Source organism: Lytechinus variegatus, chromosome 1 (assembly GCF_018143015.1).
Source record: "Lytechinus variegatus isolate NC3 chromosome 1, Lvar_3.0, whole genome shotgun sequence".
NCBI lineage: Eukaryota > Metazoa > Echinodermata > Echinoidea > Temnopleuroida > Toxopneustidae > Lytechinus > Lytechinus variegatus.
In genome coordinates this window covers 69,665,425-69,771,440 of record NC_054740.1, presented here as the reverse complement: position 1 = coordinate 69,771,440, position 106,016 = coordinate 69,665,425, and the positions used below count along the sequence as shown (strand labels likewise).

Here is a 106,016-nt window from a genome sequence, read left to right as displayed (position 1 = left end):
AAAATGAAAAATAAAAAAGTACACACATGCAAAACAGAAAAAACGAAAATATTAGCTTTTTATCACCTTCAGTGTAATTTGCCATAAAAATATACAATGTAACGAAAGTTCGTTGACCTCTTGACATTTCCGGGCATAACTTTTTAATGGGAGGTCAAGAGTATATAGTTGTGTACACCTTTTTGTTCAGTATAGCCAGACAAACAATTTGATATATGACTCAACACAATCGGGGCAATTCCAAAAATTGACCCCTATTGACCCAATTTTGACCCCTCACATGGTCAAGATGACCATTAGAAATTTGTCACCAAGTTGGAAGTTGTTCCTTATGATGTCACCAATCACATAAAAGTGAAAAATCAGACTTAGCCAATTTTTCGAAGTAGATGACATATGCTGCCTGATTACCCTCTTCAGGTGTGAATTTCCAAATTTTTCAGCTCGCGCTCGCAATATTTGACTAGTGAGATGCGTATGATAATCATGACTACAATGACTACAAAAAGTATGTCTTTAGGTGTAATTCTAACAAAATGAGCATGCGCTTGGCACTCGCACTAGATAACTATGGTGAGATATGTGTACTCTTAATGGATTCTTTTAAAAATAGTCCTTAAAATATCCATGTTTGGGGTCAATATATACCAAAATTTCAGCTCGCGCTTCGCGCTCGCTTCATTTTGTTAATGAAATACGTAGGGTCGTCGTGAATTCCTACAAAAAAGCCTTAAAATGTCCCTCTTCAGGTGTGAATTTCCTAAATTTTTAGCTCGCGCTTCGCGCTCGCAATATTTGATTAGTGAGATGCGCATTTTAATCATGATTACAATGACAATTGCTTTATGTGTTTGGATGCATATAATTCTAACAAAATCAGCAAGCGCTTGGCACTCGCATTAGAATACTATGGTGAGATATGTATACTCTTAATAGATTCCTAAAATATAGTCCTTAAAATGTCTGATTGGGATCAATATATACAAAAAATTTCAGCTCGCGCTTCGCGCTCGCATTGTTTGTTTAACGAAACAGGTACATATCATGATTACAAAAATTTGCTTATAATTTCCCCTTCAAGTTAGGTCTGAATATAAAAAAAATCAGCTCGCACTTCGCGCTCGCATTAAGTGATTAGTGACATACATATCCGTTTAATGACACTGTCCTTAAAATATCTTTATTAGGTCAGCATAATTAGCAACTGAGTGCGCTTCGCGCGCTCACTTGGTGACTCAAAATTTTTGCTGGTGCCCCCCCCCCAATGCCGTGACCCACGGTACGCCACTGTCGGCAGCCGCAATAATCGGCTGGAGACAATGTCGTTAAGAGAAAAAATGATTTCATTATGCGTTCCTGTCGTTCATTAAGGCCTATTATAAATTATATTTCACTCAACATAATTATAACAAACATAGAAGACACAATGATTACTTTCATATGAATCATGGTTAGGTCCGAATAACAATTACGAAAACGAATATTAAATACACAGATGAATATATAAATATATTAATAAAAGAATAAATAAATGAATAAGAAAATAATGATAATCTACTAAGACATTGAATTGCCATAAAAATATATAGATCGCTTGAAAAAAAGACAAACCCAGACGAAAGCTCATGAAATTAATTGATAGGGCCTATACACACGTATTCATAAAGCAGAATGGGTGTAGTCCTGTTTATAATAAACACCCTTTCACAATTTGTGTAATAAAGATGATAATGGCCATCGTGGTGATCAGGCGCGCCGGAACACTTTCAGTTTTTTTGGGGGGGGCAAAATCCCGAAGGGGGCACAATATTTTTGACAGCGTGAGATACCGAAGCGATCGAACGGGAGAGGCTATGGGACCCCCCCCCCCCCACGGTAAGGATTTTGTGTAAAAATGGAGTATAAAAGTTGCGTTTCTAAGTGCATTCAAAAATAAATTTCTTGAAAATTTGTCTTGGAGTTCTTTTCTTTCCTTCTGTTTCCTCCCTTCTGACCCAGCCTGGTGTTTCTTCATGACCAGGGTCGCAGTTCCAGCAAATTACGAGCCTTATTGCAAACGAAATTGTTTCAAACCAGTGTAATGTAGGCCTTTTAAAGACTTTAAGATGACAAACATGACCGTACGCAGCCGGGGGCCGCCGATCGAGAGGGCAAAATTCACCAAAAGTGTGCACGAAATCCTTCAATTTCATTCTAGAAAATGCAAAAGCTCCCCATCACAAATCCCCTCGCTCTTACGTTTCTTCGAAAATTTAGGTCTTGCAGCCCCACCCACTCCCGGGTTGTTGTTTTTTTTTTATTTTTGCAAACGTCCATGAATAACAAAAGCTGGGATGAACCAGAGAACATAGCTGCCATCTCGATCTGATTAGTAACAGGTAATGGGAAGAAGTTTTGGAATCTAAAATACATAAGTGCTATATATGAGCTGAAATAGTATCAGACAAAACGCCTTCCAATAAAGGAAAATACGGGGCTGTGAAAATATCTTAAGATTTTTTTTTATAGTAGAGCACTACTGTAACGCTTATTTTTTTCTTTTATATTCTTTACATTTTTATTCATATCTCGGATAATATGAGTCCGGTCAAGAAGACACTTTCACAGATGATTTTATTTTTCTCATGTCTAAACATTATCTCTAAGTTGCTTTCGAGTGGGATTCACCATTTTTACAAATTATAAATTATAATCCTCTACACATGATTATTCTGAGTGTAATTTTCTGATAACATGTCTATATTGAGTTGAAATGACCTTGGTATTTTCTTAAGGGCACTGAATTGTTATTATTATTTGTTTGGCGTCACCTGTTCCTGGGAGGCGAAAAGCAAACTAAATCACTATGATCCACAGGTCTCTCCTCCCGATATAACTGATTTGGGGGGATGCAGGTGGACCTCGACACCGGGTTTCCCCCTACTCTTATACGAATAGTGCAGTGGGTTCTTAACGTGCAAAGGTGGTGACTCTCCTCTACACGGGGCCTCCATTTAACGTCCTATCCGAGGGACGGAGTGTTTAATTTCCATTGTAACATAGCCTGCATCTATGAAACATGGGAGAGACGTTTACACACAACGCACTGACTTCAGTCATCCGCCCAGGGTGGACTCGAACCTACGATCTTTGGTTCGACTTCGACTTCTCTTGTTATCACTGTATTAACTCAATTTATATTTAGTTGAAAATGAAATAAAGTGAAACAAGTTTCTCGAGATGTTATGGTTTCTGGGCTTGACAGCTATGACATAGATTCCATATCTTGCTCGAGTAACTAGTGTTCACGCGCGTTAGTTATATCGGGTCCGGTCTGAGCGTTTCTGGGCGACCGCGCGTTTGTTAGACGACACAGCCAGCATCATAGAATTATAAACCTAATCATTGGTGGACCACTATCAATTTGCCATTCGCTTTTAGTCAGAAATGTATTCATTAAAAGGTTAAACGTTATCACACTGTAATAAGATGGAAAAGGGGCTTATCAAAGCTATGTTTCACAGATGAACTGTTCGTCAAAAGACGCGAGGCTTACTATGATAATGTATTTGCCCCGTCAGGGGCAAAATTTTTTCATTTTTGACAATGGAAATGACAATTTTCAGGCAGAAAAGTGCCTTCATTTACTTTTGTCCTTAAATAATTTATCATTTTTCTTCTTTCAGGGGGGCACGTTGGGGGGGGGGGGGGGGCAAAATCTCGTTTTGTGCCCCCCCTGCCCCCCGCTTCCGGCGCCCTTGGTGGTGATATGGCCAGCCTGGGACACTCAATCGAGATCGACCGATCCCTCAATGTAGTCTTCAGGCGCATACCCGTGTTTTTTATGTTGCAAAACACGCCGGGATAATTATGTGCAAACAACGGTATAATTATTATGTGCAAAATTTCGCCGGGATTTGTGCAAACAACGGAATTTGTGCAAACGCCACGCCGGGAAATGTGCAAATCTGTCAAAATTTATCAACGGCATCTGTGCAAACGTGACGACGGGATATGTGCAAATTACTGTTTTTATCCATATTAAGGCTATTTCTCGTAAAAAGTTTCATAACATTACTGTTAAAAATGAGAAACATGCCTGCATAAGGGAGAAGCTACAGTGCCATTGGCAATGAAACGCTTTCCAGAGAGGCAGCGTGGGGAGGGGGGGGGGGGCACCAGGCTTAAAGGGGTTTCCATGACATTTAATTGCTCCGGCGACAATTGCTCCGATGGAAAATCTACACATTAAGCGAAACATAAAAGCTAACTTCCAAAACTAACCCTAATCGTAATCATGACAATATTCTGAACCAAAAACTCTATCACAATCCTAACACTAATCCTATGCCTTCTGAGATATTCATTGTCGCAGGAGCATAATGTTGTGTCACCTTAAAGGTACATTAAGTTCTGTTTCGAACACTGCATTGGGCAATTAATTAAGGGGGTGTGGAGAGGCAAGAATAATTTCCACTGATACACACACATTGAACTTGATCTGTTGATTTCATTTCCAAATTTTATCAGAATTTGTCGAATTTCTATAAAATTTAATCATAAACACAAAGTGTCTTGATTACAATAGCATTTGATGTTATTTTTTATGAATCTATGAATATACAACCAAGGCAGTCTTTGCTATCTCTTTTTACACACCCAAAGTGATGTACAGACGCCAGCTAGTGTAATAACAGCCACATGTGTAAAAACTACCCACTAACGTATATGATAATATTTCCCACAAATGTCACACACTGAGAGGCATTAATTTTTAACTATATATCCACAGATGCGGTGCACTTACTCTCTAAATGCAATATTTTTAGGTTGTAATTCATTACACCTCCTCAATTTAACAACGGATGTTCCATCTGATATGAATGCAGGGGCTCAGTGCAATCCGGGGGGCTGGGGGTGCACAGTGCCCCCACATTTTTAAGTACTAAAAAGTTTTCCCTTTTAACCCAAGAACTTTGCCCCCATTCAACGCGTTCATGCAGTGCCCCTTTCATCTTAGAAGGACCTTTTTTATTTATTATAAATATAAGTGCCCATTCTCGTATCAGATAAGTTTCCCCTCTTGAAACCGCTCTTTTTATGCCCGATCATCGCCCGTTTTCCTTATTTCGCGTTCTAATCCCATCTAAAAGTGCATATTTTTGATAATAAATCCTTTTAAAATGATCCTCTCGCCCCTTTAAGTTGCCCCTTTTCAGAGTGAAATTCTTCTTCTGCAGTGTGTACATTTTCAGCTTTGATCAAGTGCCCCATATGAATGTGTCCTCATTTACTTCTGATAAATGCCCCCTCTCTTCTGGTAGTTTGTTTAAATGTCCAGTTTGCTAATATATTTGCAATTAGCATCCTTTCCTTTCTGCAGGGGCATCTGAACCGGGGAAGGGGGAGGGGGGGGGGCACTTGCCTTCTTAAAAAATGGACCTCGATCCATGGACCCCCAAAAGTTTTCAAGACCAAGAAAAAGAAAAGAAAAGGAAACAGAAGTGGTGAAATATGATAGTGTTCTCTATGTAAAAATCTATCACAAATGCTTTTTTTTCATTAAAAGTTTCAAGATTTTGCTCGCTCGCAGCTTTAAAGAAGTTTTGCCCCACACGCCATGTCTGCCCCCTCAATTATTTTGCTCATTACCCTAGTAGGGTACATATGCTATTTTTGTGTATTTGAAAAAAAGTTTTTTGTTTCAAGTGCCCTTTTCAAAAGAGGAAGTGCCCTTTTTTTGCTGTGCCCTCCCCCCCACTATCAATTTCGCTCTGCTGACCCTGGATGAATGTTTAACCAAGGAGCTTCCAAGCTCCTTGGTTTATCTATTTTCTCAGACCTAGTGGAACGTTCTGTATGAGACAAAGGGTGCTACTATACTTTTTAGAGTTTTTAGACCCTTTAATTTGTGACAAATACGTAACGAATGCTGGTAGTCTCCTTTTCCAGACACATTGCGACCGTACGATACAAGATGAATATTATTAGTCTACTTTTTAATACTCAGTCTTGGCCATTTATTCTTCCAAGCAACAAGATTAACGCTATACCTGAACTAGCTAAGCGTAGACTTTACTCAAGACCCGGTGGTTAAAAAGGGAAATAAACTTTAAAACATAGACCTCACCATCTTCTAAACATTTGCCATGTAATCGAGTAGGGGGGTTCTTATTTTTATTTGGCAACCAATCAATTTGACTATTTTCGCCATTATTAACGTTTGTTTTCTTAAAATGGAAAAAAAGTAAAATTCAAATATTTGTATATGGATATAGAGTTATTCTTTATGGATATAGAGTTATTCTTTTCTTCAGACCCAGTCATTTGAAAAAAAAAATCAAGAATCTTCGAAACTTCGATCCCGTCATCTTCAGACCCTGTAATGTAGCACATGGGTATACGGTGTAATTACAGTGGGTGTACAGTGTAGTTTTTTTTAATAAATGGGTACGGAGTAAAGGCTATGCTAGTGACCGGTGCTTTGTTATAGACTATTAGTTTGGAAGATGATGGGGTCTTAGTATTGAAGTTTTTTTAATCACCAGGTTTGGAGAAAAGACTACACTCTATATCCATTTTTTTTCACAGGGATGAGACTGTGCATGGGTCTCCAAATTGAAGATCTCCTATTTTTTTTTAACAGCGTCTGGGGTAAAGACTATGCTCTTATATCCATGCTTTATTACAGGGTCTTATTTTTGAAGCTTATAACACGATTTCTTACAAATGGGTCTGGAGTGAAGACTACGTTATATACCCTTGCTTTATCACGGAGTCTTAGTTTTGGGTCTTAATTCTGAAGGTTTTTTAATCAACGGTCTGGAGAAAAGACTACACTCTATATCCATTCTTTTTTGTCAAAGGAATGAGACTGTGGTGTCTTGAAAATTTGTTTAAATAAACGGGTCTGGAGAATTGAGAATACATCATATAAACGTTCTTTATAACAGTGTCTTAGTAGTGGAAGATGGCGGGGCTTTAATAGTTTTGAATATGTTTAATAATCCGGTCCGGAATAAAGACTACACTTTAAACTCAGACGGTGGGGGTCTTAAATTTGATTTTTTTAATTATTGATACAACAGGGTTTGGGGTAAAGACTGCATTCTATATTCATTTCTACAGGGTCTTAATTTGGTAGTCGATGAGATGTTGCAGTTTTTAATTATTTTTGAAAGGCTATGTTCTTTACGTATGCTTTAGTACAGGATCTTAGTTTAGAAGGATCTTCAAATTATTAAATGACCGGGTCTGGAGGATTACAAGACTACACTCTACATCCATGCTATTCCGAACGATAGTGGGTCTTATAAATTTTAGTCTGGTGCCCCCCCCCCCCGCCTCTCTGAAAAGCGTTTCATTGTCGATGGTACTGTATCTTCTCTCTTATGCAGTAATGTTATGAAACATTCCCAGAAACATTTCATGAGAAATAGCCTTATCATGGATAAAACAGTACAATGATTGCACATATCCCGGAGGTTTGCACTTTTCCCGTGAAAATTGTTCATTACATGTCCCGTCGTCGCGTTTGCACGTACAGATGCCGTTGATAAATTTTGACAGATTTGCACATTTCCCGGCGTGGCGTTTGCACAAATTCCGTTGTTTCAGACTACCAAGGCTGTGTTGTTGTGTAGGACTGCTGTACATTGTCCGAAATGAGAAGGTTGAGTCCGAAAGTGTGTCGACCTACTTAAGGGCCATTTTAAAATGAGTGGGTCGACAGAAATTCAGGGTCTGCGCACCTGAAAACTACACTGAACACACCGGGATTCCCCTCTCAAAATTGTGCAATCGTATCTTGCGCAAGCCTTGTTTTTTATGCTAACCTTTTGATCGAGTTTTGCAACAGAATCTGCCAGATAGCTTTTAAATAGTCACTCTTTCGACATCGCACATGTGATTTTTGTCTGAACATTGTATGAAATTAAGATTCAAGTTGTGTTGCACAGATGAGATACTAGGCCTACACGATCAACCCGTTAATTATGTCAACGATCTCAATTGACACATTATCATACAATTATGTTTATAACACTTCATGGGACACACTAATAATGAAAAAAAAATACTTTCAAGTTACTGAGTTTAACTGTTATTGTACACATTTCACTTAATTCAACAATTTACATGAAATCCTTCAGTTTTTCTAATTTAACCATTGAAAGCGTACCAATAAGCTTGATCGCTTCGCTCCCTAGCATTCAATTTTCTCAGGAAATTATTAGGCATCTTCCCAATGGCCCTGGAAGACGGGCGTACTGATTTCTTCAACTTTGTTCACATCAAAAATCACCTTGATTTCATAGCGAAAACCCCCTTTTTTGCTGGTCATTGCAGCAGCACCCCGGCCCCTCTTCAAAAGTCGTTCTCATGTCCCTGTCTTGCCCCTTTCCCGGAAAATATCTGCGTATGACTTAGTATTTTTCATCAAGGAATTACATCGATGAGCGAAAATAGGATCTATAATGCCATGGTCAGATGGTAAAATGGCCATTCATATTTGAATAAGGCAAAATTAATATAGTCTCATGCATGACTATTGTAATGACAGATCAAGCTAATCAATTTCCATCCGTAAGTAAATGATTTTAAAAATCCTCTTGAATTATTTTCTAAACACCTGTTCGTTTCACACCGAACTGTTAAAAACATGTTTAAAGGACAAGTCCACCCTAACAAAACGTTGATTTGAATAAAAAGGGAAAAATTCAACAAGCATAACACTAAAAATGACATCAAAATCTGATGTAAAATATTAAAGAAAGTTATGACATTTCGAAATTTTGCTTAATTTCACAAAACAGTTATATGCACATCCTGGTGGGTATGCAAATGAGGAGACTGATGGCATAATCCACTCACTATTTCTTTTATTTTTCTCCTCATTGTCAAGTGAAACAACAATTAATTCCTCCCTGAACATATGAAATTAACATTGTTTGATATTATATGATTCAGTCAAATTGGTCCTTTTTCAAATCTATAAAAAATGAAATACTGTGTAATTCAAACAATAAAAAACGAAATAAATAGTGAGGGACATCGTCGACTGTCTCTATATCACTGTGTTGTGAAAAATAAGCAAAACTTTAGAATGTCATAACTTTCTTATTTTACATCCGATTTTGATGAAATTTTCAGCGTTTTGCTAATTTTAGTTTTCTCTATTTATTCAAATCAATTTTTTTCTGGGGTGGACTTGACCTTTAACTTTCAATGTTATTAAAATTTCAGAAACCTGGAATTCCCCGGCATTATCTAACTTCCCAACTGCGACAAATATGTTATTCTATTTTCGTACTCAGATGTAAAATATTTTTCACAATTAAAATACAATCCTTAAAATATAGCTAAATTAAAAACTGGTAATTTTTTTTTGCATGATAAGATATGATATGAAGTGATTAAGTCAGATAAATCATTCTATTCAACCGGATCTGCCTATTTTAATCCCGGGATCTGAATATCCAAAATTCGTCGTCTTAAAGGTGTCTGAAACTGTAGCATATATACCCTCTGTGATGGGGAATCCCAGGATCTGCATGACTCAACTTATCTGCTGGACGGAGCGACACTCCCCTCGCGCGGTCCCATAACAATGAATCTTCCTTGCCTATTGGTTCGCATTTGGGTAGAACATGGGTATTGGCCAATCACAAACAAGAATATAATCGTATAGTGCCATTGATATTGTCTGCGCTAAAGTTCATATAAATAGTCATTATCTACGGACAGCTCGCTTCTCGTGCCTAGCAATCTTGTGGTCGCATACTATCAGCTTATGTCTACCAATTCATTCATTGTATTGTGTAGAAATATTCCACGTCTTTAAAAACAGACAAAAAAAAATTATCGCGAGGCATTCCAACTATTTTGTTTTGGACGTGATTGGAGCCACTGACAAGTAACTGTCTATATGAGAGAGGAGATGCTCAAGTTAAGCTCAAAAACAATTTTGATTCACAGCTAACAGCGATCAAGTTTAAGAATTGCCTAACTCTACTGATAGAGGTGCCGAAAAGTGAGAGGGATTCAACGTCTGTGTAGTCGTGTGTGGTATATTTTGTCGTTCCTGTGCTCATTCAAAGTATAATTAAAGAGAAGTGATGGCCGCGGCCTCTGTGGATGCACCGGGACAGGACGAGCTTGAGGATAATAAGATCAAGCTCATAACAGAAGTCTACAGACCTATACTATTAGAGAATCTCGATGTGAGGGATATTGCAGAACATCTGAAGGTTCAGTTTGTTGGGGGAGATGACGGCAGTCATGGTGCGTATGATCTTTTCAATCATAAACGTGGATATTGTGATGTAAATCCTATCTGAAGTCAACCAATCTAATTTATAAAATATATTGTTTTTGCTGATCACATACTCCAAAAACTAAATGTGTTGTCGGTATTCTTTAAAAATGCGCCTCGTGCTCTTGTCAATATTTACCCCCCAAAATATCTTGATTTTGAAAAAAAACCTCATACCGTCATAATTGTTAATTCTTGATAAACTTAATGTCTGAGTGGTTTATTCTAATACTATAAATAAGAACTTCAGGGAAAATTTCATGATAACAATATTAATCATTTCAATTTAACATTCCCTTTTTTTTTTTTAAAGAAATCGTTCCGATCGTTCCTTGCATCGTATAGGCTTATTTGTGCTACAAGAAGAATCTATAGTTAAAATGTATGATTCTACAGAGTGAGTCAGAAAAAATTTCCCACTTTTGTAAAGTTGAATTGTTTAAAATATGAATATTTAATCGTTAGTTTCATGATATGTCTTGATAGAGGTATCCTGCAAGTACATTCAGATACCATTTTCATTTGATCCCGTGCACGCATGACTGAACAGCGGACAATCTTTAGAAGACTGTCAGATCTCACTTGCGCCAAGTTAGAGGGTGGGGAATAAAACACTCTTTTGAACAAAGACAGTCCGACAGACTGAAACACACACACACCATCACACACACACGCGCACACACCCCCACACACACATGCACACGCACTGGCAGACCCACTCAAACATGCACACACAAGCACACTCACACACAATCACACACAGACACATAAACACACAATCACTGCAAACGTCGGTGAATAAAAACACAAACAACTGCTGGGACACCGAACATCTGGGTAACGTCGGCGAAACCCTTGCAAAACAACTGCTACACTCTGAGTCCTTGCTTACTCGGTGACCATAAATGACCTATGTTGTGGTGTGAATTGAGGACGAACCATGATTCGTGTACTTTTGCTACTGTAAAAAGAGGCTCAAGTGACTGCTGCCAAATCAGGCAAGCCCTTTTATAGGCAAGTGCAACAAAAGCACAGACATCCATTGTAAATTTTCATTGTTAACCAACAAAAGACATAAGCAGCATATTGGATTTATGTGCACTTGATGATGATGAAGATCAAGATCAAGATGATGACAATGAGGATGATGATATGATGGTGGTAGTGAATGTGTTTTAAGGGGAAAGATTGTCGGGAATTGCCACTTAAACATTCAGCGATCTTGCTAAAAATCAATGCTTAATCAGAAAAGAGAAAATTATGAACCAGTTATTACCATGTGTGTTGTGTGTGTTGATGTGTGTGTGTGTGTGTGTGTGAGCATGCCAGTCTGTCTGTCTGACTGTCTTCGTCTAAAGCACTGTTTTATTCATCACCCAGTAACTTGGCGCAAGTGAGATCTGACAGTCTTCTAAAGATTGTCCGCTGTTCAGTCATGCGTGCACGGGATCAAATGAAAATGGTACCTGAATGTACTTGCAGGATACCTCTATCAAGACATATCATGAAACTAATTAAATATTCATATTTTAAACAATTCAACTTTACAAAAGTGGGACATTTTTTCTGACTCACTCTGTATATACTGAGTGATAAAAAAAGACACAAATCCCACATTTATGGAATAAAAATATCAAAACACGTACGCACACACAAACACACAACAAACATGCACACGCACTGGCAGACCCACTCAAACATGCACACACACACACACAATTGGGCTGACTCCTTGCTCTTCTGCGACGACCTGAATGCCCTGCGTTCAGGTTGGTACTCGTTCCTGTTCGGTGATATTTCTGAACATTCCGGAGAACAGTCTTTCTGCTGGGACACCGAACATCTGGGTAACGGCGGCGAAACCCTTGCAAAACAACTGCTACACTCTGAGTCCTTGCATACTCGGTGACCATAAATGACCTATGTTGTGGTGTGAATTGAGGACGAACCATGATTCGTGTACTTTTGCTACTGTAAAAAAGAGGCTCAATTGGCTGCTGCCAAATTATATAGGCAAGCCCTTTTATAGGCAAGTGCAACAAAAGCACAGACATCCATTGTAAATTTTCATTGTTAACCAACAAAAGACATAACCAGCATATTGGATTTATGTGCACTTGATGATGATGATGAAGATGAAGATCAAGATGATGAGGATGATGATGATGATGATATGATGGTGGTAGTGAATGTGTTTTAAGGGGAAAGATTGTCGGGAATTGCCACTTAAACATTCAGCGATCTTGCTAAAAATCAATGCTTAATCAGAAAAGAGAAAATTATGAAACAGTTTTTAACATTTGTGTTGTGTGTGTGTTTGTGTGTGTGTGAGTGAGCATTCCAGTCAGTCTGTCTGACTGTCTTTGTCTAAAGCACTGTTTTATTCATCACCCAGTAACTTGGCGCAAGTGAGATCTGACAGTCTTCTAGAAAGTGTCCGATGTTCAGTCATGCGTGCACGGGATCAAATGAAAATGGTACCTGACTGTACTTGGAGGATACCTCTATCAAGACATATCATGAAACTAATGATTAAATATTCAGATTTTAAACAAATCAACTTTACAAAAGTGGGACATTTTTTCTGACTCATGCACTCTGTAGTTTGATTTTTTTTGTCCATGTTGGAAAACAGTGCCCCGCACAGTACATATTCGGACATGTCCTGTAAAAAAAGTTTTAATGAAATGACTGACAAACTGAACTGAGTAAATGAAGAAATAAATAATTGAATGATTGAATAGATAATTAAAAGATCAATATCATCTTCGTTATGTTGTTTGTTCCAGAGATGTTCAAAGACGTTCTTGAGTTGATTGAAACATCAAAGGCGACACGTAAAGAAATAACAAACCAATTCCTAGATGCACTCCAGACTAAGAAAGACAAAAGAGGGCTCTTTTGCGCCGTTGTCGATGCTCTCTACCAATCAGGTAGCAATATGAATATAGCTCACGGGAGAAGTTTTAGAATATTCTTTACTGTTTTTATTGCTGTATCTTAATATCATTTTTTCTTATGCAATAATTCATATGATAACAATATGTGTTTATGATTAATCTTAACCCTATCGTGATTTAGTATTAGTAGTAGTAGTAGTAGTAGTAGTAGTGTTGTTATTATTATTATCATTACTATACTTATCATCATTGCCACAATGATTATTATCATGATTATGATAATACTTTGTTATTGTAGCTATGATATACATGTTAATATGTGCATATGATTTTTATGTTTTGTGAACCTTTGGAAAAAGTTGTCTTATGTGGAAACAGAAAAATCAAAGAAAATATCGAAGCAAGTTTGAGAAAAATCGGACAAATAATGAGAAAGTTATGAGCATTTGAACATTGTGATCACTAATTCTATGGGGATCCTCCTATTGGCAATGCGACAAATATTTGTGATGTCACACATGAACAAATTTCCCTTTGATGGACTATGGAATACCCTGAAAATGTCTATTTTTGCTCTTTTTCAGGTTGGCACAAATTCTTTATCCATCATGTACAATGTAGTATTTGAAAATCTGTATTACATGCTCGGCCTAGAGATTGTGATCTACTAGTATATGTGATAAAAGAGGCATTTTAAGTGAAATATTTAGAAAAGTAATAGGAAACTTGTTCACATTTGACATCACACATCTTTGTCCCATTGCCAATGGGAGAGTCTACATTACAATAATGATCTATACTTCAAATGCTAATAACTTTCTTATCATCCATTTATTATTTTTCTTAAACTTTCGTTTATCTGTTTCTTTGATTTTTTTTTGTTTTTGCACAAGCTATCTTGTTTCAAGGGTTTCATTTTCCTTTAATCGAAACTTTAAGATATAAAAACTTTCTTATTCCACATCCACTTTCGATGAAATTATCATCCTTTTGCTTGTTTGATTAATATTATTTTATTCAAATCATCTTCTTGTTAGGGCGGACTTGTCCGTTATGCTTACGCGCCTCAAATCCCCTGATATCTTACAGATAACGATGCAATAGCAAGACATTTGGAGGGAACACGGCAACTCGACACAAAGAAAAGGGAACATTATCGCTCTTTTCTTTGGCTCTACGCTAATCGATTGGAGGACATCGAACCTCTCTGCCTCATTGCCGATCTAAAGGAATATCTAACGAAGCGAGATAGCGAAAAAATACGGAAGACGGTACGATACGTATAGATATATAGGCCTAATACTCCAAGTTTGTTTATCTTTGTTTATACAGAACTCCCCGACCCCCCCCCCCCCCGACCCGCTCATTTCACTGTTGTCATTCTTCACATCAGTTATAAGCTACAAGAAATGCATAGTTACTAAATGAATCGATGCACGTGGTAGTGGTGGTGGGGGGGGGGGGGTGGGTCATCCAAAAATATTGAATATACACCAATCAATGGCGAAGGCTCGGCTCATCCTCAATATCACAATCAAAATTACCAGTCTTTCGAATATTTTTTTAAAATCACATTTTGAAATATTTTGTGTATAATTTATATATTGCGCTTACTGTCTAAATCAAAGTGGAGTTCTGAACAAAGTATAGAATTTAGGAAGTTTGTGAAATCAGCATAATCATGGAAGTTGCTATCAATTAATTAATTAATGATCTTGGTGTCGTTCCGCAAAGATTCAAACGTGGTAATGCTAAAATGCATACATGATATTTACTGCGCACTCTTTGTTTGATGAATATAGTGATCAGATTTTAATACACCGTATGCATGCATCTAGGAATTTAAGGGCTACTTTTATCCGCACTTAAATTTTGTTAAAACACTTCCATGCAGGTGTGTAATCAAGGTAACTGTGCAGGCGCCACAGAACTTCTCTTGAGACTGGACCGTAAATCAGAGGACTGCTTCAAAGAATTCATCCAGGCCCTTCAAAGGCACGGCGTACACAAGCTTGCAAAGGAAATGGAGGACATGAAGAACTTCGCCTTAGGAATCAGCCCAGATGATGATGATAATGATGTCGACAATGGTAATAATACCAATAGGCATATACAATTTCAAGGACCAAGCCAAGGATATCATCATGTCCCCCAGTTCCTTAGCCCCTGATAACCTCTTATTTTCCCTAAATTTGTGCACATTATAACAAGGGCACTTTTTTTAGCTCGCGTACTACGATCTTTCATGATATTATGTATAGTTATACTTAAAGATTTTTCGGTGTCTCATAATAATGTAATTTTGCACCACTTACAAGGCGTGCTGCGTTTATCTTGCAAATTTGCCCTTGTTACTCGCTTCGTTTACTTGCATGTTAATATGAATGGGTTATCAAACCCAAGTTTATGTCAGAAGAAAATAAAGACAACAGCCACCCAGAAACATCATTCGTACACTGTCATCATCATGTTTGGCCTAATCAGTAGTATAATAAAAAGTATAAATAGACCGTAATTTTGTGGTGCCCCCCAGAAATCAAAAGTATTTGGAAAGTTCAGTTCAATTATTTGTATATATCTCTATGGTTCATTTTATTATCCTTCTCCTGTGCATCACATGCTATTTAAAAGAGCAAAATTATCAACATTGTTTTTTTTTCATAGCTTAGACAACAACAGTCACCCGAACAAAACGAGCAAATATTTTTCTTCTTCAAAATTCTAACATTCAAATACCTATATTGCAGGACTCAATGGCGAGGATATTCCTGTAGTCGGCAACACAGAGAACACGAAAGAGGGGGAGTTTAAACCAATAAGTCTCTATGACTACCAAGAAGAGGTCCTCACACCAGCCCTGAAGAGAAAGAACGCCATGGTTGTCCTACCGACGGGGACAGGAAAGACAGAAGTCGCCATCGCTCTAATAGATCGGTTGTTCCTAAACAGGGGCCAACCATGCCAACAGAAGACTGTGTTCGTAGTGAACAAAGTAATAATCATCTCCTTACAATATTTCATATCACAGACAATGTCTCACAGACAATGTAAAATCATTAAAGTTGCAATGAGGATGCTGAAGAAAAACAAGGAATTATATAGACAAACGTACGTGTCCAAGATATAGCAGGGCATAGCAATTACTTAGCAGAAGTTTTCTATAACGCATGAATCTCTTGTCAAAAGCCCTTCATAAACCAAATAGTCTTTGTCCTGGGGAGTGTTTTATCAACATTTTTGTCCCACAAGTTGTCAGATCTGACAATTTTCCTTGATTCTGATTGGCTGAGATGCAATGTTACTATGGCAACTGTTAGATAAAACGTCCGACAGGTCTTTTCATGACACGCTCCCTTGGACTCTGGACAAACGACATATTTGTATTTTTTTGTCCGGTCCGAAGTTTTGGATGAATGTGCTCGTCCGGTCCATTCTTTCGACAATGAACTCTATTCTAGCTGTCCATTGTGATTTGACGGGCATGTTCAATAGACTCTCAACGTTGCAGAAAGCATCTTCGAAGTGGACGCTAAAATACGCTAATATCGAAAGATCACAAGGACTACGACAAGTAAATATATTGATTACAATGAATGATTATAATTATCATAATATCATTACATCATTACATAGCTTTGGTAAACCCATAATTCGTAAATAGACACTATATTCAAGTCTCTTAGAAATCAGATAATAGGAGTGTAGCAAAACACGACCATGCTGCAATATCTGAAAATTTACCCAGTTGCACGAAGGCAATACGAGGTCTGAATACAACCGAGGCACACGTTTGGGATGTCAAGGGGGCACACGCTTGGAGCATGGAGCAGCTCTGTGCTTGGAGTGCTACTTTCAGGGGTTGCAAAAAGAGAAAAATGAAAAAGGGAAAGAAATATGCAAAATGGGAAAGTACATGCCTGACCGAAGGTTCGACCAAAGAAGCCATATGCGTCATAGATTTGAAGGGACACAGTCAATTTTTTGGATAAATTTTGACCCAATATTCAGAAGATGATATATTTCACCCTTCTCTCCTCTTTTTTACTTTCTCTTTTATTCTCACTCATGATTTATCATTATCATTGTTATTATTCTATTAACATTATTATTTTTTTGGGGGTGGGGCACCCCCGCTGTTGCTGTTGATAAAAGCAAACCATTAACATTTAAATCAAATTCTCTTCTTGGTATACAGGTTCCTTTGGTGAAGCAACAGAAGGACAGATGTCTGAAATACTTGGAAGGAAAATGCAGGGTCGCTGGAGCAAGCGGCGAGGAGTTAAACCATGTGCCATTAGACATCGTCATCGGAAACAACGACATCGTCGTCCTAACGGCACAGGTGCTCGTCAACGCCCTAAAAGACGAGAACATTAAGCTTACACTCTCCGACATCGCTCTCCTTATTCTTGATGAATGTCATCACTGTCAGGTAATTTTACTTTATATGTTACTTCCCTAAGTTCTTACGATCTGATTATAATATTCACATTCTAACGGGGAATCTTTATTCGTATATTGTCTGGTCTTTCCTCCTGATCATAACTGTGAAATATAAGTATTTCTTATTGTTAAACATGTATGTTGGTTTGATTATTTGATACTAAATATATGGGGTTTTCACTTAGCATTTAGCTTAAAATGAATCAATAGAGTCTTGTATTTTGTTGACATAGTCGCAATAATGGAGAAAGCAGAAACTATCAACGAATACATATTATGTCTTCTAATGTCACTGAGATTTTGAGTTGGCTGTTGATTAAAAATGATTCTTTTTTTTTCTTGTTACATACAGAAATCCAATCCTTATAATATTCTAATGGCGTTGTACAGAGATCTTAAACTCAATTCCCCTAGAAGCCCAAGACCACAGGTAATCAAGTATTATTATTACAAATAGTGCTGGACAAATTAAATATAATTACATTGTAATTATTATGTACCTTGAGTATTCAACGTATTGGTATAAAACGAAAGATAACGATAATGAGAGTCAATGGGTCAACGCATTTTTGACAGTGATCATGGTGATGATATATTCGTCAAATTTTAGTCGCTTATAATATAGCTAATATAGTTTTAATTACAATAAAAACAACTATCATGGGTTATTATAAGATAGTATGCTAGTTTTACCCTTCTCCATCTAAATGCTAAGCGCAAAGCTATAATGCAAAACATTCCATTATTTCTTAAGTAACTTTCTTGAGTCTTCGATCCCGGCCGGTCGGGTCGTGATCGAACCGACGAACTCCATCTCATGAGGCGGGTGCTCTAACACTGATCTAGATGTCCGGTATTTGAGTTGCCCTTTATCTGATCATGATGTCTTCCAAGTTGCCAAAGTAATCTCTCTATAATTATTTCAAGATCCTTGGTCTGACAGCGTCCCCTGGTGTAGGTAATTCGAAGGATATCGCCCAAGCTGAAGAATATATCACTAAGCTATGTGCTAACCTAGACTGTAGAATATCAAGACCAAGTATCTACGCTCATAAGCTTGGTAACAAGAAAAACTCGCCCAAGGAGAGTAAGTTTACCACATTTTCATTGAAATAATTTTGCTTTGTTTGATATATTTTCCATATGAAATCAACGTACCGTGTACACAAACAGTTACAAATAATATGACTACTTCTAAAGAAAGCCTATTTGCAAGGGATTGAATTGTTAACGTTTCACAATAACTGAATATTCAAAGGCAATATGAGCATGACGAGAAATAAGTGCATCTCACTCCAGACCTTTTCGTGACACCGGACCGTTTCGCAAGTAAGAAAATACATTAGTTGCAAAGTTATTTGGAGATGAAGTTCGTAAAAAATCAAATGGGTTCAATGAGCATTTACTCTCCTAACGATTCCATCAAATTTATAATTTATGATTTTTTTTTTCATTTTACAGTCCAGAAAATAGTGAAAGGAAGATCACTAGAAGATGGCTACTTTCGTGAGATCAGTGTCATCATGGAATGCATAGAAGATAGAATCAAAGATGTGGAAGGTATTCCCTTCATTCCCCCAACACACACCCACTCAAGCATGCACACTTTTTTTTGTTTTAAATGTTTTTATTCTGATTTCATGAACAAAAAGTTACATAATAAAACTTGTGTGTCCGATTGTATCCCTCACACACATATTCTTTTATTTCCTTTTCTTCCTTTTTTAAAGAAGAAAGAAAAAGGATATATAGATGTGTCAAGGTAAAAAGGATGACGTTTGTATAACCTATATAAACATTTTCAGTTAGATAACAGACCGATTTAAACAGATTAGCCAAGCCCAGTCAGTCTCGTACCACCTGCACGAAAACTGTGCAACTTCAAAAGAGTTTGAATATAGTGCACCGAACCTATACGATTTAACTAATCTCATATCAGCATGCAGATTTCATTCTGCATAGCAAAAAGTCCTTATCGTATTTAAGTCATGACGAATAATAATAGTAATAACAATTAAAAAACAAAAACAAACCCATAATGGAAGAAATTGTGAAATCTTAACCTTGACTGATCATAAGCTACTCATGCATATAAATTCTGTATTATCTAGTCAAGCGCCCATGATGATAAAATAACACAATGCTATTTTCCCCTTGGCTGTATAATAATCGAAATGCACGGACCACGTGTGTCACATCACGCAGTTAATTCATGACTCTTAACCTGTTAACTCCGTTTAAACATGTTAAATGATAACAGAATAGCCTCATACACTGCCCTTATACCAGGAGTAATGTCAAAATTCGTTCAGCGAACCACTTAAACAAAGTCAGCAACTCCCTATATATTGATACAACACCTCTGTTCAGTTTTTAAAACGATAAAAAGGATTCCAGACCATATAACCTGGATGACACCTGATCCAATTCAACAGTTCGATAAAGAGACGTCAGCAATTTGCATAAGTATATATATATATATATATATATATATATATATATATATATATATATATATATATATATTTATATATATATATATAAAACGTTCAAGAAAAGCGACAAAAAAAGAAACTATTCTCACTCTTTACTGTAATTATACGAAATTAAAATACATGGACGGCGCGTATTATGCTGTCAGTCCATGATTCCTAACTCTATTTAACCACAACATAATATAGCCCACATACCGCCTGTATATTAGGAATGGCGCCAAAATAAAATTCCACTTATTTGTGCTTAGGAAAGCAAAATGAACATATTCGCACAAAGGTTAAAGGGGTACTCGGGCTGAAAACATCTATAGCTAAACAAAAAGATCAATCGGTTCAAACCATATTATTTCCAGCTCGAAGCACCCCCTCAAACTTATAGATATAACACTGAAAGCGACAAAAATGCTATTCTCATTCTTAACTGTACGAACTAGAATAAATGAATGTCGTACATTCGCTGATCGAATTCAACAGTTCGATAAAGAGACCTCAGCAATTTGCTTAAGTATCCAAAACACCGTTCAAGAAAGGGACAAAAATGCTTTTCTCATTCTTGACTGCATATACGAAACTAAAAAATACATGGACGGCGTGTATCAATATTACGTAGTCAATTCATGATTCTTAGCTCCATTTTAGTTATAACATAATAGCCCTATATGCAGGTGGTATATCAGGAATGGTGTCAAAATTCCACTTAATTGTGCTTTTGAAACGCAAACGAATAAATTCGTACAAGCCAGCCTGGAGCACCCCTTTATATTAAACAGAAAACAAACCACATACCAACAATTCGATAAAAAGACCTCAGCAATTTGCATAAGTATCCAAAACACTGTTCAAGAAAGCGACACAAATGCTATTCTCATTCTTGACTGTATATATACGAAACTAAAAAAAATAACATGAATTGTTTGTATCATTATTATGTAGTCAATTCATGATTCTTAACTCCATTTTTGTTATAACATAATAGCCCCATATACTGGTGTTATATCAGGAATGGCCCCAAACTTCCACATATTTGTGCTATTGAAACGAAAACGAATAGATTCGTCCAAACCAGCCTGGAGCACCCCTTTTACACAGAAAACAAACCACATATCAACAGTTCGATAAAGCGACCTCCGCAATTTGCATAAGTAGTCCAGGATAGGCCCCATAGAAACTTGACCAAACCTTGTTTTTTTATATATACAATATTTTTTGATGGTTTCTTGTCAATTCGAGGGTGCTGATCACGAATCTGGATGATGCCACTCGTGTAACCTTGAGCATTTTCCGCAAATTGGCAAAATCCAATATGGCCGCCAAAATATGCAAATTACCCATAAAAATCCTAAAATTGTCCGCACATTGGCTATGAAATGCATGGAAGCGTGTGGCAGGAGTAAAATACACTCTGAAAAAATAATTTTTGACAAAATATTTATTTTCCTGATATTCAAAATGGCCGCCATAGTCCATTGTATACTCTATTATGTACAATATGAATAGGGAAAACTATTTTTTTACAAAAATGAGCACTAAACCGCAAAAATCGCGATATATGAACGAAGTAATATTATGCAAATCGTCATTACTAACGAGATATATCATTTATTATGTCATAAATGGGAACATTTCTGCATTTTGATGTCTAAAATGGCCGCCACTGGCCCAAACAGTATTGCGTACAATGGCAATGGGGGCCAAAAAATTCACAAGAGTGATCACACTAAAATGCATATTATTAAGATTAAACGAGTGGAATACTGACTAAAAATATAATTGTTAACGAAATATATTATTAATATGCCATGTCTGTGATGAATGTTGTATTTAGATATTCAAAATGGCTGCCAAAGGCCCTAAAAGCATTATCCACAATGAGAAAGTGGGGCAAAGAAATCACAAGAGTGATCACTAAAATACATATCATATGTGATAAATTCATGGGATACTGTTTAAAAACGTATTTTCTAACGAAATACATCATTCAGGTTAAAAGTTTGTGTTAAATACTGTATTTTTACTTTCAAAATGGCCGCCAGAGACATTAACAGTGTTATGCACAATGCAAAGTGGGAAACCAATATTAGCACCATAAATGCAAGTATTAGTGACCTATAGTAAAATCTTGTCTGAAAGCATGATTTCTATTAAGAGATATCACTTATTCTGCCAGTTAGGTGATAAATACTGTTATTGGAAAATCAAAATGGCCGCTACAGGCCCTTAAGATATTATGCACAATGTGAATGGGAACAAATTATTTCATCAGAATTTGGCTTTGCTTGGCCAAATGGTGATGTATGAGTGAAATATCGTCTGAAAACATGATTTATGACAAAATATATCATCTCTTGTGTAATTTATGTGATAAATACTGTATTTCAACATACAAAATGGCTGCCATATGCCCTTTTTGTGAACATTACTTGTCTGCACTCAAATTGTATATTATACGATAAGGGCTTATGTTGGCCATTTTCAATTTAAAAATGCAGTGTTTATCACCTACAACATTATGATATATCTCGTTAGAAACCATGGTGTTAGGCAATATTTCACCCTTGCATCAGAATTCACAATTATAGGCAATATTTAGAGTCAAACAAAGCCATATTCTGTCAAAATTACATGTCAAATGTTACAATGTACATAATACTTTTAGGACCTATGGCAGCCATTTTGGATTTAAAAGTACAGTATTCATAACCTCCACAACCAATATGTGATGTATTTAGTTAGAAATCATGTTTAAGACAATATTTTTACTCGTATATCACAGTCATATGCATTTCATGATTCTCACTCTTGTGAAAATTAGTTTCTCCATTCGCATTGTACATGATAAATATAGGGATTATGGCGGCCATTTTGAATGTCAAAATACAGCATTTATCACATAAATTACATAAGATATCATATATTTTGTTATAAATCATGTTTTCAGACGATATTTCACTCATACATCCCCAATTGGCCAAGCAAAGCCAAATTATGCTTAAATAATTTGTTCCCATTCACATTGTGCATAATATCGTAGGGCCTGTAGCGGCCATTTTGACTTTCCAATAACAGTATCTATCACCTATCTGGCATAATAAATGATATCTCTTAATAGAAATTATGCTTTCAGACAATATTTTACTCAGATCACTAATACCTGCATTTATGGTGCTCACTCCTGTGAATATTGGTTTCCCACTTTGCATTGTGCATAATACTGTTAATGTCTCTGGCGGCCATTTTGAAAGTAAAAATACAGTATTTAACACAAACTTTAAACGTGAATAATATATTTCGTTAGAAAATATGTGTTTTAAACAGTATCCCATTAATTTATCACATATATATGCATTTTAGTGATCACTCTTGTGATTTTTTTGCCCCTCTTTCTCATTGTGCATAATGCTTTTAGGGCCTTTGGCAGCCATTTTGAATATCTAAATACAACATTCATCACATACATGGCATATTAATAATATATTTCGGTAACAATAATGTTTTTAGTCAGTATTCCACTCGTTTAATCTTAATAATATGCATTTTAGTGCTCACTTTTGTGAAAGCTAGTTTTCCCTGTTTATATTGTACATAATATAGTATACAATGGACTATGGCGGCCATTTTAAATATGAGGAAAATAAACATTTTGTCAAAAAAAGTTTTTACAGGGAGTATCTCACTCCTGCCACACAATTTCATGCATTTCGTAGCTAATGTGCGGACAATTTTAGGATTTTTATGGGTAATTTGCATATTTTGCCAATTTGCGGAAAATGCTCAAGGTTACACGAGTGGCATCATTCAGATTCGTAATCAGCACCCTCGAATTGACAAGAAACCATCAAAAAATATTGTATATATAAAAAAACAAGGTTACGCCTCTTCTATCCTGGACTAAAGTATCGAAAACATTGTTCAAGAAAGCGACACAAATGCTATTCTCATTCTTGACTATATACGAACTAAAATAAATGAATGGTGTATATACGAAACTAAAATACGTGGGCGGTGTGCATTATTATGCAGTCAATTCATGGTTCTTAACTCCATTTTAATTATAACTTAATAGCCCTATATACTGCCTGTATATCAGAAATGGTGTAAAAAAATCCACTTATATATATGTGCTTTTGAAAAGCAAACGAATAGATTCGTACAAAAATTAAAGGGGTACTCGGGGCCGAAAACATCTATAGCTAAACAAAAAGATCAAGATTCACCACTGCATCTGTTCAAACCATATTATTTCCAGCCTGGAGCACCCCTAGTTACATCTAAAACAAAGTACATATCTACCCTCTACACGAATTGTACTCATTTCCACAGATTATAAGAAAATAGTAAGCAAATACTCAAAACAATACAAAATGAATTAAATAATAATACCTCAATTTTATTACTACGGTTTTTTTCTCTTTCCCTTTTTCTGCAATAAGAATAAAATATAAAATAATGTATCGCCTAAACTAGGCACACACCTCACACACTCACTACACACGCACACACCCACCCTAGCACGCATACACCTCACACACTCACCTGCACACACACACGGATCGCCCTCCCAATCACATCGCACACATACACCCCGCCACGTCCGCTCCATTCGGTGTGGCGTTAAACGCAATTTTCAGTAAAAAGCTTCTTTTTTTGCCGTTTCTCGAGTCACATTTTTTGCTATAGACTTTTAGTACAGGAAATCGAAAAAAATACAACGTGGGAGGGGGGGGGGGACTCGTATATTGTTTGGCATCTGTTCCTTTTATCAGATGGTGGTCAGATTTTTGATAGAACATTACACTTTTTACGATCGTGCTCTTCACGGTAAACGTGCACCTACATGTCACCCGTATAACTCTTTCCTATTTTTGTGCAAGTAATCGTCACTTTTTAGAAATAAGTGGTGCTCACTCAACATTGCTCAAGCGGTAAGATTTATCATATAGCCATTTATGCATAAACGTGGAAAAAGCTTCAAGATATTCCAAATTTAATGTGATTTATTTTTCAAAAAATGCACACCTTTTCATATGTAGAAGCATGTAGCTTTTAGAATCTTATCCGGGGTTTTTACCCTCTTACAGCCAAAGCTAAGCAATAAAGATGTGAATACAAATGCTGATATTCTTTCACAGCCGGGAGGACACTGGTAGAGGAAAATGATGAATTCACTAGGATGGCATCCCGCCGGGGTACACAAGGATATGAACAGAGTGTTGTCAATTTGAGGAAGAAAATTCAACAGGAGGTGGAGGACGAGGATGACAGGAGAGAGCTAATGACTTGTGTTAATTATCTGAGGGTAAGTTCAGATAAGCCATCTGATGAAAATATAAAATAAAGCGTAAGAATATAATTGGTTGACATGAAAAAATGAAATTCACTATTTAACATCAAATATAAAGAAATATTATCAATTATCTATGTCAGTCAAGAAAATATACAAAATTATATATTCGTTCAAGCAAAATAAACGGTACAGATGATGATCTCCAAGATTACGAATTATGGTTTTCTGTTTAGCAATACAACAACAGCTTATTCGTGAACCGCGATGCGAGGACATCCGACGCTATCGCCTACATGGAAGCATATATCGACGAGGAGGAGATTAGTAACCCTTCTGGTCCGGTCGATATGATACTCAAGAAGATGTTCAGAGGTGCGTCCCTTGGATATTACACTCATGTTTAAGAACAATGCCGGGAAGTTTGTTTTTTGCTGATCACTCATATGTTAGCCTTTTCGGTAGGGCCACTTTTTTAGTGTTCATATATCACGGAAATACCAGTTTTAATCAATGTGATCAAAATCATATTTTCAATCGCAATTTTGTACTGGGGATAGAAAGTACCTTCGGTACTCATATAAATTTCATAAATTACCAATAAAGTATCCTACAATGTCCTTTCTTTTCCTTAAAACATATAAATTCCATGTACATTGTTCGAAACTTCCATTTGCTTAGGAGGTCAATCAGTTAAATATTGTTTTCTTTATATTATGAATGAATGTAAAACTAGTTCGTGGGCAAATCTTTGGAAATGAATTAAATCTGAATGCTTAAAGCCGGCTATTTTGCAATTTTTTTCTCCTTTCTTTTACGTTTAATACACAGATAAGCTTGACAATTTGAACAGAATTGCCAATCTACATGTCAATAGTGTCAATCCTGTATTGAATGAGCTTGGGAATCAGTTAAAGAAGGAGTATAAGAAGAATGCGGACTCCCTTAGCATCATTTTTACAAGGACAAGAGAATCAGCCAAGGCTTTGGTTAAGTGGCTGAATGAAGACCCGGAGCTTGGGCATCTGAATGCTGACTTACTGATTGGGAGCGGCAATCAAGGTAATGTTTTCGGGTTGCCATCTTTTGGATATTTGGTCATCGTAATGAAGATCAAGCATGTGAGTTTCAGAACAGATTCTAGAAGGATAAAGAGAAAATCGATAACAGTCTTCCAGTTATTTCAAATTTATAGCGTAACAAAGAAACAAAGTTATCATCCAAGTTGTGATCTTCTCTCGTCGGAATTGATGAGCGAATGAAAAGCCATAAAGTGTCCAAAGTGTCGTTTCATCATTTACCGTATTTTCGACCAGTTTGACAACAGCGAGCAACTTCCTATTTTGTAGCCCTTCTGAAACACTGGCGAGAAAACGGCGAGTTTTTCCCCCATTATGCTGGAGTATACAATACAATTTCAAAACAGAGAAGTTTGTCCATTTGATTTTTCGCCATTGGCTGTTAGTACATGAACCAGCTGAGCACAAAATAACAAAATTCTCCATTTTGCTTACTCTGAATGATGTCTAGGCTGGGAATACAAAACTGATATATGGACTGAAGATTTTCGGGTTGTTACATGTATGTTTTGTAAATAATCATCTTTGATTCATAATCTAGGTATGACATCAACAGAACAGAACAGGAATCTGCAATTGTTTAAGGATAAGAAATACAAGATCATGGTTGCCACGTCGGTCGCAGAAGAAGGTCTGGACATCACAGATTGTAACATGGTTTTCAGATACAACTACGTCACCAGTGACATTGGCCATGTTCAGACTAAAGGTAGAAATTAGCTGTCTGATTCATTACAAGACAAGCCAGCGTTCGTGATCAAATGATATAAAGAGCGACTATATACAAACCCTCATTTAATTTTGATCTCAAATTCTATAATAAACATGTATTTAAATAGCGCTCATCACAAAAGCGCTTTACATGTACCTATTCACATGTACGTATATATCCAATGAATACTGAGGGCAGACAGAAACGATTTGTGAAGACATTGACTCTTGAATGTGCCATAACCGTTTTACATGTATTTACAGCGCCAGAAAAATAAGAAGCACACGAGTCATCTCTTTCTTACGAAAGATGGTTGTATTCTAAAAATGTTTAATGTTATCAAACATATCCAGTATTTGCGCAACTTGACTTTTATATTGAACAATTAAAATCTTCATTTTGATGTGAAATTTTTTTTTGTACCATACAGGGACTAAATACGATTTTTTTAAATGCTGGGGCAAATAGATGGGAACTTCAGCTTCCGTTTTTATTTTCTTGGACGCACTGTATAAAAGTTAGTCTACGCATCTTACTTTATTTGAAGGTCGAAGCCGAGCGAAATTCAACGGGAAAATCGTCGTCATTGTGAATTCTGATCTTCAGCTTCAAGACCGTGAACTCAAGAATATCATAAGGGTGAAGATGAGCGAACAAGCTATCAAAAACGTCGCCGATGCCGCTCTTAATGATGAAAAAGCCTTTGAAGATAAAGTAAGCATGGAGATCGCAAAGACAGTGAATATTATTAAAAGTCAGTTTAGTCTAAGAGTAAGAATATTAAAAGAATGATAAAAACTTCGTAAGTGAACCTATTTTCAAAAAAACCTCTCTGCGTCAGTGAAGTACGTAAAATAAAGATTCATTTCGGAAAATACTCTGTCACATGAAAATCTGATATCGTATTGTTAGTTATTAAACATGTGCATGGTTTGCATTGTGTTCTATGATTGCGATGAATTATAAACGGGGAAAATACTGTAACGGTTCTCTTTTTACTCAAACTCGATGAAGTACGATCTGGTAATTGATTTGACACATTTTTTTTCTTCAGATTGCTTTGGTACAGAAGAAAGATCAGAAAGAGCGACAGCGGGAAAAGGATCTTGCACGAGCCAACAAGGCAAAGAAAGAAGAGAGAACAGGCATTGTCCTCCATTGCATCAAGTGCTTCCATGAAGCCTGTTCTCTGGATGACATCAGGTCCATCAGAAACCAGCACCATGTGGTTATGAACGACCTCTTCCTGGGAAAGATTCAGCTTGTTGATCTGAAGAAGCAGCCTCTGATCGACGAATTCAAGCACCAGCAGAAGATCCACTGTGGCAACTGCCAGCATAAATGGGGCACCATGGTGGTGTACCAACAAGAAAAGCTTCCATTGATCGCTGTCAAGAATTTTACATTGAAAGATGGAAACGGCAGGAAATGGTTTCCCAAATCCTGGAAGGAAGTACCTTTCGTGGTCCACCCCATAGATATCAGTGATCTGGGAAAGCGAAGCAACGAAGGTGCAGTTGCTGATCCAGAAGTTGTCCAGGAGAACGGAGAGATCGAAGAAGACGATGGCCCCATCGAGTTCTCTAACATCATGCAGGTTGACGACTAGTTACCGTAGCATGTGAGTGACCCAAAGCGGAGGAAACGATATTGTTCATATAATAAAAATAATAATCTTCCGAATCGTGTTCACGTTGGAAGATGAGAACTTTGCATCAAGATATAAAGGAGGATATTTTTATATAATGTTCCATTGGTACGACTCTGGTATGAATATGAAGGTAATATTAAGGAGAAGATCCACAATTTGAATGACAATAATAATCACGATCTAGCATAGATTTCAAACTTATCCTTATGCACTTAGTGTATGTGACATGCAATGACAAGAGAGATGTGCTTTCAAGGAACTGTTGATTATCAGATTATATGGTATCATTCAGCATTGTTATACAAATTGCACGATTCATCGAAAAATTTAGCGATTACAGCGAGTCATATGTACATAAAACAGATCATTCAATCATAGATTATACATGATATGAAGTGCCATACGGACATTGTATTGTCATGAATGTGGGACATATTTTATGTAGTTGCATCGGCTTTAAACCGAATTAAGACTATTTTTAATAGGAATATATTGCTTTGGATAGGTCATTGTAGGCAAAGGTCTATTGATGTTGAACGGGTATTCTGAGCGCGCGTTAATACTGAAATCTATGTTTTCGAAATTCAGTATTTTTTGTAGATTTTATTGAGAATTGAGAATTATTTCATAATTCATTTTGCGCTTCATCTCATTTTCTCTGTCGGTAATTCGCTAAGAATTTCAAGATCCTTGATCGCAGTAAGAGGATAAGGAGGCCAAATAAAAATGTTATTTTATAATGAAACATAGTTTCGCAATAAATGTTGCCTCTGTTTAGAGGAAGAAGGCAGAATATTAATGATTCGTGAACAAATATCAACCACAATGTCACATTTTACCAATTAGCTAGGGTTAATTATCACAAAATATTGTGCTTTTTTGAAAATTCCTTAAAGCTTAACATATTTCGTGCACCTTTGGTGCTCTCATTGAATCAAACATTCTGGTGTAATATAACAGTTTCGGATGATTTTGTAAATGAATGTTAGTTTTTGGTTCGGCCATGTGACTTTTATGACTTCAAAACATTATATTTGTGAGCGTTTTAGTGGTGACTACAAATAATGGTCTTGAGGTATAACCGCCTTCCATTAGTACCATTACAGACATTTTTATTACGTGGCGTGATTTTAGTTTTAATACGTTGTTGACTAACCTTAAGATTTTTAATGTATGTCAAAGTATTTACAATACGATTTTACTGTCCCTCTGTGGTTTATACCACATTTATTATTAAATGTTATTCGTGTGACCCTTAAGCACTTCTCAGTTCATCGTCATTCTATGCGCTGACATCAAATCAAAATTATGTTACTGTTATAAGATATTATAAACTCGTGTAAACACCTTATACTTTCTTGTACTGGTTACATATAGTCATAACAAAACAAATCCGAAATTTAATCGCTTTTTTGCCAATTTAATATTTATTCAAAGTTACTCAAACTTTTGACGTTCCCCAGGTCTTTATCCCGAACAAAATTACAATAATATGATCAATCGTAATTACAGGGCGCATCCTTATAGACGTTATATATATGATAACTGGCTGATAAACGCATATACGTATGTATATAGATCAATTTACTATGTATATGTTTTCGTGGCAAACTTTAACTTCTGTAGTTTATGTATAACTATATGAATATAACTATTACTAGAAAGAGAATTATTGTATTTACTATTAGGTTGGCATTGTATATGTATCTGACTATATGCTTGGCATTGCATATGTATCTGACACTGCATCGGTCACGTTTAAACGAGAACAAAAACATTGTGAATTTACATATCGTAGTTTTTACGTTGAAAAATATATTTTGTTAAATTACTAATATAGAGAGCCAAAGTGTGACGTCATGGCGGGCTGGTTCTAAACAGAGTCGCAACTGACGATTTTCTATGACTTAGGCTCGTCTGAAAAATAGATTGCAAGCGATCAAATTCCGATAGCAGCCATTTTCTTCTATGAAAAACAACGCTTTCATTCGGCGGGTTCATTTGTTAGAACCAGGCCGCTATGACACCATGAAAACTGACGTCATCGCTTCGGTACTCTATTGCTAAGGTAGTTTTTGTACATGAACTGTTTCAAAATTTAATTGACATAAGGAATGTTGCAATCACACAATTAAAAAAGAAGAATGTTGCAATCATATACATTTTGTTCACGTGGTTTTCAATGTTTTTTTAATTACAAATTGAATGGTTGGTTTACGCGTGTACATAATAGATGTAAAAAATGATCATTAAAATGTGATGTCGGCTTTACATCTAGGAGCCATCTCCAATTTGATTTGAATAAATTGACAAAAAATAAACACAAAGGTGAAGAAAAATAATCAAAATTTGACGCAATATACGAAATTTAATACTTCTCTTAAATAAGACCATACTTATATATGCACATGCATCATTGGTAAAATGCATATGAGAGGGCGAATGATGTAACACGCTGATCTTTTTCCCCAATATTTAATATTTCAAATTTTATAATTTACAAAAGAAAGAGTGAGTTCACACATGCTGTTACTCGAATTGTGCATACCTGTAACCATTTTGTAGTACTAGAATATAGACATTTTCCTACTTTACAACAGTTTTTTTTTAATCTAAGCATTGTTTGATTTTCATTATGAATTAAAAAAATGTTTTGTTTGGGAGGGATTGACCTTTGGGTCACATCATTTCATTAAAAAGAGACATTCTGTCTTAGTTACATTTGTACTTTTCAAATGCAATTGTCACAAATTTTGGCACACGTTCATATGATGCATATATGACTACGTTGTAATAGTATTTATTTGTCCATGATTCAACATGTAGGTGTGCGAGGGAGGGTGATGGTGTGTGTGTTTGTGTAAGAGAGAGGGTGTTTGTGTGTGTGTGTGAGAGAGAGAGAAAAGACGGATGTCATTTAAAAGGATGGATGTCATTTAAATTCGGTACAGAAAGAATGAAGGATGGGGATCGATTGTGTATATAACCATGATACCGCACATATAAGAAACAAATCATTAACTGATGTCATGATAATATATTTGACTTTATTTTGATATCATTCTATTTCGACATTTCAATAACAAAAGCATATTCAAGCATTATCATTTTTCAACATTACATAACAATATTAAAACAAAAGTTTTCCAATATAATTATAACATGATTCTAATTCTAATTAAAATATATTAATTTTCTCATTTTTGATTACCTCAACATGATTGTATAGGAACTAGAAAACATATATAAACATAATATCGTCAATTGAAATGCAGTCAGGAGACTGCCATCTTTAAAGCATATCTAAAAGCACAATGTTATAAGTTCAAAAGATAACAGTTGCCTTAAGAGTGTATAGTGTTTGTAAATCGAATGACGGATGAATAATGATTTTGTATGCACGTTATAGGAACTAAAGTAATGTTGTCCATGGTAAATTCAATTCCGAAGCTCATCCTTACCCGATTGCCCTCCAACCAATATTTTGTTCTCTTCTGAATGAACAACAAAAATATGCTTTGAAATCAATAGGCCATTGACCGTCTAATGGTTTGGAAGTGAAAGACATTAAATTTGTTACCTATTGTTATCGAATATAACATTGAAGAGGTCGGAATCAATCTCCCGGGTCTTGTCAGAACGATCATCATTTTCCAATTTTGCGGAAGCAGTGCATTGTTTGTAGTTTCAAAACAATTAATCATCCTGGTTGGTATAGTAAAGAATTTCACCCAACTCACAGCTGACATCCCGAAGCCAAGCCCTCCCTTCGTGCATAGTATTATGGATCATATCCCTCCATTGGCCATCTGGAAGATACACATCACGTGATCGAGCATATTGATCTACAATAGGCGCCACCAGCATGTCATCTCCGACGAGGAACTGTGAATCGATGGTGAAGGTTTCAGGATCAGTTGGTGCTATCCACCACAAAGGTCGAACCAAAGGCTTCCCTTCTTTGATATATTCCGTCTCGGCGAGTCCGATCATCTTCGGGGTGATGACGTTCTCGTGAAAGCTTGTCCATCGAAGAGCAATATCAACGATCTCAGTGTCGTTATACTGCCAGGGAGAAATTGAATATTGCATAGCGGGGAGGAATGCATTTATCTGTAGCCATCGGACGTAGAGTTCACGATCAGGAAAGATAGAAAAGAAGGGATACCCATTGCCTCCAATCATATCAGGTAAGACGTAAGAATAACCAAGCACACTGTATGTAAGGGCAGTAGTGACGAGTGTCTTCAGACCATTGTCCCAGCCCCAGTGGGAATCCTTGTCCATCATGCGCAAGAATGTTGGCTGTCCCTGATTCTCAAAGGATGACCTAACCTCTATCAGAGATCCTAGTTGTCCTGCGAGCTGAACCCACTTTGTTGTGTACTCACAAGGATTGATCAAAGGCTCCTTGGTGTGGTAACTGCCAAGATACTGTGTTTCACCTGCATCGAATTTGAAGGAATCAATACCGTAATCTTCCTTCGCTTGTTTGAGCCTTCCTACAAACCAATCAACAGCTTCTGGGTTTGTGACATCGATCATCCCAGCTCGTGGTCCGTTCCACCAAAAGACTTCAGCAGTATTTCCATTAGAATCTTTCACCCAGTAGTCATTGTAGTCGCCAACTCTCCAGGCTTCTGTATCCTGGTTGGCGAATGGCGTGATCCAAAGAGTGACCCTGAAACCGAGGTCATGTAACTCATCTGTCATTCCTTTAGGATCAGGGAACTTCACGGGATCAAAAATAAAATCTCCAAAGTTTCTGTAAGAGTAACCATCATCTATCTCTATCTGGCTGTTGTTGAAACCGTTATCAATTATCTCATGTGCAAAAGCTAATACGGTATCATTAGTTATGAACTTTTTGTAACGAGCCCATGTAGACCAGACAGGTGATCTCATCATCCGGGTATCCGGCATACCGGATGGCTTCTTCACAAACCGCTTTGTCATGTGCTCATGGACGGTTACGATATCTTTGGCGGTGCACACCTTATAATCCAGAATAGGCGGTTCATTGTTGGGATTGGGGTATGCTGTATAAGAGTCTTCATCGAGAGGATGCTGCCCTCTGAAGCAGATCCTACCATCATTGCTTGCGTTGATGCTCACGTACAAAGGTGTGTTGTGGGACACCCTTACACCGACACCTTTCGAAGACACAAAGTATCGTTCTACAAGAGAACCATACCAAGTCGGATTCCGATACATATTAGCCGAGCCAAAAATAGTCATGGGTTCGTTCCATTCGTTGATTGGCCAGTGTTGGTTGAAGATGGCTGCTCCACCGTACCAGTGAGCGTCGTCGAAGTCGTAGCAATCTTGTAGGATGATGTTCTTTGCTGAAGCTCTCCATTGAAAATTGTGGCAGGTAACATTCTCGTCTTCTTCGATGCGAACCTCCAACTTGGCAACCGATGGCCATTCGAAGCATTCGACAACCTGTTAATAAACAACCCAGATATTTCCAACATTGTAGGCGTATTCTAGATCTTAACTAGGGATTGAGTGTGCTTGTACAGTACATTCTAAGGCATATTTAAAGGGCGCATCTACGCATTGTGGCACCCGTGTCAAACAATGAAGCTGCACAACCCCCGATCCCCCCGCCCCCAGCCGAAGGGAGATGTATTTCTATCCCTCATAAATCTACGGTAGGTTACTATTGATTGGAAATGAGGAAAACTGGGGTACAATTAACACATGGCTTGAAAATATCTTGATTCCTTTTGAAGTTTTGACATTTGTCCAATATAGCTTGCCATGCTTTTTGCCAGGACGGTGTCTGGAAAAAACCCCTATCAATCAACAATTTCACCATGCTACTTTTCAAAAAGATATGTAATCATACGGGGGAAAGGGGCACTTCAACTTAAATATTCTGAGAGGAAATGATAATGCAAAGGTTCAATTTGACCGAGTCTCACTGAGAAGTCGAAACATTATTTTGTTGGACAGAAATGAATTGGCGATTTTTATTGATATTATATATATATATATATATATATATATATATATGTGTGTGTGTGTGTGTGTGTGTGTGTGTGTGTGTGTGTGTGTGTGTGTGTGTGTGTGTGTGTATGTATAAATTTTTATTTTGGGGGGTAACGAAACACCCTTATCATCATCACCAACATCATTATCATCATCGTTATTATTATCATTTTCATTATTTTTATCATTATTTTTACCGAATTTTCCTTTGTGCATTGTGTTTGTTGGGCATCACTGTCATCAAACATCACTCCGACTTGCCCCTTTATCATCCTAACATCTTCAGCATTTTTTATCTCGACAACGTCGTCGTTGAAAACAAGTAGGTAGTCGCGTCGTTGGTCTTCCTTATTGGGGATGAGAAGGCCACAGAGAACGGCTGCTAGGATCGCCACGGTCAGGATACCGACCTTTATACCTAGCATGATTACCTTCGACATCTTTCAAGATTTCCAAAGGCGCCCTGCAGTTTAACAAAATAATACCTCGGTCACATTTGCTCTACGGCGGCCGTACGGCAAGTCGAAAGCAGCCGTTTTACTTTTTTGTACCAGGTACATGTAGGTGGTTTGAATCAAAATGAATAAAACGGCTGTTTACGACTCGCTGTACGGCCGCCGAAGGGGTAATATGACGGAGGTATTACTCTAGCAATTACAATAGCAATTCGATGTATGTAACAAAAGAATAAAAACAGAAATAGAGTGAATCGATAAGTATCATGGAATCATGACATCAAGTTATTCAGTGTATGACAATCAGAATTTTAATGATTTACAGTGTTTTTTTTAATGTATGGAGGGACGTGAATTTTTTTTTATATCACAAGGGAGCTAATTTAATAAGACGGCAGCAACATGTTCAAAATATACACAACAAAAAAGTAATTCCCCCTAAATCAAATTTCTGTAACTTTTGAACGGAATTATTTTAAGATATGATATTTCGTAGGTGGTTTTCTACACTTATCAAGCAACTTCTGGGGAAAAATGAGATTGATCGGTTGAGTCATGCATGAGTAATTAAAGATTGAATTAAAAATGACCATTTTTAAAAGTCACAAGAGTCGTTTATCAGATTGTGCAGATACAAATTTGGGCAAAATTTGTTTTAGGTGAATTTTATGTTGTTAATACTGTTTTACTATCCATCACTTAGCCGCTCCACACACAATTTTGATGTCGTATGTTCGTGGTTGAGTGAGCACAATGTATTGCAGGGGCCGCAGAAGCGGCCCCCAGCCCCCCACTTTTTCCAAAAGCATGTACAAAAATGTTGACATTACCATACGATTTTTTGCACGATCAGCCCCCACCTCCTTCGACTCAGCCCCCCCCCCCTCCCTCCACTTTACAAACCGTTCCGCGGCCCCTGTATTGTGGCGTATAATCATATGGGTTTATGGTATCTTCTACAACTTGTTAGATCATATTAAATTTGAAAATTTTGCCCCCCCCTCCCTCTGATTATAGGGCCCCTCCCCACTTTAAATTCTGGAACCACCACTGATTTGTCCCTAAACTAAATTGATCATCAGAAACTGTTAGGAAAAGAATACATTTATGTAGTATAAAGAGTATTAATTCCTAAGTTTTCGAATGTGCTCGCTCAACCAGCATGAAAATGATAAAATTTCGGAAAGTGCGTGGTGATAGAAATAACGGATGATAAGAACAACAGCTATTAAAGTCACATTTGAAACCGAATTTGCCCCCAATATTCACTTTATTACCCTTTAAAATGAGGCTGTGACATTGAAAATACCTATTTTCCCACTCATCCGTAAATAAACAAATCGATTACATCTTTGCACAGATTTTTGTCCATCATTGATAAACATTACTGCCAAATGACATTGCTAAAGACAGCCTTGAAACAAAGTTCCAACATTTTGAATAAGGGGTAACTTATTCTTAAACATATGCACCCATAATATACACAAATCTATGGGAGAGGAAGTCAAGATTTTAACAAATATGAAATGAGGGTTTGCTTCATGGACGGTTTTTGTTACTTCAACCAGCAGTTATTTCATGAAACCTCGCATATGGCTTCAGAGTAACACTATCCAAAATGTGCGCACACCAAAATAACCATTCGATATGGCACAGAGTGAAGGCCTTGAACTTTCTTCTCATTTGCATAATTTTCGAATATTGTGTGCCCACTGATGCATTAAACATCGAGATTTTCTTAAAATTCAAATCAAATGAACTATGCAAGGAGGTTTGTGACAGATATCCATAGTTACAAATTGCATTTTTTCCAATAAGTAAACGTAAAAATAGCTAATGTTCATTCAAGCGTGAATGATTAATTATACGCCTTTAAATCATTGAAGCATGATAATTGGTCATGAACATAACGAAAAATTGAGAAAAGATCATTTTCGGTTACCAAAATGAAACAATACATGCCTATGATATTTGAAAATCGTATTTTTTGTTTTCAATAAATGTTCATTTAACCGTGAAACGATGAATATTGTTGAATATACTCTTCCCAAATATAATTGTCATCATATTCTATCATTTTAATTGATGAAAATGTGTAAAAATTCCAATTATAGGACATTCCGACTTGTGTTTATTCAACCGTGAAATTTAGCCAAAAAGTTGTATCGTCTTTTAGAAAGTACCCTTTACAAGCATTCTGACTATTTTTCATGATGAGAATGTGGAATTGGTTCCAATAAAATGGAATCAAAGTCATGATATTTGGCTTGTGACTTTTGAAAAGTGTCATTTTTGCCTTCTGACATTGCTCACTGAAGCATGACGTAAAATACGTCCATAACATTTACTCAGAGGGTAGCTTATAAAATTACCTACACGCTCATGTAAAAATATATTAAAACTTGCATTGGTTCGGAAATTATTGATGTTTGTTTAAGGGGGGACTTACTTTTTTTGTTGTGTATATTTACTTTTGCAATCCTTCCTTGGGCAGTGTATTTGAAGGGAACATTGTTCAAAATATCGTGTTTTATAACTTACATTACGTTTGCAGATTAGTGATTCCACACAGGCTGGTGCTAAACTATTTGTATTTTGAAAGCAAGAACCCAACATTGATATTTGCCATTCGAGTGTAGATATCATTTTACACTATACAGTATGATTCCTTGTAAATGAAAATAATAATATAAGCAGCAAATTTAACGAAAATATCAGCAATATCTGCAACACAAGTTTCTCACAAAAACTTACCCAATATTTTGTATCCCTTTTCTGATTTATGGCCTGTATACATAACAATGATATCGTGATTTGCGCTCGCACACTTTAATCGTTTAATCAGGAGTGCAAAGACGTTTACGGGGACAAAGAGCACAAGTCACTAAGACCGTTTTATTTCCATTACTGATTTATTCTAACATGCCTAAAGAGGCATAGATTAGTCCATGAGTGATTAAGATAAAGACTGATTAGAAATATTCATTGATTGCCAATGGTTGTTGCAGGTTATATGGGAGCGTTGCAGTATATTCAATTCAATCTCGTTTTATTGTCCATAGTGCGGAAATTTGTTTTGCCCACATTATTTGTACAATAAACATTCCTTTCACATCTACGTTAGATTAACTACATAGATCACGTTTATAAACTCTCTAATTATACAGAAAGACATAAAAACAGTGCAAAAGGAAATAGAAACATTAAAATGTAGATTTTTAAACACTTGGGTAGCAAGGATTTTCCATACACGGTGGGGCGGGGGGGCTATGTATACTGACTTGAAAAGGGACCTTTTATGATTGTTTGCTTGAAAATGTTTATATTCTGACCTTAAAACTTGAAATCTCAATCATTTTTTTAAGCATGAACATGTCAGTGTAAGCAGTCTTTTAAAATGAACTTTGAAAAAAAAACTTACATATATCTGGACATTTTCCGATCGGAAAACTGGACACTAGCACGCTTTGAAATCAAGAACAAGCTGTGTTTCATAAGGCGAGCGTGAAGTGGAAGCGGAAAAACATTTATAAATTGATTCAAAAGGAACATGTTAAGCACTGTTAGTATGTAGGGAAATTACGATGTGGATATTGATGCCACCATTTGTGCGAGCGCGAAGCGCGAACTGAATTTTCGGCAATTTAGACCTTAAAAAAACCCGGTGCATTTAGCATTTTTCAGTCAAAGCATGCACCTTATTTGAAATCTTAAACAGGATGCATATCTCTAACTAAACAATCAATGTAATTGCAAGTTATTGAAAATTTTTAATAAGGGCCTACCTGACGGGAGCCATTTCCAGGATTGATTCAACTTTCTTATTTTACATCCATTTTTTAATTTTGTTTGATTTTTCTCTTATGATTCCAATCAAAAGTTTTCTGGTGTGTATTCGACTTTGAGGGAGGGGTGGAAGCAAAGCTAGTTGCTGATGACATTCATCAAACCAAAACTGACAAAAAATGTAAAATATCGAAATTTATCATATTTAAGAAATCTTTTATTTCCCCCTATTTTCTGCTCATTAATCCTATCCAATATTCAATGACATACAGACGTTCTGACCTTTGAATTACGGCCTTTTCATTGCCTCATGAACTCTAAAAAAGTGGGGTAAAATCCGGGGGGGGGGGCACACGCGTGACCATGGAATTTCTAAACACCAGCTAAACGAGTTTTTCACTGTGTGCAAAATAACCCCATAAACGTTTTTTTGGTGGGCTTTATTTACACATTTGGCCCCTAAACAAGCTGTCGCTAAATTATGACCTTGGAAAAAAAAACACACCCTAAACACATTTGGCTAGTCTTAAAAAAAGCTTTGGGGAAAAATCATAACCTAAATACGTTTGACCCCGCGACTGATCATCGACCAGTGTTTCAAAACATCGCCCTTTTTCTTGAAAATCAGTGTTTTTTATATTCTTAACGAGTCCATGCGCCGACCGCGTCCAAAACTTAAAAACACCCCTTAAAATGCGTTTTTTGGTCATGCGAGTGCACAGCAATATATTTGATTGCCCCCCGGGGGGGGAGTAAAATGCTCTGTGGGGGTAATTGTGTGTCCAACCAACATTGAGCATTTCTTTGGGGCATTTTAATTTATCTAGTGTGATGAAAATTTTGCCCATTCTAAAGTAATTACTGCTTTTTTAACCTTATACTCACTGGAAAGTACTGCCCCAAATTGGTTTGACACATAATTACCCTTGTGCTGTTTAAGTTTTACCGTCTCAAACCCCCTATAAGAAATTTTTTGGACACATGCAGTTGTCCAGGCACTGTCTCCAGATTTGCTCCCTCGCTTCGGTCTCTTTGAAATTAATATGAATTGGTAACCAAACCCTGGTGTAGAAGTTAATGTCATCATGGCACTGGGAATGATTTTTTTTGTTACACTGGGTATGCTGATGTAAATTTGACAAGCACGCAAGCAAAAAAGAAAAGTTTTGCTACAAAAATATGAAGGTTCTTTTGGTCCAGAGAAATCTGACGAGAAAAAAAATAAGGTTTTATTACCAAGCGAGCAAAAAAAAAAAAAAGCGGGGGTCATTTTGGTCCAGAGAAATATAACAACTGAACGAAGGTCAATTTAGTCCGGAGAAATTTGACAAGCAAAAAAAGGGGGTTAATTTCTTTACAAAATGTAGGTCAATTTGGTTACATTTCTCCATTTTGTCACCTATATACAAGAATTCCCTGCTTCTCAGGCCCAGAGGGCAATGCACGTGAAAATATCGAAACATCCCGCCATCAATTCAAACAAATTTTGTAATAGCATAAATTGTCATCAGCAAAGTTTACATGCACGTATTTCATTACCCCCGTAGAACTATAGCTCTTGATTCGGAGGTACGTGCTCCGGGAGTGCTCTAACCCTCTAAATGAAATAGAAAATTTATCACCTGTAATTGGTATCATCTGCCCCCCCCCTTCAGACCGGATTTATGCCACTGGGCACCTTACAACAAATACTATTTGCGGAAACAAATAATGGGGACCACCACCCCCCTCCCCCTCCAGGGACCCCGCCCCTCCAAACCAATCAACCAACCATTTATGCAGTTTTAGCGCTAGTTAGTGCTACTGGAAACGAGGTTGTCATACCGTATGCGTACATGCACATGCACTTTAGCAGAATACTCACGGAGCAGTCAAAATTGATGAGGAAAGTTAGAAATCTACTTGAATAAGGGTCCTAGTCAACTCAAATCATGTCAGATGATATGGTAAGATCAGAACTTCCTTTGTATTCAGAATATGTGTGTTTCAATAACCATTGTCAATTGAATGTGATTCCGTTTTGTTACCGAGGAATGATAAGATCGTTCTCTTGGCTACGGTGGTATATCTACGCCTGCAGTTTCCCGTGTAGCGTCTCTTGTTGATCCGGTGATATAATCTCCACCGCACTGCACTGGGTTTCCGAAATACACGCATGAAAGTGATTCATTTCATTTTATGTTCTTTGTAAACACCTTCAGATGTTAGTTTGAACGTATATGAAATTTACTGGACATGTATTGATATTTGTGATTCTTTTTTATGTTGATTGCTGTGAAGATGACAAATTCTCATATGAGGATGAACATTCTGGAAACTGCCACTGGTACTGCAGCTGCAGCTAGCACAATGACATTCTTGGCATACCATACACACATGCTGGTTGTGTGTTTGTTGGGATCGGTTGGGTCAATTGGAATATTGGGCTGGGCTATCTTGATACCCAATGTAAACAACATGTGTACATGTGATGTTTAGTGAATAATCTACTTGATGTATGTCTTTGATACCATAGACATGTGAATCAACTTTTTTTTAAATCAAACTTAAAGAGAAATTCCAGTAGTTGCAGTTAACACTGATTTCATGAGAATGTCTGTAAAACAAGGCTTAATTGCCAGTATATCATCGAGGATCTAGATCTGGTACAGTTACATTAACTGGACTTTGTGAAATCTTGAAATCTACCCTGAAAAATGTTCACACCGAAACTCCCCAACACAGATAAGCGCACGTGGGACAATGTATAATTATTGCTTAGGGCGTCGGGCCCGACGCCCTACCCGAATCCCGTGCTTATTTGCTGATTTCTCAGCAATTACACAATTTCTTCCAGAATCCTTTGGCACATGCGTTTTATTTATACAAACAGACACTTTAGTGGTCATTTCATTGGATTCTGTATGAACTCATTTTGATATCGTTACCAAAACTAGCATTTACCTTTAATGCATTTTCACTTGCATTCTTTTTTTTCACTGAGTGGGATGAGCCATATATATGTAGATGCAGTTTTCCAATGTTTTTTTGTCATTCAAAAATTTTCGTACAAAAACTTTTTTTTAACATAGCTAGCCAGAACTGTGTTTCACAGGCAATTGAAACCAAGGAATATTGTCAGATCTGAAAATTCGACAGATATTAAAAATCATGAAAAAGTCCCCTGAAACCCTATTTCCCCCTAATATTTCATTGGCTTTATTCATTATTAAAAAGCAATTAAGCCTTGGCTCTGAGTACATTCATAGTCATATATATATATGATTATGAATGAACTCAGAGTCAGAACGTGCTTGATATTTTGTAAAACAAATGCTGTGATTATATAGTGCAATGTTGTTTATTATAAATATGTTAAGGAATTAGATTATTTAAGGATTAATGTCTTGTTTGATTTTAAGATTACATGTATCTTGGTTTATGTAAAGTTCTTTGTAGGCCTATGTATCTATAAGAAAAAGATATGTGTCAGGAGGTTGCCTAATTCAGTGTTACACTTACATGGTGATATTTGCTTTTACATCACCTTTTAAAGTTCAAAAGTCTTTATCTACATTGGTCTATGAACTTGCACTCAGAAATGACATTAGGTGTAATTGTGTAAGGCATAAGTGTTATATTGTGTTAAATGTAAAAATATTTAGTAATAATTATTTAAAATTTAAATATTATATTTGTGATCAGAATAATTTATGTACCCCCATAATATAATCATATATCTGTACAGTACATAGTCAGACCTTTCTAAGTTCTAACAATTGTATAATTTTAAATTTTACTGGGTTTAAGGCAGGAAATAACTTTAAAATTATAAACCAAAACCTTAGCAATTTGTTTTTGAAAAAGAAATACATTATATTATGTGCTATTATTGCCTGAATCAAAATTACACGGTGGTATATCTAAGTCTGATTTAAGGTATTAAACAATTTAAAAGAAAGTGTGATAGTATATACTACATGATATTTCTAAGATTCCTTATATGTATTATCAGTCTGAATATCTCAGACCTGTGTCATTGACCTATAAGATCTGTAACAAAACCAAGTATCACTTTCATCCTACTAAATAGTAGAAATCACATTTTCTGTTTTTTACAAAAAAAACTGCAGTACATTAAAAATTAAGAATATTACTGAAGAAACTTTCATCCTATGAAATAGTAGAAATCGCATTTTCTGTTTTTTTACAAAAAAGCTGCAGTACATTAAAAATTAAGAATATTATTGGTGAAAATATGTGTCAATATCAAAAAATATTTGTGAAAAAATTTCGAAAATTTTTCTATTTTTTTTACAACATTCTTGACATTTAAAAAAGAAAATCATGACATGTTGCCAAACTCATTTTTCAATCATTTATCAGTGGAGAAGAATTATATGGACAAGAAATTGCAAAAAAATGTAATTTCTTATGTTTTTTTAATTTGTACAGTATGTATAATTTCTATGTTTTTTTAAACCTTTTTTTATTGTTTTTTCCGATGAACTTGGTCAGGGACTCTTTTTGTGATCATAAATACCATAAAATAAATCCATTTGAACCCACAAAAGTAGAAATAATCATGATTTTTGGTTGAAAACACAATTTACAATTTACATTGACCTTGTACATGGAATCAGGTTTTTGAGCAATTTTGGAGTCTGACATGCACCTACAAAATGTTGCGTAATTTCGAAATCGCGCACCCAGGCATTGCAAATTTGATTTCAAAAGATGCGCAAGAATTGGAAGTAATAAGCCAGCGAGCGGTGCAGTAAAAAAATTACGTGCATCGGCTTAGTGACGAAATTCGTCGAGGGGGGGGGCTCAAATTGACCCCACCCCTGTTTCATAAGGGTTTATATTGCATTAGGGGCCTGCAATAGGCCTTAATTGGACACTCAGACCTAAATGAGAAACAAAACAAGCATTTGTTTAACAAATTTTTTTTAACAAATTTTTCGGCATTACTCCTATTTGTTTAAGATCAGTATGCTCGATCTGTAATGAAAATCATAAGATCAGTATGCTCGATCTGTATGAAAATCATAAATCATAAGTCAGAAAAAATTGGAACCAGTGGGATTCGAACCTGCCATCTACTGCTTTCCGGGCAGCGACTCAACCACCAGGCTATTCTGGTTCACGGCTAAGCCACGATGAACTGGAATTCAAATACCCTCGATCCTCTTCTTTCTGACTCATTACTATTCAAATGCCGTCCGCCGTGGACAATAGATAGTAAATTAAGAGGCTTTTATAGGAGGAAATTATAATTTGTTTAACAAATTTTTCGGCATTACTCCTATTTGTTTAAGATCAGTATGCTCGATCTGTAATGAAAATCATAAGATCAGTATGCTCGATCTGTATGAAAATCATAAATCATAAGTCAGAAAAAATTGGAACCAGTGGGATTCGAACCTGCCATCTACTGCTTTCCGGGCAGCGACTCAACCACCAGGCTATTCTGGTTCACGGCTAAGCCACGATGAACTGGAATTCAAATACCCTCGATCCTCTTCTTTCTGACTCATTACTATTCAAATGCCGTCCGCCGTGGACAATAGATAGTAAATTAAGAGGCTTTTATAGGAGGAAATTATAATTTGTTTAACAAATTTTCGGCATTACTCCTATTTGTTTAAGATCAGTATGCTCGATCTGTAATGAAAATCATAAGATCAGTATGCTCGATCTGTATGAAAATCATAAATCATAAGTCAGAAAAAATTGGAACCAGTGGGATTCGAACCTGCCATCTACTGCTTTCCAGGCAGCGACTCAACCACCAGGCTATTCTGGTTCACGGCTAAGCCACGATGAACTGGAATTCAAATACCCTCGATCCTCTTCTTTCTGACTCATTACTATTCAAATGCCGGCATTTGAATAGTTGAATAGTAATGAGTCAGAAAGAAGAGGATCGAGGGTATTTGAATTCCAGTTCATCGTGGCTTAGCCGTGAACCAGAATAGCCTGGTGGTTGAGTCGCTGCCCGGAAAGCAGTAGATGGCAGGTTCGAATCCCACTGGTTCCAATTTTTTCTGACTTATGATTTATGATTTTCATACAGATCGAGCATACTGATCTTATGATTTTCATTACAGATCGAGCATACTGATCTTAAACAAATAGGAGTAATGCCGAAAATTTGTTAAACAAATTATAATTTCCTCCTATAAAAGCCTCTTAATTTACTATCTATTGTCCACGGCGGACGGCATTTGAATAGTAATGAGTCAGAAAGAAGAGGATCGAGGGTATTTGAATTCCAGTTCATCGTGGCTTAGCCGTGAACCAGAATAGCCTGGTGGTTGAGTCGCTGCCCGGAAAGCAGTAGATGGCAGGTTCGAATCCCACTGGTTCCAATTTTTTCTGACTTATGATTTATGATTTTCATACAGATCGAGCATACTGATCTTATGATTTTCATTACAGATCGAGCATACTGATCTTAAACAAATAGGAGTAATGCCGAAAAAAAAAAAAAAAAATTTGTTAAACAAATTATAATTTCCTCCTATAAAAGCCTCTTAATTTACTAAAACAAGCATTGTATACAAATTTACAATACATGTTCAGAAGAGTGTGAAATACAATACATTTTTTGCTCATTAATTATATCCTTCGATTTTGTTCCAACCAATCCCAGAGGCCCATTTGACATATAAGCTTACAGCACAAAAAAGGGACTTCAACAAGGCATATTGAAAACCTTATTTAATAGCTTGGTACAAGTGTCCATTATACCCCCAAACAGGCCAACTTGATCTATAAACTTCTCTGAGATAATAAAAAAATTCTGAAAGAGAAAAAAATTACTCAGAAGGTGAAAAAACAATAATTCCTTTCTAACTTCACCAGGCTTGTGGCACATGTGTTGTTATATGGTGGATGGCTGTTGATAATAGCTATAAATTGAGGGCAGTATTGCATAAATATATTTAAAGGCATTTTAAAAAGAAAATTACAATGTTTCAACTTACTCGTGTTTCAACTAACCCTAATCTCCCCTACCCCAGCAAGTGAAAATATATTTTGGGCTGACAAATTCCTATGTATGGCCTTGCTACAAAGGTTGTAATGTACATATGATTTCCTGCTTCGTATGGTTATACAGTCAATTACATGTATAAACGGTTAGTTCTCCAAATGGGGTATATATGGGGAAATTTCTAATAGTAATACCATGGTCACATTTGTTCTACGGCGGCCGTACGGCGAGTCGAAAACAGCCGTTTTATCAATTTTGATTCAAACCACCTATATGTAGTTGGACAAAAAATGTTAAAACGGCTGTTTTCGACTCGCCGTACGGCCGCCGTAGAACAAATGTGACCATGGCATAAGCGAAACAACCTTTTAAAATGAACATTTTGTGACAGATCTTCAATACAATTTTTTTCATTGTTCATGTTTTTGTTCTTGGTATTGTATGGGGATGGAGCATGGCTGTTGTCCCCTTGTATGTATAATGTAATCCAAATGCTATAGCGGTTTATTTCCAATTCGTCTAATGCCAATTCTTCCAATTGCCATCTCGTCTACTACCATTTGTTCTATCATCACTTTGTCTACTCACCATATGGTGTACTTTCATGCAGTCTAATGCCATTCCATATAATCAGGTGTTCCAATAGCCATTCCATTTGGTCTAATTAAACTATTTAAAGTGTTAATTGTGCAAAATGAATGAAAATAAAAATGGGTATTAGACCAAATGGTAATAGACAAAATGGTGATTAGATGAAGTGATGATTGGACCAAATGGTTATTGGACCAAATGGTTGTTGGAAAAAATGTTGATGGATGGAATGGCATTAGACTAAATGAAGGTAGACCATGTGGCCTACTGACATTGATTATTGTCATTTTATTCGATTGATGATACAGAATTCAGAAGCTGTTCAGTTCAAGGAAGAAGGGAACAAGTTCTACAAGGATGAGAAGTATGATGAAGCCATAGTTTCCTACACCAAGGCCCTCAGTGTCGGCATTGATTTACCAAAGACAGACCAAGCAGTCTTCTTTAAGAACAGAGCAGCATGCCATCTCAAGCTAGAGAACTTTGAACAAGCCGCCCAAGATGCACAAGCAGGTACCTATTTCTCATTCTACATGTATATTTCACATCTATTTTGGTAGCCAGTACTATGGACGTGTGGATGATTAGGCTTCTTGATGGTGAATTGCATTCATAAGGTGCACTGGCACCATGGCACCGATGTCTTTTTGCAATACATTAATCTAAATATTTGCTGCACTCTCTCCCTAGTGTGAAGCACTCCTAGTACCAGTGAGGTCAAAACATAACAGTATTGACCTCATGGGTTGGTGCTTTTGTAGAGTGTCGGCACCGGCGATAATACACCATGCACACGATTATGACTGCTTGTCGGGGTGAATAGTCTAGTGATTTTTATCTTTTAATTACCAGTATGAACTTTTTTGAGTGAAATTAGGTATTTGTTTATTTCAGTCTAGATATCACAAAAATATTGATTATACATCTTTTGAGTACAAATGGTGCTTTATTGTCTGACTACTCTGGCAGCTTTTTTCCACCTTATTGTCTATTGAGAAGCCAATGCCCTCTAGAGTGGTTTGAAGTAGAATGTACATGTTCTGAAAATGGGAGGGACATATCAATACAATACCGGCTTGTGGGCAGCACTCCGACATTGATTTGAACATTTCATTGATTCAGCATTAGACCTCACTCCTGGAGACTTCAAAGCCATGTTCAGAAAGTGTCAAGCCTTGGAATCTCTCGGTCAGATAGAGGAGGCCTTCAAATCAGCCATGCAACTCAATCATATGGATCCAAACAACAAATCTGTCAAAGCCATGCTAGCAAGAATGAATGTCCTCATCAAAGAAAAGGTAAGTTTTTTTTGTTGTTGTATTTTTGAAAATGCATCAAAATCATAACCAAGACACTTGTGTACAACTTGCTTGTGTAGAGTGTACACACTTCACTGTCTTCTGAGCCAAAATTGATGACATGTTTTCATTGTAATCTTAGTCAAGGCTCATATTCTGTTCAGATTTTTATTACTCTTCAAATAAGCCTGAGTTATACATACATGTATGTATTATTTTTTAAACCAGAGTTTACCCTGGGAACACTGGTATACCAGTAAATTGATGGGAGGGAATATCAAGGACATGTTCGGGGTAGCAGAGGGTTCCCCTCACTTGCCAAAGGTGCAGCCCTAGGACTAATGGAATACTGGAGTGTCTCACTTTTCGCAAACAAATCTTGTGAGGCCATCACACACCGTAGGACTGGTCCACGATCCGATTTTGTAACAAATTGGATTTTGTTCATTTCCTGAACATGTGAATAAAAAGTATTGTTTTATTTGAGGTTCAAATTAACTGAAAGAATACTAATATAAAATTTTTTGATGATTGCATACATTTATTTTGAAGTAAAGGCTAAATTATTTTCAAATCATAACCAATTGTATGATTGCTATGACGTCATTTTGACTAGATGAAATAAGCTTTTATTCTAGCATTGTCACAGATTTGAATATAGTGTTTGTACGATAATTTAGAACATAACACATAAGATATTCCATGGTTTACTATTAGCATCATATTCAAAGCTGGGCTGCAGAGCAATCGTAAGGTGTGTGGTGGCTTTTAGACCTACCCACTGCCCTAAAGATCTAATGATTGATTATTTTCATTCAATCACCAGGTGAAATCAATGACTTCAACCAACAGCAAAGTAGACCAGATGTTCACAATTGTCGCTGATGAATCGGCAAGCCTCGATAAGAGGAGAGAGGTAAGTTGTTGTCAAGATCACCACAAACCAAGGGGAGGATTTCATGCAGAGTTTTGTCAGTGATTTCGCTATTAACCAATTTGCTCTGCGGCCAATCGGATGCCAGGATTTCCAGTAGCTTTTAACATCTGTTGGACAATATCAGTGATGAAAATTTTCGTGACAAAGTCCCATTAACCAATCAGAGATAGAGATTAAGGCAATATGGAATACTCAACAACTTGTTTTACTTGGCCAGAGATGTATGAATCAGTGTAGATTACATGGTTTTTTTTACATGTAATTATGACATTCTATGTGTTCAATGTAATGGAATAAGTTTGTTTTATGAAGTGTGTGTTTGTGCTAGTTGCTTGAAATTTTACCATGATCATTTGTAAAAAATGTTATTTTGCATGATTTATTCAATAATTTGTTCATAATTATTTATTTCATTTATTTTTTTTTTTCTTTTAGGGCAGGGGGGGGGGGGGGGTGCGGCACTGGGAACTATTTCATCAAGACTTTCTGTAATGACAAATACACAGTATCTATAACCAGTTTATGATCAGGCAATCAAATAGAATGATTTCAGCAGCTTTAAAACTGTTATTGCAAGTTTGTTATTGTATAAAGTTTCATGAATTAGGCACTTGCTCTGGAACAGAGTTTGATAAAATAGTGACCCTGTCCTTTTTTAGTGAACGTTATATGACACCCATTGGCATTCATCAAGGTTTCTTTAACAAATCTGGTAATTTCAAATCAAGTCTTAATAATGAGAGCCTTTAACCACATTATTCATCGTTTAGAATGGTAGTCCATGGATAGTGTTCTGGAGATGTGTGTTTGTTTATGTATCTTTGCTTGCAAAGGTAAAATGTGTGTGCCTTCTAGATGAAGAATCACAGCTTTCCATTCAGCATTCACAGTCTATATATATGCATACATCCTACGTAAGGGCGAAGTCTATGAATGGGTTTATTCCGTTATAATACACATTTAGATGTTTAGTTGAAGGTAGAGGGTGTTAAGGCGCATTACGAACATTGAAAGAAGACAAACAAAAAAATTCGCCTGAACTGCAGATGTAGATGTATATTGTTTGGTTCTAGTATTCCATTCATTCATGCTATTTTACAGTAACTCTGATGAGAGTGCGTGTTGAAAAGCTTCAATATGTCTGTTTTCAGTGCTATTTTCCAGTTATGTATCACTGGCTTTCCTTTGCAGTTGAGATTATATTCCATGAAATGCTATAAAATTTTCTATTGTAATTGTCTTGTTTCAGGCAGCCAATAATCTCATTGTCCTTGCCAGAGAGCCAGCAGGGGCAGAGAGGATATTCGGTGAGAACGGTGTCGAACGAATGAAGAAGATCATGATGTCGGAGGATACTGAATTAGTAGTAGCAGCGCTCAGAGTAATTTCTTGCCTTTGCCGTGGTCACAGATCAAGGGTGAGTGCTTGAAGGAAATAGACACAGATTTGATGCCATTGAATATTGCTTGATCCCTTAACTGAAGGAACCAGAGGGTGGATGTTTAAAGGTAAATACCAGTTGTGGTAAAAATATCAAAATATATTTATACAGATTCCACCCAAATGACCACCTCAGTGTCTGTCTTTATGAATAAAAAAATATGTGCAAGAGGATTCTGGAGGAAATTATGTAATTGCTGAGAAATTAGCAAAATTAGCATGAAATTGTTGGGTCTTTTTCCAAACAATAACAATACACTGTCCCGCATATACTTATCTATGTTTATGATCTTCATTGTGATTATTTATTGGCTTAGATTATTGGCTGCCTGAAAGAAGAACATAACAACTGAGAGAGTTCATATTGAGATTTAATCAATTAAATACTATTTCAACTAGAGATGCTCGGCGGGTCGCGCAGCCGAGCACATTTATCCCCCGAACCTACCGCGTCATGCGTCATTGCGATATATAGAGCTCACACAGAAATTTGACAATAAATACAATTATCATGGCGACAATGACCCTAGCATGCAGGTCCCCCAAGTCCATCTACCATCCAAGTGTGGTTGAAAAGTGACTTATGGTTGTGGAGAAAGAGAGTCTTGCATTTTAACTCCAATGTTGAAATTAAATAAAACAGAATTGTGAAAGTTTGAAAGAAATTGGACAAGCAATAAGAAAGCTATAGCTCGTTTAAAATTGGGATCCCATAGACTATGAAGATTTCACATTGGCAACTGGGTAAGTAAATTATGACAAGGGGCAAGGACAACTTTCCCATTAGGCCATGTACTTAATTATCAGGGATTTGTCGTTTTCTCCTAGGTACCCATTCCCCTGGGGCAGTAATCTAAATATAACCCAGGTAGTATTTTGTTTCATGTCCTCATGAAATAAAAATTTGAAGTTAAACTTTTGAAAAGAAAATGACATTTTAGCCATTTTATGATTTGGAGTACATGGAAGAGTAGTCCTTTCCTTACATCACTATGACATCCCATATGTGGCCAGTGTGTAGTCTCCATGGGTATAGTATTACCAATGTTTACAACTTTTAAAAATTCACAACTTTCGTATTGTGTGTCCGATATTGTTCAAACTTTCAACTCTCAACTTGTCTGATTTTTCTTTTTCCTCTAAAAGCAAGTTTTTATTTGGGTTGGATTCCCCTTTAAAACTCATTTTAGATCATTAAAGCCACTGACCTTTTCAAGTTGATATAGCCACGACTTCACAAGGATGAGTATATGGCAAGCCAGAATCAACACTCTAGAATGTAGAGGTTGAGTGAAATTATATCAATATTCAATCATATTATATAAGAGCTATCTCTATTCCTAAAAGTCTCTTAATAATGTTTGAAATTAGTTGATCCCCTCACTTTAAACTCAGATGCTATCAAAATATGATCTGCTTTCCTCTCTAATCCTGTGCTAACACATATAGCTTTCATTCTCCTTAATTACAGGCAACTGCAGTAATCACACAACTCACTTTGAAAACTCTTGCCAAGTACTTTGCCATAAATACTGAAGTCATCGCTAATGCTGCCGCTGGCATCCTCCTCACAGCCATCCAAGCCATGATTAGCAAAGATAAACAAGAGCTGAAAAATAGTGATGAAGCTGTAGTACCTGGTGAGTTCACATTACTGCTCCCGAACTTATGATACTCTATAGTCCTGTGATTATCAAGGTTGTAAGGTAACTGTGCTGGATTTACTTTAAAAAAAAAATGAATATAGGGTGTCAATGGTAACAGCATCAGTGCAGCTAGGCGATGGGATTGTGTCAGACAAGTTATCAATGAAACCTTTTGACACAAAACCTAGTGATGATTTGGTTTATGTTTATTTATTGTCATGAGAAATAAAAATAAGAATAGAAAACATGTTTTTTTTAAGAAGAATTCTTTGAATCTGCATGGTATATGTTGGCGTTAAACAATTTATGGGATAGAGCATCATCGATTTGTTGCTGCCCAGTGGCAGCTGGGGCCCACGATCATTAAGGCAAAATTAGTTTGTGGAGGATAACTATTTCTGATGTTTGGAGTGTTGTAGCCCAGTCACTGTTGATTAGTCTGCGGACTTTTAAACAGGGTCGAGGGTTCAAATACCAGCAATGGCGTAGTTTCCTTCAGGAAGAAATTCATCCTCCTTGACCCAGGTGAGGTAAATGGGTGCCTGGTTGAAATCAATTCCTTGAGATGCATGTGCGCTGTAAGTAATTACGACTGCCAAGCTTAAGCCGGGGTAATAATATCCAAGTCCTTTGGAAGCGCATGGAAACATTATAATCATAATGTAATAAAAATATACGCTATACCACAACTGCGTATTATTGTTATTGTTCTGATTTCTATTCCGAACAATACAATACGGATCATGGATTTTATTATTATTTTATTTGAAAAAGGGATTTCAGACATTTCTTTTCTTTATCAGAGTTTAAGGACTGCTGTTTTTCATTTTATGTTGTGACATTAAAAAAAAAAATTTTTTTGCTGTAAAGGCTTTGGGTTCAGGGAAAAGCACAGTACAATAAATAATTAAAAAATGAACGAATGAATTACTTTTTAAGTGTTTTTGTTTTTCTTCTCCATAGACTACTCTAATGAGTTCAAAGCCTTGTTGCTCTTCTTCTTGGGTCTTCTAACTGACCAGTCTGTATCTGGATATGGAAGGGATGCAGTCATTGACATGATCATCAAGTTCATCCCAAGGAAAGAAGGAGCAGGCCGAGCAATGGCTTTTCTTACAAATGGAGGTTAGTAATAAAGTGAAGACAGTTTCTTGTCCTCAAAATTACTTTCCCTTTAAACTTGGTGATGAAAGAAGCAAAGCATTCCGAAAACAATCTATCCTGACTTCCAAAATGATTAATAAGGACTTGCCCAGCCAGGCCTTAGAAAATTAATCATTTCAAAATGTCTGTATTATTATGCAATATTCAGCACTATTTTCGTGCACTTTATTTTTTGTTCATCATCTTTGTATGATATTTTTTAGTCGCATAATGCCTTGCTGCATAAGCCAAGGAGACATTTTATATATGGTTTACAACATCCGCCAGCCTGATTACATAGTAATTTATTAGCACATAACCAATATGTGAGACAAAATTGTGAATCAATATTGAATCAATATTAACCTCATTTCATGTAAACCTTAAGGTATGATATAAATCTGTCCCTCTTTGCTGTATTTCTGTCTCTCTGTTTGTCCAGGCTTACACAAACTGTTGACTGTATCTGGTCAGATTCCTGAGTTGAAACGTCTTCCAGTTTCACCGAACACACGCATGCATGCTTCTGTCGCCCTCAATAAGCTCTATGATGAGATGCGTAGTGACAAACAAAGAGCATATTACCAAGACTTGGCTGATAAATTTGTTAGGTTTGTACACTGTTTTTTCTCATTTGAATACACCATTTATTTTCTTTGAGAAATGCCTGTGTGGATTTTTGCCATTACATGTACATTGGCTGAAAATTTGCTGAGGATATCAATATATTATTTGGCTGTGTGGTTTGGAATATTGGTATCAGAAAATAAATGATAATTTTTATTGAAACAAATGTAAATTTGTTGTTTTCATTTTTCCCCAAACAAATTTGAGATTTTTACAGCACCCTTTGGGAGAGGATCACTCCATCCTACCATGTAATGACAGAAAAAAAATTATTATGAAATTGCAGCACATGTTGACTATGCATTCATATGGATTATGACCTTCACCCTATTGATAGCCATCTTATTGATTGATATTTTATTTTCCTTGCAGTGAGAAATTCAATGTAAATAGCATGGAGACAAACATGGAGGTACTGACGGCAATCTCGTCCCTGTTGCAAGGACCCACAGATGTAGGACAGAAACTCTTGGGCCGTGAGGGCGTCCTACAAGTCATGATCGCCATGGCAGCCAGCAATGATGTCATTCACCAGGTAGAAATCGAGTTTGCATCTATTTCTAATCATCATTTGTTTTGTTGATGATAATGGTCTTTATTGATGTACATCAAAAAACATTTGTTGCAGCCAAAGGCTGAAGTGCAAATGCTTGTAAAAGGTAAAAATATTGACATATAAAATTGACAAAAGTGCACACAAACAAGATAAATATGGATTTAAAAATACATATGAAATAGCTAGTCAGTACACAGCAAAGAGTGTTCTCCATTTGACCTTGAAAAGGTAAAGAAAAAAAATGAGAGCGGCGATATGGAATTAGGTTGATCAATATCAGCATAAGACATCAATAAGTATTTATCACACATGGAACAGAAACAGTAAGAACAACGGGAAAAGAAATGGAGCGGACTTGATCTAAAAGAAGAAAAAAGAGATGGGGAGAATGGAAGGACAGAAAATTGAAAGAAAGAAAAGACATAGGAAAGAGAAGTAAAGATAGATGCAATTTATGCCAACAATGTTCAATTATACATATAACGAGTATGGCAAGTTAAAAAACTTAAAAAATGTGAGAGATAAAATTGCAAGTCTTACTTCTAACCAGTTTTACTTGAATGTGACTACACTTAATACTGGATGTGTATGTACATGTACAATGCCTTCATCTTGCCGTATTTAAATTATTGTGGAATAGTTTGTACATAAAGCATTCAAATATCAATTCTACTGTGCATAACTCTACTGTACTTCATAATCGAATTTCTCAAGTGTTGTGTGTACTGCAAGAGAGATGAAGAAGGAAATAAGAAAAAAAGGAATGAGAAAAGAGGAGCTAAGAAAAGAGATGGAAGAAAATAGTACAGAGGCAATGAAGATGGGTAGGGGTAGAAAAAGATGGCGGAGGGAAGAGGTAGTAAATGAAGATGAGAGAAAGAGAGAGGGTATGATAAGGAAGATAAAGAATGAGAGAGAGATTGAGAAATGAAGGACATGAAGAGTAACACTTGCTGACAACACATGACACCACACATTTCAATTCAGAAGTAACAGCTTCTTATGACAGTAACATTGAAATTCCAGCAAAGAGGAGGAAAACTAGTGGAGGTTAAGAGAGAAGAAGAAAAATAGAGGAGAGGGGTAAAAGAGATAAAAGGGGATAGTAATAGGGGTAGAGTAAAAGAGAGTGCAGGGTTTTCCAGACATCGTTACAAGGCATTAACTGACTCAATTAGGTAAGGAATAGGACTTTTCCTGTACCTTTTCTGTTCTACATCTCACCGCTTGGTACTGTAATGAACTTTTTGAGGCTGAAGAGTACCTATTCTGGAGGGGTTACACTCCGAAAAGTGAAAAGGGGAGTTATGAAGATCAGTGACAGTTGTTGGTTAAATATCACTTTGTTGAACAATTTTTTATAAAAATTTGTTTGCCTACTTGTTTGCATGATGATGCATATTTGTAAAATATAATTGTGATGAATAAATGTGGATGTTGTGCAATTATGATTACAGAAAATGACCAAAATGAATTTGTGGAGGTGGTGATACATGTATATTAAGTCCCCATTAGTACCCTGAGATGGTTTGGAGACTTTGAGTGCCTTCAAGATATCTTAGAGTGTCCATTTACTGCCGGTACATATATGTTGTGCAAGAATTTACTTGTTTGAAAAATTATCTATTAGAAGCTCATTTATCTTTTTCCTTCTCCTTGTTTTGTCATGAAAACCCTTTATTAAAGCAATCGTTGCTTGTGTTCTTAAATATAAATGCTAGTTTTGGTAACGATATCAAAATGAGTTCGTACAGAATCCAATAAAATGACCACCAAAGTGTCTGTTTGTATAAATAAAACGCATGTGCCAAAGAATTCTGGAAGAAATTGTGTAATTGCTGAGAAATCAGCAAATAAGCAGAGGATTCGGGCCCAACGCTCTAAGCAATAATTATACATTGTCCCACGTGCGCTTATCTGTGTTGGGGATCTTCTGTGTGAACATTTTTCAGCGTAGATTTCAAGATTTCACAAAGTTCAGTTAATGTAACTGTAACAGATCTAAATCCTCGATGATATACTGACAATTAAGCCTTGTCTTACAGACTTTCTCATGAAATCAGTGTTTACTGCAACTACTGGAATTTCTTTTTAATCTCTGTTGTACAAGGGGGGAATGGCCTAAGAGACCGCTGTTCAAGCCTTCCAAATTCCTTTCCTCTGTTTCCTTGACAGAGAGTTGCCCTGGAAGCCATCATCAATGCTGCGGGGAAGAAGGAACACTGTACAGGGGTTCTCCAGAATGGGGTTACCATCTTGAAAGACCTCTATAAATCCTCTAATGACCACATCAAAGTGAGGGCCCTGGTGGGCCTCTGCAAGCTGGGATCCGCAGGTGGGACCGACTTCAGCCTCAAGCCTCTCGCCGGTGGATCCATCATCAAACTCGCGCAGCAAGTCAGAAAGTGAGTGTTGTCATGTTATGCATTGTCTGAGAGGAGTCATTGTTGAGGTTCGCCTGTTGGCTGTGGATTTCTATTACCAAGGGTACCCAAGAAATATTGAAATGATTTTATTTCATTATTTTTGATAGTAAGAAATTATTTACCTCGAGGTCTAATACAGTCATGTTGCCAAACAAAAACCAAAAACATGTCACGATTTCAACGTATTTTGAAGTGTCCATTTTGTCCCTATTTCAATTAAGTGGTGAACCATTTAAATTGTCTTTACCAATGGCAATAAAATACTTGTCAGAGGAAAATCATGATTTCCATGTAATATTAGTTGTAGTTTAATATTCTTTGGCCCATTTAATAAAGGGCTCAGCATCCAATAAAAAATAATAAGGATTCTATATAAGTTACAATTATAGCAAAGGTATCATAATTGACGCTCTTAATAAAAACAGCCAATTAATCAGAACATAAATTTTTGTTCAGATTTTTGGTGAATTCCCAGAAAGATCATGACCTGAAGAAATGGGCAGCAGAGGGCCTGGCATACCTGTCACTAGACGCTGATGTCAAAGAATCCATCGTTGAAGACTCTGAAACATTGCAAGCTTTGATGGACCTCTCAAAGGTAGTAAAATCTTTGCTGCTTCATGAAACTTGTTATCCATGAATACACGCTACTGATAAAAGCTACTGAAATAGTGCTGTCTCATTGGTCAACCCATTGCCTATTAGAACCGTAATGTCCCTGTGCGAAAGATGAGATTTGCAGAATTTACTAGTCGGTTGGTTAGTGGCAAAGCGAAAGAATGTGATGGCCATTTGATTCCTTATCAAATATTGTATGAAGTTTATAGAGAGTAGCAGAAGTTTATTTATCATTCTAGTGATAGTATTTTATCATGATACTGTTTACAACAATGGTCCTTTGCTCAAAGCCTCACCATTGCACCACACCACCTTGGGTTTAGGAGCAAAGAAATGGCTGTAGTTGTAATGTTATGTGCTGATGAATCCAAGCAAGAAATTCAGAAATCCTGTGCAGTAATATCATTCCATAGTTCCATTCAAATGATTAAAAGTTTGTAATTTAATGTATTGGGACATTTTCGATTTGAATAAGGAAATTCATTTTTGGGACACAGTATAAAAAAAATACTAATTTTCCAACATGAAACTTTTGTTGAACATCATCAACATCATCATCATCATACATCATTCCTATCGTCCCCATCATCATTGCCTTCGACATCATCATCATCATCACCAACGTCATCGTTGTCATCATCATCATCACCACCACCACCATCATCATCATCGTGATAAATATAATCATTGTTATCAATAATAAAATACCTGTCTCTTGTTTCAGACATCCGATAAGACAGTATTATATGGAGTGGTATCGACATTTGTGAATCTGACAAATTCCTATGATGTCCAGAAGCCTGAGCCCCAGCTGGTTGAGTTGGCTCGTTATGCTAAACAGCACATTCCTGAAGAACATCCAAAGGTCAGATGTCAAAGATTATATTTACATTGAAGAGCTGCATTTGAATCCTTTTGTTATTAAAGATTAAACATGTATTTAAGTTTTCAAAAACAGATTATCGACATGTCAGTCTGTGGTCAAATCAGTGTACTGTATATGGTCTAAAATATTTGGATTGCACACCGCTATGCGCATTATTTGTTTATGGTTGGGATTTGATACACTTAGCAAATAGAAATTTTATTGAATATCTCAGATGTAGGGTGGTATGGAGTACTGGAATTTAATCAATGTATTTAGTCTGGTAGTTATACTTTTCATATTATGAATTTTATTGATCGTACATGTAGATGATGATATTGTAATTCAGTGTTATTTTGCCTTCTTTCAGGAGTTATACATGTACTTATGTACACACTAAGTACATGACTTTGGGTAAAGCTGGCTGTTTGTTAAAATTGCTTGCACATGATGATCACTGTAATCAATCATGAAGATTGCTCCTAAATTCATTGGTTCATCTTTTATATCCTTGACACTAAATGCATAAAACATTTCTTCATTTCATGCTCATATTCGCAACTACAAATCCAAATATCCCTGCATGGTATTTTCATATATTCCCATCCTCTTCTCCAGGATGCTACCGACTATGTAGTTCAGAGAGTGAAGAGGCTTCTGAAAGCTGGCATTGTACCAGCACTGGTGGCACTGTCCAAGACAGAGAGCGAAAATAGCCGAGAGCTCCTCAGCAGGTATTAAAAAAAACAGACATGTTTACTTATCACTCATTACCAATGTACATATATGAAACATTTATTTATTAAGTGCAAAATCTACTTTCTTTAACTTGCACTTGTTACTTTAGAGAAACAAACACTAATGTGTAGCAGACCAAGTACAGGCATCTATGGAAGCTGATTTTATACGGTCAATGAACTGAGGTTATAAAAGATGAATATCAAGGCACAGTGAGATAAAGTTGTGCAAAATGGACACAATTTGTTGTTGTGTATCGAATTTCATGCACTAAACCCAATGGAGAAATCTGAATGGACGAATTCATAATTTTGTAGCCATCCTTATTGAGACATATAAATGAAAAAAATTTACTGTTTCTGGCTGTTTTTCAAAACGCCTACCAACAGGCTATACGAAGGGAGGGAAAATAACTCTAAAAAGGTTGATTTTATTCATACATGTTGATTTGCCGTGTACAGGATTTACCACTGTAACCTTGTAATATTCTCCTCTAAACTGGTGTGTCTTTGTGCAGAGTTTATCTAGCATTGGTGGAGGATGTGGACCATCGGGGTCTTGTCGTTCAGCAGGGCGGTGCCAAGGCATTGGTCCCATTGGCCATTGAAGGTACACTGGAAGGGAAAACAAGAGCTGCTCAGGCCCTTGCAAAGATCGGTATCACCATGAACCCAGAAGTTGCTTTCCCAGGACAAAGGGTAGGTTTTCAATGCCTTCATCCCAAGAGGTTCCAGAAGCACTTATTTGGGTAGGGAGGGAGGGGGGGGGGGGGGGGGTAAAGAAGATAGGTACTTTCTCAAAAGTCAGAGAGCAAACTTTTAAACATGAATTGTGCAAGTGGCCTTTATTATGATTCTCATATTTATTAATATGCAAAACAATGGAAATTGCAGGAAAGCTGGAATGAAAAAAATGTATATCAGAATCTTGATGAGGTGCCTAAAATGCATTATATATGCATGTTAATGGTTTTTTCATACAGAGATAGTTATTTATTGCATATGAAGATGAATAAACTGATATATGTAAAATCGGTGGTTAGGATAAATGTACAGAGTCAAAGTCAAGTTCAAAGATTTAAGTTGATGGTAAGATTAAAGATGAGATTATATATACTGATTAGGGGAATTATATAGATGGTAAATTTAAGTTAGGTTGGAGTCGATGATAATGTGCATTTTTGTGTCTTCTTCAAAGTTGTATGCTGTGAATTGTACAAATGATGATTTTCATGCAAAAATGATCATCCTTTGACAAGCTTGCTGATCTGAACAATGATGATGATGATAATATAGGGTATTTGTAAAGCGTACATATCCATCTTGTTCAGTGCTCAAGATGCTCCCATATTACCCTGGCTAAGTAAGGCTACTGATACCTGTGCTAGGAAATTGAACAAGTGAATAAATAAGGGTAGGTAGGTAAGTGTGAGGAGGTGTTAGTGTTATTTACAATTTGATGGCCAATTCCATTTACCTCCTTTTGTCTACTACAGATTCTTTATTTTGATTATTATTTTTTTCTAATATTCTGTTTTCCAGCATCTTGAGGTAGTCCGTCCACTAGTTCAATTGCTTGATGTAGATAATACAGGTTTACAGAACTTTGAAGCACTCATGGCTCTCACCAATCTAGCTTCTATGAATGATTCAGTCAGGTAAATATAAAGCTTTATTGTTGGGTATCATTTATTGAACGATGCATTGATCATCTTTGCTTAGTAGAATACAAAGAAAACGAAAATCCATATTACTCAGAAAATTCTTTTCGCCCATTTATGCGGCAGCTGCTGTGCAGTGCCAGATCAACAAAACTATCCCTTAAAGGAAACCAAAACCCAAGAAGCAATCTTATTTGAAAGAGTAAAATGAGAGGAACAATTTAAAAAAAGTTTCATCAAAATCGGTTATGAAATAAGCAAGTTATGGCCATTTAAATAGTTTTCTTGTACTCTCCATGGAGATCCTCAAATTGGCAAATGTGCTATAAAATGGCTGATTTTGTGGACAACTCTCCATTTGTTTTGTACACAAATTTTCAGATTTTCCCCTTTATTTTACATATTTCACATTATCTTCTCCTGACCTTGACATATGTGGTGTGAATTATATTTTCCCATGACATATTTTGTTCTCAGAAGGAGGCAAGATGCATTTTGAAAGATAATGATGAAAATCTGAAAGTTTGTTTACAAAACAAATGGAGAGTTGCCCACAAAATCAGCCATTTTGAAGCACGTTTGCCAATTTGAGGATCTCCATGGAAAGTACAACAAGACTTTTGAAACTCCCATAACTTGCTTATTTCATAACCCATTTTGATGAAACTTTTTCTAAATTGTTCCTTTCATTTTACTCTTTCCAACAAGATTGCTTCTCTTGGGTTTTGGTTTCCTTTAAATGTGCAACGCCAAACAGGGTAGCAGCAACTCCCATTTTTTAACATCTTTTGGTCTGATGCGCCTGGGGGTTTGAACTCCCGACCTCCCGGCTGTGAGACGGACGCTATACCAACTGAGCCAACACACCGGTTAAGATTGCAGAGAGCATCCTAGGGGACCTTGCAGATGTTAAACTCAAAGATATGTTTATTTTAAGGCTTAAAAGGCCCTCTTGCATGATCCAAAAGGTGTTTTGAGTCCAAAAAACATTATTGCATGAGAGACAAATGCAAAGCCATTTTGAAATGTGTTTGAAGTCTGATCACTTCTACCCATTTCTGTTTGAGAAAGGCATATGCTGTGCCAAGTAAAATACATTGTTTACAGCGGCTAGCTAAAATGCATTAAAAGCGTTCATCTTGTATGGCCCCTCTTTGGTCAAAAGGTGCTATGCAGCTGTGTAGTGACATGGCCTGTTCCATATCTGCATAAAGAATAAATGCAGCCCTTTGAGAAATGTGATTGCAAAGGCCGTGTGAACTTAGCTTGGGTCCCCTAAATTACATTTGAGATCATTATACACAGCACAATAAATATGCATAGAATTTTTCTTTGCATTCATGATAAAAAATAGCCTCTCTATCCCCTCTCCCCCAGACAAAGTAGGTTCATGGAACAATGTTTCAAATTGTTATTTATATGTAGGGTTTTAGAGGCGCAGATATTTGTTGACGTCTTGCGAGGTTGTTTCAAAGAGACAAGATATTAAAACTGATTATTAACGTGCATACGTATGAAAACCATCCAATATTGAAAATATTGGACGAAATGAATATTTTGTTCCGCCCTCAAGATTATAATTGTTTTAAAAATTATCGTGCGCATGAAGCTATTGTTTTGTCACAATGAAATTGCATTGCATATTAGTTGGAGGTGTGGTAAAGGAGCGTTAATTTATTGAATTCAAATGCACTTGCTTTATATGATAGCGCATCTTTACTTTATTCCAGAGATTTCTTTTTTTTTTAAATGACAATACTCAGGAGCCATTCTCATGATTTACAGAATTGCCATAAATGAAGATTACTATTAACAATTTTTTTTTGTTCATTACTTTACATGTATGTTTAGCTTTGTGGGGGTATCTAAATAATAGTATTGTATGACCAATTTTCGTGGGATGTGTAGAATTATTTTTACTCGCTGAGGAACAATATTTCTTCGCATCTCACTCAAGGCCATCCAATATTCCCTAAATAGTAATTGACAATGCTGTTCCAGAGTATTTTTCTACACAGTGACTCTTATTCCACTTTAAAAAAAATTGAAGAATATGTAACTCATAATTATGTGGGGGGGGGGGTAGTTAAATTGACCCCCACACTTGGTGTATGACATTCTAATACCGGGGGCATTTCATAAAAGGAATGGTCGGATGTTTTATCCAAAAAAAGTCCAAGAAAATTTTGCCTTTTAGCCAGTCAAAACCCAAGAAAATTGTCAGATTCTGACAACTCGGTACATGACAAATGTTGATCCTTGCCCTAATACTAACACTCCCATGGCTTAATATATAGTTGGTGAAATAAGCCAGGTTGAATTCTTTTGCATTTCAAGTGCTTACCCATGCATGTTTATCACATCTTATATGGTTTTCTTAACACAGGACCAGAATAATCAAGGAAACTGGTTTCTCCCAGATTGAGAATTACATGTTAGAAGAACATGATATGATCAAGAAGGCAGCTACAGAGTGCATGTGCAACCTCGTCCTCAATGAAGCTGTAAGTCATTTTCTTATCCCATTGCTTATCAAACAATCTGTTTTTATTTTGTTTGGTTGTGTGTTTTTATTTCTGCATTTACATGCATCACATAGATGTATACAAGATAACATACATGTACAAAGGTAATATATAGTTGTCATATAAAGCATTCAAAATGAATGTAAAAAATATCAACAAAATGCATTTTTCATTAAAACAGGTTGGCAAGTTTAAGGAAGCAGAAGACCGCCATCATGAGGGATTAAGCTTGATAATGATGGTAGTCTTGTAAAAAGCTTTAAATAGCTTGGCTGCTGCAATACTGTCAATAACTTGTTTGTTTGAAATATTCCTTTAAGTTTATAACTCTTCATGCGTTACGTTCGCATTATTGCACATCCGTAGGCGTGTTTCGTTCGCATTTTTGCACAACCACACATTTCCCATAGACGTCCCCTGTCCCATTGTTTTTCGAACAATTGCATGCCCCGGAGCGTGCCTAGCTACAATGTATAGCCTGCCGTTTGTGTTTACCGTACATGTGTACTGATCGATCGATCGCGCGTGCGACATTAGTTTAGCGTTCGACGGATTATCGCAGTTTACAAATTACAGAATCCTTGAGTTTTCCTTGAAAATTAGTATAGAGATCAGCGGTAACCCCCAAAAAATCAATACATCCTGATCACAGCCAGGAAGTTCATTGAAAAAGGAGAGGAGAAAATCAATAAAACCCTCCTCACAAACAATACCATGGCCAGGTTTATTGTTAGGAGTCTGTGACTCATGGCACGAATGTGAATGAGACCCTTTCAATGGAGTACAGTACCTTGACCAGGCAAAAATTTACTCTCTTTTATTTTCCACTATATATGGGCTATTTTTATCAGATTATCATGATTTTGGTATCAATACAAAGCTTATGTAATGAACAGTCCAAGTGGATAAATAAAAATCATGCCACTAACACAAGAACCAAAGTAAAAGGGGGGCTAAATTTTGTTGGAAGTATTAGGAGAAAGCATTTAGAAAATGTAATTTACTATACATTTTTCCATAATTTATCCAATAAATGTATATACGATAAGAAAGCCCAGGAAACACTCTACAAGTTTGCTACACAACATTTTCTTTCAAAATGATCAGATAAAAAGTTATGGCACTCTAAATTACAGAGTGTATTATACTGCGTGGAGGGATCACTGCTAAAATAATGCAACACACAGGGGGTTTACAGGTGAATGCATGAAGAGTTAAGTATGTTAGTATTGCATTGGTTCAGTGAGGTTGTTATTCATGCATGTGAGCTTTAACTGAAAAATTGATAAATTGTTTATCGTGTGAGAGCCTCTTTTGAGTTTTATCTTGTATGAATGTACATATGTTCTGACAATGTTACAGTGTGGATGATATGAAATTAAAAGATGTTTCAATTGATGTATTTTTTTATTTCGCGTGATCACATGTTTTGCATGAATGGGTATGCAATCAAACTGAAAAAAGTGATACATGGTCCCAACTACATGTGCACATGTCCTAATCCTACCGTTATTGTATATGCAAAGGCAGAGATACTTTGCAAATAAAGTCAAACTAGTGTATTACAGGAGCAAATTTCAAAGCTTTATTATATTTTTACATAAACTCGTTCTTTTTAAAGTGAAATACCAATTCTTGGAACCATAAGTTTAATCATATTGTGAATCAAGCTTCTTTATTTCATTTTTGTATTCATGTCAACCAGATTGAAATCATGGCAATGATAGGGGAATAAAAAAGAAATGATTTTAGCAATAGAAATCAAACATGAATTTTCCTGAAGTACTTTTTGGGGGCCATGAGATGGCTGACTGTGCTCAAATGCCCTTCTACTTCCAAATATGTATTTGATGTAGTTTACTTTGTTCTATGCAAGTAGCAATACGTAGCAACAAAATGAGGCTTTTCAGCAGCAGTAGAATTAAAGACTCACTGCTTTCCCAATTATTCACTTCATACCTAGGTACAAAATTAGCAGTATAGAATGCTAGACCTGCTGCTTCCCTAATATGTGTCTCATTTTCATATAGATTTATTTGTGAAAGCAGCGAACGACCTATTTATACGTGGTTTGTTGGCAGCATGAGGACTGCACGTACATGTATATTTGTACATTGAGTGTTTGTCTTCGTTACCGCCTTGCAGTGAAGCAGTGAGCGTATGGGCAAGTACAGCAGCAAAATAAAATTTTTGCTTCAGTTCTTTTCAACATGTGGAAGATTGCTCTACTAGGATAGAAAACCTTGTGGTTTTCTTTCCGAGGGAAATTCCCTTATCCTTCAGACTCAAGAATAATGTAGTTATACTGAGATGCAAGTTGTTGTATTCGAATAGATTGTTTTAATAGTTAAAAACTTGAATTTAGTGAAAAACTTGCTAGAAATCAGGCTACCAACAAATTACCAGTATGATTCTTAGATTTACTGCAAGACTCTTATCTGTTTGGAATCAAAGAAAATGGCCACCCAAGTGTATGCATGAAAGAATGAAAAATATGTGCCAAATTCTTATACATGTACATTTATGAAATGAGTTGTTGTCGAGAAATTAACTAAATTAAGTGTGGGATCTTTTACCAAATAATAGAAATAAACTGTCCCACATTTTGTTCATATACTGTGATACGCACAATGTGGAGGAACCAATGATGATTATTATTATTTCTTTTGTTGTTAGTTATTATTGTTGCTGTTGCTTTTATTATTGTGATAATTATAACTAAAATATTATACCATCGGCATCATTGTTGTTCCGCCCACCAGAGGTGAAGGCGAGACTTAGGGATCAAAATGTCGTCCGTCCATCATCTGTCGTCCGTCACAAACCTATAATGACACATAACTCCACAACCGCAAGTCACTTTCCAACCAAACTTGGATGGTGGATGGACTTGGGGGACCTGCATGTTATGCTGCAGTCTGAGGTCACATGGTAAGGTCAAAGGTCATTTTCAGGTCAACGTTAAAGTTTACATGCAAGGCTCTCTTATGACACCTAACTCCACAACCGTAAGTCACTTTTCAACCAAACTTGGATGGTAGATGGACTTGGGGGACCTGCATGTTATGCTGCAGTCGGAGGTCACATGGTAAGGTCAAAGGTCATTTTCAGGTTAACGTTAAAGTTTACATGCAAGACTCTTAACTCCGCAACCTTAAGTCGCTTTTCAACCAAACTTGGATGGTAGATGGACTTAGGGGACCTGCATGTTATGCTGCAGTCGGAGGTCACATGATAAGGTCAAAGGTCATTTTCAGGTCAACGTTAAAGGTTACATGCAAGACTCTCTTATGACACCTAACTCCGCAACCGTATGTCACTTTTCAACCAAACTTGGATGGTAGATGGACTTGGGGGACCTGCATGTAATGCTGCAGTCGGAGGTCACATGATAAGGTCAAAGGTCATTTTCAGGTTAACGTTAAAGTTTACATGCAAGACTCTTAACTCCGCAACCGTAAGTCGCTTTTCAACCAAACTTGGATGGTAGATGGAATTGGGGGACCTGCATGTTATGCTGCAGTCGGACGTCACATGATAAGGTCAAAGATCATTTTCAGGTCATCGTTAAGTTTACATGCAAGACTCTTATGACACCTAACTCCACAACCGTAAGTTACTTTTCAACAATACTTGGATGGTAGATGTACTTAGGCGACCTGCATGTTACGCTGCAGTTGGAGGTCACATGGTAAGGTCAAAGGTCATTTTCAATTTAACATTTAAGTTTACGTGCAAGGCTCTAATGACAAGTGTTATTCCATCCCAGTCAATTCACAATGAAGTTTCTATATAACTCTCTTGCGTGCCCTCACAAATCATGATATTTCTGGTTATTTTCATTAGTGGGCGAGACACAAAATTGCTTTTGCCTTGTTATTATAATTATTGTAGTTTGGCCGATGGCAAAAGGATACTTTTCTACAACAGCATTTCTATATATGCCACTGCTGTGTCTTCCTCCGCATCCTCTGCCACATTCTCCTCTGCATTAGATTCTAATGTGTAAGGAATATTATAATAGTAATATTCCGCTATTATATAGAGCTTATTACCATTGGAACAATGTGTCTAAGTGCTTTACAGATTACCCGTCATCAGATTCAATCAGTTATACCCGCACACATTGTTCACACATCCTCCACTTCCTGGGGTGTATTCCAATCAGTCGACGTTGAGGCGCTCAAAGTACTGGACAACTACAATAACTTTCACATCCTACCGGGTACCCATTTAGCACCTGGGTCAAGAGTGGCAAAGTGTGGATTAACCCCCCCAAATTGCACAGATGACGACGTCATTGTAAAATGGGCTGAATGATCGATATCAAACAACTAATCGAATGACAAGGATCTATCGAGGTGTCATATAATGAGAAATGAACATAAGGGAGCTGTAGTTGGAATTGAAAGGCAAGATAGGGGTAGATGAGACAAATGAGTAATCTTTCCTGAGATTAGGTCAAGTCCTTTAAATGACTAAAATCATATGAGATATAATGGCTGGGTGCAGAATATTAAATGAGATAAGGAGTCTCAATGCTCTTGGCAACTTGAGTGACTATCATTAGGAGAGCCATAAAATACTTGGGGGAAATAAACGTTCAGATTCTGCTTTATATTCAAGCATTTCTTCTACCTCTCTGCTGTTACTCGTGCCCTAACTTTAAAGCGTGCTGCCAATTTATACTTAGCGCTCTGCTCACTTTGTTACTGTGATGCTGTTGCTTTTAAATAGAGTCACCATTAAACAGAGACATGAAGTCTTATTCTCAATTGGTCTACTGTAATCAACATAAAAAATGCTCTTCACCTCATGTACAATATATGATTGCGCATTCATTTATTTTACGGATAAGCACCACACAAAATTAGGCTTATTCATGAATATTAACATTAAATTATGTGTAGATCAAATTGGTCATTATACCAAATGGTTGGGTTTATAGATGAAACATATCTTTAGACTAAATAGAGTTTATACTAGAATGGTCCATAGACCAACTAGAACGGTCAATTTCCAACCCACCTACAGCTTGAAAAGAAACTGGAGAATATTTATCCCAGGAGCGGCTTATTGGCCCCAAATGATCAATTACACCCCCAACACTTATTGGGGCTTCAGACTTACCAACTAGCTATTTAGCAATGACTTTATGTAAATTACTGACTAAGAGATGAACATTTCCCTGAATTGTTTTGTATACCATGACAACGCGATACCTGACACATTTGAAAAATGCATCATGTTTGTCTTCATTCCAGGATGTGTACCAAGATTTCTGAGCATTGGCCATAACAGGAAGTACACCTGTATAGTTCATTCTTCAATACTCCGGATCCCCTTATTCATTGATATTAATATGCAGTTACCATGGAAATAGGATACTCTTATAATAATTATGCCCTGTTCATCCTTACTCAAGAACATATCACCTTATTTCCATTATGTAGTATTCATTGATTTTCAAGTCCCATGTAGATCCCACCAGGCATAGACCACTGACACATTTTGGAAACTCTATGCCAAAATGCGTAGTTACCAAAATGTGTTCTATCTAGTGACAGCACATTTCGGTAATTTTTGGTAATTTATTGTACCAAAATGTGCTTCCTTAAAAAAATGATATCAACTATCTTCAATACTTCATTTTATCTAAAGTATTGGTGCCTTCATTAAGAAAAAATTATGTGTCAAAATGTAATCTGAGGCTAATTTTTTTTCTGATAATGGCAAGAATTTGTCTCAATAAGGATAATGTAGCAATTTGGTTTCATAAAATATTGCAGTAAAAGATTTGACGAGGGATCATCTTTACGCTTTACAGGTACATTCTGGATAAGTGGCTTATCCAGAATGTACCTGTCTTCAAGGTTTGAGAACTGTGTGACACAGTTCTTGCATGTTTAATATTGTTTGTGTGATCTGTTGAAAGACTGTACAAATCATGAGGGCAGCAGGTCATTGTCCTCATGAGGGCCCAAATTGACCGTCTTTTTTAGAGTTGCCCCAAGATTTGCAGCAAACAGTAGTCCAGAATATTCAGAAAAACAACATTTTACATATATATATAATATTTCACATTTATTGCATAATTGCTGGTTGTGTAAATAGAAGTAACCTTTCAAAATGAAAAAAAATAGACCTAAAAATACAGCAATCACCCTAATTATGTAGAAAAATAGCCCTTAAACCTACCTTAAAAACATTCATGTGAATGATGGTATGCTTATTTCCGGGGTCTTTGTTGATCCACTTTTCAAAAGTGGGAGGATGAGTGATTTCCTGAACTTCAGTTATTTCCTCTTTTGAACAAGCAGAACAAATGAATTGTTATCATTTTTTTTTAATCAGTGTTATTGTCTGTTCTTCCCACACTTTGAGTTGGATATTTCCTTTCTCTGATGGTCTCCCCCCCCCCCTGAGGTCTCCATAATTTGACGGAAAGCTTTTGTTTGCACTTGATTGCATGACTGATATCTCCCAGTGATTACCTTGGTGATTGTTTTTAGGCCTTGGGAGTAAAACCTGTACCATCGAAGGTTTCGATCAGTTTAACCAACGATTGGCAACAGAATACTACTTTAAGTTTATACAGTATAATTGAATGTTCACCAGAAAGATGTTGATTACCATACTGATTTGACATTCGATTATCAAGACAAAGTGCAAGGTAGCAAATGAAATTTAGGCTAAAATTTAATCAATTGCAGACATTGTAACTATTTCCAAGACATGACGATGATGGGTGTGTCTATGACTGTATATCATTCAGCTTCGTGGATGTGCATGTCGATAAGGGGCTGTACTGCGATACTCGGACCGAGTCAGCTTGGTCATTATGTGTGACCAGCAGTAGGTCATGTAATTAGGTCAATTTTTTTGGCAATCTCTGATAATCCAGGAATCTCAATTTGAACCATTCATTTGTTTACCATGACAAATAATCAAATAGCAAAAACAGCATTCGTCCCAGGCCTAATCAATTTTACAGTCAAGGGCATAAATAAACTGAATGACCAATCCATGTGTTTCATGATACAGGTGCAACTACATACATTCATTATCATGAGAGGCATGTGGATTGACTGATTTTTTCCAAAGACATACAAGATGCATGAAACATGAGCTGCCAGAAAGGAAATCAAAATCCTCGTAAGAAATATTTAACTGAATGATGAATCCCAAGAAAAGGGGAGAACAAGGATTAATTAGGAGAAATATGCGAGATCTCAGAACTTTATCACTTTGGTCAAGAAACATTGATTATTGCATGGTATTGAGTACACTTTGGTTGAACAACTTTACATCATCCGATATTCTGATTGCATACCATTGAGGAAGTTGAGGGCGTATGCAATGCAAAATATTATCATGGAGTTGTGTTTTTGTTCCATGGAAAGTAAGAAAGTTTGAAATATCCAAAGATCTCAAACTTTGGTGTCAATTCTGGACAGATTAAAGTAACTTGTCCTACTGATAGATTATTGATGAAGACAACAAAAAAATCTTAAAGAGATGAAATCCAAAAGCAACCAGTGACTGGATTGACGTGACACAGATGTTTTACTAGGTTTCAATCCTCATGAAATGTTCTCCCAAGGAACCTAATCTGTTTTATACAATCATCTATTTTCTCATTTCCTACAAATATTTTGAGTTAATTGCATCCATTCGAAAGATATTTTTAATATCCTTTTCCTTTAGGCAAGGTTTGTTATATTTCCTTTGTCTTCATTTCATGGCTATTCAAAACTTTATCAATCTAATTTAAAACAAGGATGTTTAAATGATTTTCACCAATTAAATACTGAAATGTTAAATACTCATATAACACTGGATAATTCCGGTATCCAGATAGAATTCAATAATAATTCATAATTCAGGTACTGGAAGTGGAAATTTCCTCAATCAAATCTTTCATTCCCAGCAGAGTTCAACACAAATTTTTATTTCATTTTGTTTCTTGCAGTGAGTAAAGACTCATTTGATGACATATCAATATCAAACTTTATCCAAGTATGCATATGGAAGTGGCAATATTAAACCAGACAAATTTTGGGGTCGTGAGGTCAAAGGTCACAGAGGTCATTTTTGTCTCACCTGCATAGCAGAGTGAGACCATAGGCGCCACTTTTGTAATGGTGGCGTCAACATCAAATCTTAACCAAAGGTTAAGTTTTTGAAATGACATGTAAATTCTCAAGCTCCCGGCAGAACCCCCCCCCCCAAAAAAAAGTTATAGTCTATACTACGCTTAGGGCTTTGCAATTTTTAGGGGGTTAATTTCCTAATGGTGACGATCTTTCAGGTGTTTCTCTCTTTTATTTGGTTTTACTTTTTGTCTCGCCCACCAGAGGTGAAGGCGAGACTTACGGATCCAATTGTTGTCTGTCACAAACCTTATGACACATAACTCTGCAACCGTAAGTCATTTTTCAACCAAACTTTGATGGTAGATGGACTTAGGGGACTTGCATGTAATGCTGCAGTCGGAGGTCACATGGTAAGGTCAAAGGTCACTTTCAGGTAAACGTTAAAGTTTACATGCAAGACTCTCTTATGACACCTACATTGTAACTCCGCAAGTCACTTTTCACCCAAACAAGGATTGTAGGTGTAGTTAGGATACCTGCATGTCATGCTGCTGTTGGAGCTCATATGGTAAGGTCAAAGGTCACTTTCAGCTCAATGTTAAAGTTTACATGTAACACTCTTATGACTCATAACTCTGCTACCTTAAGTCACTTTTCAACCAAACTTGGATGGTAGATCACTTTGGGGACCTGCATGTTATGCTGCAGTCAACATCACATCTTAACCAAAGGTTAAGTTTTTTAAATGACATTGGAAATTCTCAAGCTCCCAGCGGAACCCCCCCCCCCCCCCACCACAAAGTCTTGAACCACGCTTAGTTTTTAGGGGGTTGATTTCCCAATGGTGACGATCTTTCTGAACTGAACCTTTGTCATTCGGAGTATCTAGAGAGCTGAAAATTGGGTGTGATAAAGGGGGCCATCACAGCGGTACATCCCTGTACCACCAATATAGGAGAGTCCCCCCTCCCCCCCAGACATAGGGCCGTGCTTAAAATGTGAAACTGAAATAATAAGTTATGTTCAAATCTGAAGTCCATGCCTTGGGTATTTTCATTGATACAAATAAAATACATTTCATTTGAGAAACTTGTTTTCCACTGTACTTGAATTGAAGCTGTAAACAGTGTTTATCTAGGGAATATGAAAGCAAATATCCTCACCAAAGCAATCATTATCCTCTTGCGGAACATCACTTAACCCCGATAGATAAGAACCGGAAGGTCTTTTAATTGGTATTGGACGCCCAGATCCCTTGCCTCTCATCTTCGCACTGTCTTTACAATGTATATGCCTCGGTAGAAAACACAGCCACAGGGTGATTGGATTTATGGGAGAAGAATCATTCCAAAGAGGAGTGATTTCCCCCCGCAGTAAATATTTAATGAAATCCCAGAGATGAATTAGCTCTTTGTCTCTAAGGTGCGCTCATATCTAGCAAAGAGGGCGCTTGAAGGGGAGACTAGATGTTTGACCTTGTCTTGTCTCATAGTCCTTCTTCGTTCCAGGTGGGTGTTTCATAAAGCTGTTTGTAAGTTACAAGCGACTTTAAGAGCGACTGGTGATCCGATCTTGTGGTTGCTTATCATATGTTCCAAAATGTCACTGGTGTTGGTTAAGCTCGTGAAAGGATCACCAGTCTTTCATGATCATCACTAATAACTTAGAAACAAACTTATGAATCACCCACCCGGTCTACATAATTCACCAGGCCCGATTTTCACAAAACAAATTTGAATTAAAAAAAGCATACCAAATTTTCCTTGAAGAAAAGTCATGGTTTTTTAATATCAAATGATATCTTAACATGCACATTTGAGTGCATTTTTGCCTTGCCATTGCTAAATGTTCTCACAATTAGTTAGAAAATGTAATGTGAGTCTGATGAACATTTACAAAATTTGATCTTGCACATTCAATAAATTTTTTTTTTAAATTCACAAATTAGACTTTACAGTATAGTAGGTTGTGAATAGAAATTTAATTTTGGATAGTTTTTTAAGTTGTGATCTAAAAGCAATGAAACAATAAAATGCATTTCTTGTTTATAAATATGGTCTTAACACGGATTATTGAGCATCTAAATCATTTTAAAGAGAAAAGGAAATTATTCAATAGCCTCTCTTTGTTTAATTAACAAAAAAAAATTGATAAGTACCCAACATTAAATGAATTAGATGCTTTTAATATAGGGATCTTTTGCATGAAGAATTCACTAGACCAGTCATTCGCACCTTTCTCAGGCCTGCCAACTGTGCCGATTTTTCTAGACAGTCCTGATTTTTAAGTTTTTAATAACCCCAAAAGTAAAACGGACATGTCGATTCCATAAGTTTTTAGAGGGTGGGGGATATTCAAGTAAATCTTATTTTACTATTTTTGTTTCAGCTTTAAAGGTAAATGCCAGTTTTGGTAACGATCAGGGTGACCAGACGTCCCGTATTTCCCGGGATCGTCCCGTATTTTGCTCCTCTTTCCCGGCGTCCCGACAAACCCTTCCGGGATGCCTATTTGTCCCGTATTTCAGAATATTGAACAAAATATAGTTAATATATCTACATGTAAAAGTGTAGAATTTTCATCAATTAACCAACAGATGGTGAAGCAGAGGCAACAGTAAAATTGATAACTGTCAACTCTTGCAAGTTCTGTGGTGATTTTCTTGCTAACCCGATACATTGCAAACAAACTGGCCTCCTGCATGTGTGTGGCAGGCTACTACATGTAGCTCGGCATATAGGATCGGAGCAGATTCTCAATGGTGCAAATAATCTCACAGTCGTGATAAACAGGTTTTACACAAAAATAATCACAAAATCAGAGGGAAATTTGTATAATTATATTTTGGATTTTCAGATAACTGATTTGGTGATGTAATTGGAGGAACAAGTTTTCATATTAGATCTAATTGTTTCCGCTTTCGTTTTGAGTCTTGTTGTATTTTGTGATTGGTGCGAACTTGTAAATGGGATGGGAGAGACGGAAGGAGATATGCCTGTGATGCCGCGTTGTTTCATTTTAAAATTCACTATCTTTTACTCTTAAATTTTATTCATTTATAAAACATTTTAGTTCTTTGAAATAAAAAAAAGTACATCAAAAAACACCAAATATCATTAAGATTTTTGTTAGATGATTGGATTTTTTTTCTCTGCTTGTAATTTGACTTTTCCCCCTCTTTTTCCATCCTTCTTTCATACTTGCTTACCCTTTTTTGTTCCATTTATCTTTCTTTGCTTCTTTCTTTTTTAAATTTCTTTTTTTTCTTTCATTGATCCTTTCTTTCCTTACACTTTTCTTTGCTTCCTTCTCCCTTCCTCTCGTTTTATTTTTGTTTTTTTCTCTCCTTCCATTTTTTCTTCTTTCATTCTTTCCTCCTTTCTTTCATTGTTTATGAAAAAAGGAAACCTTTTTCTTTCCTTCATTATTTTTTTCTTCTTTCTGTCTTTTTTTCCTTCTGTCATTTATTATTTTTTTCTTTCAAATGTTATTTTGTTCACCTTTCCTTCTTTTTTTGCCTTATTTGTTTAAAGAATGACAGAAACTTTTTTTCGCTCTTTTATTCTTTTCTCATCCTTCTTTTACTCTTACTTTCCTTTATTTGTCTTTTTCCTGCATTTTCCCCTTCATTTTTTTTTCTTCTCAATTCATCTCTTTTCTTTCATTCGTTTGTTCTTCCTCCCTTCCGTTTCTACATAATTCTTTAACAAGTCTAACAGTGTGTAGCTTTCTTTGTTGATCTTTTTTTATATCAAGACCTGGCTCGGTCGATCTGCTCGTGCAGCGTCCATTGTCGATTGTCCCGTATTTCACTTTGTGAAATCTGGTCACCCTGGTAACGATATCAAAATGAGTTTGTACAGAATCCAATGAAATGACCACCAAAGTGTCTATTTGTATAAATAAAAATTATGTGCCAAAGGACTCTGGAAGAAATTGTATAATTGCTGAGAAATTAGCAAACAAGCACAGGATTCGGGTCAAGCGTCGGGCCGACATTCAAAGCAATAATAATACACTGTCCCACGTGCGCTTATCTGTGTTGGTGATCTTCAGTTTGAACATTTTTCAGCATAGATTTCAAGATTTCACAAAGTTCAGTTTATGTTACTGTACCAGATCTAGATCCTCTATGATGCACTGACAATTAAGCCTGGTTGAAATGAAATCAGTGTTTACTGCAACTACTGGCATTTCTCTTTAAAGTAGGCTCTGTCCTTATGAACAACCCTGTCAAATGATGGCGAGGATGCTTTCTTCATGCAGAAAGTAGAATGCTCATACAACACAAAAAACATGTGATTTACAGAATCACAATTGTTTGGTGTTTTTTTACATAAAGATATATTTTATGTGGTTGGTTATTATGTTGGTGATATCTTGCCCTGTTTCTCAGCAGGTGTTTTAGGTGAAAGAATGATGGATATCATGTCGTTCTGCAGATACCAAAACTCTTACATTTGTACTTTGTAGCCCAGCAATGATGGATCATATAGTTGTGCATTCTTTAACTTTGTCTTTATATGCATACCTGTCTTGAGTATATATACCTACAAGAGAGAAAACCTCAGAAAACGTTGATTTGAATATCATTAACATTTAAATCTCTTTATTTGTGTGACAGAGAGTCTGCATGTACATGTAGAATGAATTGAAGGTAAGTTAACTATAAAAGGAAAGGGGTACTCCATGCTGAGCAATGAGCATAATATGATTTGTACAAAAAAGTAAAATCACACAAGCAATCAGTGAAAATGTCATTGAATTCGGACAAGGAATAACAAAATTATGACATCCAAAGTTTTTTGCTATTTCGGTGAAACGGATCTATCCTATCTATGTCGTCATGAATATGCAATGAGCAAGTTAATGATGTCATATCCCACTTTGAAATTTCATTTATTCACATTCTGTCCTCCAAGTTAAAAAAAAATGATCGACTACAAATGTACTAAATTCTTTTGCAAAACTTTTGTTACAGGGGAGACATACTATTGATCTATGATGATGTAAAGTATTAAAGATTTCATGTAATAACATGAGAAAAAGTAGAGTGAGAACCACATGCATAGCAGCATGCAATTTTTGCATTCAAATTTCATAAATTTCTAATGACAACAATCTATTTTTGGGGGTGTCATGTAAAACAAATGATGATTTTTTTTCATTTGTGCTATGGACAGAATACTTCCATTTCATGAAAGTTGAAATGATCCATTGCAATTATAAACATTATTACTGTAATTTGTCTTAAAAACTTTTATTGTTTTGAGCTACAAACTTACTGTGTCTTGTGTTTTATGTCAGTATGGTCAAATCAAGGAATATTTTAAGTTGATTTAATCTTCCATGAATGTAAATTGGGACTTAAGGTTAATATTTTAAAATTCATCAATTCTCTGATTTGGTTAGGATCTAAGAATTAAGTGGCAACTCAGGGCCCTCGTTGCATGAAAGTTTAATATCATGGTAACTTTGTTATCCAATGGTAGCAACCATGGGAATGATGATCAACAGCCAATCAAAGTCAAGGATTCCATGCAACAGATGAATATCAGCTTACTAGATTAGTCTGGTTTCCCCATTTAAAAGAAAGACACATGAAAAATTTGTCCTCAAATACTCTTGTACCCTTTTTAGACAGGCTAAAATTTCCTTAACCCCGTACTATTGGTGGGGCTAAATGGCAATTTAGCCCCACCTATAGTACGGGGTTAAGCTTAGCCCACTTTCGTTTTACACAGCGTTTTTGCAAAGTGGGCTAACCCCACCTATAGTACGGGATTATTTGGCCCTGCAAGAAAGCAGGGTTATCCCACCAATTGCGGTGCTAAGAGCAATAGTACGGGGTTAAGATCGCATGTGTAAAACGAAAGTGGGCTAAGCGCTCCCATTCATGCCCCGCAACAGAGCCGGCCCTGTTGTCCAATCAGAGGTAAGTATAATAAATATATATGTGACAGCGATCACGGCGATGGAAAAAAAAAGTGCGCGCCAGAAGTCAGCGATTTTGGATATGACCCGAATGACCCCTCAGTGCGCTCGTGAATATTCATGAGCTACCAATAGTCCGGGGTTAGCGAGTTTCGTGTGTAAAAAGCAAGCATTCCTTATCCGGGGTTAGCAAAAACAATTTGACATGTGTGAAAAGGAAAATAAATAGTACGGGGTTAAGGATAGTACGGGGTTAGCGATAGTCCGGGGTTAAGAAAATCCTGTGTAAAAAGCCTATTGGTGCCCTTTTTATTCTTTTGTCATATGTGTTGTAGGGTGGAAAGGTCCCACGCCCTTGGGCTAAAAACATTTGAACACAAAACTAAAGATTAAAGCCTGCTTAAAGGAAATGAACATATAGGAAATAGACAAAATGAAGTAAAAGGATATATAACTGAAGGAAGAAGGGAAATGAGGGAAAAGAAGGAAATAAAGGAAATTATGTCCCTTGACTTTCAACACCTGATGCTAGGGGTACATATCATGTAGTGCTGAGATGATCCCACTAGCAACCTCAATTTCCTCCTGTCATTGTTCATGTTCATCAAATAACCATATATCAAGGACCACAAGAAGATTAATACCAAAAGATATTGAAAATAAAACAAGACCAGAAGAGGATACGACTGACTTCTAGGGGCATGAGAAGCTTTCGGAATGGAAACCAAACCCATCCTTCTCTGCGCTAAACTTGATTGTTGTGTCAGAAGAACTGTTATTTATGTGCATACAGGATGCGTTGCATTGCAATCAACATGTATGAGGGAAGAGAATAGGTTATTTGTAATGGAATCCCCCTAATCCATTAGCTTGATATCCAAGGAATACTTGGCAAACCCCTGCTGAATTTCAATGCCCTCTCCAGCACAGCAAAAACAGTTTCCTTTGAATTGGATTACATGATTATACATGTACATTTTCTTTCTGCCTCTGGTCCCCCGACGCCCCCAGGCGCAATTGTCTAAAAGGAAACAACATGAATGTATCGCATTGTAAGCAGCTCGGGTATCACTAAAAATACAAAATGTGTTTTTTTATGTTTTTGAAATTCTGGTTAATTGAAATTAAATTCCGAGACAACATTCATTTCCATGAAAGATAGCAGTGCAATTCAGTGAATCTGGTTTTTTTTGCTGATGTTGAGATTTTTTTGCAAGAATGGTTCTTGAAGATTGATGGATGATTTGATCAATTGATTTGTTTTTTACAAAAAAAAAGAAATTGGTGCTCTTGAATAGAAAAGTACAAAGTGAACAGGAAAAAATTTTCATGTAATAAACATTAAATATTAGTTAACAAATATGTTTACATTAAAAAAAAACGTAATTGTAAAAGTTGTGTTGTATATTCTTCATCAGGCTGTTATAGGCTTACATGTTTCTTCGGCTCACACCAGGGTCAGTGCCAGAATAGGTTAGGAGGGGGGTGACAAGATGACCAAAAGGTGACAAAATTTTTCTCTCCATTTCATTTAAAAGGATTACATCTTAAAGTGTTCCAGGCATCGCCTCTCTTTTTATTTTTTTTCTCCTTTCTTTCCCTTTTTTCTTAAAATTTTCTTGAATGTTTTTCACTACTTGAAAAGAAAATCATGGTGGGGGGGATTGTCTCTGCCCACCCCCCCCCCCCCGATTCACACCTTGGAAAGAAGCATCCATAACTTTCAATACATTAAAAATTACACATTAGTCTGCAGGCACATACCCTTGGTTTTCGCAATTCACATAGTGCATAATGCTGAGTCTGAATTAGTGAGACTATATTCAATGTACAATGGCTGGCTCTACCAAGATTATTTGACAATGTTTGGAGTCTCTTCATTCAGACCTGTTATTCGTTGAAGTGACAAATATGTGTCTGTGCTTGCAGACTAGGTTCACATCTTATATCGGCCATAGTTCAGGTTTCAAGAAATGGTTACGCCAAAGGAGATGTAATTATTCTTCCTTTATATTATATTGCAAATACACTGATTGGAAATCTGATCATGTACATATGTTGCTTCAATGGATGAGTGGAGGTTGATTACAAACAATTTACATTCGACATTTTCACATCTCATATATCCATGTGCTATTCATGTTGGGTTGCAAATTGATTGCAATGAATTATGACTCATGATTAGATGGAGCACTTATATACTATATGTTTTCCATTAAAAGTTTGAAATAAAAGTGGCTGAAGTTTTAGAGAGAAGTGAAATTTGTTTTCTTAGGTTAAGGCACAAAATGATAATCCGGCCATGTTCTATGTACACCCATTATCGGCTTCCAGTGGTCATTCCTGCACATAATGTACATGTATGCACATCCTCTACTTCCTCAGGAGTGTTCCAACCATTCACTCAGAGCGCTCCAAGATTTCATGATTAAAAATGGTTTAAATTCTGGGACTTTGGGTGAAGTGAAGATCCAGGGACTGATAGTGTTCGGATTTTAGCTGATGCAGTGGTACTTTGGCCTTACATGAAGTGATAAAATGTTCAGCAAATCTTTTAAGTGAGACCAATACCCTTTTCATAAACCTATCCTCCAATTAGCCGCCTAAGATTAATGCGGATAATTCAATAAAAATTGCGTTCACAAACTCCGAAAATAAGCCGCATTATTTTTACGAGCGCCCGTACTGAAAAAGGCGGATAATCTTCATGACAACTGGACACGCCCCCTCCGATGCGGTTGTGTTGGAAAAGGTGACCTTGTGACCGCACCATGGCAATTATCCGCATTATTTGGAAATGCGTTCATAAACTCAAAATCTTGTCCCGATGCTGCTATTATGCGGATAATAGCAGCATCAAAATAATGCGGATAACTCTGGTCCTCCTCCAATTTTATGACCAAATTATGCTGCTATTAGCCGCATAATTGGGTTTATGAAAGGGGTATAAGAGTAAAAGACCAAACATCACACCAATCTTAAACTCCAAACCAACAAATAAAACTCCAGGTTGGGGGGATGTTTGGAAGAATCGGTGCCAGAGCACCAGAAGATAGATGACTTTTTGATTGATTTATTTTTTGAAAGAGAGAAATTCAAGACAAATGATTATCTGTGATTTGATGTGATAGATCGTTCCCCCTCTATTTGAACCTCATAGTTGCATAGCTCAACTTTCACTGGCTCGGTCCCCGAGGTTCAATCTAACGCTCATTGACTTGGTAAAAGAGCCTCTCCAACAGCCATTAACCCGGGAGCCAAAGCATCTCAGTGGGACAAGAGGGGGCACTCAAGCACCATCTTTCCCCCGTTTGATCAGGAATCCTGCTAAGTGTCCATCTAGGACCATTTAAGCCTATTAAGTGAATCCAAGCTGATTTGTCTGATTTTTCTTGAGCGTGGTTCACCTCATGTAATTAATAGATGAAGATGGCTGTCGGATGTGCAACAAATCATGTTGATTTGTGACTTTTTCTTAATTCCAAATTTTGTAGGTGAAGGTCAGGTTTGGTTGTTTATTACTTCTACATATACCCCCATTGCCTCAAGGTTTTCTAACTATGTCAGTTTCAATTTTATTTTTTTCTAAAAGTGAGTGTAGTAAAACACTATTTTTTCAATTTCATTTCTCTTTAAATCTTTAATAATATTTGGTTAAATTTGACTTAGCAGCATTGTCTGGCTCCTCAAATTTTTAAATTCAACAAATGAAGTGACATAATTATATGGAAGTATTTGATTTCCTTATGTGTGTATTGCATGCTTTACAACACAGGAATTCCAGCTTGGCATTGATGAATAAATGAAGCGGAAACTATATTGATGTTTTGAATGCAAAGTTGATTTGCTCTCGGCACAAAGACAAGGGGCGTCTTGCCAGACAAAATGCATGCTTACATTTGCATCATCTCCTCTCATTTTAATTCTATCCAATTTTTAAACACCATTCTCAGTATACTGACCCAGTAGTATAGTTCAGTAGTCATGATGTACAGGCGACTGGTTTGCAACATTTTTCAGTGTTTTGAATATTCTATACCATATCGTTGCTGGCTAGTTGAAATTATGTATCTCAAACTTGTTAAAACTGTTTAAAACTTTGAGAATGCTTTGATTTTAGAGTAATGAAGAATTTTTAATTGGAAAAGGTTTTCTACTGGACTTTAAGGAGACAAGTTTAAGACAGGTTGCTAGGTTGCCACCATTATTTCTGAAATACAGCTTATTCTGAGCTACCCTTAAAAAATAATTTTGAGATGCAATTTTTAACAAAACAATATAGAATTAGATTAGAGGTTTTATGATAACTAGTAGAATATAATATTGAAATTCTAAATATTTGTGAGCCTTTGCCGTTATTGCAAAACTGGCTAAAAAGTCGAAGTGAATCATGCAATTTTCCTGCATCACTAGTTCACTACATTCTGAATTTAAATTGCTTTTATTCCTATTTAAAGAAAATAAGTAGTAAGATGTGAGCATTGGATAGTCATTGCTGAAATACTCTTTACCAGGCTTCCTGTATCTGTGATGAGTGTGCCAGAATATGATAACTGCACAGTAAAAATGGCAAACGTTGTTTAAAACTTTGGTGTTTACTATATAAACCTTACAGTTGTTTGTAAACAGTTCATTAAAACAACAATGTTTAATTTATTGAGAATTGAAAATATTGAAAATAAACTTGGTTTTTACGGTTTTAAACAGTCATTAAACTGTTTTAGTAAATAGCATTTTTAAAGTGTAGGATATTGGTATCAAATGCAAGTACTTTATGCCATGTTTTCAATGAATTATTGGAAATTTGTTGAATGAAAATATAGCTTTAAGATGAAAATAGAATGATGATATCATGGGATCCATCTTTGCACGTCAAAATAGTCCCTTTTGTATAATGAAATTGAAGGTACTCAAAATGACAATATCTATTAAAACATGAAGAACTTTTAATAAAAAAAGAAATGTGATAAAGTTCAAGTGACTTTTTTAACATCAATTCTTGAACAACAATCATGCCAGCCTTCTTGAAATTGGAAAAACCTATTGAATTGATTCACTTTAAAAGGAATGCTCAATTTGAATAATTGAAGAAAAAATAATTTAAGAGAATATTTGTGGTAAACAGTCATTGCCCCACACTCACAGTAAATCAGTGAAAGGATTATAAGTTATAAAGGATTCTTTTATTCTATTTGCATATAATGTTTTTTATGTGTTTGTTTGATTGCTTTTCATTCTCATAGCATCACAAACATGACAGTGTCAGTTTAGAAAACACAACAAGGTATCATATGTTATGATTTTGGTCACAATCTTAGCTTTATTTGGCTTGGAAGATTGTACAAATTATAATCTGTGCTGTAATAGGATTTTTAATGTGTACTGTATTACAGTTATCAATTTACTTCTACAAAAGAAAAAGAATAGCTATCATTACCTTCCAAATGGTCTTTAAATTATCTTCTTTTCTTATGAGCAGTGAAAAAAATTATATCAAGCACTCTGTGATTTAATAAATATTTGATTTACAGTTATGCTAGTTTGTACTAGGATGGAATGGCGAATGTATTTTAATGCAGTATCATGGACAGTGTTTGAATTGAAAAAAAATAAAGGGTTTCAAGCAGTGAATTTTGATAACCTTGTTGGTTTGAGATTAGTCTACACATAACAGGACTTTCATCATTCTAGTTAAAATATGCAACATAATCTTGACTCTTTTACCCCTTTCATATTGCGCTTTTCACCGGCGAACTTCACCGGCGAAGTTCGCCAGCAAAGGGGAAAGTGTCCAGTATGAAAGGTACACAGGACAACTTCTCCTCGTTTAATGACGTCAGAGGTCAATTTTTTTCTCTCCCAAAGTCCCCTGTACCGAGATTCCGCGCGCCATAAGTTGCAAGCTCAGCTGAATGCTATGGCCATGTAGATACCCTCGAAAATTATTTTTTTTACTAACAATATTTATTTAAAAGCACTTTTTACGTGTATAAAATGCGCTAAAATATAAAAACAAGGTGGTATTGTTTGTTTTTCTCGTAATACTTCCAAAATATGTTGTAATTGATTTTTTGATACCTTTTTGTAAAAGGTAAGAAGTAATGTTTACAAGTTTCTTTCATTTTGTTCTGCAATCGCCCGTTGACTTTCGCCGGGGAAGAAATGTCAGTGCGAAAGGGTACATTTTTTTCTTCGCCTGTGAAGTGAGGAATGCGAGGCGGAGAAGTTCGCCGGTGAAAAATGAAAAGGGCAATATGAAAGGGGTATCAGATCTTTATCTCTCTATTTCTCTTCATCAGTCTACTCTGACTTCTTTGCACCTTCCCACGCCATTTCATTCTCTCTCTCTCTCACTGTTATATCTTTTCAGTTTTTATGTCATTGTAAATTATTATTTTTTAATTTATTGTAATATTTTACATTGCCACCTACACACCTTATGTTTTGCTCTCCAATGTTTTTATCAGGGCAAATAATCTCTTTTATTTTCAGATAACCAATCACTTACAGAACTCCAGGTTATTTCCAGAGTGTCTTTGAGAAACTAACATCTTTCCATATTTTCTTCAGTTTAAGAGCATTTTGTGATTTTTGGGAGGCTTGCCTTATCAAGCCCACACTTCAGTTTTTCCTACCTTTCAGGCTGTTTGATGTATTAAATTGAGGTCAAGTATCTACATTTAGCCTTCGTTCGTTTGAATTATTAAAATTCGTCCCTTGTTATGTGTTTGAAGCATTATTTCAATGTTCTTTTTATTATTTCAATTTCTGAAATGAATGATAAGAGCACCAAGGACCCTTGAAACCCTCATCCTCAAAAGGCAGTGAACAGTTTAAACAACTCTTGTCAAAAATTAGCAGTATCGGTCAATAGCCTTCTCTTTAAATTTTGATAGTACTTGTAGGGTCCAATATCATAAGGTATAATGCTTTTCTTTGTTGTTAAAATGTTGAAAATTTAGTTATTGTAATATTTTAAGTTGAAAAAAAAGACCAAGGTAATTATTCAACAAGAATTTTCATCAACAATTTGTTTCTCTTGGGTGGATTACTGCACTTCATGTCTGTCAAGAAGAGGAATATTTTATTCTGAACCAACCTGAAATAGTTATAACTTTATAAGTTAATCCTCTTTTTAAAAGTTTGTTTTCCCAGTGGAGAATCTGGTTTATCTGAGGATATACCTTAAAAGGTTTATACCAACATCATCAAGATTATACAAATTTTAAAAAATGACTTTCATCTCAATTTTGTTATCATCAGAGAAAAATTAATGTAAAATTGTTTGTTAAAATTTAACTAGATGGGAGAATAAAGATGTGTGTTTTGTTAAATACTATTAAAATGCATTCTTTCAACTTCAAATATAAACATTTATATTTTCAACACAATATTCATAGGATTCTAAATGTGATGTCAATAAATATCTTTCTTAAGCCTCAAGTTGTCAAGCTTTGATGAAGTACGAATTACTTTTCAATTATTAATTATATTTAGAACTTAGTCCAGGGGCCTCTTGCAGAAAAAGTTGCAATCAAAGGAAACTAAAAAAAAAACAAATTATTCAACTTAGATTTCTTCAAATTAGGATGTGCATTTGGGATTTTTATATCTTTTTTTGCAATGGGACCGATGTTGATTATACATTTCTGAATGTAATTTTCTCTGTATTTCTGTTCATGATAAAAGAATTATTTGATTTTTGTTGGCTTTTAATAGTGCAAAGCTCATTCCAAGTTCACATAATTGAAATTTACTCCTTCCCCCAAGAAAAAAGGGTTGAAAATCAGAATATCCCAATATGCAGTAGGGCCAATGTACATGTACTTTGTACATGTATATGCTGATTTTCAACTTCACAGTATATTTAATTGGCGTACACTTTGAATACGAGATGATTCATAAATTAAGATAAATTATTATATTATTATAATTACTTATTCTCTCATGATTCTTTGCCAAACTTCCATCAATGATTTTTGCTGATTCTTCTGTTTAATCAATATAACTTCCCATAATTTGTTTTGCTTTTTTATGACAGGATAGTACCTTAAGCATTTCATTATTCATGTATTTTTCTCTTTTTTTCTGTAAACTTTGTGTCAGTCTACAGACTGTTTTACAATATCTTGAATGCAGTTTCCAAATTGAATTGAATTGAATAAAAAAATAGATTGGGAGCAGCTTCTGTAATATTTTCTTTAATTCTGGAAAAGAAAATCCAAGGTCTAGGGACAGTTTAGGGGTATAGAATAACAAGCATTGCATCTCTTCTGATTCAGAACACGTATAGATATTTATCATTGTTTGACAATCCATAATGTTTTCCCCAATATGTGGATTGGTTCAAGGGCATTACAAAGGGGCTTTGTGATTTCCTTTTTTGAACAAACACTTTGTTGTACTTGTAGATTTCTTCTCCTCCTTCAAGTAGAAAGCTCCCAAGTAGAAATTGGTGACTAACATCTATTTGTTGCTTGGTTGTGGCTGAGCATTACATCTATAGATTGGTTAAATTTCACTGCCAATTTGGTAAAATATCTGTAAAATAAAGACAAATGTTTTCAAATTGTTAAACCCTACATGTATAGCCCTGATTCTGAAGTACGGCTCAACTTGGGCCGTGGTCTACATGTGAATATGTGCCAAAACTATGGGGAGATGTTTATTATGTTCTCTGCGCACTTTGATCATGCTACAATGGGGAAGAAAATTGATACAGTTATTATTCTCATTCTCAGACAGTTTTGAATGCTACGAGTACTAGTAATAGATGAACTTTTAGATTGAACCTGTACTATTAAGGATGTGTGTCACAATTGGCTTTCCATTGTACAATCACAACTCTAGACTAGAGTTGAAATCAAATCCGATTTCAGAGTAAAGGCCTGCATGTACATGTATGAGACAATCTTTGACCTTAAAAAAATGTGTGTTGAGGTTAAGTCCTTGAATCAACTAATGAGTATGCAATAGGCTTCTCTCAGAGGCCAGATTATTGGAAAACATATTGATCTTGCCAATATTGTGGTCCTTGAACAATTATCACTAAATTGAAGAATTGATTTATAAATCATGAAGTTTGTTGCAACCAAAAGGTATAGTTAAAAAAAGTTCACGTTGCTTGGTAGGTATTTGGCTGGAACGTTTCTGCTTTATTTTACATTCCTGAGACTTCTGGAGAAAAATAGTCTCACTGGACAATTTCACCTGAATACTTTCCAGTCCCATCTACTTACTGTCCCGGTTGGTGTTTCACAAAGCCGTTTGTAAAGGCCTGGTCACACCGCCCGAGCGTTGTTCGAGCGGTCGTGGAGCGGAGAGAAAAAATCATCACCGCTGGCTACCGTTCACCATTTTTTATTTTGATTATTTTTTTTGTTTTCGATTTTTGTTTTTGATTTTTTCCCAAATTTTGTGAGCGAAATTCGACCCTCTCTCCCTACCGCTCCACGACCGCTCCAACAACGCTTGAGCGGTGTGACCAGGTCTTAAGGTATTATCATTGGTGTTGATTTAGTTATGAAGAAAGGGCCACCAGTAGTTAATTATATAAAGTCGCTTGTACAGGTAACTTATGAACAGCTTTATGAAACACCCACCAGTACTGCTGTCCCAGATAAGAGCAGGTAGATGATGGCTGCTCGTAAAGTTCAGCGTGACTTTAGGGTGCGACTGGAATATGTTAACAGGGGCTAGGTCAGTTTAATTGGGATATATCATTCAAGACAAAAAATGGTCACAATCATGCAGAAAGTCATTTACAGGTTTATTAAACACCCACCTGGTGTGGCCGGAGGACACATTTTCTTCCAGTGAAAACTGTCCTGAAGACAAATCCCCCAGCCCCCATGGAAGTTTGTCCAAGGACCGAGGATGAATTGCAAAGCAATAAAAGATAATAGAAAGAAAAATGAGTGGGCTTTCATTAGAATGAAGTGCTTGCTCTAGCCTGTTTCAACTTCAAGGTGTAGCATTAATCTTGTTTGAATTTTCTAAATAAACTCTTTTTTTCTGGGGTAGACTTTGCCTTTCAAAATGAAGATGAAATGGAAGATAGTTGCTTCAAGTGTTTTATTTTAGATGTACATGTATCGTTAGATTGCTTTATCTTTAACATCATTTTTGTAAGGGGATGGGGGTTAATTTTAGACATTAAACAATACTAGGTTTTTATTTGAAGCACTTTAATAAATGTATGATAAAAAATACATTATTTATGCAGAATTGAGTTACATAAGTCATTTTGGTGGAAAAAATACATTTCAGCCACTATACCCTCTGCAGAAAGGGTTCACAATTAGTTGCTAGTGCCGCATTTCAGTTTCGCAAATTCGCACACACCAAGGCCATCATATTTATACACTTTTAGGTACATACATGTTACAAATATCAATTTTATTATTAAACCTCTCTTTTTCACTGAGATTTTGTATGTTATACCAAAGGACAGTTTGAAGTTAGACCGCCTTTAAATGGGGGAAGTTCATAATAAATATCCACTTGTTTGTTTAATATGCGGGATGGACATATACCCTTCCTAATGCAACCTCAAAACCTTTTTTTTTAGAATGTAGTAGGAGATCTTTTTTTATGATCACAAATTTCAGGGAATAATTTTCCTGATATCACATCGCTCTCTGAATTTCTCCACATCTTTTATAGACTGCGGCACAAACAAACATCCTATTGTGTAACATTTTTTTTTTTACATAGGATTGTATGTCCAGCTTTTTAGCTGAGATCCTTTCTTTTATAAAATGATCATAATTGCTAATCAAACCCTGTGAGAAAAGTTATTCGCCTAATTTGAAGTTCATATACTTGCATTTATGTTTCCTCATTTTAGGAATGGCACTCACATGTTATAATTCTGATTTGTGTTTTCTAATCTTCTTAATTTGTCCTTTATTAAATGCTTTTATGTAAAGGCCACCGCCCACCTTACGACTGTTCGCGATCCGATTTTGGAACAAACCGCAATTTTCTCATTTTCTGAAAATGTGAATGGAACATATCATTTTATTTCAGGTTAAAATTGATTGAAAGAATACTAATAACCATTTTGAAAGATTGCAAGCCTTTATTTTTGGAGTAAAGGCCTAATTAGTTTCAAATCGTAGCCAATCGTACAACTGCTATGACATCATTACGACTAGATATTAAATTCGGTTTTATTCTGAGAAGGGTGATAACATAGTCACAAATTTTAACATAGGTATTCGTACAATGATTTAGAACATTACACAGTAAGATATTCCAAGTCTCAATATTAGCATCAAATTCTAATGCATTTTATCTGAAATTTGGTTGCAGCCAATTGTAAGGTGTGCGGTCGCCTTACAGTGTAAGACATGCCTCCAATAATTAATGCATATTGGAAATTTCAGTTGTTAACTATCACAATATAACATAGTTTTTATTATTTTCTATGGAATGTCATCAGCATATCAACCATATTATTTCAGTCCTGTAATATACAGTGTACATGACACGTACATGCTGCCAAATTTGTTTGTATAAATTTGTACTCCAACAAATGAGGAGATATCATATTTATATAATATTGACTAGCCTTGAGGGGAACATCAAATATATTGCCAGCAAATGAATCATATTGGCCCGAGTCTTTAGACGAGGGCAATATGGGTCATTTAAGGGCAATATATTTGATGTTCCCCGAAAGAAGAGCTAGTCAATATTTTTATTATCATCCAAATCAGATATCTAGAGCAAAAATCATGACAATAGGGATTTCTTTTAAAAATAGAGTTCTATTGTGTCATGTTAATATTCGTCTAGGCTCTGCACTTTACTTTACCATTATGACGTACTTGCAAGCGCTCGGCGGATCCAGCGTTGTCTTTATTATGACGTATTTGTTGGTGCGTGGATCCTTATGAAGCGTATCTCTTTATACGCATCCTAAAATGCCCGGATGTGAGACCAGGGAAAATACAAAGGTATATTTTGTGTCGTCTCTACATGCAAAGTAAATACGCGCATTGAGACCGAGGAAAATACAAACAATATACCTACCCTTCCCGATATTCAGAAAATGTAGGGCAATACGGTTTTGTAAATGACCAGCTCAGATGTCTGATACGAGTGATAATTCATTTTAGGGAATCCTCAGGCATTGCTTGTTGTTTGTGCTATATTTTGAAGTTTCGGTTGAAAATTAATTTTGTCAAATGCCAATGGGATGCTTGCATTTTTCTTTTGTTTCCTTTTTCGGCAGTATTAAGTTTACCCCAGTTAAAATGTAGCATAACATATCCTGCAGGAACATGTATTTTAAGAATGAAGTGTAAATATTTATCCTTCAGGTGGCATTTCAACTGAAGCTGATGTGATGAAAATGATTGAAAGTCTGATGTAATGGTGTGATTTCTAACCATCCATAGAGCCTGCAATAAGTCTACGGTACCAATTCATAAAGACTTGTTATACATGTGATTTATAACAAATGTACTATATTAACCAATCAGATTGAAGAATATTAGTAGCTTTAGACTGTTATTGAAAGTTGGTCCATGTCTGTGGTTGTAAGTTTACTACAACTTTGTGAAGCAACAAACACATGTCTTCTTCACTGTCAAGTGAAGTACAGCACTGTTCAATTATAACATACCATTGTGATCATTGATCAATATTCATTTGTTATTATTCTTTCTCTTTGCAGGCATTCAATCTTCATTTAGGTGACAATGATCGTGTGAAGTTGCTGTTGCTGTATACTGGTGAAGAAGATCCAGGTTTAGTGAAAGCCGCCTCAGGAACCCTCGCTATCCTGTCCTCTCATAATGAAGTCTGTGACAAAATATTTAAGGTAAATTAGCCACATTTTTTTTAATTTTGAATTCAACAGCTTTTGAAGGAAAGTGTATTTTTAACCCCAAATCAGCATGGAATTATGGTATCATTTAATATCAAAAGTGAAAGATATATTTCCAATAGCTTCCAAGCAACTTAGTTCTCTAAGTATTATGAACTTGGGTTAATTCAAAGACTCAGGGGGTGTTTGGCAAAGGTTAAGTATGACTTAAAGTCGCACTTAAATGCCTACATGTAGTTCCATGCTTTATTAAAGGCATGACCGCATTCGTCAGATTCTGCCAAGAGGGCGCGCACTACAATGTATTCATCAATAGGATTGTGCATTGCATATCATTTACGCATCACCGTGTAAGTGCGACTTTAATTCGTACTTAAATCTTTGTGAAACACCTCTTGGTGTAAAGTTGTGGGTTTAGTATGGATAGCCTATTCAGGTCCAATTTATCAGCTCACCTATTATTCAGAACATTCAGAACTGTCTGGGACTAAATAACTGAATTAGTGTATTTCCCATGTTAACCATGTTCGCCATGTTACAATGTTAACAAAATTTTGACAATTTTGGCTTTCCATAATTACAGCAGAGTTAGACCATGGCATATAATGTAAGTTAAGAAGACTTCAGAATACAGGTCTAAGCGTCTGTTGCTTGCTTGGCAGATCATTGTGAATTATCAAGGAAGCATCAGCAATGGCACATCGTTAGCTTTATGTCCAAATATTTATGTGTGAAAGGAAAATGCGATATCATGAATGTCACTATGTGTGCACATTAATTGAAATCTTGGCACAAAATCACACAAAGTGGATGTGTCATTGCCATCAATAAGGCTGTCAAAGTTCATAGTGGAGAAACACACTCAGCATCATCATATTGGGCTTCCTTGTGTTTACTCTTGGTATATCGATGTCACCTTGAATCATGCTCATATTACTGATGGAATTGTGATTTTGTTTCACCAATCGGACCATCAATCACCCCAAAACTTTATCATCCCTCTTCAAGAAACCCTATGAGTCTGGGAATGGGGGAAAACCGATCCCATTTTCATTACAGAAAACGAGCTTGTGGTGTCTAGCATTTCACTTGGAACGAGATAATGAAAGATTTAATTGACGGAAATTAGGAAGATATTTTTATCTTTTAACATGCAGTGTCACGTGTAAGTGCTTTTCACTGGTAACTCACCTTTCTGGGGCTTCTAAGGGTGTATTAATGCTTTGAAAAAAATCTAAGTGAAAATGAATGTTTCGAAATGCACATACATTGTATTCATTCAAATAAACATTCTATTTTTCAAAATATCATTTTTTTCAACATAAATCATACAGACTCATTTGTCATAGAAGAATATAATTATATGACAGGTTTGCTTACAGAGGAAAGTGTAATTCCCTAAAAGCAATTAGTTGTGCCAGGAAAATGCCATTGACAGAATACAATATATACCATAGGAGAAAGTATGGCTGCAAAAACAAAAGGGACAAGAGAAGTAAGGAAGGGGTCAAGGGAAATATAATGGATGTTCTGTTTATGCTCAACTTTTACAGGCTTCAAAGACTGTAATGTAAGGAACATAGAGAACCCACTTTGCGTGATATTTTTTGGAGAACATGAAACAATCATACATAGTAGTTGGCAATTAACCCATCATATAAACATGTTAAATGAATACTGTTAAAACTCTATCCCAAGAAGGAATAAGCATTTTCTGATATGCATAGATCGCAAAAAAGGTAGCTTTTCTGTGAATCTAGTCTGAAGTCAGGTTTGTATGAAACAGAGATATAAGATGTTTTGAGTTTTTCATGTTGGAGTAGTTACAAAAAGACCACAAATTGACCCTTAAGTGAAATGTGTAGTCAATCATTCATGCTTGTGATAGGAGGCCTTGATGAAAGATTGATAACTTGAAAAACATCAAAATGAATGTTTTTTAAGACTTAAACATTCAAATATAATCATAGAGTTCTTTCATTCACCTGTTTGTGGCTAGGGATTTATTATGATGATGATTAATCATTAATTATCCAAAAATCTTGCAAGTAACTTCATCCTTCCTGTATTAGTAATAAAGATATGCAGGTGGACAACTGCATCTTGGTTTTTCCCCTATTTCCACTTCATTGGGTGATGAATTTAAAGTCATTGAACCCAATTCAAATCAGTAGGGGTGTTACACTATTACCTTTGTGATGGAATAAAATTTAATCAGTAGAGCTATATGAATGAGACTCCAGGGAACGTGTAGTGTTTAAATGAGGTTTGTAATCGTGTATTATGTTGCGTTCACTTTAGTCGACCAATCTCTTAGTATTACCGCAAATGAGTGACATTGCAGTAAGGGTGCAACTTGCTGTCATTAGTGTCATGTATTGTGATACACCCATAGCTATAAAGACATTTTTTTCTCAATATCATTGATCAACATAATTTTGAAAAATTCAACACATATTTTGTGCTCTGTAACTGCTGAAAAACTTGAAATGATATGAAATTTGAATATTTTCAATAACTTTTATTTGTATATTGAAGTGTTTTCAATCTTTTTTTTTTTCAATGAGTATATTTTTCTTTTTTGTATTGTTGCAGGTAAATGCCTGGTTAGAGCTCCTGCAAGGCATCTGTGTGCACCCTGACAAGGACATCCAGTTCCGTGGGGTTCACATCGTGGCTCAAATCATAGAAAGCAATGAGGAGAATGCTAAGAAGATAGTAGAGACCAACCTGCTGGAAGTCCTTATGGCTCTGACCAAAGATACTAGTCCACAGAACAAGAGGATTGCAACAAGGGCGGAGGAAGCGCTTGATCAGGCAAGGGAATGGGGTCTCATTCAACGGGCCTAGGGCCTTGTAAAGTGTAAAATTTTTGAGAATTAGGGGGCTCTCTTTGACCGTCTGAACTCAATTTGATTTCATATTCATTCGTCTTCCATTTTAGTCATAGTGATTAAAGGATTAAGAATATCAAGAGCAACCATTAAGTCTTGAACCCTGAATATTTTCACTAGAAAATCATTATTTATTGCTACAAAAAAGTCAAACATATTTAATAAACTGGAAACATTTTTCTGATATCATTCCTTTTATACATAAATCTGTCGGATTGATCTCACCTTGAGATTAAGTGAATGATGAATTTTCGCTATCTTTAAAGGGGAATCCAACCTTGGTCATAAAGTGATATGTTTGAAAATAGAAAAATCAGAAAATCAGAACGGTGAAAGTTTGTAAGAAATCGGACAAGCAATAACAAAGTTATGCCTGCTTCAAAACTGAGATCCCTAAGATTATGTAAATTCAAATTGGCAACTGGGTAAGCAAATTATGACAAAGGGCAAGGACAGCTTTCCCATAGGCCATGTACTTAATTATCGGGAGGATGTGGTTTTCTCCTGAGTACCTATTCCCCTTGGGCAGAAATAGCCTACGTTATTTATTTATTTTTTTTTCTGTAAGATTAAAAATATCATACAATATTACAAATAGAATTACAGTATATTCAAATAAGATAAAATAATGCCTGGTAGCACATATTCAGCTGGAATTATGATTGTTGCTGCTGGTCTTTCATGGGGCCAGTGCAATGTAAGACAATTAATATGGCAAATCATAAAATGAAATATAATCCATCGATATTGAGATAATGAATTAGAAAACAGAACTAAAACAAAACAAAGTAAAACATATATGAAAAGAAAAAAAAGTAAGAAAAAAAAATATATATATATTAACATAAACAAGAGCTACAACTTAATAAAAACTACAGTGTGTAAAGTTCATGAAGGTGCTTTCTCGAGTTAGAGTGGGAAGTTGACGCAGATAAGTTGGTAATTTATTATATTCTGAGGAAGCTCTGTACACAAATGTTCTTTTACAATAATTTGAATTTGATTTAGGTAATGAAAGCATGTTAAAATTTCAGAAGGAATATGGAAGAGATTTAAAACCGAATCTGTCTTCAGTTCAGACATGATTACATACTGTCTTAATCTACCTAAATAACTGACTATTTTACTAATGATGTGACGCATCTTTTCGATGCAAACATCCCATCGTAATTTATCATCTACATTCTACATGAATTCCAAGATATTCAAAACTATTCACTTGAGACAGCTACTGATCTCTAAATTTTATATTCAAAAGAGAATGTTTTTTTAAGCATGTTGCCTGTAAGTTGTGAAAAGGCAGTAAGTTGTGAAAAAGTAACCCCTCAAAATAAATAAATAATTCATTTTGCCTGTACGACACGCATCAAACTTAAGAACTTTTTTTTATTAGAACCATTTTGTTAACTACTGTCACTTAAAGGTAAAATATAGTAGTTGCAGCAAACAATTATTTCTCAAGTTGAGAAAGTCTTTTAAATCAAGGTTAATTGTCACAGTATTGTCATACATCTAGATCTGGTACATTGATGTGAACTTATCATTGTAAGATCATTAAATCTTTGCTCAAAATCGAAAATGCTGATGATCACTCACACTGGAAAGCATATATGGGACAGTGTATTAATATTGTTTCGAAAAATACCCGACATTTGACAGAATTCCGTGCTTTTTGCTCATTTTTCAGCAATTACGCATTTTCCTCCAGAGATATTTGGCACATATTTTTTAATTTATACAAACAAACACTGCGGGAGTAATTTCATTGGAATCTGTTCAAACTCATTTTGAGATTGTTGCCACTACTGGTATGTATCTTTAAAAGCATTTCAATGCAGAGTTTGTCATTTGTCTCCAATTGATCAGGAATTTAAAGGAAACCAAAACCCAAGAAGAAAAGCAATCTTATTGGAAAGAGTAAAATGAGAGGAACAATTTTAAAAAAGTTTCATCAAAATCGGTTTTGAAATAAGCAAGTTATGGACGATTAAAAAGTCTTGTTGTACTTACTATGTGGATCCTCAAATTGGCAAACGTGCTTCAAAATGGCTGATTTTGTGGACAACTCTCCATTTGTTTTGTACACAAATTTTCAGATTTTCTTCATTATCTTTCAAATTGCATCTTGCCACCTTCTGAGCACAACATATGTCATGGGAAAATATAATCCACACCATATACATGTAATTCAAGGTCAGGAGAATGTGAAATATGTAAAATAAAGGGAAAATCTGAAAAAATGTGTACAAAACAAATGGACAGTTGTCCACAAAATCAGCCATTTTGAAGCACGTTTGCCAATTTGAGGATGCCCATAGAAAGTACAACAAGAGTTTTGAAATTCCCATAACTTGCTTATTTCTTAACCGATTTTGATGAACTTTTTAAAAAATTGTTCCTCTCATTTTACTCTTTCCATTAAGGTTACTTATCTTCTTGGGTTTTGGTTTCCTTTAAGAAAATTAATCACCTTTGTTAAAACACAGTGGGGAAATCACACACATGAACATGTTCCTTTCATTCATACAGGCGTGCATTGCTTTACACATGGCTTTATTACACAATACAAAGTTAACTTTACCGAAACAGCTTTTATCATCATGCATTCTTCGAAACAGTCCAAGAGACACCGGTTTAATTCGTAGCCACAATCTTTGCAAATTTGCAAAGAATTTACTACCCCCTAAAAAAGGCTGTTTTCAATTGGGGAATATTTTTTAAAGTACAATTATTGCAATTTAAACAGAGTCAAATGTTGTTGTATCTATAGAGAATTTGTAGGAAGCATGTTATTCTTGTCTATTTTATGCGTATACATCCCTTTCTCTTCAACCTGCAAAGATATTGCTCATAATAATAACCATCAACTATTAGCTTAGCTTGAAAAAATATATGAAAATTTGCATTTGTCGAGTTGTAAATTTTTCACGTAGGTTCAACTTTAACTTCAGCTTACATTTGGGTACTTCTTGAATCTTTCTCTATCATTAGGGATTTGTGCACGATGTATTTGGTTTTCAACTTCATATTGGACAGTCTTTTACTGTTACTGTGACTGCATTTGCATTTCAGTTTATAAAGGTATTCAAAATTGGTTAACCTCATCCAATTTGACTGGAATGAGTATCAAAATTTAATGGCAAAATAAATATCAGTGTACTTGGGAGAAAGAGAGAAAAATTGTTTTTGATATTATGTTTATCGAGGTATATGATTTGATTTTATGTTGTAGGATTGGTTAGAATCGCTTTTTTACTTGTTATTTTGTAACTTTTCTTCTTTTTTTTACATAAATAGGAATTACCCTCTAGATTTTGTTCATGTAGACCTGGACTTCTGTGATAACCTTACATCAGTGTGAAAAGTTTCTTTTCTATATAGATGAAATATGTAGAGAGAAGCATGGTAAAATAGGCTGTATTATGCAATGTAAATAAAATGTTGTTTTGTTATGCAATCACCATGTAGATAAAAACATTTGTATTTCATTATTTATTGATAGCTTATACATGTAGATTTAAAGTGCCTTGTATTTGTGCAATGGAGATCTTATTTGAAGTCATCAGCATGAACTTGATACCTATTTATAAAGGACTGTTAAGTCAACAAATACAAATTCATGAGTGTTGCATCAGCTTGCAAATGCATTGCAATAAAAAATTGTGGGAACAAAAATTAGATTAAACTCAGAAACCTCAACTGAATATAGTATTGTATATGTTTTTATCATAGAAAAGAAAACCACACCAAGATTAGCCAATTTCCATATTTTTTTTTTACTTTGGAATAAATCATGTCACAAATCTTTGTAATCCAAAGAATATTTTATCACACTTTATAAATTCATTTGGAAAAATATTGATAATTATGCAGTATGAAAATTGTTAAACTGTGGTCATTTTTTTTGTAGGTGGCAGGGGTATGTTTACTTCTTGTATTTTCAGCTGCTCATCTTGATTATGAATTGTCATTTGGTTGAGTACATTTGCTATTACATTGGTGCTTTTGATAAAATACTTTGTTTTCTCTATAAACACTTGCCAATATTTCTTCAGGACAAGTTTGTACAATTTCAAGACAGACTGCATTGCCTCTGATTGTCTTATTTTTCTCTATTCGTTAATGAATTATTCTTGCTTAATTTAAATGTTTTCCTTTAAAATAATAATGTCTGATTTTGAGCATCTTGTATAATTCATATGCATTAACATTTTTCTTGGGTATTCAATACAAGAAATTAAAAAGAATTGTCATAATTACTGTAAAACTTGTATTTGGTGTCATGGTCTCTATGGTGTTTACATGAATTAATCAGTCTTTTCTAATTAATACTGTGAAGGTTCGACCTATTTTTTATTCTGATGAAAATATTGTTAGAAACATGGGGGTTTAAAGAGAAAGGACATAAATATAAATATGTGAGAGTGAGAGAAAAACACAATGCCTGCAGGAACAATTTCTAGCAGTATGTAGATACCCTTATTACAACATCATAGATATTTTAGTGAATAACTGACCCAGAATTTCAATACAAAGAGTTTGCTATTCCTGGTCGACCTAAAAGGATTATAATATTGATTTAATTGCCAGCTGAATCAATGAGTTTGAGTTTGAATCCTGCAGCCCATAACACAAAGCTTAGCACTTATTATAGAACCTTTTTTTTAAAGATTGATTACATTGACGTCAATGTATAATCAATCATGAATATCAAGCATTGAGGTTAAATACTAACCTTAGTGTTACGGGATCCAAGATTGAGTCTAAAAACAGTGGCCTATATTCTGAACTTTTTTTTAACTCATGGTTGTGATGGTGATTTAACCCTAGCTGGGTTGTTAGGACCCATCTCACAGCTGAGGGGGGGGGGACAGATTCCGCCTCACCCTCCCGAGATCTCCCCTCAAAAACTTGCATGGTGGAAGTGTGTGATAAAATTTACAAGGCTGTATGTTGTTTTTTTAATATAAAGAATTAATTATGCTAATTTATGCATGAAATAAAACATTTGCTCTAATGAAATCTCATACAGCCCCAAAACTGCTATTTTTTTATTCACGGACTCTTTGTAGGATGTTGATCAAATGTACTAAAAAATTTGGTATCGCAAATTTTTTCTTATGTATTTTATTATTTTTTTATTTCTTATGTATTTCCTTGTTTTTTAATTTTTTTCAATGGAAATTATTGCAGACTTAATTCTTATCATAAACAAGACAAAATAATTTAGTTTAATCAGTAAAAGTAGAAATAATGATACATTTATGAATTTAAGTCAGAGTGAGCCCACTTTGATGAAATTGCTTCACAGAAGACCAATCAGCAGAAAATGAGGAGGCATATTTATCAGAACCTGACAAAATGTTGGACTTGCCTCAGGCAAAGATTACCAAAGAACAAGATAAAAAAATTAGGGTACACTTTATGATCAAAAGGATTGTTGCCCATAAACTTCCAGATTACTTCCACTATATACTCCATAAATAATGAAAAAAATTATTAACATTGAGTATTGATTTTTATCCTGATCATTGAATGAATTTTGATATTTTGCATGTTATTGTGACATATGAACTTAAGGGAAGGTATTTCTTCATCTTTGAAAAAGAAAAGTAATATCTATGATGCCTTTCTGAGGTTGAACTCCTAATGATTCAAGAATTACTGTCAACATCTTTTTAATTACAAATTGGTCCTAACCAGCAATGAAGTCTGATTTCCATATCAACCAAGTGTACCGAAAGCAAGCATCAGTATACATCTTAATTAGACAGTCGATAGCCTCTGCTTTATCGGCATTTGGTGTCAAGTGATCTTCGATGTGAAACAGAAGATATTTGAATAGGATTATGCAGCGGTATAGTTTAATGTATTTTGGTGTCTTTTGTGGAGATATATCCTCCAGCAACTTACAGCTAATACTGGTTCGTTTGAGGGGATTCCGTGGCAATCTGAATCTCTGTGACGTTGATGGATCAGTTGGCCGTGCTATGACTACACCAACCTTCCTCCCGTGGATTGGCTTGGAGCAGTGCGGGTGTTATCCTACCGGGATTCAGTCACTCGGAACAGTCAATAATTATCCATCAAGGTGTTAAGCAGGACCGATGAGGGAGTGACTGATACCTCCAATGTTTTTGTCACTCTATCTCTTAACCCATTGTACCCTGAATTAATTGAGAGGGGAATGTATTATTGTTATGATATTTTTTATGAATCTAAATTTCCATATTGCACCAATGATATTGATAAATAGTACAATGATGCTAGTTTATGCTACCTAAGAACTTTCGCCATTTGGATTTTATGTAATAACTTTCTCCTACATATTCATAAAATAAAGATCAAACTTTAATCGTCAAGTTCTCATACAATCGGACTATTTATCACAAGTTTCCCCTAAGTTGATAGCAACATGTGAAGGGATAACCACACAAAACATCTTTTGATCTTTTGGCGTTAGTGTGTCGCTGTTTTGAGAATATTGAGTGCATTATAATTATTGTTAGTGCCACAACGTTCTTAAAATCTTATTGCGACGTGTATGATGACGTAATCCTTACCATTTGACTTATCATATCCATCCATATTCCACACTTCTCAAAGCTATTTTGACAAGTTTGGTATTCGCGCGGTGAATGGAAAATGCTAATGCCCGATTATGTTCTGCAAAGGTGGAATAACGTCTGATAACATGTATTTTCCTAACCGATCCACGTCATTTGGTGTACAAAAATGGTTGTTCATAAAGTTTGTGAAGTCATCAGAATGAATGTATACCAAGATCACTCGAAACAAAAGGGGACCCATTTTTAGAAATCGTATTAAAAAAATTTCGTTGGCAATTTTAACCTGTACAGCTATGACGTATAAAGGAGAATGGCAATAATAAGATTGTGTGTGATATTTGGGAAATATTTCTAAGCGTCAATAAATAACTAAATTCAGATATCTCTTCGTTTAGATAAAAGTTCGATAGTTATATGTAAACTATATAACCTATTGAACCCAAGCTAAGTTTCACCGTGCATGACCATCTGATGCTTTACACCTATACTGCTATTGGGCACATAAAACTGAAACAAAACACCATTAGCACATCCATCAATTAACTTCCCTTGTTAGGTCTGGCTTCTGTGTCATCGTAAGTTGACGCAACAAGCTGCAAAGATACACCATGTACACCTCACCCTGGCTTTAAAGAACACCCGATCATCCTCTACTTGAATCCCTTATCATCCTCCAATATTCTCGGGATCTCAACAATGGAAGTTTCTACCGTGGTTTTGCAAGTGAAATGCCCATTCCTTGGTGGGCTGCCGATGCGTAAAAGGAGACGACATGGCAACTTCTCATAGCTCTCTTGAGGTGTTTCTTTGCAAATCAAAATGTCCTCGCATCAATCTAAAAGTCACTCTCTTGGAATCTTATTCCCCCCCCCCTTTGCTTCTTCGTCAGGCTTCTTTTATTTACTTCTCTCTCTTTTCTGTTATATAGATATAATTAACTCCTTTGTCTCTGTATGATTTCTTATTTCTTGTTGCTTCTTGTTTTATTTTTTTCTTATTATTTTCTTTTAATTCTTATATTTATTCTTCTTCTACTTCTTCTTCTCTTCTTTTTCTTCTTCTTGTTTTTCTTTTTTTTTTCTTCTTCTTGTTCTCCTTATCCTCCTCCTCATTCGTATTATTCTTCCTCCTCCTCACCCACCCCTCCTCCTTTTCTTCTCCCTGTTCCTCCTCTTTCTCTTATCCATCTCTGCCTTCTCATTTTTCTTCTACTCCTCCTCATCTTTATTTTGCAGTCTTTCCTCCATTATTTGGTCTTTCATCGGTTCCTTTGTGATATCTTGGCAAGAATAAAAGTCTAGCATGTGGTTGCGTTTCAATGTCTGTCACTTAAATTTCATGGTTGAATTCACTTCAGTCATTTCCAAAGAAATTTCTCAAACCTGCCAATCACGGGTCCGAATCAAAATAATGATAAGTGAGTCCCAAAAGGCATTCGTATCTCATGAAAATTAATTTTCTTCTAGACAAGATATGTCTTCTTATTTCAATTCAATTATTAAATATCAAGTTTGTACGTTATACAGCGTTGAGCCAAATTGGCTATTTCTTGTTTTCGTACCCTTCAATCTTAATTCTTTGTTGTTGCAAATATAATAATAATAATAATAGTATTGATAATATTATTTTCATTGTTGTTGTTACTATTATTATCATGATTACTATATTCCCATCACCATCATTAGACAACCATCTTTAAAAAATGGGCTTTTGATGTGATTTAAAGGGATAATTACCATAGAGCGTTGAAACAGTGATAATGTTTTAAAAGATCTTGTGCCCTTGAATTCACTTGTCAATGTGCATCTGTTTATCCTCATTGTGGATGTTATGGGAATTATGTATATGTAATGTCATTTATGTCATTGAGACTCTGCAGGAAGTCAGCACGGATTGGTTGTTCCCATAAAGCATTATACCTTCGTCCACAGTGGGGTGGATAATAATTAATTTCTTATCAATTTGTCATCTGGAGTGCTATGTGTTCTATGTTGTGTCACAAAGGTAATGACCTATATTCCGATTGCATTTTCTTGCAAAGTACTCCTAGGAAGTCGTTAAAAAAGAGAAAATCAATTGAAAATGGTTCATCTGAAGACAAATCGTCAATATATATATATATATATATATTCATGAAAAAGAAAACATTTCTAGAGACAAAGGAATAAACTGACGTTACCACAACCCAAGTGAATTGCTTTTATGGGCGATACGATTTTTTTTATCATTGCTATTCCATGTCTTCCGTAGTTTCTTGCGTCATACCATGATAACATCTATTACTTATTGTAAGCATAATATTTTAGCGTATTTATTCCTTTAATACACACAATTGCAAAATTAGATTTTGTAGGACTATTACTTATTGTAATAATAAGATTAAATAATATCTTTAACGTTGTTTTGCACATAATTCTCATAATCCTAATCAACACCTGATATCCTTGATGGTTTTCTGTTTGCTGTTCATGCTTGGTTGTTACATAATTATCGCCACTAAATCGTTAACTGCAATCTAATCAAAGGGGGTACTCCGGGTGGCCATTGGTATGATTTGAGTGGATAAAGTAAAATCAGACAAAGAAAACACTGAAAATTTCATCAATATATGACAAGGAAAAAAGAAAGTTATGACATATTAAATGTTTGCATTATATTTCGATGAAATAGCTATGTGCATGTCATAAATATGCATGAGCAAGCAGATGATGTCATATTCCCACTTATTATTCCGTGTTTTATTGTATAAAATTATGTTTAATCAAATGTTATCCTCATTTTTTTTAATGGATGGCTATTGATTCACTTTGGAAGATAGTCATTACTGTAACTCATTTTGTTACAAGGGAGACATGTCATACACGTATGGGAATATAAAATAATTGTCTTTATAAAATAACCTTAAAAAAAGGAAAGTGGGGACACTCATGAATATGTTCCTAATTTGATTCATGACAACCTTCATATAACATTTTTTAACAAATATTGCGAAAATTTAAATTCAATAACTTCTAAAATTGTAATCAGATTTCTATGAGATTTTCAGCGTGCTGCTTGGTGAATTTTACTCTGTGCTACTGGAGAATACTTAAGGTTCTTCAGAGTTACGCTGCTGCGTCATATTATTGTCATCAAACATGGTACCCAAAGGCAAAATGTGGGCAGGGTCATTGTTGCCATGATAATTGTATTTATTTGTCAAATTTATGTGTGAGCTCTATCACACTATAGATGGATGATGCGTTGGGTTCGGGGGATGCATGTGCTCGGTCGCGCGACCCGCCGAGCATTTCTAGTTATTTTCAGCCTGTAGAATACCAGAATCTGAATCGAAGTCATGTAGAGAAAACACTAGATCCATCAATCTAATTTGGATTTAGTCTAAAAGAAATAAACACCTTTCACAACTGGGTGCATAAAAGCATCCGAATCAATGACTTTAACTGTTCTCGATAATATGTTTACTTTTTTTTCTTTTACCATGGACAAATTGGTAGTGTGTTGGTTTTTTTTTATCAGAAAGGCATTATTCTGGTGGTGAAGGAATCTGAAATTTGCTTTCTTCTTCTTCTTTTTCGTCTTCCTTTTCTTCTTCTTCGTCGTCGCCTTCTTCTACTCCTCCTTTTTCCTATTCGTCTACTACTATCAGGCCTTCTTCTTCCTCTTCTTCTGCTTCTTCTTCTTTTACTTCTTCTTTTTCCTCTCCGTCTACTACCAGGCCTCCTCCTTCTTTTTCTTTTTTTTCTTCTTCTTTTTCTTCTTCTTCATCTTCTTATTTTTCTTCATCTTGTTCTCTTTCTTCATCTTCGTCGTCGTCTTCTTCTTCTTCTTCTCGTCTATTTTACTTCTCTTTTTCCCCCTCCCTGTACTACTACCAAGCCTACTTCCTCCTCAACTTTTTTTGCACTCTTAAAATACCTCCGGGTCTGTCTGGGTCACATCTGATCATACTCATTGTCCTTTTGAAGTTTCGGCCTGATGTCAGAATGATCCCATCTGGAACTTTAAATATCCTATTCAGTCTTCTTTCCGACTATCCAACCAATGTAACATTTACGATAATCTCCCTTTATACCCCCCCCCCCGAATATTTCAAGTCTGCAGCATTGCGGTGGAATAATCTGGTTTTGAAATGAAGTCTGCCAATAGGTTAATACTTAGTTTTGTATTCAAGAATTCATCTGGAATGATTTCCAGTCGGATGTAGGTCACTGCCTGTCACAGAAGTAATAATTCATGCATTCCTATTATTTTGCTCTCTCAAGGGCCATATCCATTATTTCTGTGAAAGTTACGAGATACGAGACAGATAATTATTTTATTCCGTCATTATGATTTTTTTTTCTGGGGGGGGGGCATGTTGGAAAGTATTTGACAACTTCACGAGTTTAAAATTCAATTTTCCTCGAGCCTTTACCGACAGCCAGCACATATGTTGATCAAAATGTTTTATAACACTCATTCATTCTTTGATCCTTTATCGTCAATCTTTGGGTATGATTCTAGTTACATTGGAATGAAATCATTCATAAGATAAAAGAAAACAGTGTCAAACATGCGAAAGAAAAACCGCTATAAAATATGTCAATATGTTGATAACTTCCGTGGAAGTAAACTAATTGCATATATTTATTTGTTTATTTATGTGTGTGTGTTTGTGTGGGAGGGTGTATGTATGGGTGTGTGAGGATGTGTGTGTAAAAGTGTATGGATGTATGTATGTATTGTTAATTTGTTGATTTATAACTTTTATTCATCTATCTATATATTTTAGCTTTTATCTATCATTATTATTTTTTGTTGTTCGAGGGGGGGGGGTTCTAATGTGGCTGAGAAAGGAAGTCTAATCAAATTTCATCAGGGATATTTTTATCGGATGTAATGCTACTGTGCGGTGCCAGTTCGCGCCAATGCAAAGCGGTTGTGGCACCTAGTGTCGCCTATAAGGTGCCTAGTGGCGTGACTACCTCCCAACTTGCGCGCGTTGGGCGTAACGTCGCCGAAAATCGATTTTGGCGCCATGAAACAATCAAACATTTTTATTTTTTTGTCGCGCCGTTAGGCACCTCCTCGCGCCACCACGCACCAGTTTGGATCCAGTTTGAGCCATTGCATGCCACAAAGCACCTTCATGGCGCCACAGCCTATTTGCATTGGCGCAAACTGGCGCCGCCTAGTGGACTCCAAGCATTAGAGGACCTCCTTGATATGCCAATGACCTCCTGTATATTCCTTACGTCAGCCACACAGTCTTTGTTTATATTTAAGTGACTTGCTAGATCCTTAGCTGATCCGGAATAGAAAACTGCCTGATTGCAACAATTTTACCTTTGTTTTATTGAATTCGGTGTATATATTATGAAACACAAAATGGGTATGCGACAATAAATGTATTTTTCATTTGATAAAGTACTATTGATAGTAGTAAGTTCAATGAGGGGTTTAAGTTATTAGTTCTATTTATATCTATTTATATCTTTATGAACGTTCACCTGTTTTGCTCCAGGTGTTATCTTACCGTCTTGCCAAACGCGTCACTATTTCCGGGAACGAGACCAAAAAAAAAATGTTTGATTCCATGCAATAATCCCTGACGGATTCCACCGTTTGCTTGTTAATTTTGATATTCATTGTTTTTTTTCCGCAGAGTTCGATAATTAATAGAGATTTGCCTCAAGGTGAAGAAAATACCCCTGCTTCAGGAATTATTGGCTAAATTTGCTCTTAATAATAAGAACTCTTCAATGAAAATTGATTGTAGTTTCTCAATAACGATGAAGCCATTGTGTGTAATCCTGTATTTGTATCAAGTGTGCCGAATAATCCCTTGAAAATAATCTTGAAAGAGAAATGCTAAATATCTGCTTGTCCTTTTTTATATTTTTTTTCAGATGAAGGCATGCGTGTCCATTTTTTAAAACAGAGTATTTTACAGAAAAAAACCGAAAGCTTTTTATAGGAAATAAAACACAATCATTTTGTAAAATGTTATAGCTTCGAATTCTTCCGCAATTTAAGAGAACCGTCTATTTCCTTAAAAAGGGAAATGGTTTTGTTAAAGGAAATTTGTAAGGTTTCATACACCAAATGCATGTTTACCAATTTTAGGTAACTTTGCTCAATGTATGTAAGATTTTAGAGTGCAGTAAGATTTTAGGTGTGTTCGAGACTCCGCCACAACTTTTTTTAAAGGAGAAAGTTTTTTACAGTCCCTCTAAATAAAACGTGGATTCAATATTTTAACGCTCAAGGTTGAAATATATGACATAAAGACAAAAATATAAAGGTCTCGTTTCCCATTCCATTGGAGAGCGCGGAATCCCCTTTTGCGTTGTGTACTTTGTGAATTTGTCAGCACTATTTCATTAGGGTGTTTACATCAGACGATCTAAACAACCCATGCCTCAACATGCTCGCCATAAACTGATGAATTCACTTTTACCAAAGGCAAGATTCTTCCCAATCCATCCCAGGTTGTTACCATACCCTGCGAAATAGCACGGAGCTTTAAGTGTGTAATCAATGACGCCAAGTCTTCTGATGTGG

At 35.9% G+C, this 106,016-nt stretch overlaps 3 protein-coding genes across 3 annotated transcripts; 2 read left to right on the top strand and 1 right to left on the bottom strand.

Moving 5' to 3' along the window:
• The first annotated feature begins 9,701 nt into the window (after positions 1–9,701).
• Positions 9,702–31,000, top strand: LOC121421319 (probable ATP-dependent RNA helicase DHX58). The gene is made up of 15 exons (XM_041616006.1): positions 9,702–10,260; positions 13,081–13,224; positions 14,281–14,462; positions 15,086–15,281; positions 15,939–16,183; positions 17,387–17,623; positions 17,987–18,064; positions 18,562–18,721; positions 19,096–19,194; positions 25,259–25,425; positions 25,647–25,785; positions 26,242–26,472; positions 27,031–27,198; positions 27,749–27,915; positions 28,256–31,000. Exons 1-15 carry the CDS (start codon positions 10,095–10,097, stop codon positions 28,808–28,810), a joined length of 2,934 nt encoding a protein of 977 aa, XP_041471940.1. The 5' UTR covers positions 9,702–10,094; the 3' UTR covers positions 28,811–31,000.
• LOC121421329 (myogenesis-regulating glycosidase-like) lies at positions 30,315–38,149 on the bottom strand. The gene is made up of 3 exons (XM_041616015.1): positions 38,059–38,149; positions 35,047–35,312; positions 30,315–34,297 (listed from the first exon to the last, which is right to left on the bottom strand). Exons 2-3 carry the CDS (start codon positions 35,287–35,289, stop codon positions 32,549–32,551), a joined length of 1,992 nt encoding a protein of 663 aa, XP_041471949.1. The 5' UTR covers positions 35,290–35,312; positions 38,059–38,149; the 3' UTR covers positions 30,315–32,548.
• A 2,754-nt stretch (positions 38,150–40,903) lies between these two features.
• Positions 40,904–94,537, top strand: LOC121421311 (protein unc-45 homolog B-like). Its single transcript, XM_041615993.1, has 18 exons — positions 40,904–41,036; positions 46,969–47,173; positions 47,783–47,958; positions 48,785–48,874; positions 50,145–50,312; positions 51,807–51,975; positions 52,945–53,106; positions 53,567–53,735; positions 54,124–54,286; positions 56,483–56,712; positions 57,190–57,331; positions 58,076–58,216; positions 58,835–58,950; positions 59,472–59,652; positions 60,496–60,611; positions 63,001–63,118; positions 89,855–90,001; positions 92,603–94,537. The coding sequence occupies exons 1-18, from the start codon at positions 41,022–41,024 to the stop codon at positions 92,855–92,857; spliced, it is 2,763 nt and encodes a 920-aa protein (XP_041471927.1). The 5' UTR covers positions 40,904–41,021; the 3' UTR covers positions 92,858–94,537.
• The last annotated feature ends 11,479 nt before the right edge of the window (positions 94,538–106,016 follow it).

Excerpts from the sequence above, each read along its gene's own strand:
- LOC121421319 (XM_041616006.1), top strand. The coding sequence starts at position 10,095 with ATGGCCGCGGCCTCTGTGGATGCACCGGGACAGGACGAGCTTGAGGAT. Across the intron at positions 18,065-18,561 it reads CTAGAAGCCCAAGACCACAG|ATCCTTGGTCTGACAGCGTC; the intron begins GTAATCAAGTAT and ends AATTATTTCAAG. Across the intron at positions 18,722-19,095 it reads GAAAAACTCGCCCAAGGAGA|TCCAGAAAATAGTGAAAGGA; the intron begins GTAAGTTTACCA and ends TTCATTTTACAG.
- LOC121421329 (XM_041616015.1), bottom strand. The coding sequence starts at position 35,289 with ATGTCGAAGGTAATCATGCTAGGTATAAAGGTCGGTATCCTGACCGTG. Across the intron at positions 34,298-35,046 it reads AATGCACAAAGGAAAATTCG|GTTGTCGAATGCTTCGAATG; the intron begins GTAAAAATAATG and ends GTTTATTAACAG.
- LOC121421311 (XM_041615993.1), top strand. Across the intron at positions 51,976-52,944 it reads TGATGAAGCTGTAGTACCTG|ACTACTCTAATGAGTTCAAA; the intron begins GTGAGTTCACAT and ends TCTTCTCCATAG. Across the intron at positions 90,002-92,602 it reads TCTGTGACAAAATATTTAAG|GTAAATGCCTGGTTAGAGCT; the intron begins GTAAATTAGCCA and ends GTATTGTTGCAG.